General features: G+C 37.0%; 1 protein-coding gene across 1 annotated transcript; it reads right to left on the reverse strand.

Moving 5' to 3' along the window:
* Nucleotides 1–21,074: 21,074 nt before the first annotated feature.
* LOC113115831 (zinc finger protein ZFPM2-like) lies at nucleotides 21,075–112,439 on the reverse strand. Its single transcript, XM_026283477.1, has 5 exons — nucleotides 112,118–112,439; nucleotides 74,836–74,994; nucleotides 65,997–66,098; nucleotides 43,253–43,371; nucleotides 21,075–21,848 (listed from the first exon to the last, which is right to left on the reverse strand). Exons 1-5 carry the CDS (start codon nucleotides 112,155–112,157, stop codon nucleotides 21,567–21,569), a joined length of 702 nt encoding a protein of 233 aa, XP_026139262.1. The 5' UTR covers nucleotides 112,158–112,439; the 3' UTR covers nucleotides 21,075–21,566.
* Nucleotides 112,440–144,179: the final 31,740 nt, after the last annotated feature.

Here is a 144,179-nt window from a genome sequence, read left to right on the forward strand (position 1 = left end):
CTAGGAAACATCTAAGTCCTAGGAAAACTCATTAGATATTAAAAAGATCTTGTGTGTTGTTCTGTCCTACAAGATACTCAAATGCCAGTGTATCATTTATAGACATCTATGTGTCGCTTGCAAGACTTTGTTGACCTTACTCTCTTAGAAACTCTAAAGGAAATGCATGTTAGATTACTGGGGTCTTTATTTTCTTAGGAGTAACATCTAAGAAGCAGAATACTCCATCACAAGTCTCAATCTGATTTCATTGCAGTGGACGAGGAACAACTGAAACGTCTCAGGTTACGAATGTAACCATGGTTCCCTGAGAGGGAACGAGACACTGCGTCCTCTGAAGGGACACTATGGGGAACACCTCGTCGTGACCCGTGTCTGAAGCATACTTTGAAAAACGCCAATGTGTTGGCCGGCGACAGCCTCTGACGTCGCTACCGGCGCGACTATAAATACGCGCCCGTAGGACCCGTCACTTATCTTCTTCGTGAAGCTTGCGTCCGAAGCATGGCAGGGAGCTAGAGGACGCAGTGTCTCGTTCCCTCTCAGGGAACCATGGTTACATTCGTAACCTGAGACGTTCCCTGTCAAGGGAACTTCGAACTGCGTCCTCTGAAGGGACACTATGGGGAACAGTATACCCACGCCGCCATGCTGAGGGGAGTGCAGGCCAGAATCATGGCAAACACTAAGTATCAACTCTACCATTTCACCGGGAGTCGCCCCTGGGACGGTTCGACGGCTGTCCATGACATAATCCCTTATGGCCAAAGGCCTAAGCTACATACCCAACTTACCTGAAGGGCCTCGGCCCGGGGTAGAGCTGAAGGCTTGGAATCACGAAAGATTCCTTTAAAGGGATACGGCTAAGAACTTAGCACTGTTTATTACCAAGTCTTGCCTGTCACAAAGGAGGGGCTCTCGTGGCACTCTGATAGAGCAGCTTGTAGATGGAATGGCCCGGGAGCAGAGCAATTGGAGGACGGAACGCACAGATGAAGCCTCGGCCACGCCTGTACCATGGCGTCCAGCCCCAATGGAGCTGGATGAGTAAGAGGAAGCCAGAGGGGATAGTGCGACGCTCTCTTGAGCCGCAAAACCGATCCACCCAGGTCTGGCCAACCTCTCTAACTCTACTTCAACACCTTGGTGCGAAGGCGCCATTCCCCGAGCCTCAGCCCCTGCCTCAGCAGGATGTCTGCTCTCACAGTGCGTCTCAAAACAGTATGTAGTACTGGAGCGCTCTGATGAAAAAACCGAGAATTCAGTCTCCCATGAGAGGAGGACTCCGAGCTCCGAGCAGCATGCTCATAGGCGACCCTTTTAGAAAAGGGGAGCGCTGCTAAACTACCGCGAGAATTGCCCACACAGCCCCCCATGTTGAGGGGCGGTGCTTGAGGTGTATAACAAATACACACTGGTTGGATGAAGCCCAAGGAACCCCGGGGCTAATCATCTTAAGAAAGGGAACGAAGCGGAGCGCGTAACCCTTACCGTACAGGATTTTAGAAAGTGCGCAGAGCCTTGCGTGCACACTTACCACTTACGTGGATTTGAGACAGTGCGCAAAGTGTTCACGTGCACACTGACCACCATGTGGTTTTGAGAAAGTACACAGGCTTAGCGTGTGTACAGAAAAGTTACCTGACAACCACTGTATGTGGGAGCTCACCTTCAGAGAGAACTGTGAAGCCTACTATCTGATAACCACAATATGTGGGAGTTCACCAACAGAGAGGCCTAGAGAGGCCTACTACCTGTTACCAGATAACCACCTCAGTGGAAGGTAATATGGAACTCGACTCCAGGGAGGCCTGGTGAGGCCTACTACCTGACAACCACAAACCGTGGGAGCTTGTTTTTTAGTGGAAATGCACAGCATGTGGGAGCTAAATCTCCAGGGAGGCCTGGTGAGGCCTACTACCTGACAACCACAGTATGTGGGAGCTCGCCTTCAGAGAGACCTGGTGAAGCCTACTATCTGAAAACCACAATATGCTATTTAGTGGAAACGCGCAGTATGTGGGAGCTAAATCTCCAGGGAGGCCTGGTGAGGCCTACTACCTGGCAACCACAGTATGTGGGAGCTCACCATCAGAGAGGCCTGGTGAAGCCTACTATCTGAAAAGACCACAATATGCGGGAGTCCACACAGCCCCTCATGTTGAGGGAAGCGATGCTTGGGGTGTATAACAAATACACACTGGTTGAATGAAGCCCAAGAAACCTCGGGGCTAATCATCTTAAGAAAGGGAACGAAGCGGAGCGCGTAACCCTTACCGTACAGGATTTTAGAAAGTGCGCAGAGCCTTGCGTGCACACTTACCACTTACGTGGATTTGAGACAGTGCGCAAAGTGTTCACGTGCACACTGACCACCATGTGGTTTTGAGACAGTACACAGGCTTAGCGTGTGTTCAGAAAGGTTCCTAAGCATCGCAGAGGCGCTGGATCGCACGGGAGAGGCGAGCTCCAACCCTCAAGCGAGGGGAGCATCACCTGAGGCAGTACATACAGAAGGACTCTGTAACTACCACCTCCCCGGATGCGCCAAGCGGCCAGGCGGCCCCTCAGGGTGACCTGGCCGGATATCCATGATATTCCCTGCAGTGCTATGCCAGTTCTGACGATCAGCCAGGCTCCTCGGGAGGGGTGTGGGACGAGCAACCGCAGAGCGCTTGCTACCCGCACGTGGAACTCGCTCCCCAGTGGGTGTCGCGCCCTGGGGGGGCGAACCCACGCGGCACGGCCGCCTGCCGAAAGCGTGTGATCGTGGCCAGAGCACAAGGCTGGAGCTGAGCACTGTAAAAGGAAACTCACAGAGTCTGTTAGAAGACATAACCACCAGCAACATAACACCCATAAGCAGAAAGGGTTACATACTCACCCACCCTCCTGTACTGGAGTCCCGCTTTACGGGGCGCCCCCTTTTGGTCCGGACCGTCAGTAAGGTGGTCACTATGAAAATAGGACCAACCAAAAACATAACAGGTCCAGGATAGGAGACTGTTATGTGAGAAACTTTCCACCTAACCACGATCAGGTGGAGCGCTGGTGGCTCTTCGTGACCCGCGATTCCTCTAGCCCCTGCCCTCAGGCGGGGGAGGAGCGCGAGCCGCGACACTAGCCTTCTGCACCCGTCTTCGATCCTCAGATTGAGATGGGCCAGGACCCCTTTGTTGTTCGGGCTCTGCTGCTGCGTATGATTTACCATTTAAGCGGGATGTATCCTGGAAGGGCTTAGATGGCAAAGAGGGAGATTTTAGAGAGGATGTTCCCCCACTGAGAGATAGCAAGCCAGCATCTCTTCTACAGGGGGCATCCTCTCATAGCCATCCTCGTGCATGCCATCGATATCAGCATAACTCGTATGCTGAAACCGATGGATGCGAGAGAAAAACGGCCTGTTCCATTCCTTTTCAACCTCTGCATGTAAGTCAGGCAAGAATGGGAGGCTCACCTGGGCTGCGGGCTATGGTCAGAAAAATAACACTCATCGAGTCTACCTCGCGACGTTACCTTTCTGGCACACTTCCATGGCAAGTTTATTTATTTTTATTTTATTTAATTATTATTATTATTTTTTTATCTAACAGCTCCCCATACGCAGAGCAGGAGAAATGAGCGGCTCAGCCTCAGCTTCTTCACCACTCTCAAATATCTCCTGCTCTTTCTGGGTAGAACCCAGCAGAGCACTAACTTCAGTGTCAGAAAGGGTTAATGACAACGCATCTTCCTCTCGAAGTTCGCTCTCGTTTGCCGCCGGAGAGTGTGAGAGGAAAGTCCCTCTCTAAACTCCTCAGCGAGATCCACCTGCGATCCCCACGAGCTCATTCTCCTCCGTGCCTCGGCAACGGCGGGTCCTGAGCCGCGAGATCCAGATGACAAACGAGAGCGGAGCTTTTCCACAGAAAAACGCTCGCAGTGCGCGCAGATTGCCCCCTCAAGGACATCGCGCGCGTGCTCTTCGCCCAAACAAGAGACGCAAAGACTGTGTGTGTCATCAGGTGTCAAATAACGCTGACATGGATGCACACACTGTTTAAACGCCTTGCTAGTGGAAGCCATGATAACTATAATAGATCGCTCTTACCATTCTGGTCGTTTCTCAGATGCACGCTTCAAACAAAACAGTCAATGAAGACGAAGAAGATAAGTGACGGGTCCTACGGGCGCGTATTTATAGTCGCGCCGGTAGCGACGTCAGAGGCTGTCGCCGGCCAACACATTGGCGTTTTTCAAAGTATGCTTCAGACACGGGTCACGACGAGGTGTTCCCCATAGTGTCCCTTCAGAGGACGCAGTTCGAAGTTCCCTTGACAGGGAACCACAAATAAGATCTAATGTGGGATTTTTCAAGATACTCAAATCCCAGTTCATCATTTAAATGACATTGTTGACCTTATTAGAAACTCTAGAGGAGACACATGTGAGATTACTGGGGTCTTTCCTTCTCTGAAAAAAGAACTATTAAGCATTTTTGAAGCACAAGTCCCAATTTAATCACATTGCAGTGTATAAGCAACAACTGAGATAATAAAAAAGATATTGTGATATTCTGAGATATTCTGTGTTGATTGTGAGACTTTGTTGACCTTATTAGAAACTCTGAAGGAGACGCGTGCAACCGGATCTTTTTCTCAGGAGAAACATCTGGATTGTAAAGATATTTCCATCTGCTCTCCATTAAATCTCATCACTGTCTAGGAAAGACAATCTTACTTGAGATTTTTTTTTCCTGAAAGATAATTTCTGATCCAGAGAAAGACAGGCAGATGTTATATAATAAAGCAGCAGTGAGTGTATCATTCAGCCATGTTTCTTGTGTTGATTACGAGACATTGTGAATCTCAACTGAAACTCTGGAGGAAATGCGATATTACTGAAGTCTATTTTCTCAGAAAAAAATCGGAGAAGATTAAGCGTCAGACCGCTGAAGAAGTCTCCATTCGCCCACCATTTAATCTCTTCACTGTCTAGGAGAAACAATTGAGTTATTAAAGAGATCTCCTTTGTGATTTTACTTTCCTATGGGCACATTGAAGTCTTGGCAGCAAGTTTGACTCTCCGAGTGCTTTTATGAAACATCTGAAGCTCTAGATATTAGTTATCTTTCATAATTAGGAGGAAGTGCAGCTAAACGGCATCCTGCGCTAGATAATTGTGGACCATCCTTTCTAATTTTGCAAAAGCGGGAGCGAAAAAAAAAAACAGTATTTGTCTGGTTATTAATTCAGCTCACAAATCCTTGATTATTTTCCAATCCTTTCCTCTGATAGGAGCCATCTCTGTTTGCCTGCGTCTCTCTCTCTTTCGACCGGCCGGCCTGCCTTCTCAATCGCCTGTTTTGTTTCCGCCTTTAATGAACAGTTGGATTCTTTTATTTCTCTACAAGTGCTGGATTTGTCTTATCAACCTCGTTCCCTTTGAGGGTTGCCAATTGGTTTTATCCACGGATGTATCATTTCCTAGGCTTCCTCTTTTTTCCCCGCACAAAGAGAAAGAACCACTTCGTCAACAACCCTCTACGGAGAGACAGATTAAGAACCTCAACATCACCTAGCTTCCAGCGCCGCTCCCAACTGGTTTGTGTAAAACTCAATTAAACTGGTCCCTGCTGAATTCCACATTACAGTACATTAAACAGAAATTCTTCAAGCGTGATGACAAAGCCGCGGTACAGGAGCGTTTCCTGCCTCCGCCTTTGGGGTTTTGGCCTCTCCTCCGCACCGAAGGAGCTCAAAGACAAAGTAGGAAAACAAACTTTGTGTTTTATTTATCTGGGAAGTGGTAAAGGCGGCCAATGGCCTTGATAGCAGTGTGTAAACAGCTATAAATGGCTAATGTTCACTAATAAGAGTAATGCGAGTCCTTTGACGATTAGAAGCAAATATTATCAAAGGCTACGACATGTGGGAAATGCTAGTCGTAGCTTTAACCACGAGGGAGAGAACAATAACACTAGCCTATGGAGTCTAGTCAAAACATTACTGAGCAAATTAACTGGTGCTTGATAGTCAGACTGCTTTGAAATTAAGTTTCTGATAGATAGATAGATAGTCATAATTGTCTTAAAAATTGTCAGAATTTACTCAACTTAGTTTAAAAACCAAACAATCAATCAATCAATCAATCAATCAATCAACCAACCAATCCAGTATTTGGGTGATCATTTCAATATGTAGGGGCTATTTTTTTCATCACTGATATGACTTGGGGCGAGCGGTAAAAAATGATTCAGGATGCAGACTAAGTAATGGGGGGTGGGGTGGTTGCAATGGGTTCAGGGGAAAGTTTGAAGGGGTCTGGAGAGGAAAAAGAGATGTGATGTAATTATCTGTCGCTGGCACCGAGGCACAACTCAACTCAGAAGGGATTCGGAGCAGAAAATCGCTAAAATCTGTTTACCAGTGAGCAGAATTCACTTCCTTCACGAGCATTTTGTGAGGATTCCGCCTATCTGAATAATTCATGCAGAAGAGCCATCGGCGAAGCGGAGACTTCACAGGTAGAGCAATTCACAGGATAATCTGAGAGACTTCAGCTCAGAACCAGTCCAGCAGTAAAGCACCCAGAGGGCAGACGTCAAACACTCAATTCAATTATTTCCTAGAAAACACTTATTCACAGAATGCATTTACAGGACCTTTAGTCAAGATAGTTAAAGCTGTGGAAATCTCGTCTAGCTCACAGTTGAAGGTGCATATTTATTTATTCATATTATTTATTTTTTGCTAATTAAAAAAGTTTTAAACATAAATTGAGTAGTATTTGTGAAAAAATATGTTTTAAAAAAGGTTTTAATCTACAGCACATGGAACGCGTCACATAAACCATTCAACTTTCTAACAATAACTTTAAAAAATAATAAATAATAGCTTTCAAATGCTCGAGGTGCATCAAAGTATCAAAGTATATTACAAACCTAGGCAAAACAAATTATGTAACAACAAACACAATATACATATCAAAGACAGGATGAACAATGTGTAGATTACATTTAATTGTGCTTATTTGCCTTATTGCCTTATTTACCCAAAGATAACATTTGGATGATCTTTAAAACGCCAATCAATCAATAAACTCTTTTAAATGTAATCTTTAGCAAATCTCACAATGAATATTAATCTTACATACTTTACATCAAAATGTTGTGATGCTAAAAGCCACTTTTTAAATAAATTGTTTTTTTTACTGTTAAAAAGTTTTGAGTGTGTGTAAGATTTGATTTTTTTTTTTTCAGCAAGCAACATTTATAATGTCACAAAATATTTTATATTCAGTAAATGCTGTTCTTTTGTACTTTCGATTCATCAAAACAAAAAGATGTATCATGGTTTTCACAAAAGTGATTCAACATTGATAATATTAAGAAATGAGCAGCAAATCAGCATATCAGAATGATATCTGAAGTGAAACTTGAATTTAACAAAAAAAAAATGCATTTCATAAATGTCATTTATTTATTTCTTCTGTGCAATCATTGCAATTGTATTTGGATTGACATTCCCAGAAATGATCACATATTCTCAATACAGCCCCTCAAACTGAAATACAGTTTTTCTAATTTGGTCCAGCAAGCATTGTTTTTGGTATGCTCTTTTTCTTTCTGAAACAACCTCTAAGCTCTATGAAACACACACAACCCCAGAATTGAATTACCCTGCAATGCATGCACTTGCACACAGAACATCCTCTTGAAAAAGAGTGCTTCACTGCTGAGACCATGATCAATATTTCTCTCCGCCACCCAGTGAAAAAAACCCACAGAGGTTTACTTGCCTAATTCTTGACATGAAATATTACCCGCACCACTCCAGAAAGCTTTGCTGTTTGGATGCCGGGACAGATAGCATCCATCCTTTTGCTATAAGAAACAAACAAACAAACAAAAAGCTCTTCGACCTTTCACCCAACACAGGACATACAACTGATAAGTAAGCGCCAATTTCTTTTCTCTTCTGCACATTTTTTTCTGCCTTTGGCCCAAGTTTCACCTTGCTGAGCCCATGCCCTTTATTAAAGTTAGTAATGGCTGCCGAGTCGCCTCCAGCTTTCTCAGATTTGTCAGTCATGAAAGGGGGAGGAAGGAAGATAAATCTTATTCCGCCAGCTAAGGGCTTCTATCTCGGCGACAGAATGAGAAGCCAGGCCCAAAAACACTCGCCGTGTGCGTTAGGCGGCTCCGGCTTTAAGCCTTGTCCTCTCTGATCAAACCAGGATTTATGGAAGCATCATAACTTCTGACAACATCCAGGAGCTTATTAATTTTATATGTTTCTGTCCATTCCCTGATATTCCCAGCCTTGACAGTCACTCAAGATAAGCCAAAAGCCCCTGACAGGATAGAGTGTATATATATTTTTCTCTTTTCTCCTGCTGAATAGGTTGCAGCTGAAACCTTGAGAGGCATCGGCGTGAGTTGATTTGTCGCCGGTCTTTTTTTGTCTTCTCCCTCTCGCTGCCATTCCTAACGGTCTTTTAATCAACCCGAAGCCTTGCTCGAGTGAAAAGCAGGCAACCTCGTGGAGACCGGAACCCAGAAATCACCCTCACTTATAAACACAGAGAGAGAGCGGTTAAAAACAAGCAACTGATCATCATGCTGAATGGAAAGCACCACCAAAACAGATGTGAAAGTGCAAATTGTGTAATTTCAACACCACAAGTGGCTTTTGTTGGAATTGCAAAAATGATGGCAGCAAAATTCATACTTATAGCAGTTAAAACTTCTGTGGATAATAAAACCTTAAATATCCTACTTGAATATTGATCATTTTAATCAAAGGTTTTAAAAAAAATAATATAACCACAAATATAAATAAAACCACAAATATCTTACTAAAATTCAAAAACATTTACTATTGCTTTAGTAATCTTATCATTTTAAATCAAAGTTTTTTTAACTGCTGTGTAAAACCACAAATATTACCTGTGTTTGTTAAACAAAAACATGCAAAATATTTCCTGTTGATTTAGTAATCTAATAATAGTAAAAAAAAAAAAAAAAAAAAAAAGGTTGAAAAAAAGAGAAAATGTTGCCATGTCTTAGTTTTTCTGTCTGAAATACAATTATTTTATTTAAAAATATCACACAAATTGACTGCAATGAATTATATAATTATATAAATATAATTGTAACATTATGTATGTTTGTAAAAAAATCTCTGATTGAAAAAAAAAATTTGAATAAATTTTAAAAAGTAAAATTTTTGAAAGACCTCTTTTCTTAGAAATCTTCACACTTAAAATACATGGAATTTCATGGAAAACCATTGAGTTCGAAAACATTCACAAACTCACCTCTACAGTTCCTTTTTACTTTACTTAAAGGTACATTATGTAATTTCTTTTAGAATTTACTAAATTTATGGCTACATTGTTTCTCCTCAAGATTCATAAAGTTTTCTTTGTTAACTGCTAGTGTAACCCCTCTCTCCCGGGTCCTCTCTGCCGCTCCTCACACTCACTCCGAGCAGGGCTCGAACCCAGGTCTCCGGAATGGGAGGCTGACGCACTAACAAGGAGGCTAAATGTCTACAGCCACTAGTATCAGTCGCCAGTGCGTCTCTTGACATCAGGGAGTGAGGTTTACCTGCACAGCACTACTTGCTGGCCTCCGTTACACTAGAAAGACAAAAGTTAAAAAGCATGCCTTTAATTTATGTGACAGGTCATGTAAGTTCATTGTGCAGCTTTTGTTCAGATCCTGTTTCATTGCTTTTCACATCATGACAGCATAAGTTCGTTTGCCATAAAGTTTCATGTGCCTGTATAAACAGTAATGACCTCTGCCATGTAAGGATGATGACATTACAGTAGGCTTTCTTTATGACAATACCCACAGAGACTGGACAGATGGCGCTACCATCACTCCTCTCTCTCTCTCTCTCTCTCTCTCTCTCTCTCTCTGCAGTGCTCAGGAACAGAGCAGAAAGAGGTTGTTAAGCAGAGTAAGCAGTAGTTATGAAGTGGTCAGAAGGGATGTTTATAATAATAATTTTTACTAATACTAGGGTTGGGTCATTTATTGTAACAAAACCTAAATTTAAATCAAAATAATGTGTCTGATTTTGACATTAATCATTGTTTTGAGTCATTGTTTTTTTATTGAATCAATTGACTCAGCAGACTAAACCAGTCTGAATGATTCATTCACAAATCCCATGATTTGTTTTCACAGCAAAGAATGTGTTTTAACTGTGCAGTGGTTCAAATTCAGTAACAAAAACACAGTGAATCAATGCACAACTTGGTTTTGATTAATATGCCTCATCAATCAAAAAATTTAAATAAAATCATTGTCATCGTATGGACAATATATATGATAAATATATGTTAAATATTACTACATATTGTAAAATTGGGGAACATTAGTATAGTTAGTAAAATGGCTTGATTAAATGAAGTGAAAAATAATGAATTGCCTTTCTTTACTTTCTCTAATTGGAAATATGACACCATTTATGCTATTTTAGAACACATACCAAGAAGCTAACATCAAAATGCTGAAAAACAGTATCAATTATTTCAGCATTTCAACTACATCACCAGGTCAACATTTATCCTAAACAACTCATAATCACTCATAGTTCATAAATCGTGTTTTGCATATGTTTGATGATATGATGTGCAAAAAAAAAGAAAAAAAAAAAAAGAAACAAGTCTCTTCGGTCTCAGAACCAAGGTATTGCGTGGGATGAGTTGAACAGAAAAAATATTTGTGATATCAGACATTTTATAAATCTTAATGGTATGCTGACAGTGAATGGTAACCGTGGATGTCACCCCCATCTAATTTTATTGCCTTTTTGTTTTTTTGGCTAGAATGACTTGAGGGTGAGTGAATGGTAACAGAATTTCATTTTTGGGTGAATTATCCCTTTAATGTCAGAGCGAGTGATGAAGAGTGTACAGTAAACTATATACAGTAAATGTGTGTATATAAGGTGCGTGTAGCATTAGTGACCTCTCGGAGGAGGTATAGATGCGGGCTGACAGTAATTTTATGCTGCATAAAGAGTGCAGCCCTGTGGCCGAGGAGACATCATGACTGGACCGCCATCTATCCTCACTCAGTGGGCGGCTGGTGACCTGCCTGATGGTTTCAGATCCATTTACTCTCTCTCTCTTCTCCTAAACCTGAACTCCAGATGACTTTAACTCAGACGCGTTTCTATATCTTTCTTATTTCTCTCTTACAAGGTGTTTGACAATAAAATCTATTCAGGATACAATCAAGTCCCACACAACAATTTTTAGTGGACCAAAAACTGATTTCACTTGGAAATGTCAGATTAACTGGTTGTGAATTTTTCATATTGATTTTATTATTACAATTGTTCCTATAAGATCAAAGGTTTCTTTCTTTGAGAATAAAATGAGATGATCAATTTATTCAATTGGTTTCTGAGACTTCGGAGGGTTCAAGAGCTTATAAAGGCAAAAAGAATATATAGTCTCTTTCAAGAGAGTAATTTTCCATTCAATTCTTCTATAGTTAAACACTCACAGATATGTCATCGACTCTTTTTCAAGTGCTCCTTGTTGATTATGCTGTAGGAACGTATGATGATATTCCTAATCACATTAGCTTTCGCTTCTTAATCGTTTGGTGATAAGTGTTCTATTCTACCCATGCTTAAAGAGACTCGAGCCCAAACTTAAAATCAACACACAGGAAAGCCTCTAAATCCACTTATGCTGATGTCCAAAGGCGCAATAGATAGATAATCACAATAATGTGCTTAAACATGGTAAAAATGTCTGCAGATGGAAAAAATAGCCACAGTGTGGGTGGATTTTACTGAATTAGAAACGGGAAATGAGCATCACGGTACATATAGATTGAGTGAGAAGAATCACGGCACACAAATCAGGACTTAAAAAAAAAAGAAATAAACACGGAAATAAAGTCGCTCTTTCTACTGTAGACATTTATTGTACTGAGCTTTGTGGCACCATCATCTCACATGCACCGAATATCAAGGAAATATGTGTCCTGAGAAATCACACCTGTCTCTGTGACAGCCGCAGGCTCTGGAAACAGCAAAACAAGAGCCAGGGGACCACAAAAAGCCCCCGCTTTTGTAGCCAATCAGATATCTAGCAAATCAGATATTTTTATCGACCTGTCAGTCATTTTGGAGGGAGGGTTTGTGGTTGAATGGAGGGGAGGGGGGGGGGTATATTTCACCCCCAATATCAACATGAAAATAAGAATATAAATGTATATTATATTATAACAAAATGTAAATTAATTTTCAATATCTTTCATGACATTTTATTACATTTTTACACAAAATCTGATTAATTCAGTATTTGGATGTATTTGGATATATATGGATGTTTATGTATTTATTACTTTATTTACTTATTACAGAAAATAATGTAATAAATAGATTTGTAATTATTTTTAACAAAACATACTAATCAAAACATCTACTTATGTACACTGTTTTTAACCCAAATGCTGGGTTCAGCTTGCTGGGTAATTTTAATGGGGTTATTTTTCATATTTTTACCCAGGTGCTGAGTCAATTTAACTCTGCGTTGACCTTGTTTCAGGTGAAAATTCTCAACAACGCAGCTGCTGAGAGCACAGGCTTTTTAGGTCCAAAGAAGAGATCGGATTTCATCACCACCACTGATTTGGTGAACTCTTTTGAGGAAATAAAAGTTTGTTTATTTTAGAAAGTCTTTAATGTGGTGTAAATTATATTATTTTACACAGCACAACATAAGGACGAGATGCAAGTCTGCTGCAGCAGTGGTTGTTTCGCACTGGAAACACTTTTGCATTGCATAAAATAAATGTATTTTATTCATTATAATACTGAGTTTGGTATAACTTGATGTTAAAATATGTCCCCAATTCCAGTACTGTTTGTTTTAGGGCAGGTTTTGGAGTAAGTCGTGCCATCTCTCAGCTATGAGTGAACACGAGTTTGCAGTTCTTAAGTTTGAAGTTTCTCCAGCATATATATATATATATATATATATATATATATATATATATATATATATATATATATATATATATATATATATATATATATATATATATATATATACACACCGTATTTTCACACTTTTTTCATAGTTTGGCTGGTCCTGTGACTTATAGTCAGGTGCGACTTATCAAAATTAATTTGACATGAACCAAGAGAAAACATTACCATCTACAGCCGCGAGAGGGCGCTCTAAGCTGTTCAGTGCTCCAGTAGCCTACACTGAGAATATAGAGCGCCCTCTCGCGGCTGTAGACGGTAATGTTTTCTCTTGGTACTAAATAAATGCGACTTATAGTCCAGTGCGACTTATATATGTTTTTTCCTCGTCATGACGTATATTTGGACTGATGCGACTTATACTTAGGTGCGACTTATAGTCTGAAAAATATGATATATATATATATGTATATATATATATATATATATATATATATATATATATATATATTTTTTTTTTTTTTTTTTACAAAATACAGTAATGAGAATCTATTATTAGATTAATTTATATTTTATTAAATATTATATTTTTTTTATATTATACTTATTATTATTTATTTATTATGCAATTAATTAAAGGGGTCCTATTATGCTTTTTCACTTTTTCAACTTTAGTTAGTCTGTAATGTTGCTGTTTGAGCATAAAACCGTTCAAAAGGAGATATGTTATTTAACAGAAATCACTTTTCAAAAACTACAACAACATGGACTACAACGCATATTTTCCGGGATTAGTGATATCACAAACATCCCAGAATAGGATGAGACCGGGTTGAGATGCACTAGAGAAGGCACCTAGAGTTATCACTATGTCTGCTTTCCCAAGGCAGACAAACTAGAGTGGTTACAGTCATCTGGGTTTAAATCACACTCAAATTGATTTGATATTGATGCAATATTTACACCGAAGCTCGCAGGCGGCTATAGTAAGGGATATGAAATTTCCCGACCAGGAGCCGAGTGCGGCCAATCACAACACACACTGGCCCAGCTAACCAAACACAACACACACTGGCCCAGCTAACCAATCACAACACACACTGGCCCAGCTAACCAATTACAACACACACTGGCCCAGCTAACCAATTACAACACACACTGGCCCAGCTAACCAAACACAGCACATTACATATTCTATATTAATAAGGAACTATTCAAGCCGTTAATTCCAGACTGGGGAGAGAGGTGTTTTTCAAACAACCTAGTATGAGAGCCTGTTCTGGGGCACCCCCAAAACAAAATCAACTTTGTAAAATAACATAATACATTTGTTAAAAAATATTTTTTTTATTTTATTTTTTGGGGTGAAATATCCATGAAGAGCTCAGCATAAGAGATGCTTTGCCATAATGTGCTGATGTATTGTGGGATACAGGAAGTGGAGTGTTTACTGTGTCTGTGTGTGTCTGTATTGAATGCTCAGCTACAGTGTGTTAAAGCTCAGCTCTCACAGTGACACTGAGATCTGTCTGCCCTCTGGAAATCGATGCACAGGCATTTCTCAACATCGATTATACAATTATGCAGGTTAAATTATCAAGCCCACACACACTCTTACAAGAGAGGAGGAGTGTGCGTACTCTTGAAACACACACACACACACACAATCCAGGTGCAGGTACTTCATGAGCTGATTAGAAATGCCACGGGGGAGTTGAACATCACTCTTAGCAGCTCCAGAGCTACACAATTGAATCATAATTAATAGTAGCAGCAGGAGGTTGTGATCCACACACACACACACACACACACAGCACTACTAAAACTGTACATACTGACCAATTATGCACAGTGAAACACAGCAGTGTCACTAAATTTTTTTTGGGTCATGGTAATGCCACGTCTTTTGGAAATTACTATCACAGCATCAGTGGTAATACTACAGTACTTTTAAACACACACACACACACACACACGCACGCACTCGCACACACACACACACACACACACACATCAAGCATTTCAGATAGTTGTGCCCTGGTATGTACAGTACACAGTATTTCTGAGAATACCGTGATACTTGCATGGTACCATGTCCAAAAAACATTAGCCTTTTGTACAGTAAGTGATGGTTAAATTCAAATGGTACATGGACACGGTAAAATACTAGAGCTAATTGAGGTTATTTTAACTCTCAGTCCTCCCATTACTAGTCATAAAATGTAAAAGTTTATCAAATATAATGTGCCAATGTTCAACATGATCCCTTTTGTTATAGCCTCTGGTCTCAGTTCAAAGACACGGTCTTGTTTTAGTACACCTTATGTCCAGTAAATGTGAGTGTGTTTGTATGTGTGTGTGCTGCTGTCAACTTAAAATTATGCAACTCTCCCATCTCTCTCTCTCTCTCTCTCTCTCTCTCTCTCTCTCTGACCGTCTGTTCTTGCAGCCCGTCTCACTGCAATCAATTATTGTTACGGTAGAATCATTAATAATTTCCTAATGAAAATGATTCTGTTGATCTCTGTTGTATTTTAATTAAACATAATTACGCTGGCGCTCAGAGCTGTGGTGGGGACCCCTTCAGGGTACAACCCAGTTTTAACACCCTGATAATGAAATTTTACATTGTGTGCAGTTGTTTGGTTATTATGCGTTGCAGTATTTTCCGCTGTTCAAAGATAAGAGATAATAACCCTGGCACCTCCGTGTGCTTTGCCTCCATGCTTTTCAAAGGGGAAGATGAAATGAAAACAATTTAATGGCCTTAACAGTTTAAAACACGACAGCGTTTGTCTTTTGTGTCGTTCCAAACTCAGCTGGCATGTGTCCGTCTTCTAGCGCTTTATTGTCAGCGTGAAACCCCTCACCCAGTACTGCGCTTACACAAAGATGTACACACAAATGGAGATAAATATACGTTTGAAGGTTCGGTTTGTACAGTGATGAAACACTTCGGTGCCTATTAGGGTTGGGAATCGAGAATGGGTTTGTATTCAGAACCAGTTCCAAAAAAAATATGGCAACCAAATCATTTGCATCACATTTGGTTATGAAGGTGCTTCTTAGCGTTTTCTGCATTGATATTGAATCTACAGCACCACTGCAAAATAAATCATATTTAACTGTGAGTTTCAACCCAATGTTATAAGGGAATACTTGGTGCAATAATTAATAAAAAAAACTAAAATAAAGACTCATTCTGATATAGGCTGATATGGATGAAAAATTACTCTTATGAGCTGGTCTTTTTTTTAATTGAGCCGGTCAAAAAACTTCATCAATTAGTTCCAAATGCATTTTTTAAACTTTTGTTTAGTATTTTTAAGGCAAGACACCACAGGTGAATAGGGTGGAAAAATTTCACTTATACACATCACCATACTTCCATAGTTGATTGATGATTCACAGTACTATTAGACATTTTCTGAAATGTTGTTTAAATATGCAAATTGAGCATTATCTAATTAAATATGTAAACATTTGCATACACTTCCAGAACAAAAATCTAAACACTAGATAAAGTCAGGTTCAAAATTCTGATTGCACATTGTTGACATATTTGAGATTTCTGACTAAGTGCAGGAGATACAGTATATGAACATATATATTATAATAGGATGTTATGCAAACTATATAGCTAGAGAAAAAAAAAAAAAACTGACCAGTGCATAAAAAAAAAAAAAAAAACAACTCTGGCTTTGCCTACAGTCTATTAACCTAAAATATAATTAGGGCTAATTATTTGGAGGGGTCCTTCTTCAGTGTATTAAAATAATCATTTAAAATATTAAGGAATTAATAGAATCACTGAAGAACAGGATTTGTTCAATGGAATCAGGATCTGAATCAGAATCACTTCTTTCACATTCTTTATGATTCACATCCTTAGTGCCTATATACATAGAAGATGAGAGACAGAAGATTATGAAAAGAAAAAGCAGGAGGTCAAGGCAGCAATGGAGGTCAAGGTAACATGCCTCTGCTTTGACTCTGTCGTAGCCAAAGCACAATAGAGATGTGTGGAGGAGAATCAGATGGAGAGGAATTACAGAATATGAGCTGCGCAAAGACAGTGAATTAGTCCAGTCCTGCTGTCTATGAGCTTATGTCAAACGCTCTCGTTACACTGGTCAATTTCCACACGCACAATGGCCAAATTTCCCCCTCGACTCCTCTGACACGCTCTATCTGACTGTTCCTGCTTCTAAGAGGCTTAGAGGGAAAATTTAGGTGACCTTTAAATAATCAGACACACTAGAGCAGAATATCTGCTGTCCAAACGTACAAGAGCTCAACTGTCTGCTGCCCAAATTTCAAAAGAATAAATTAGATTTTGAGTGTCATTTCAGTGTCTGACAGGCATATTAACGTCTTAGAAAAACAACACAACTAGGATACATAAATAATACAAGACAAAATAAGTGTCATATCTGTGACCATCAACTTAGTCACAAAGAGCTAGACTTTCAACTCTCACCATATACCTGGCCAAGAACATCAGACTGACATCTAAATCAACCAACCACAGTTCACTTTGTTCTTTCATTCTGTTTAGAGGCGGGTTTATCTGAAGTAGATGATTACACAATAATACACTGAAGAGGAAAAACACTTCTTACACCGGACAATCCAGAGCATCTGTATTCAGAAATGAGCCAAAACCTGGAAATACAGAGGGAAAAGGGAAGATGAGGCTGAAAAGATGGAAGATAATAAGACAAGTGTTTGTTTACAGGTTTGTTGTTGCTAGTTTCCTGATTATTCCTGCTGCGCTATTTTCAGTGAGTCCTCCATTGGTCGCTCAGAGCTGCCCGCAGGGAATCATACACAGGCCTGAATATAACAGATTAAACTGTACAGGATTGTGGGATGCATTTATTACTGGAGCAAACACACAATTCCCATCTTCACCATGCGTGTCTGTTCATAGAATGTGTTTTAGCGCAGTGAGGGTGATGTTGTGTACAGGGACTGGACTGTAAACGTTCAAGGCCTTGAGAGAACGCTGATGCAACTATTCGCAAGAAAATGTCAATAAATCTCTGCTGTATCCTAAACAAGTATGTCAGACAACAAGAAAAATGTGCATTCTTTTCTTCCTCAGAGTCTCATTTTTATTAATCGGTTTAATGTGCGTATTTATTTATTTTACCCATTATTATGTTTGGCAAGCACTTACAAAAAGTGCATATAATGTACCAATTAAAAATAATATAAAAAAAACAGAAACTGAGTAATCATTTTGAATGAAATTACAACAAAATTACAAAATTATTTGTTTAAAATATCTAAAATATTATTTAAAATTTCAATATTACCTTTAAGTGAGCATTAGAAGATGGCAAAAGTAATATAAATGTATTGACAGAATAAAATGAGCATACATTTACATTTAAATATCCAATCAGACCAATCAGCATCCAAAACCGTAACTATGCATTTGATAAAATACAGTCCAGCAAAGATGAATCGGTGACCTCGCAGTGAAGTCATTCTCTTTCGCTAATAAATATGAAGGCAGAGAAGAAATTATTGACTTAACAAAACACTCCCGAAATCCTGTTATTAGTCTTTTTGTTTCCCATATTCAGTCTCCTGGCAAAAAGATTAGACGATTTTAAAAGAACTGCGTAATCTTCTTTAACAGCTTATCAAAACTTTAATGATTTGCTGATAAAGTGCACAAATGAAGGCGCTGGTAAAGAGGATCAGCCCCACAGTGCAGTGTAGTGATTAGAAGATGAGAGCTGGGAAACGAAAAATCCCACGTCTGCCTCGTGTTCACTTTGAGGGGGGAAGAAAGTCTGTTTCAGTCATAATCATCTGAAAAACATCCGGCTAAATGATAGCTCTCGCTCTGGAATCCTTGTACTTTGCTTATTTACTTGTTCATACGTGCACCCCAATGCAATATAGACATCAAAGCATGTGTTCATAAAGAACAACACTTTAAATGGTCATGTTACCCTTACAAAAATGATAATGGACAGCACAGTTTCTGCTAAAATACAATAGCGACTGCTTGCTAGACTAATGACTGAAATTAGCCAAATTACCTTGCTAACACCTCAGCTAATACCTATTACCTTGTTAAGAATGGGTGTTGAGAGACTTACTGGACAAGAAAAAAAATTCTGTTGAAACACTGATGGAATCAAGCCAAAATAGTGACCACAAACAACACTCGAGCATCTACCCGGCAACCCCCTTACAAACACCAACAACAACAATCATATGACCAACAACCCTAGCAACCGTGCAGCAATGCTCATGCAAAAGCCCACAACAGCTTACAAACAGAGTGACACATTTTCCTCAGACAATATAGTTGTTTCTACAGTAAAACCGTGTTCACGCGCTATTAGCTGATATTGTATTATCATGACATGATTGCAATGACAATTTCACTGTAAATTATAACTTACATTTTTACAAAACTCCAAAAACATACCTATAGTGTACATACAGTTTCCAGCTGACTAAAACACTAACAACTTTTGTTCCTGTTTACACAAATTATGATTACAGGGTAGATTATAGAGTTGTTCCGATTCCGATACTAGTATCGGAAATATCTCCGATACCACAACAAATTCTGGCATCGGCATCGGCGAGTACATGAACCCATATACCGATCCGATACCATTTTCTTAAAAAAGACCTAGTTATGACCGCAAGCTTTGCCTAACCGCTGCACGGTTCTTCTTCGCTGCTCAAAATGCATTGAAAACACAGGAAGTTGTGCTGTGTTGCCACAAGCAACCCCTGTTTAGAGCAGCGAAGAAGAAATGAAAACGCGTTAGCAGCCCTTATCTATATATGACTGGATCACTCATCACATTCTAAACTGCCAAAACACAGTGAAGCCGCTACTATATTATAGATCAGTGGTTAGCAGTATGTCTCTGTAGTACCGGTAGTTACAGACTCTCGAGTATATTCAGTACCGGCAGCTGCGTTCAGTCGCTTCCGTGTAAGTCAAAGCGCAGGGCTCCAGACAGTAGCCGAATATATACTAGTGTCTGTGAATATTAAACTGCAAAATACTATTTAAATATTACTCCCGCAAAATCTACATCTCTGTGGGTGACTGGCACAGATGCGCGAGAGCTCGCTGTTTTGTAGTCTCTGCTGTGTGTCATGAGGACACGAACGCATAAACCGTCACTTCATGAGAATTTACCGTTTCATTTGAGAATACTGTCATATCATAAACACAGACACTCAAAGATCTTCATGGCAGCCCATTAAAATAAATGTTTGGTTTACATGAGTAAATTGACAATATATAAAGCTACTGTTGTAGCCTACAGTAATAATAATACGTCTCTATAATAATAATAATTATGCCTAGATGGTTGCTTGTTTTTTACTTGTTTTGTTGTAAAGAGATTATCTGATTAATAGATCTTTTTTGTTGCAGTTTTTTTATACAGTTATATTGTAAAACTTAAATACCTTTTTTAGTTTGCGGTGTTAGATTTTTGGCTGCATTTGAAGTTCTTTTTTGCATAAGAAAATAAATAATACTGTCAAATTCATGTTAGATAATAAAAATACTGTAATAAATACAGTAGTTCACCATGTATTTGTTCATGTTTTATTGAGGGATCTGTCTGAAGCACACCATAAAAAAATTCTAGCAATTTACACAGGGCTAGTAGTATATACAGCTGTATATACAGATATACACCCAGGTATCGGATCAGTACTCGGTATCGGCCGATACCCTGAGCCCAGGTATCGGAATCGGTATCGGGAAGAGAAAAAGGGTATCGGAACATCTCTAGTAGATTATCTATTAATAAACTTATTTTTGAGCAGTTTTTTACATAGCATGTAATGACCTCAAAACAGTTTTACCATAGTGTATTATTTGTAATACATTTTGATGTTTGCATCACAAAACCAGTAGCATATGCATTGTTTTTCCGACATAGTAAACTTGCTCGGCAGCCCACCTGGTACAGCACAGCACTTATGATGTGGAGCATCAGGGATGAATCTTGTGAAAAACAAAAATTGCATGGTTGCTTTATCAAATCCATTTTTACCCCAGGTTTGCTTTTGTTAACGCTGTTGGTTAGGTTTAGGCTAAGTTTTAGTACAGGTGGCTGTTAATAAAAACACCTGTTTTAATTAAAATCGAACACTTTTTTTTAGTGCCACTCGCTGGATATTTCATTTTGAAATTGATGCGAAACATGCAAGAAGCAATGTAATACCATTTTGCAGAAACGTCACCACAGGCATGTATTCCAATGAGCCTGGCTTGGAATTTATTCAGATTTTACAGTAATAATAACTGTTGAAATTATAGTATTCTGGTGGAATACTAAGAGTTGCAACTGTGTCTTCTCACTCATATTGTGTGAAGTTTAGACAGCATGGATGGGTTATTAGATCTTAATGTTGTGTTTGAAGTCCAGAGGATTTGCTACATGTGCGCAGCTTGATGCTTGAAGAAACGCGTGAATCACTGACGCCTTTGGGCCATCCGCTGTTGAAATGCATTTGGAAACACGGAAAATAATGTCAACAAAGCAAATGTCAGCGAATGACATTTGTCATAGCAACACCACTATGACCTGTGACCTCACAACCTTACATTACAAATCACACCGCTAATAGATGTAAGAGACATGGGAACCAAAGCCACACCAAACATCTCGAAGGATTAGCTGTACACACACTCGGGTCAAAAGGAAAGAAAGAAAAGAGATGCAGACAGCAGAAGTGTGCAGTGCTGGCGTGTTTGGTACGGGGCAGATAAAGCATCCTCTTACCTTTGCTGTAAACCACACAGTTGTTCTTGTTGTCGTCTGCTCCCTGCCAAGTGACATCCAGCAGCCACCGGGGGCCTGCGTTCAGCACCAGCGGGACGTGAGGCTTCGTCTTCTGCAGCGGTGGAGATAACACACACACAAATCATTAGTTTATTTGGGGACAATTTAGCAACAAGCTCATAAGCACAAGGAACTTTATGATTTTCAACAGGGCTCAACAATAAAGATTATATGTTTAATTCAGATTTTTTTTCTAACACTTCCAACACAGGGAGTATCAGATTTGGGTCAGTTAATGACCCTTTCTTTCTCACTAAATATTTGAAATGCATTGATCTTCCACATAATATATTTTTTTTATTTTTTAATGAAATGCAAAAGTTTTCAATGATGTATTCTACAATGTTGTTGTAAATTCTGCTAATTTATCACCAAGATTATTATACAGTATCTGTTATTTATTAATTAATATTTAGTTTTGTTAAATGTTGAGAAATTAGTAATTGTCTTGAAAGCATTAGTAAGAAAGTACACACACACACACACACAATAAAAAAATCCTTACAGCTTGAGAATGAAAAATAAAAACTGATAATTCTTTATTGTTGGGGAACTATACATTTTTTAAATATATACTTGAGACATATTTTCTTATCTGTAAATGTCAGTATGTTCAGTACATTCTTCAAAAAAGTACATTTCAGCAAGGCTGAATGAAGAGAACGGAGTAATGGCTACTGAAAATTCACGTTTGCATCACATGAATAAATTACATGTTAAAATCTATTAAAATTGATTATATTTATTTTAAATTGTAATAATATTACTGCTACTGTTTTCACTGTATTCTAGTTAAAAAAAAAACATGCAGCCTTGAGAGTATAAGACACTTATTTCAAATCATTAAAAAATCTTACAGACCCTAAACGTCAGGCCTAAGTTTGCAATAACATTTAATACATCATAGAAATCCAAATATTTTACTGTACATTTTTGCAAAGTGTAAAAAATAATAAGTATTGACAAGATGTCACTGGCCATCATTATTGTTAAGACTTGGGAACAAAAGGAATTTCATTCCAATTTTCAATAGGAACATAGACCAAAAAATAAGACAACCAGTCTGTCCTGTGGATGAGAAGAGGAGAATTCTGGGATATATATGCACACATGATGAGAAGTGACACTGAAGCTCAGGCAGTTTCTAGAGTTTAATGGTGTATTCAGTATCAATAACCTCTCCACCAGCCTAGCGTCCTCTCATGTAACTCTGGAGAGTGTGGAACTATCAGCCCCGAATTTTTCCCAACGATCCAGTTTCTGATCTCTCCGATTACGGCCTGATCTCAGGTGCCTGGGAATAGCAAAAAGAATGCAGAAGGCTTTCGGCAAGGAGAAGGCGAGCGTTCAGGACTGAACTTTGGCCACATTGTGCCTCCCTATCGCCACCATCTCACTATTTCCTGAGACGGCCCGGAAGAATTTAAAGAATCAGTATCCATTTCAAAGGCCGATTGAGGTTACGTTTTTATAATGCTCCGGCAAATTATTCCGAATGTGTAACGTCGTTTTTCTTTTCTGGCCGGGGTCGAAACGCGCCGCTTTAAGTTCTATCTATAAGGTGAAAGCGGTAAGATAGAGAAAAGCTACTAAAATGCACTCGCACCCTTTTTGTGGAGAAAGGGCTGCTGCTGCTGCTGCCTGGCTGTTCTCTCTGCCAGTTTTTTTTCTATTTCATTTTTCAAATGGCTTTTTTTAAAGGCCAATGAAAGCCTAGAGAACATCATCTCCTCACTCCGAGGCAGGATTGGTAGAGATCTTGGACAGCTGTTACAGTAGCCCATTACTGGCAGGCAAAATGTCTGTCTTTCTGGGCCATTAGATGTGACGCCCCAGGCACACCTTCATTAGAGTGCAGCAGAAATAGTTTAGCTAAGTGAAAATGGGCTGAAGTCACTCTCAGGTGCCTCACGTGACATCATTTCCTTTCCAGTGTCCACAACCCCTGCAACTGCTGAGCTATTGTGATTTGCTCCTGCAAAGTATGCATTCATGACAGATAAAATGTCAGAAACACACTGTCAACCTACAGTATATGTGAGAAGGAAGTGTTGCTCAGTGGCTGCTCTTTCAAAGCTCATTTAAGCATCAGATTGGTTACAGATTATATTCTTTAGGAGAAATAAACAGATGGCATATACAATTACAAAATTAATGTGGGTGGCAAAGTTCAGATTATGAGAGAATTTAGAGAGAATCTACTGAGAAATGTTTGCGTTAATACGGTGAGCTCTCAAATTTGACTGCAGATTTGCTAAAAACATAGGTTCCATGAAGAATCTTTAATGTTCCATTGCAAGTTACTTTATAGTGGAAAAAAGGGTTAATCAGATTATTAAAATGGTCTTCACATTATAAAAAGGGTAATTCAAAACCTTGCAATCATGGTTCATCTATGGCATTGCTGGGAAACCCCCTTTCGAAACCTTTAAGGTCTTTGCACACTGAGTCCAAAATTCTTGGACATTATAAAATAAATACGACCTCACGTTGTGGCAATCATGTTTACATACTTCCTCCAAACTGCCGGTTCTGTGATTAGTAGTAAATCTCCAGCACATACTTTCACAGAGGAGTAGATCACTGACAAGCTACGCAAAATCGTGTTCATAATCGCAGATGATTTAATTGTGCAGTTATCAAATCGAAGAAATAGTTCTGCGATTATGAAAGTTGTTCACGTAGCTTGTCAGTGAACTGTGGCTAAGTGTAGTATATGCCGCTGAAAGCATGTGAAAATGCCACAATAAACAACATGTTTTTACTCCAAACTCACTTCATAAGGTCAGTCGAGTGTTTGAAATAAATCCTTCTGTGAGATGATGTGGCTTCTTCCACAGAATAAGGCAGAATACATGTTTAATTGTATCCTAAGCAGTGATAAAGGATAAATGCCGATTAGCACAGCATTATTATGCACGTCCTGATTTTGCCAAGTCCGATGTGTTCCTAGGTCAACATATTTTGTTGACCCTGGAACAACATTTTACTCCAAAAATATATTCTTAACCATATTCCCACACCTAAACCTAACCTTAACCATGAGTAATCCCTAAAATCAGAGGAAATGATAGATCAATGACACTGATGTACAAGCACCAAACACTGATTTTAAGCATAAACTTCACAAAATCTATAAACTGGTTCTTCAAATCTGATTGGTTAATCACAATGTTGTTCCAGGGTCAACAACGATGTTGTCCCAGGAACATGTCTCACTTGGTAAAATCAGGTTAGGCGCATTATTATATGCTTTTTTGCAATAAAAATGATAAGACGAACTCAGATAAACCGTATATTGTCGTAGTCGTGTGTTTATTAGTCATGTTGAATTAATGAAAGCAGTTAAATCTTGTGTTTATTCAGTAACCGCATTTCCTGGATTTCTTCTGCGAGGCGTATATGGAGTTTCAGCGTGAGAGCGCCCTCTGGCATTCGGATGGAGATTTACTTCTGATCACAGAATCGTGCTTCACTGAAAGATACAAATTACAATCACTGCTTCTGCCTTATTGGGGGTTATCGCCTTTGCGATTTGCAGTTCTACTGTCATCGCTTCAAAAACCTCCTGGAAACTATATTTTTAAGAGTAGTATCTCACAATTTGAAACAGAAGTGAGAAACTCACAAAATAGTTATTTTCTCAGCAGACGCAGAAATCTTGAGAAAAATCTTTATTTGCTCTTAAATTATTTTTAAGAGAAACAAATTACATATTAAGAGATTTGCATGATTTTTATCCATTTGCTGTCCTATCTAATTCAGGAGAGATGGAATCAAGATTCTTTCAGTAAAGCCTTGTCATAAAGGGTGTTTTGACCCTCACCTGGCAGTCTCACCCACCTGGACGTCTTTCCCCACACTGGCAGTGAGACAGAGAACCCTCGGACATTTAACACTGCTCCCGTTTCACATCTCAAATTAACCATACAATAACGCCTTAGATCCAGGCTGACCTCAGAATTTTACAGGCCTGTCAAAGAGCAACAGAGACCGTCTGATTGTTGCCACGACAACTATCTAAAATGAGAATCGGATTAACCCTTTCTCTCATCCCCACCGTCTGGAGTCATCTCTTATTCAGAAGCAAAGGTCTGCCCAGTCTCTCTCTCTCTCTCTCTCTCTCAAGGCCCAGAAGCTCTCCAGCCAAAGAAGCTAATGATGCAGTTCATGAAAAAAGGGGGGACATGTGTGAACTGTTATATGTAGATGAGTATCATGTGATGCAAATCCTGCTATTCATCAATATTATATTCTGTATGGTGTCTCAAAATATATGACATGACCTGCATGTTTAATTCAGTGTGGCTCTCTTATGGTTATATTGTATTTGAATACAATTTTGCATAAATTATCTTTGTGTATTATACATATATATACACTAAAGATCAAAAAGAAGTCTCTTATGCTCATCAAGGCTAGATTTATTCGATCAAAAATACAGTACAAACAGACATATTTTGAAATATCATTACAGTTTAAGTGAAACATATTCTATTTTAATATAATTTAAAATGTAATTTATTCCTGTGATGCAAAGCGGAATTTTCAGCACCATTACTCCAGTCTTCAGTGTCACATGATCCTTCAGAAATCATTCTAATATGCTGATTTGGTGTGTAATTATTTTCAGTTCATAAAAAAAAAAAAAAAAAAAACTTTAGTGCAACATTCCCAACCATTCCAAACTTTGCACAGTATACATATTGTATACTATACTATTCTGAGCTATCTCTCAGAGACCCTTGCAAAACATCTATTGAAACTGACAATTTGTTTAAAAAGAAATATAGTATACTTGTGATTTTAGCACTAGAATGATTTTAAGACATTCAAATATCCAAGAGAGACTGCAATATGTTTGACTGAACAATCCTCAAGGTTAATAGCATTAAGAAAACAAAAAAACAAAAACCGATCAAAAACAGATTGCAAATGAACACACACATACCACAATAAACCAGTAGATAATGTTTTGCATTCTCTTGTCGACGTACAAGTGAAGCGAAAGCGTCTCTCATTTGCAGACAGATGCTGAGGTGACGCTTGATTTAAGACCTTCACTGGAGGCGCTGTGTGTAAGTAACAGATCTCTAGTCTCACTCCACCGCTTCGCCATCTCTCTCTCTCTCCATGTGTAAGAGATACAGTGACCAAAACAGTGTAGTCAGCGAGCGAGTGATTACAAACTGATGCTCCAAATTCGCCATAAAATGAAAATCAATATTTCCACAAGTTGCTGCAACATAAAAGATAACCTTCATTGATTTTTCACGACTTAGGCCTGTGCGATAAAATCTAATATAAATTTTCAGCTGGTCGGATTTGGATCAGAGCAGGGAAGCAGAGGCTGCCGATAAGTTCCTCGCTAACATCCCTCAGAGTTGGCTTTTTTCCCTCCCTTCCCCTTTTTTTCCTCTCCTCCACCTCTTTCCGAGCCGCGGCTGTACTATTTATAATTGGCCCGGTACGAACGAAAGCTTCTATCGGGAATCAGCTCTAATTTTTATTACGGAGCAGCTAAAGCCTGTTCCAGATAATTTGGAAATTTCAGGGGGAATTGTGATGGAGCTGATGGCAGTGGCGCGAAGGCCTGCAGAAAGGAGCTAACCTGTAATAGCCTGTGTGGCGGCAGCTGATTAAATGTTGCCATAGATGAAAGACCTGCCATCGCCGCAATAAATTAGCCAATCACACAAATCCCAAGTCGCCGCTAATCCGGCCTTGATACCCTGATCCTCTGATCAGCTGAAGGAGGTGAAGGGAAGAAAGTGGCTGGTGACACTGAGAGCCACCCTGACTCCAGGCCTGTGTGTAAACAACGGGCTAATGATAGCGGTGCTAACCGACCGCTGTCACGCTATCCAGAAATCCCAGTGTCCACGCTACACACTCTCTTCATTTCTGCCACCAAACTGCACGGGAAGAGATTTAAAGCAGGTTGTACCTTTTTATTTGAAGCCTTTGACCAAAACCATTCAATTCTGCATGAGAAATATGGTTACATTTGGATTTGTCACATCTACATTCTCACGGTAAACTCCACTCTATTTGAATCAATTATGAATATATGCATTTATTTATAATTTTGGAACATGTATTAGACCAACTTGAAATTTCTGGCTTTTAAGATCTCTTAATGTAACCAGTGAAATATTAAACAAAATTGTTGGAAAATCAAATGTCTGGCAATGTATTTGTAATGTAAATGTATGTAAAATAAAGTGTAGATATAAATAATAAATAAATATATTCTAAATATTTGTTTAAATGTTTAGAAGTCACATTGGGATTTAAAAATATATATATGAAGTAGTAACATAAAAATGAACCACAATGTTACAAAGATACAACAAAAGCATACAAATAAATAGCAAAAGAAACGTATTAAAAAACTAATTATTTTGTATTCTATTTTAGTTTGAATGAAATTTCTATAGCTCAAACAGTCAAGCATGTCACTAGCAATGCCAAGGTCATGGGTTATTTTCCCATGGAATATATGAATTGCAAACATTTAATGTAATGCAAGTCGATTTGGATAAAAGTGTCTGGCAAACGCATAAATGATAGATTTTTTCCTTTCAAACAAGCCATTCAGAACCTTAACTCTCCAGCCTTAACCCTCTCACACACACACACACACACACTGTATTCACAGCCGTTCTCACTTTGCGCACCCCTCTATATGAATATATGAATGTGGTATGTCAGGCTGACGTGTGCGAGGGTTCGAGGCAGAGATGCAGGCTGAAGGTGAGGATAACAGGACCGGACCTGCTCTAAGACTCTGTTTACAACATAACGCACCCTCGATACGGCGACTTCAATTAGTTGTTCACCGTGATGAAACAAATTGCATGTGGTCAACTGGAAATTTCATTAAGGCAGATTTTCCAGCAGCTCTCGTTATCTCCGCGCATTAATATTTCCGTGGGCTTGCTGGACGGGTGAGTTGCGGGGGACATTTTCTTCCCCCTTCCACGCAGCAAACGTCCAAATCCCCTTCACACGCATCCATACGAAATTATGGATTCTTTAAAAATAAACCCTGATGTTTCTCCTTTTCATGTTCTGTTTGATAAACTAAATAAAGCCCTGTATTTTTTCTAAATCACTATCTAGCCCAGAAAATATATTCCCATGCCTGTCATCCGTTCCAGCCTGCTCTTTTTAAATGGCAGTGGTTTCATTGCCTAAAATGAAAAGATGCCTCCTCCTTGGTGCCGTCTTTGCTTCTTCTTTTTTTTTTTTTTTCAAGCGAGCATCTGCTATTGGGAGGCTAAATAACGGAAATATGCAAAAAGAGAAATTGCACGCTAATTCCCTTTGGAGATAGATCTTGGCGCCTGCCCTGTCATAAATCAGAGAATTTCGATATGAAATGAGGCAAGCTGCTCTAATCATTTCTGCATTTCAAATTGGATCACTGGCTCAATCGCTTGGCTTTTAAACTGCTTGCCTAAGAGCAAATGTGAGGTGGGAGATAATGGGGAAGAAATCTCAGCCCGCGTGCCGTAGTTAGTTTACTGCTTGAGTGCAAAAGAATGCTTTCAGCCCCCCTCCTCCTCCTCGCCTCTCTGCGGCTTTCTCTTTTCAACTTTGTTAAATTGACTTTTTCGTTTGAAATCGATTAAATTGAGAATCACTCCGGCTCTACCAATCTTTTAAGGAACACCCATTGAGGTTCGCTCGGGCCTATCGTTTTGCACTGTTCACTGTTGCTATAGGAACCATGCATATTTATTCAAAATCACCTTGCTTTAAAACATAGTTCGACTCGGTGCTGATTTAATCGCAATCTTTTCTGAAGCAAAAAATGTGTCCTATTTACTGGCTAAACAATGGCCAACAGATTCAAATGGCTTTTAATCGAGATTACGAACAGCGGTGAATAAACAGGACATGCTATACAGCATGTTTTGTCTGTCATTTAATGTTTTCTTTGACATGTCACATTTCATGATACTGAATGTCTGATTGGTTCATCTGATGAATTATAAAATAAGGGGTAGATGCTAGCCAGCACCTTACATTGGACTTCTATTGTCATCTCGACGGGTTTTGAAGCGTCAGGCACAGAAAGGTTTCAGCTCTAATGCCATCTGGTTTAATGAGCACTTAGCCTCCAGGACAGGAGCTCTTCCTGTCGCTGTCTCTCTCCTCCAGGGCTGAACGGTACAGTCAGAGGGCTGCTGGGGACTTCATTAGCACATGCACCCGGAGATATACTGTGATGGGCCAGATTTATAATGGCACAATTTAAAAGAAATGCACTTAAAGTGATAGGTCGCCCACAAATGAACATGCCGTCATCATTTACTCACCCTCTGTATGCCAGCTGGATTTTGCGTGCAACCTAAAGGAGCTGTAAAATTGTTCTTTTCATTTGTGTGCTATGTAGTCTCATGACGCTAACTGATAGATTTGCTGGTGGAAAACAGAAATTCAAGCCTTTTATCAAGGACAATCTCAAGAAGTGGCAGAAGAAACTAAATGCAGAAGAATAGAGTGTCAAGGCATCATGGCAGGATTAAACACCATTGACGATGGATACAAAATGCAGAATAATTTAAAAGCTGTAAAGAATGAAGAATATTTCTGTTTGTTCCTAAAACAACTGTATTACTTCAGAAAAGTAATATGTACAACATTTATGGTAATTTATAGGGTTTCTTTTTTTTTTGACAGCTGCAATCATTATGAACTGTCATGGTATGGAGCTCTGTAAAATTTCTCCAAAGCTTTTTAATAAAATAAAATAAAATAATGTACACACAAAATATATTAAAACACACACACACACACACACACACACACACACACACACACACACACACACACATATATATATATATATATATATATATATATATATATATATATATATATATATATATATAAAATATTATATAATATAATAAATTAATCAATCATTATTTATTAATTACAATATATAATAAAAATAAAACAAATAAAAGATATATATACACACACTACAACTAAAAACAATATATAAAACATTAAAACCAAATAAAAAAAGGGATTTATCACATCAGGTGAATAAATAATGTAGTTAATAATGACAACAACGTCATCATTACATCAATATCTTAAGTGGATAGCAATTGCCATTGTGTAGATGCAACAACACTGGGCGTGCACAAATTAGCCTGAAATTACAATGAATAAAAACAGCCACACAACACAACCTGAACAAATTCAAGCAGACTTGAAAGCAAACAAATGTAGAGTGTTCGAATGCCCGACTTGTGTTAAGTTGAATGCACTTTGCACATAACTCGCATGCATATTATGTTCAGGGGACATGGCGACGCTGAATTCATAATGTTTGCTTTGCATTGTAATAATGTCTAGGAGGCAGAGGAACATGCCTTGCTCTTGTGCTCAGATTCGGCTCTTGAAATGGTGTGCCTTCCCCATAGATCCCCCTATTTCAATTTCAATTTCCACTTTGAATCCAATTGCAGGCTTCTTTGATCTTTGCATGCAACTTGCAGTCAACTCCTACAGCAAGAGCTAGCTATTGGGCCAATAACAAGGTGTTCTCTGTACGTCCCGTACACCTGTACAGATATCAGCATACCTGGAGGCCCGAGGAGGCAGGTGGCATCTGCCGGGCAACCAATCGCACACAACGTCATTGGATTGCGCAGATTCCTCTCATTGTTAGATGCGAGGAATGAAAGCTACGCTATCAGATGTGATATAACCTCTGAAAACTAGAGTGAATGTGGGTAAAGAAAACTCTCAGCATGAGGTAGCAACCATTTACATAATCTTCCAGGGCAGCATTAAAGCGCAACGTGATTTGAGATGGGGTCTTCATAAAATTATTCTCGATGTTGAGTCATAGGTAAATAAATAATAGTGAACTCCCCCTCTCTGAACGCATTAGACGTGAACTCTCTTATCTCTGCTCGCCGACCGTTAAAGCGAGGGTTTGCAGGGCTGCGTATGCTCTTTGTTACCCAATTAGTTTACTGACGACCCCCGTGGTCTAATTTTCCTGTTTTGACAGGCTCGTACACCCTCGCCTAATGTGCTAGACCACTGGGACAGACGTCCAGACGCTGTCCAGACTTCTGCAGCCTCTATCAAGCGTTTCTATCTCACAAAAGGCTTCTGTGATAGCGCACCAGATGACCGCTGCAAAAAATCTGCGATTTTCACACTGAATACTTTGATTTAATGCTGCTCCTCCATCTGGACTGGTTTGATGAGCGCTTGTGTGACAAAAGACATGAGGAGACGAGGACCTCGGCTGTGGCCTCTTGTCTGTGAGGAAGCAAGCGCAAGTTAGGGCAAGTAGACTTTGGGCATTAAGTTTAATGTATTAGAACTCAAAAACAGAAGTAGTACTGGTGAACTGCTGATATAACACAACTCATTTGCTAAAAGCGAGCCTAGCTTGGCTCCGAACTCAAAACTAGACAATATATCACACGTTTATTCACTTGAAAGGCATTTTAAGAATCGATTGCCAAGACTGGCTCGTCGCAGACTTCAAAATATGCACATGTACGTGAAAGGACAGCCAACATCTCCTGGATTTCGCCACCAATTAACCATCTCCGCTTCACATGGTGGAATGTTGAATTCCAACAGGGGAATCGAGATTGCAAGTGAAAACTATTGTGGATTATCTCGGCTACTTTTCAAGGAAGTTGTTTCAGTGTCCCACAAGTGGAGTCTTGACAGTGACAGATGGCAAAGCAGCTGGCATCGCTCAAACTCTTCTCCCTTGTGCTAGATTTTCCCCCTCAGTGTTCGCCGTGGATTCTGCCGTGGCGTATTCCAACACCTTTGGCAAGACGTGGCGCAAACCGAGGGAGACAACACTGTGGACAAACTTATGTTGTTTCTTGCTAATTCAGATTTGATTGAGGTTATGCAAAATATCAAACTTCGTGGCGCTTTAGGCGGGTGTTAGTTTTTACTTCTTTACAGACAAAAAAGAAAAAACAAACTTCTTAAGCAAAACCATTGATGTCAATTCTTATGTTAGCCCTAGAAATTGCATTTGAAGCAATTACAGTTACAGCTTCATGTTAGCGAGGATCAAACTAGCAACATTTCAGTTAACGGTCTTAACCACTACACCACACTCTACTTTCAGCGACAGACTTCTTAACTATTTTATCCAGCTGCCTCACCAGCATCAAAGTACCATTGACCAACATAAACAGATGATCAAAGGGACACGTTTAAATATCTAGTGAAAACACAAGTTCAGAGTTCCCAAAAATATACAATTAATTTTCATGTACAATTCATATATTTTGAAAAATACAAATATACATACAAGTACATACAAATACTTAAATCACTAACATTAAATGTAATATTTTGGGAAAACATGTTTTGAGACATCTTTTTTTTTTTACAAATATCTTGAACTCATCTTTATCGCTCTCTTTTTTTAAACCGATAAGTAAAAAAAAAAAAAAAAAATAGTAATAATAAAAGTTTATGCCAAAAATTTCCACAGGATTTACAGCTTGTAAAACTAATACTTTCTCTTTTTTTTTTTTTTACCTTGACCTTCACTAGCACTATGCTCAAATATAATTTTTTTTATAATTATAATTTTAATTCAGAAGTTGAAAACAATGTCTGAATGAAATTATAGAAGAATTGCATTATCAAGTCCCAAAAAAAGCATGACTTCAACGTCCCTGTTCTTTTCATAAAACTAATCAAGTACATTCATTAAGACGTTTAACATAGTGTTAGCTTTAGTGCAATTGCAGAGCAGCTCCTGCTCTTTCTGTGAGTCCAGATGGATGAAAATACCTCATACGTTCTTCCTGACGGATTCCTGGTTGCTAATGTGTCCCCTAATGCACTGAGAGCGTGCATCTCTAGAGTATCAGCCAGTCTCAGTACTGATTTGAGGTCATTTGAGCTCTTGAGGACCACTGAACATCTGACCGGCTCCTGTCAGTGGCTCCATTAAGAGAAAATGAGCAACCAGTTGTGCAAATGTTATCTACCTTTTCCTTTACAGTGAAACCATCACAGAAGGCTGTATGCAGTGATTCCACCATAGTGCTTTCATGCAAAAGTACTAAAATGATAAAACGCACAACTGCTTGATAAATTAAGCATTAAATGTAAAAATGGTAATAATCACAAATAAACAGTTCAATAGCCTAATGCAATGCTGTGTTGCTTTCCTCTGGTAAAATCTTGTGGCCTAGTTTATTTTAAAGTAGCCTTTAAAATCTTCAAAAATGCAGCCCACGGCGCTTATGCTCAGATGAAATAAAGTATTCAGTTTGTTGCACACTGAAAAGAAACGAGCCCTTGTCAAATGATGTCTATGTGGATGCATCATTCACAAACTTGACACCATGAATTGTGACGCGGCGTTTAACGGTGCCTTCGCCCTGATTGTGCTAAACTATGTAGCCATCACTTCAGTCACAAAGCGGCGGCCGCTTATCGCTTTTCCTCCATATCTGTTTGCCTGTTTGGGACATGCAGTGATGAAGAGGAGAAGGGGGAAATGTCAGGTTCACTTGTAGATCAAGTCGAGCATGCATTATCTCAGCTCTAGTCATCTGTGGCCCCGGCAGCCGCTGGCGCTGTGAGGAGAAAACACACACCCCCCGTTTCCTGTCAGAGAGCTGGAGATGGGCTGAGAGGATCCCTCAGAGAGAGAGAGAGAGAGAGAGGAAGAATAAATCCCAAATACCCCTCTGCCGTGAGGTTGTGACCTCAGGTCCCCTGTATCCCCTCAGGTAGCACTAGTCCTACTGTGTGTTACAATAGTTTCATTAGCAGTGTGAGATCAGACGAAAAATGGGCGTTGAGAGGATTCAAACATGGTTCTCTTAGAGACTAGAACAGGGCTGTGTTCAGCCCGACAAAACGTTGCACGACGTTTTTTAAACAGAAACGGTGATGCGTTGAAAACACTGCTCTGATGACGTAAGAGTTGCAACTATGGCAGCTGAGAAGGCCATTCTTTGTGAAGAATTTTCGGAGCCATCTATTTAGCCTCACATACTGACTTTATTTGTAGTTCATACGGTTTTAATACCCTATATTTTCTTTCTCATTTTTAGGGAAAGCACTTAATTACCATTGTTTATTTTTATACCAAATGTCATACACTTGCAATGAAGCTAAAAATATAAACAACAACATATATACAACATATAACAACATACAACATATAACAATCATATATTTTTACAATAAAACTTACGACAACATGTCTTCTAATATCCTCAGTAGTTACGTATTCCGAGCTGCAACGAACACATTTGTACATTATTTTCCTTGAAGCCATTGTGCGAGTTCACTGCAATACCGCGTGCTTTATATACATGTTGCTGCTGATTGGACTGCAGTTCTGACACACCCATCAAACAAGAGAAAACGCATCTCAAACCCTGTTGCACACCGGTGCACGCCGTTTCCAGGAAACATGACGTTCAACACGGAAACCGTAGCAAAACTTTGCACACCGTTTTGAACTTGAACATGCCCCTGGGTTCCAACACCTTCTGACCAATGAATTTCCAGGATTTTTCCATCCATTTTTTTTGTCATTCATAATTACGGAATACGTTTATTGAAAATGTATCTACACACTACGAATACACTAAAAAATACAAATAATAATAAATAAATAAAAAAGATAAATATATATATATATATATATATATATATAAATAATGATTTATATTCAGCAAAGACATTTTTATAATAATCTTTTATTTTCCCAATTTTAAATTTACCGAACAGTTTTTTTTTTCATGCTATAACTGATTATTGTCTAAATATATTGAGATCTGTGAATTTCTGTAGAATTTTCATTTACATTTTCTGTTCTGTATTTGTAGGGAAATTTGTGAAATAATGCATAAAAAGTTTTAACAAGCTATGTACGCTAAAAATACACTTATTCTAAATTATATGGCTTTAGGGCAATTTTATTTTTTATATGAAAGTATTATTAGAGCTTAAAGCCGTATTCAATTAACCAAAATATCTGATACTCAGAAAATATTTTTCTACTAAGAGACATATATAAATATAAAAACTTCCATATGCAGCTGAACCACATGAAATCTGTGCAAGTTTATCACATTTTCTGTTCTGATTGTGGGGATATAGAGTATAATTATGGGAAAAATAATCAAATAATCAAATTAGACATTAGATTAAATCAAGCATTATCAGTTAAGTCTAAATATCTGAGTTATAAGGTTTTAACAAATCTGGAAGTGCTATCAAATTAGCCAAAGTATCTGATAACTGTATTTTGTGGTTCAGTATTATGATAGCAGTCAACTATGTCTGCTTATGATACTTGAATCTTGACCAAACATTTCAATGCAACTTACTAAATCCCAAAATATTATCTATATCACTACATTGATTATAAAATTTAATATATCTATACATATTAAATCGCATGTTCATCCTGAATTCCTGAACTCAACATCCTCATCTAGCACAGGACCTTCAGTCATATCTAGATAAAATATCTGGCATTTAATAATTAGTGAAGTAAACATTCTTCAAAGAAATATCCTGATTGAGTTTATTCCGAGCTTTTTAGGCTATCATCACTGAAAAGTACAAAAGCAATAGCTCAGTGAAAGCCTGTATCGCAGATTTTTATATTCAGGTACGCTGTCACACAAGAACAAATCATTTTTTGTTTATTTTCTATTTTACTTGCATTTGAAAAGCATTTGCTAATCTATTAATTTATTGGGTTTTGACCTATAATCATTTAAAAATGCACACAGCTATTAAAGGCGACACAAAGAACACAGCACCTTGGGCTGCAGATTTGACTCGTTTCATTCATCTGTCATTATGAGCATGGTGATTTGAATATGAGTATGTACGTTATGTTGAATTCTAGTACCTTGAAACGCAGCAGCAGAGCACGTAATTGGTAAAGCTGCTGAATCAAAGACATGAATGCTGGACCTCCCGCATCTTTACTTCAGGGTATAATAACCCCTGATGCTTAGTTAGCAAGCTTTATATTTATTAAACAAGATCTATTCAAATAAATATGACTCACGAACAACTCCATTAAAAGAGACTTTAGAGCCTAATTAACTTTTTTAAATACACAATTACGGTCTTATTGTACTTATTCCAAAGTGACGAAAGTTTGTCTTTATAAACTTATTTCAGGATGTAATATTTCAAGCCTTGTCCTCCAATCATCTGTCATACAGAGAACAATTTTCACAATCCAATGAATAAAATGCCCTACTCTATAGTTTAATTTAGAACTAGGTCGCATTACAGAAGTATGAAGGGTCATGAAGATCGTTTCGTGTTGGTGTAAAAGGGTGTAATGTTTGAATTTCTCTTCAAAGCTGCCTTCAAGTCATGTCGCAATGATTGTATTTGGGAAATGAGTGCACAGGAAAAGTCACAACATAATCATTTTCTATGAGCACCAACTTTCTGAGTTAGGTTCATGTCATTTAAAGAAACATGAGTAAAAAATGGTTTTAGCCCAAAATGCAGTTGTTTAGTGTACTATTTTGCATGCTAGAAAATGTTATTGATTCACTCAATTCATGAGGTGACAGGCTTGTTCAGCACAACTACATCTCCCATCATGCTCTGTAAAAGATTTCTGAAATAATCAACCATCTAATGTGCATGCACTGCTCTTTAGTTGGTTGATTTGCTGGAAAATGAAAAAAAATATATAAAGTAATACGAAGTCTTCCAACCATGACCAAAATCATTTGATATCTGAATTTATGATTTCTGAAATTGCTATGAATTTCCCAGAATGACTTGGAATAACATTAATAGTAACAGCATTTATTTGAAATCCAAAACTTTTGTAACATTAACTTAATGCATCTTTGCTGATGTGTTACTTAAAAAAAAATAATAAAAATGACTGTCCCACAAACCCTTGGTCCTCATTATTAAACATCAGTGTCTAGTTTGTTCTATATTGTTATTACTTTTCTCTTTGACTGGTGGACAATACAACCCCATCGATTTACACTGTGCCAAATATAGTGAACAGGTCATCACAGAGACTTGAACGTGGGCTTTTTTTGCACACATAAACACATACTTTCTCAACAAAATGTATTTGCGTGTTGATTTTACATGCTCTGTCACTTTCCCCACTCAATCAGATGCTAAAAGCAGAGACATTTTCATTTCAGCAGTCCGAGACGTCAGCGGTCTAGTGACTTGTTAAAGCCCAGCAAAGTAATTGATGCATGCAAACGCAAATTGGTTCCCCGCCTAAACTTCAGGCCTATTATTTCATTAGATAAAGCCACATTTGGGTTGCCAAAATTATTTTTGTGTCCAACAAGGAATTACAATCCTGTTAAAACTCTCGAGCGGGCAATATTACAAACAAGGAGATATTCTCTCTGATAAATATAGCCTCGGATATAAATAAGATCTATACGAGTATGACGTGCAGCTGTGCGAGTTCTTTTGCTCATGAGCAAATAAACCCTACTTGCATATATAATTAGATGTAAGTGTAAATAATTGGTTATGCATGTGCCAACATGAGGATGATGTTTGTCTGTGTGCGTATGTGTGCGCTCCACTCTCAAGTCCCACTGATTCGTCTTTCCAGCCATGTTGAATCCTCTTTTCTTATCAGAGCAGTGCAGGCCTGCATCAGGCGCTCCTTGCTATGACAGAGGCTACAACAATAGGCATGCGATACCGCTGCTTAGCGCTGCGTTTCGGAGGGGAAACCTGCCACAGGCACAGATTAACAACACACACACACACACACACACACACACACAAACACACACACACACACACACACATTCACTCTCTCTCCCTTTCAAACACATGCACCCACTCCCACAAAATAGATTGCAGCCACCAAAACAAAACATTTTTCCAAAGGCCCGGCTCTTGATTAATGAAGTAATGACAAGAAGAAAAATATAATTTCGGCATGAAAAAAAATCCACTGCCACTTGTTCAAGTTTGGGACGAACAATAAACCTATAGGAGGAGGAAGAGGACAGCAAAGAGGAGGAGATAAAGCCCAATGATGGCTGGAATTATTCCTCCCGCTCATTCGATACACTGGTTCAGGAGGAATTACAGCATTAAAACAATCCAGGAGCCCAGCTGACAATGGTTCACTCTCTGACGGGTGCAAATGAAGACAATAGCATGTCATTACCGCCGCCGTGGACACTCCAAAAATACAAACACAAGCTTTATGCACCAAAAGAGTTTGACTGCTGGTTTAACACTCATGCTGGCTCATGAATTGCTCAGAGGATGCTCTTTCATAGCTCAAGAGACTCCAGAGTTCTCTTCATTTCAGATGTTTCTTCTGCAATTCCTTGGGAAGAATAAAAAAAGACTTGAGCAGTGGAAGATATATTCTGAAAGTCTATGGTCTTTTCTCAGGAGGAACGTCTGAAGAGCATTTGCACTCAGTTTAGTCTCACTTCTGGAAAAAACAAATGAGATAAAAAGACTTTTATTTTCCTGTGGGTGCCCCTGAACATATTAACTAATGGTCAACTCATGCTTTTATTTTCAATCTATGAAATCTGCATGCTTTAATCTACAATCTCTTCACTCAATATTTACCAGGGTTGTGTAACATTCAGAAATGAACTGAGAATGCCTTTCCAGTTTCATTTCAATTGAGGTAGCAGCAAATTGTAGAGTTAAACTGAGCAGACGTGAAAATAATTTAATTTAACTGCAATACAGTAGGTATAATATTTTATTAAATATATGTTTTTTTTTTACTTATTATAGCTGCAAATAAATAAAAGAACGCTTCATTTCTCATGTTTTATTCTACTTTAAATATTCCAATTCAACTTCTTGTTTAATGATGTCAATTCATTCATTCGTTTAAAGGGAACACATTTTTTATTATTATTTACTTTACTTTAAATTATTTTATTATTATTTTATTTACTCAGAAGTCACCCAAAATCATAAAAGTCATCCATTGACAAGGTTGTCAGTGAATTTAGAATAGATAGAAAAAAAAATAGAGGCCAAAGATCCTGCTTGTATATCACTGCTTCTTACCAAAGCTTTAAAATTAAAGAAATGCGCATTCGTTAGATGAACATTGAACTAAAAGCCGTACTTAACTAACTGCCGTCTTGGAAGGGGCCTGTAAATCTGCAGTTCATGTTGTTTCCGAATCAATTATTAACACTTAAAATGGACACTGGGCAGCGAGAGAGGCGCAGAGCCACAGGCCGCAGTCAGGGTTGAGTCCAGGCCCAGTAATTACTGTGATGAAGACACCTGCTACTCAATAGCTTCGACCCACACCGGCCGCCCGGCCCCCAGATGGCAGACATTTATGTCTGAGTGTCATTATTAATTTGTGTTAATTTGGTGGGGGTGGACGGGCTCGTCGCTCACCTGCGCAGGGGCTGCTGGGTAATTGAGCTCTAATAGCCTGATTGATCGGCAGGAGAGGAGAGAGCTCTGGCGACTATCACTCAGACGCTGAGAAGAAGCGCTCTGTAGACACAGCAGTTCAAACAACCATCGGACACGGACACCACAATGTATCTTCAATCAATTTGCAAGTCATTTTGGTCACATTTTAAAGAATGTCTCTGTTAAAGCAGCCTGTTTGGCAATTTTATTCATCTCTTCAATTATTTAAATTCCTTAATTATTTCTGACCTGTTGTAGGAAATACGATCTAAAAAGAGTGTCCACTTATACGCTAGGTATGATTCACTGTTCAAACGGCTTTTGAAGATCTGCTCCAGAGTGTTAAATCAATAACTGCGATCACAGAGAGAGACAACCCACTGAGTCGTGAATCATTTGGGTGAATCGTTTGAATGGAACGAAGACGAAGATGGATGACATCCAGACTGGGGCATCTGAGGAGTTTCATGTGTGAACACGGCAGAGCGTAGCATCGCCCTCTGGTTTCCACTGACGTTTCTGTACATCAGATGTGCGATATGTCTTCTGCACCGATAAGCCCTTGTCATGTGACCCTATCTCTGCCCTGCAGATGCCAAGATCTCTCTCACCTGCTCACCCCAGGAGGGCAACATCAATCAGTTCTAAATGTTGGATGCCCACCAAATGCCTGCCCTACTTCAACATATTCAAGAGACGGACACACTAGAGCTTTCATTTCTATTGACTTTCACTGATATACACACTCATAAAAATTATTGCCATCAATGTTTTCATTACTATCTAATTTGGAACCTATCTATTGCATAAAAGTTTCTTAAAAGGTTATTTACTGGGAGTAAGCAATATGACCAAAATCTTATTTGATGATATGATTTAATGATAATGATAAATAGGTTAGGCTGCCATCACTTTAATGGCACCTAATGCATGCATCCAATATATTGATACACATCTTGTTTCTTTCCCATAAGTCTCTGTTCACTTAAAGAGATAGTCGATCGACAAAAAATAAAAGTTCTGTAATCATTTACTCAACCTCATATTAGTCCAAACCTGTTTGACTTAATGTCTTCTGTGAAATGCAAAATAATATATTTTGAAGAATGTTAGTAACTAAATAGTTTCTTTCCCATTGACTTCCACTGCATTTACAAAAAAATACAATGCAAGTCACTAGGAACTGAAACGGTTTGTTTTTTCTTTAATTTAATGAATAAAAGCAGCAGTCAAAAAGACACCACTTTAGATTCAGTCCATATCATACATCTTTATATCAGCAGAGTCTGCCTTTCACAGATCAGACACTTAAGAGGGTGACACAGGTGAATTGGAAATTCAACAGAGTGTTTAACCACCTCTAAAGGGTCAACATTCCTGAAGATAGAGCTTGCTTTCCAAAGACATCACACCTAATTCAACTTCAAGGTGTTTCATGCTCCCTCTCTCTGACTTTACATTTATTAAGCCCATGAAACATCACCCAGTGTATGGTTTTATAAATCATTGCTTATAATGTTTTGTTCTCTTTGATTTTAAAGCAATAATGTACCCCAAATTGAAAGTATTTACTCACACTTACAGTATGCAATTCCAAACCTCGTGTACGTTTAACAGCCAAAACACAAAATGAGAATTAAAAAAAAAAAATCTTTACAATCAAATTTTCCTCTTCAGTTATACTCTCTCTTCAAATACAGGCAATATTTGATTAAATTAAACAAAAATATATTCTAATTTGCTTGCACTTTCAATGGGCAGTACAGGTAAAAAAGAAAAAACAGCTCAAAAGTATAAAAGAAAACAAATCTATAAAGTCAATAAAGTTGTAAGTTAGAGTAATCCCACAGAATGGGGCCTTAGAGTCCAAAATCCTCGTAGACTTTTCCTTATGTTTCCTAAGGATAAATATGAGATTCATTACAATTTTTAATAACTATTGCTTAATTAATCCACATTCAGAATGGAATGGTAAATCCTAAAGGATTTCTCTTTCCGCCTGTGTGGTTAGGTCAACACTTTCCTCTTTTTTGCTCTTTCTTTAATGGCTGAATGATCGCAATGACAGCTTGAGCATAACTGGAAGAATCAGAGACGGCAACATCAAATCTCGTAGATGTAATATCAGTCAAGGGTTTAATAATAATATGTGCAGATCAAATGGTTAAAAGTACCAAGGAGGTCATTTTGAGGTCAGTTTGATGCTGGAATGTAAGTAGCTCTGGGTTGTGATCTATATGTAACACAATTAACATCAGTTCATGTTGAGAAAATGTTAATATGCAAATGATGGAGTTCAAGTAAAATAAGCATCACCCTTTACAACAAACAGGTTCATGTACTGATTAACAAACACTGAGACTCTGCTAAAGGCGAAGAGTGCAATTTTTGTGCTAGCAGGATAAAAACTAAAAAAAAAAAAACGTTTCCAAAAAAGTTTCTTCAATCTTTTCAAACCAATGATTCAGCCAACGATAGATCCTTCTGTTTTAACAAACCATTGAATTTAATTTGGTGTAAGGGGCCGTTCTCATATCACGTCTTTTGCGCGGACAAGTTCGTTATTTCCAATGTAGGCACGCGGTATGCGTGCTCATAATGGAAGCGACGTGCACCGCGGGTCATGTGACAAGAACTAACCAATCAGCTTCATCCTTTCCCGTAACAACGTTGAAAGCTCAGCTAAGATGAAGGAACAGCTGATCATAGCTGTATATAGATTGCCTTTTTGAAATAAATTAAGTAGCAGAGCTATTGCAGCCGATTTTTAGTGCTGCAAATTCATTTATACTTTGCTGAAATTTCCGCGTCTTCATGGAGAGAGCACGTCATTGTTGCTTAGCAAAGGCAGACGCCTCAGGGGCGCAACTGCCCGAGTGCTTTGGAAAAGAAAGAGAAAGCGGCGCGCCTAGCGTTTTCCACGCGTTTTAGGCGCGATATGTGAACGGCCCCTAATTGTCTTTAAGTAGAGCATAAATTGCAACCCTCATCAACCTTTAACTTGAGATAACATACCTGAGCATCTGTGTTTAGCTCAATTTTTCCCTCGAAAGGCCCCCATGTGGTTCCAACAGGAAGCTGCTGGCGGCTGTGAATCCGTCGCTCTCCATCTTTGTTGAACAGGTCCAGCTCTCCTGTGAGACAGAACAGGGCAGACAGTCAGTGACACACAATAAATGCTTTAAGCTGACTGTAAATATATTTAAGTCGAGTAAACAACAGCATCAAAATTGCTCAAAAACGTTAAAAAATTGTTATGCCTATGTAAATTGTAATGAGTCTATGCAGCGAGTAACACATGTGCATTGAAATAAATCTAAATTAATATACAAAAATTAAATATTAAGATATATTTAACGAATTTCCAGCCCCCCCCCCCAAAAAAAATGCAAATTTAGAAGAAAAAAAAAAACACAATTCTGACATTCAAAAAGACCTAAAAAACAAACAAACAAATAAATAAATACGAAATTGGAAATAAATACATAAATAATTCTCATAGCCATATCTACAGACCAAAATATGAGAGAAACTTGGGTTCTTTTGGTGGCTCTTCTTCTAATGTAAACAAGTAAGCAACAACTTAAGAGGCCAACACTAGCAGTAGGACATTTGCATGAAAAAAATTTCACATTTTCACTACATTTATGAATAACAATCACATCAACCATTTTTCTGCCAAAGAATGTAGCTCGTTAGCATAACAGTAATATTGTAGGTATTGAACTACATCAGTGCATATCTGATCACCGCGTTTCTGTTTCATAAAAACCATAATTTGAGGATCATAGCATGTTTTCCTGCCTCTATTATCGAGTGATACAGATACAGGCTCCAGCACCTGTTCTCAGAGCTGATGGCGATCGGATGGAGCGTGTCAAACCGCTGCGATGCTAACTCCTCTTGAAAGAGCGTCTTTCGCTCTCCGATAAAACCTCGCTGAGATGTTACAGGCTTACAAGCTGGCAGCGTGGGCTCTATTTCTGTTTTTCCAGGAAGGGGGATGAGGCCTCTTGTTAGTGGCGTGCTGAGCTCGGAGTTAATTAACCGTGTCACGGGATAGCACAGCTAGCCCACGAGTTCCCGGAGCGCTGCTATCTAATCAGTTAGATTTTGTGTGCTTTTTTAGGACAGTGATTAATCAAACAGTTATTATAATAGACTGCCTGGTCATGACTCTCATCTCTCGAGGGCTAGGGGGCTCTTGTCACGAGGATCTCAAGAGCAGACTTCCGGTGGGTTTTCATGGTGATGTTGAGAGCTTTTTGGGGCCGACCTGTGACTGAGGGAGATTTATCCCTCGGAGCTCGAGTGCTATCTGCTTTATCTTCCCGCCAGCGTCCTGTTCGGCTGTGTCACAGCACTCATAACAACAGCAGAGCTCTTTACAGTGAGGCAGAGACGCTGAAAATATTTACATGAATTTTGCAAAGCTCAGATGTTTCTCCTAAAATTTAATACACTTATGAGAACTACTGAAAGAGTCCAGGTTTAAAATGAGCATGTTTAGCATAGCCCACACTCTAAAGAACAATGGTTCTTAATTTGCATTGATGGTTCCATTAAGAACCATATGGAATCTTTCTATTGCACAAAATGTGTTTCTTCGAACACACATAAGAGTAAAGGTTCTTCATTGGCTTTGATCCATGAAGTTTAGCTCCATGAAGAATCGTAAAACATCAACAGAGCCCTCCATTGTACAAAAGGTTCTTTATGGTATAAAAGGTTAAAAAATGTTCTTCACAATGGTTCTTTTAACCTGTTAACTGTCACTCACGTTTTTGAAGATAGACTTGAATGTGCATGATACAAACCTAAATTTGTATAATTCATGACTGAAAACTTTTGTAACATGATTTCGATGTGCCATTTAGATGGCAATGCAATGTCTGATTTTAAAATGGGTTTTGAAGGATGAATTTTGAGATTTTATGTTTTCAAGTGATATATAACTTCTGGTGATTTCTAAAATGTGATAGAGAAAAAGGCAACGAGGAAGTCTTATTTTTAAACAAAGGTCAAAGCTCCTTTTGTAATGTAGATTTCTGAGGGTGCACTCTTGTCATAAATTAATCTATTACTTTTCCTTTTATTTTTAAGAGTGGATTATTTGGTCTTGAGAGAATTTGATGAGAAAAGTTTAAGTTCATGTTCAGATTTCTGACTTTTGGATTGCAGACTATGGTATTTTCGGTTTGAGACAATTTCTTCTGAAATTCTAGAAAAGACACTCTCAGGAGAAACATCTGAGAAGCAGGAGACCACCATGTGTTCTCTATATGTGAACAGAGACATTAAAGAGACATCATTTGTGTCTGCAACACTCTGAACACTACATAAAGGTGTTTCTGTAGTGCAGCATGTTTCGTGACCTCTGCTAAATAAAAGCTGGTTGTTAGATGATCTTCAGCATGGTCTTTGTGGTCTGAAAGCAGTACAGTGCAGACTGAACTTTAAAATGACCTATTCAGCTGTGTTTCTCACTGCAGATATCAGCAGCGTATCTGTGACACAGTAACACGCCGGTCTGCTCGTATGGAAATTCCCCTGCGACTGAATAAACATCTCACTTCCATGATTCCCAGACATTTGCTAAATATCAAAACAATGCATGGCAGAGACTTCAGCAAGAGCAAATGAGAATTTAAAAAGATAATATACAATTAAGGTAGCATTAGCTAATAGGACCTTATTGTAAAGGGTTTCAAAAAGGTACCACGGTATTACCAAGACAAAATGAAAATGTATTATGGTAATATTAGGATTTGAAGTCAAGTGTGAAATACTGCATGTGAATGTACTGTAAGTTGGAAGAATTATTTTCCTCATTTCCTGTTCCAGCACTAATGCCTTCATTGCTCGTTTTGGAGCTCCGCAGAGATAGTGGGAGAATTTGGGAGGCGGGGGGTCTCTCTGAAGCCTGTCATGTTCCCACCAGCCTGTTGGAAGGTGGGGAACCTCATTAAAGGGAAATAATTAAGCGCTGGAGCGCAGCTGGTCCACATCACAGGAAGGCTAAATCTATGCTAGCCCACCACCGCTTGATGTGCTCTGTTCCTACTCTGATAAGACCTCGTGGCCTTTCGCCATGATCTCACAAGTTTCTCTTTAGCCCGGCATGACACTTTCGCTGAAGTCTTCCGTGCATCCCATGCTGGGGTGAATGAGGAAGGCGTGCGGCACATGGACATCTGAAGTCCTAACGCTGGTTAAGTACAAACGTGCCAATCGTCCGCCAATCGTTCCAAGCCACGTCTCGAAACCTTGCGTCCCAGCTGGCTCGTCCCAGCTGTTACAGATACGACACGAGCCCGAGAGGCAAGACAATGACATACGGCTCTGTGTGCGTAATGAGCCAGGCTGCCACCGTCGCCATGTTTGCCACAAGCGTTTAGATGTTGACTCGCCATAGATTACGAGATCAAGATGTACAGTCGCAGATTATCCGCTTGGATCTGGCACGGATGTGGATGAATGCTGGCTTTGCCACTCCATTAATGACATGCATGTACTTTTTATCTAGATTTGCCATGAGTCAAGCATACAGAAAAGAATAATCAGTAAATTTAGATTTTGGAGCCTGATGTAGAATGTGAGAGAGGACAGCTTATAGTAGAGCTAATGAAACTGATTATAAATAAATGTATATTTCATAAACTGGTTTATATTTAATTAAATTTTTTATTACATTTTGGACAAAGTGTCAATCCAAAATTGGAATAAAAAAAAATAAAAATATTTTTTTTTTTGTTGTTAAACCCAGCAGGTAGGTTTAGATTTTTATGGTTGTATATTTTGCATTTCAGATCTTATGTAATTGGGAACTGAATACCAATTTTGTACTGAAAAAAGATAGAAAATTGTCAAATCCAGGAAATAGTTGTATGATTCTTTACTCTATTGTTTATAATACATAAGCTGGTTTATATTCAGGATTTTATTTCATTATTATTTAATTTTAGACATCAAGTGTCAATCCAAAATTGTTAACAAAAAAGTCAACAAAAATGTTGTTTATTTTATTGTTTACATTTTTATTAGCTGGCTTAGAGTATACAGGTTTTTCAAGGACATCAAGAGCCACTCTAAAATTGGAACCAAAAACCAAATTTGTACCAGACAGAGTCAACAAAATGTTGCCAAACCCAGGAAAGATTTGTAAGGTTCTTTATTTTTCATAATACATAAGCTGGTTTATATTTAAGATTTTATTTTATTACTATTTAATTTTGGAAATCAAGTGTCATTCTAAAATTACTTTCAGAATTGTAATTAAACGTTTTTTTTTTTATGGTTGTCTACTTTGCTGTCCTAACTACAAGTTAGAATATAGTTACCTTGCATTTTTTAAAAGATAATTGAAAATGATGATATCACACATTATTTGAATAATAAGTATAAAATATTAAATCTAAATTTTAACCTAAGCTGGTATGACAGTCCTGCCTGTTGTTCTAGTCTGGTTAGGTTGGGATGTTTTCTGGTTTCAGAAGATTACAAACCAGTTGGTCAACCAACTAAACTAGACTGGCAGACCAGCTAGACCTGTTAAACCAGCTAAGACCATCAAACCAGCTTAGTTTACTCATCTGTGCAGGGTAGTTGCATTGTACTACAAGCATTTAGCATCGCCTTTCCCTGTGTGGCCATGATCGGAACAAACTGAGGCTAGTTTTGGGGCCACAACCCATCAGCTGAGTATCACTGAAACAAAAACTGAAAGATCAGTTTTGTAGAGGTAATGAAGTATCCTCAGCACAGCTCATGGGTCCAAACACCCAAAAGCTCTCTCATCAACCAGCGCTGAAATACCACCATCTTGGCACGGAGGAGCTGTTGATATGAATGAAGAGAACTCCATCCCCCCGTCCCTCCACTCCTCCCAAGATAAGATCATCTGTCGCTCTTCTCCGGGGTCTGCTCCCCCTCACCACAGATCCATGGCAGAACCATGAATGTCCCTTTTGTGTGCACAGATCTTTCTCCGATAGCCCCAGAAAGATGCTGCACGTGGCAACTGTTTGTTTCCCCCCATGATGGAGGGACGAAGGGGAATGGAGGGGGTCCCGTCTCCCACCTCTAAAATACAGACGAAAACATATGTTTTTAGGAACCAACAAGCACAACGTCACAGCACAGGAAAAGAAAGAATCAACCTTTTGAGAAGGCGGCGACAGTGGTGCACAAATCACATGCTTTACCTTTAATAGCATTTTACCCAAAAACACACAGTTCTTGTTTTTAATATCCATCCTCACACATTCACACTTCAGAAATGATCTGGATCAGATCAAGATAGCTCAGAAATTTGTCGTTTTCCAAAGTATAACTGGCCATCAGCCATGTATGACAATGCAGGAGTCACGTATCAAGATGAAGCAATGAACATACTGTGAGGGGCACGTGGAGAGAAATGGAGAGCTCTGTATCACTCCACAAAAGGTGCAGGAGCTCTGAAGGAGATATGTGATCTGAAATTTTACAGCTGAAGGAGAAATGTCAGAGCGCTTCGATAAGAGAGCGATGAACTTTCCTCCACCCCCCTCCAAACCCCCATTATCAGCTCCAAGAGAAGCAAATGCATCATTTTTATCCCACGGCTTTACCATTATCTCCTCGGCAGACACTTGTTTTAAAACACACGAGGACCTTTTTACCTCACTTGCTCTCTCTCCTTTTCTCACACACATACTCTCTCTCTCTCTCTCTCTCTCTCTCTCTCTTAAGAAACTAACCTCTTAGTAAAAGAGACTGGAATTCTGGAGTATTCTGAGAACATGCATCATTTATGCAAGAAGAAACTGTCCGTCTTACACTTAGAAGAAAAAAGTACTGGGGACAGTAAGATTTTAGAAAAAAAAGCTACTTTTATTTAGCAAGAATGCATTCAAATGTAATGAAAATAAAGACATTTATAGATCCACAAAATATTTATATAAAAATAAAAATTCCACAAAAACATTCAGCAGCATATTTCCAGCATTAATAAATGTTTCTTGAGAAGCAAATCAGCATATTAGAATCATTTCTGAAGGATCATGTGACTGAAGACTGGAGTAATGATGCTGGAAATTCAGTTTTGAAAGACGGGATTAAATTATATTTAAAAATACATTAATATAGAAAATAGTTATTGTAATTCAATAAAATAATATCTCACAGTATGACCATTTTTACTGTATTTTTAAACAAATAAATGCAGTCTTGATGAGCTTCTTTAAAAAAATTCCATCTTACCTACCCTAGCCTTTTGAATGTTGGTGCTTTTAATGCCTAAATAAACAAACAAACAAATAAATAAAAATACTACAAAATAAAAAATATGGCTGATTTTCAATGCTCACCAATGAAGAAAGATGCTTTTAGAGCCAAATGCTGTAGAAACCATATCTCCCAGCAGGAACTACCCAGTTAAACCTTGATCGTCCACTTTCCTCCAGCTCATTTCGATCAAAACCTGAGCAAAGTCATTCCGACAACAATCTCCAAAGCTTCTTTCCCTTCTGTCACTCTGAATGATAGGACACAAAAGATTAGACGTAAACTTGAGGAAGATGCCCTATCTGAATCTAGAGGAGACTTTCTCCAGCTGACTGATTTGATAGTCTGCGATGTGTTACACATCTCAGAGCTCATGTGGGATATAATTCCTCTTTCCACTGTCGGCACGGACTGACTAATGGTGCCTGCAATCACTGGAAACTCTCACAAATACTTTGAATTATGGGAATGCTGCTTTCAGCCCCTGTGAAAGGATCTCGCTGCGTTCTCGATGATCTGAAGGAGAACGTTCAGATGTATTTCCCTTCCACGAGACGCACACACATAAACGCACGCTTATCTGCAGGTGTGTTAATAACTATCGAGATACCAGCTCACATATGTCTCGCACGTTTGTTTTTCCCCTGCATTTACAGGTGCTGTTTTTCTCCAGTGGCTCGAGCGGGTCATTAGCTCGATCCGCAGCCGCCCCACCAGTCAATTACCACATTTCAAACTTTCCTCCAGCACAAATCCGGCCGCTCCTGCCTGCCTGACCCAGTTGTCTTTTGTGAGGAGGTCTTAGCTCCAGCAGTTTGACAGTCAACAGATAAGATGGATTAAGTTTTTTTTCCCCCTCTCCCCTTCTCTCTCTCATCCGGTTTTGATATAAACGGCGTAAAAGCAGGTTAAATCAGTCACTTTCAGGAGGAGTTTTTAAATGGCTGGAGATAGAGGCTGATAGAAGGCCTAAACCTGACACCGGGGCGTAGAAGGTCACGGCTACGCTGTTTAATAACTAACAAACTCCTGATGAGGGAGAAGTCAGGAGGACAAACATCCATCCCGACTCTGATACCAAAATATGTGGGTTTCAATTTTTATATTTCACATTTTTATGCTTATACCTAACTTATGAACTTTGTGTTGGTAGAGCTACAGGAAGGCTTGTGTTTGAATCATTTCAGATGGTGATACAGTATAGTATGTCTTACATAATTAATGCCGCAGCAAAAATTTTATGGGGAGAATATAATATTTAAAAGAAACTGCCCATCTGCAAACTATGGAGAATTATAGATGTGGAGGGGAAATGCATCTGAAAAATAACATGGACATGAACTTTCCTTCTTTACGCTAGAATGCTTTTTTTCACAGTGGTTTTTTTTTTATGTTTGTGAAAACCACTCACAAAGTTCTGGATACAAAAAAAAAGTCCTTTGAACATTGATTAAAAAATAAATGTGGGGTAAGTTGTCACAAAACGCCAGCAACAGCATTTTTACAATGTTTACTGGTTCACCCAAAAGAACACATACGGGTATTTAGGGCTGCACGATGTTGGAAAAAACACACTGCAATACTTTTTTTTCTGCGATATATATTGCAATATGAGAAATAGTCACAAGATGACTTGAATAGCTCTATTTGGGGGGGGGGGGTGATTTTGTAGGTGAGTAAATCAGCATAGAAAATTAAAAAAGGTAAATATAATAGAACAAAGATACAAATGAAATAACAGGTAAGTCTTATAGTATTCAAGTACAGAAATTGAATATTTAAATGTGAAACAACACTGCATAGTCTTCACTGCATAAATTAAATCCAATAAATCTCTGTTAAAGCTACAAAAGTTATTTTTCTCTGTGTTTTTGTTGTTTGATTAACATTCATGACACAGAAAGTCTTCGGACGTTAAACTGCAGTGAACCAATATACTGTTACACATCCATTTGCTTTCTCACTTGTTTACCTCCACCTAAACCATAAGCAACTGTGTTTACAAGGATACTTGCAGTGACATGCATTTTGACAATTTCGCGCTTGTATGTAATTTCAGGCACAAATATAGATGCAGAAGTGAATGGAATTCAGTGTTCAGGTGCATCTGCGTGGCTCTCACCTTTTACACCAGACATGAGCGACGTGGTGCGACGCGACAAAATACTACAGTATAGAACCCATTAAAATCAGTGAAGCTGTCTACACTAGATGCGGCGTGGTGTGACACAACAAATCCCCTGTCGCCGCATTTTATTTATAACGAACTGACAAGTTTAAATGATTTGTAACTGGTCGCGTTTCATCCAGTCGAGTGTAGATAGATTTAGCTGTTGCGGCGCGGGCCGTAACACATCCGGTGCAGACACAATGTCTGTGTGTTCAAAGAAAACCATCAGTATACTAAACATCACACATCCCGTTATTTGACTATCGCAGATGCGCACATTGCGATATTGATGCTGAAACTATATATCGTGCAGCCCTAGGGGTATTGTCATTTCAGTTTGGAGGATAAAGTTATACAAATATATTTTTCATTCATAAGATGTAAAAAAAATTGTCTAGAGAAATTTTTTTTTTGTATTTGGACTTTTGTCTAAAAACTTTATAGTTAATGACATTGTGACAACTAGCCCCGTTGTCCCTTACATGTAGAAGAAGCATTTGCTTTTTGAGCATTTTTGCAGCCCTGTGATTTCAGTGTTATTTTAGTATCATTGATAAAGCAATGCAGTATTTAATTAGATTTTATGTTTTGCTATTTTAATGCTGCTATTCAGTAAATTTGTTCTTTTATTTTTTTACATTTATATTATATTATTTTTTTAAATGTCTATATAGTTTTTATCAATTTGATTTAATGGTTTTAGTTATTTCAGTCCTTCAAATTAAGTTTTTATATCTTATATTTTTAAATGTTTTAGTTTACAGTAATAATCCTGTGCTATGACAAATACATTTTTAAAAGTACAAGTTTTTCTATATTACTCTGAGGCCATTAAACTGCATTAACAGTTATAAAAATATCCTGTTTAAAGTATATCACATAGCACTGCATGTCAGCTTCCTAAAAGAGCTTCCTCTCAACTACACATTTATATTTAATGCTTTAAGGAATAAATGACCAACATGCACGCTACCTGGGAATCGAACCCATGACCTTCACATTGCTTTCACCACATTCTACCAGTTCAGAAACACTATTAGGAAACATGACTATAGGTTAAAGCATCACCTGGCACGTTTTCACACAATTCCATGATCATCCAGCTGCTGTACATTTATAGATCAATTGTCAAAACGTGTAAAACAAGTTAGTGAACGACGCATTAAGGACAAGTTCAGACTGAGAGTGTGTGTGTGTGTGTGTCGGTGACAGGGGAAAGTAATCCTATACACAGGCTGCTATTGTGAAATGAGAAGCTAGCCTCCTCGGCTGGCAGAGAGCAGATGCACCTCTCTTCCCCTATCCTAATCTGGAAAGGACTTAAAGGAGTCTTATCTCCGGGCTCTCCTGCTTCATTTCATGCTTGATTTACTTTAATTTGTCTGATAGGGCACGAGGATTTGGAAATGGCCCATCTTTCGCTGGAAAATGTTCTGATTTTTCTCCGGCATTGTTATGTGGCAGTTTTTGACTCTGGTTTCTCTCTCTCCATCTTTCTCTGCTTCTATTTCTCTCTTTTTTTTCTCCCTCTCTCTCCCTCTGTCTGTCTTCCTGGAGAACAGATCTCGCTCCTGTGCAACATTCTGTTTGAGTGCATTTAGATTCAAGCTAACACAGCAGAAACGAAGTGTTTGTGTGTGTGTGATTTTACCAGCTCCAGTGTAGGTCTGTTTGCCTTTCAGATTGGCAGAGAGCGGCGCCGGAGGAAAGAGGAGCAGCCGAGTGCTTCAAACCACAGAGATCTTGTGTTTAAGGTATAGAGGGTGAGACTCGCCCTCGTCTCACCCACAAGTGTGTGAGCTGATAAAGTCAGAGAAGAAGAGAGCTGCCGGCCCACACACGCCTGAACCTCTGCAGCTGAAGTTGCAGTCCTGGTACAGCTCTGTCTGTCTGAACCTCCGGCTCTGTAATACCTAGAGGAATCTATCCAGTAGCATTTCAATGACCGCTGCTTGGCTGGCACAGGACCCCATGGATGCGCACCATTTGAAATCTGCCATCTTTGCTCACAGGTGCTCAATTCGGCTGGCAGGCTGTTTTGAGCCAATCACCTGAGCTGTGAAAATGAAGTCATGACAAGTCCATTTCATGCTTTTAAGAGTCTTTTAAAAATAATAAAAATAATAATAATAATAATAATAATCAGGCACTAGTGCAACATTGATAACTGATCATTTAAAATCAGTCTGAATTTTGAAACTAAAAAACATGCAGATTTTTTGTCTTTTACAATTTCTCATAATATTTATTATGTTTATCATATGGGTCAAATAAATATTTGTTTTTAAATTACAATAAAAATATAATAAACAATAATAAAATAATAAAATAAAATAACCAAATTATGTTAAATGCTTAGAGATAATACTCCTATGTTCATTATTTGAAATTATTGTATTTATTCATTTTAATATTTAAATTATAAAAATATAAAAATAAAACATTTGTGTGTGTGTCTATATATATAAGTTTATTTTATATATATTATTTATTATACTTTTTTTAGGGGTTGACATTTGTGACATATTACTTTAAAAAAATGTTTTTTTATAAAATAAGAATGACATTATATCCTATTGTCAATATATCAAACTACCAACCACTGCCAATGCAGAAAACACTCCCAAAATATCAATATGGCATCTGTAGGAATTAACATCATTCTGATAAGAATATTGATACTAGGGATATGCCGGTATCAGATTTCCATGTTGCGATTAATTGCTAATGCTTTCATCACGATATGCAATATCATCACGTTACTGAAATTTTGTTTAAAAAAGTGGTCAAAATACAGTATAACAGGTTTAATAACTTTTTCTTATAACAAAAACAAAAATAACTGAATATTTAAACACAAAGCAATACAGAAAAAAAATATAAATTTAAACATTTCACAGAGTAAAGTGCTACTGTAGTGAACTATAAAGACCAATCAGTATCACTTTACAAGTTTAACCAGTAACGTTCAAAATAAGCAATATCTAAATTTTCTACAGAAGTTATAAATCTTTGTAAAAAAAATACAAGTCATAGTTCATGTTAGCTCATTAAATAACACAGCTGCAAATTTGATTTTAACAAAATGTTATTAAATATTGGAATACATAAGATTAATGAATGATCAGAATAATTTTTCATTGGCGGTTTGTTAACTAATGAATTAACTAATGTTAACTAATGAAGCCCTAATGTAAAGTGTGAATGAACAATAAAGAATCAAAACACTTTCAAACAATATTTAGGGCATGTTGTAATCCAGATTAAAATGTTTAAAAAAGTTTGAAAATAAATAGCCTATTAAGTCTTAATATTGAAATATTTGGCACTGTGATGAACATAATAACAAATCCACAAATCTGAATGGCTATTTATATCTAATTAAAATACATTTTAGAAAGTAGTGCAGCTGCTTTATGTATGGGGTTTCCAGGGTAACGGCTGCATTTTCTGCAGTGTAGCGCCATCTGCTGTCAGAGAGTGAGTGTGCTTTCATTCAGCGCGTCTCACGCGTAAAACATAACTGAGAACTCCTTTAAATCTCTATACATTTTTCCTCTGTGCTAAACTCTACAAAACTCATTCAATAGATTTCACAATTGGAAGACTCTCTCCAACCACAAATCAATGCATCTCCAGTCAAGAACCTTTACAAAAGATGAGCTACCATGACAACACACTCATTCCCCAACTCCTCATTCTCCCCCTCTCTCCAAACTCTCTCTCTCTCTCACACACACACACACACATTCACGAAGACGATACGGAAAAGAGGACAGACATTGAAATTCTTGTCACAGGCTGAATTTATTTGACTCTGGCTCTGTGTGCGGTGATAAACAGAGTGATGATCCAGTCACACATCTTTATCCATGCTTTGCTTTAATTAAAGCTGACTTGTTTGTTGAAAAGATGATTAATATGCCAATGAAAATTGCATAATTGAATACCACAACACACACACACACATACAAGAAACTATAAGTTTCATGTTAATTCTTTAGATCAAAATAACAACAACAGCAATAATAATAATAATAATAATAAATATATTAAAATTACTATTATTATTAGTTGTTATTTCTGAGATGATGTCATAAGGCTTTCTATGAATGGCCCGACTGTACTGGTAGAAGTGAATTTGAAGGTTTGTGAAATAATAGAGAATGTGGATTTCGGTTGTTCAACTCCTCCCCCAAATAAGGGGGCGTTTGCTTTGATATGGATGCATCTCAGTGCACCCCCTCTGCTTGCCCTCCTTCTCTTGCTTTTATTCCGCCCATATTCCATGTAGCTGTCAACAGGTCTGCCTAAGCTTTGGATCGGACAATTCTGACTGCATGCACAAGTCATGCAGTTTCTAATTAACTTTAGATTTTATTTTATAATGCTTTCAAATGCAATCAGAATATAGAGTCATCTATTTTATAAATTAAATCAATCATAAAATCTAAATATAATAATAATAATAATAAAACAATTGTAACAAATAAAGAAAAATTTGTTTCTAGAAAAAGAATACATTATCGAATTAGGGACTGCTCATTTATCAATAAGAAACGTATTACTTCCCAGCACACAACCGTGGTCTATTTTCACATCTGAACGGTGAAATAGAAACATCTTATTTTGATAATAAAGAGTGCAGCATTATTCTAGCCTGTTCACCACATCGGTTCATGTTCCAATTGATTCCATTGCTAACAAGCATGAAGTCATTGCTCTTAAACCTCTTAACATCTCGGATCAGTGGAGAAATTTGCATTTGGACACTTTAAGACTTCGAGTGACGACTTCGAGCTAATCTCTGCTTGAGTATATCATCAGCACAAGAATCAGCCACTGTTTGTGCAGCAGTAAAATAACAAATCTTAGCTCCTCCCTCCCCACTAAACACAAAACCGAGCCCCGCCCACAAATGGGCATTCATGCATCGGGTTGTTGTATTAGTTCAGTTGCCAAACATCACCGGAAATCACATCCACATTATTTACTCCTTTTAAATACATCGATTCTTCGACCAACCTCGTCTACATAACCCGGCTCATTCAGTACCAAATTCTACTGTACCGCATTGTCACGACAATCTGATTTCGCACAATACCACTTATCTGTGCAAGACTAGCAGAGAAAGCCTGCGGTAAGGTGGCTGAGAGCAGCGAACGAGACACCCTCGCTCGGAAAATGAGCGGCAGCCAGGCATGTCAAAATTTCTTGATTACATGGGAAATAAACAACTCCGACTGAAAGCCTCCGCTCAAACTTGGTGCTTTGCATACATTAAATTTCAGTCTGTCTATAAGTCGCCTTAAAACGCTTAGGTATCAGCTCTGACAACGTTCCCTCACGAGTTCGTCTGCGCTGTTATCAGACCTCTCAAATGGATCTCCAGCTCCAGTGACAAAAGCCAGACGGAGCTCTCCTAAAGGATACATCTTTTTATCCACACGCTTCCTCGCCAATCCACATGTGTGAGCGCCGCTGCGGCCCGAGCAGGAGTTTACCAATCTTCGCTTTCCAAGACTCTCTCTCTCACTCCCTCTCTCTCCTTCTTTCCTCTCTGTGTTAAAGGCTTGAGGGGTTCAATCAATGCTGCTTTGATCTCGGCTGGAACTATAATTATTTAACATTGTTACAAGGATTTCTCTAATCCATTCTACCATTAAATCCCTTTTAGACCCTCATCTTCAGGAGCCTAATCTGCATCTGGGCCCCCCTCCCTCCCCTCGGACGGCACCGTGACTTAACAGAGTTCGGTGAATAATTAGAGGAACAGATACAAACGCGGAAAGAAAGATGAGGAACTTTGCCAGTTGCTGGACACGTGCAGGTGTCAGTCGACGAACGCTGATTAACAGTTTGTATGCAAGATTTTTTTTGTGTGTGGGTATGGTGGGATGTTTATCTGAAAGACCAGCATTAAAGCATGTAATTCAAAAGCTGTCAACAAGCAGACAATGGAGTGCGGGTTTGCAGCTATTTCAATGTTTAATTCCTGGATTCTAGGTCATTGCTAAATATGCTGCCATGCACAGACTGATTCGAACAGTCAATGTGTTAAAGGAGCAAACCCTTTGACGTTTGCAACGGTGTTAATCATTAAGGGGTTAATTCATCCAAAAATTACAATTCTGGTATCATTTACTAACCCTGAAGTAATTCCAATCCCACTGTGACCACAGACTGACAAGTTCCATAAAGCTTCACAAAAATGCAGCACAAAAGTCCAATAAAAGCATTTGTACATCACATTCTGGTTTTCTAATGCCTTATGATACCTTCTTTTTTTGTTTGTTATGAAAATAGACCCATCTGCATCAGCTCATGTCTATTTTTTGTTTGCACACTTTCAGTTAAATTATCTAAAAATATACATTTTCCAGCAAAGACATCTAAAAATCATTTAAACGACACATTAATTTGAGATGCAACACTGCTTGATATGAATATCCAGAATAAAAGTTTTTTATTTTTTTTATTTACTCGACCATCCAATTTTACCCTCAAGTCGTTCCAAACCCCTATGACTTTGTTTCTTCTGTAGATATAAAGAAAATATTTAGAAGTATGTTGGTAAAACCAACAGTTTCATTTGGTGTTGACTTCTATTCCATCCAAAATCATTGGGAACCAAAATTATCTAGTTAACAACATTCTTCCCAAAAAAAAAAAAAAAAAGCAAGTAAGTCAAACAGGTTTTTTTTTAATGAAGGTGAGTCAATTAACAGAATTTTAATTTGCAAAAAAAAAAAAAAAAACGTTAAACACAAGCCATACAGTCTACTTTTACATTATTTCTGGTAGCTTTTTTTTGGCATTTTTGTAGCCTCATTTGCTTTCATTTGATCCGAAAAGCATAAACACCCCCTTTTGTGTTTCCAAGAAAAAAACAAAACATCATGCTGGTTTGGAACGACATGAGTAAATGATGACAGAATATTTATTTTTGGGTGAACTATTCCTTTAAGACCTTCATCCATCTTTTCGCTGCGTATTTTCAGATCTGCACAGAAATGTAAGGCGGTTAGCACTGAACCCATAACTGCCATCTGTTTGTTTTGGGCTGGGAAGAACAAAAAAGACACGTTGATAATTGTGACGCATGTTGAAAAAACACCCAATGGCCTTTTCAAATATTTGTGCCGCTGTGTTTTGCGCCGATATAAATAGCAGCACAGAAAACGCAAACATTTGTTGAGGCACCTGCCATGCTATCATGACCATCTGCTCCACAAATTCATTTAGCATGACATATGTGCATTAAAGCTGAAGCGGCTATTGTTTGGTGCGGGTGAGGGGGTCCGGTCAAGGGCGGACAGTGTCAGCTACACGTACAGGTGGGCTGAGAGGAGAAAACAGGGAATCTATATATGCTTCCTAACTGTGAGGTGGAGATGTTGGACACCCGCTCCTGTCTGTCTTCAAGGCTTCTTCAGCAGAACCTGCCAGTGTTCGCATCATGGCCTGGGTCCAGTTGGCGCACACAGACGAAACCGACTGTGTCCGACAGGTGCTGCTGCGCTTAGAGAGCCGCCCATGAGGAGGTGTGTCAGTCCTCAAGGTGATTGGATCTAGCCGAGGGTTACTCAATGCTCATTGGACGATCAAGATTCTCCATTCATCATCATCTCCTCATGCATTCTCAGAATATACACTATTTAATATAAAAAAGTAAATAATTTCCTTTTGTGCAATAGCTTAAATACAATTTTTAGATGAATTAAAATATAAATAAAAAATATAATTTAAACAAACCTGGCCACATAAGTGGATAACATAGGATAACTAACAAAACATGACATAGCATAGCATAGCATAGCATAACTTGACATGACATGACATGATAACATAATATAACATAACATAACATAACATGACATGACATGACATGACATAACAAAATTTTAAACAAACCTGGCCACAGGCCACAAGTGGATAACATAAGATAACTAACATAACATGACGACATGACACGACATATAACATAGCATAGCATAGCATAACTTAACATGACATGACATGATAACATAATATAACACAACACAACATAACATAACATAACATAACATGACATGTAACATAACATAGCACATAGCGCATTACATATCAGAATATAAAAATACACACACACACACGTCTCTCCTTTTATACTGTCTCTCTTTTAGTTTATATAAATAAATTATAAATTAATTTGACTATATAAATGGACCTTTCTATAAATACATAAATTATATATACACTACGAGTCAAAAGTTTATTGCTTTTTAAAAAAACATCTTCTCCCCAAGCCTGCATTTATTTGATCCAAAATGTATATAATAGAAGAGAGACCAAAATCTTGTTTCCCTCAGTGTAACTCCTTTAAGTTCAAGTTAAAGGCTTCCATTTAAGGGCAGACATAGTGATAAGTACAAAAAAAAACGAAGTTCATTAATCCATAAAAGCTTCCTTCCCTTTCTGTTCCTGCACATGCACTTTCTTTATGCCTTGAGGAGCGTGTCAAGATATGCATCAAAGACGTCCATGATAATTAACAAAATAGCTGTACAGGCTATTACCACTAATTTACAGAAGCCCATGACGAAAGAGAATGAAGGAGACGAAGGAGCAGATAACAGAGCACTGCCTTTATGAGCTGAGAGTGGATGTTCCTTTAATCAGAACATGCTTACGGACTAGAAGGAAGCTCGAAGTGAACTTTTGTGGAACTCAAGTGCTTATGGAGGTCAAATTATTTTGTGCCAAGAACTGCCATAATGTAGATTTTCGTGTTCATTTTTGACCATTTTGAAGTGTCTTGAATTTTTGGATCTGTTCTCTGCTGGTTGTATCATTACTGTTGAAGGTGGTGAACACTGTCTTTGTGTTCTGAATTAGGCAATGAATCTTACACTCAACTAAGCTGTTCACAAATGTGTCTGGTTCAGACTCAAAGCACCGACTCGTTCAGTAGGTTCAAACAATGGAAAACAGTCACACGCTTTAAAAAGAAGAGATGAAAAATCAGTGCATGGGCAAGAATGAGAATCAATCCTTCAACTAAAACATGAATTCACAAACATGCTACTTAGTCAGCTTCGCTCATTTGTAATCAGTTCTATGCAACACAAAACGATTGTAATTATATTAACGTTTCGTGTTTTACACCACCTCTAATGTGCAAGGAACATGGTACACAGACAAGATCACAAACAAAGTTTGGCCAATCTTGTACCAGGGTTATTATACTGTAGATAAAACAAGGTTTAACTGAAATGAAATAAATATAAAAACCTCAAACTTTTATTTCAGCTAGCTGCAAAAGCAACATTTCAAAATTTTCACTTACTGTAACTTGATGCACTAAAATAACCAAAAATAAAATAACATAGAGAGAGAGATCGAGCGAGCGAGATAGATAGATAGATAGATCGATAGATAGATAGATAGATCGATAGATAGATAGATAGATAGAGTAAAATAACATGTCAGGTACATGGTTACAATTAAATAAAAAAATTTTTTTTACTTGAAATAAATGTTAACTGAAATAAATGATAACTAAATATAAACTAAAATTAAATATATATATATATATATATATATATATATATATATATATATATATATATATATAACTAAAACTGAAATATAATTATGAAAAACTATATATACTTTACATATTTATAAAAATTAAAAAAAAAAAAATGAAAATGACGAGAAAAAAAAATAAAGTAAAAAATACATAAATTCTTAATTTGTAAAAAACTATTACAGTATCTCACTGATACTAAAAGGACCCTGGCCAGGTACCACATACACCACCACTGATTTGTGACCTCTTTAACATTGAAGCTTGTGAACTTCTGCCATTTTTACACCTAAAGCAAACCTTGGAATTGGTTTTAAAAGATTCTTAAAGCAGGAGCAACCTGTGCGAGTCTTTTCATTAAGATACTGTCCTTCTTTTGATGTACTCGCCGAACAATTAAGAATTATCTGTTTCCGATCGTAATCATGCATTTTAACTTAAGCCGGCTAATAACAAAGACTCCAGATTACAACATAAAAAAGGAGAAAAAAATTAAATAAATAAACTGCTAACAAGGTAGTCTCTTAATAAATTTGCTTTTAATCGCTTCGAACAGGAAGTCATGTCACTTGAGATGTTCATATTTGATGGCGTGATTCCCATCTTTATTTAAATTATAACAGGCCCATCTGACTTTTCCAACACAATGGGAGGAATGAAAGAGGGAAATGGCCTTTCAGAAGAAGACATGACTTGAAAGTGAATGCGGTTATTACGTGTGGAGATTAATGTCCACTGTACAGCTTCCCGAGAGACTGTTATGCAGCTGCGTGAGCGATGTCATATCCTGTATTCTGAGAGGCTTGTTTCCTGTTGGGCGATTTCCTCATTTGCATTCTATTTTGCCAGAAATCCACATTCCTGCCGGAGTTTGACAGTAATGTCTCTGTGAGGAGCGAATGGGGCATGTAGAATAGATCGTATCTGTGTAATGTAACAAGATTATCAGCAGCATTAGCAACCGTCGGCGCTATCAGAGAGATCGTGGTGGGAGGTAAATATGGAATTCAGCAGTGAGATGAATCTGACAAACTAGATTAAAAGGGATAGTTCAGGCAAAAATGAAAATTATGTCATTATCTACTCACCCTCATGTGGCTCCAATGAGATTTGAGAGCTGGAGGCAAGATTTTCAGTGAATAACGTCTTAAATGCCAGTCTGATGCTAATACAAAGCTACCCTCTGACTTCAGAGGACTTGGAATATAGTACATGAATCATATGGACTACTTTCATGTTTTGTTTTATGGTGGTTTTTAACTGTCAGGATTCTGACTGACAGTATAAATCTACTTTTGTAACTTGGATATTCAGAAAATGACACCATCTGTTACACAACGCAATTCACTTTTTTTGGTGCAACGACTATTGTGATGTTGGCACTAAAAATCACTAAAAATTACAATAAATTGTTGCAAATGTAAAATTATACAAAGGAATTCAGACATCACAACGTTATAGTTCATAGAGTGCATAATGGATTTATTAATTTTACTCATGACTCTACTGAGGATAAGTTTTTAATTTCATTTATTTTTTATAAATCAATTGATTAATTTGTTTTGATTTCATTGTATTTAACAGTGTTATTAAATAATCAGTGTTTTTAAAGATACATTTTACGACAAAAATAAATAAATGTAAAAATAGAGAAAACATTTGCTCGTACACTGAAAAATGCTATAGATGGTGATAAATAATAATAAAAAATGTCCGATTGTAATTAGATAACTGTAAATGTACAGTATCATGCATCAGTAAGTTAACTGAAACTATAAAACCAATTTCTCAACTGATTTCAGACTAGCTGGCAGTGTTTGCAAAGGCATGTGTGCTTATACCTCGAACACAATATATTGAACTTCAGTTTGTAACACGCCTGGCTTCATTAATGCTCCAAACCTGAGTGACACCAGAAATCATGCAGCTTTTTGAAGTTTCTTTTTCTAAGAGATCAGATTTACAATTTTCACCTAGCAGGCGATAAAACAGGTGAAAAGAATCCCACCGACTAACACTCGTGACATATCTAGAGACCATCAGAAATTGCTAAATTCTAGCGTTGTTATTGTACTGTACGTTTCTTTGTGTGATACTTTCACAGATGAGCGACACAACCAACAGAAATCATTCATTCAAAACAAATAGGGAGGGTTTTGTCTCTCTCTCAGCATTACAGGGTGGATGATCAGAGAGACATTGGGCTGCTTAGCCCCCCTCCACTTTTTTTTTTAAAAAAAGCAGGAGTTTAAAGCTCAGCATTTTCTTCCGGAAAGCCTTAACTGGTCTATGATGCCTCTTTTTGTATGCGCTTGCCCCCATCGTTGTGCGACTGACCCCCTCAGCCCTGCTGGCTGCCTGATCACAGGGACCGTTTATTACCATCGTCCCTACCGCTCTTATCTTACGCCGCCAATGCTCATTTCCTTTCCAGATTGAAATGCAAATGTGAAATTTAATGATAAATGCATTATCTGATAGGTGCTGATAACTCTGATTTGCTGTCAGTATAAAAAACACACCCCAGGGGGCTCACCGGTGCCAACTTGCCAAAATCCACTTTCTTATAAATGTACGTACCTGCAATAAATTCTGGAGGTCATATGCATTAAAAGGGGAATCATATTTTGTGTATTCTGCGATGTGATGCCACGGCTGAACAGTAATTGCTGCCGTTGCTATCTTGTTGGATGTATTATCCATCACTTTGATGAAGTGACTTTTAAGAAGTGCAAAAAGACAGATAAAACAGATTTTTTTTTTCTACCGAGAGACGGCGAGGGGAAAATCTGCATGGTAAGGCGAGATTCTTGGAAAAGAAAATATATCTGTTTTTACGTCTGTTGTGTGCTTTCTACTGAAGCTTAAAGAGATGGTTTATCCAGAAAATGAAAATTCTGTCATCGTTTTCTCACCCTCGTGTCATTCCAAACCTGTATGGCCTCCTTTCTTTTGTTGAACATAAAAGGAGAACACTGACAGAATATCCATGCTGCTCTTTTCCATATAATGAAAGTATATTGTGCATATAGTACATACGACTAATGTGGTATATTTCAAGTTTTCGAATGTTATCTGAAGTGAATTTTATGTAATCGTTTTAGTAAAGTAACCATTTACACAAAAAGTCTCCAATGCAGCTCTCAAATGGCAAATAAACTTGATAAAATATAACAAATAACACATGAGTAATATGGACCATTTTACAGTGTTTTGTAGTGATCTAGTGTCCTTTTTTAAAGTTTAATGACACCTAGTTACTGTATGCTTTTATTGTACAAAAAAAAGAAAAAAAAACTATAATTATTGTCAGATGCAAAACACATTAGAATACAGATTATATAATAATGTACTCATTTCATAAAATATATTAGCAGTTGCATCATGCACTTCCAACCGTTGAATACCGAGTAGTTAGCATGCTAAAAATACCAGCACACAAAGGGTAGTAAATGCTGTTATGCACCATTTCGCCTCTTTCCTTAGTAACACGGTCACTGTTTTTTATGTTAATACAATGAGACTGTGATCAAAAGCAGATCACCACATCACAATTCAACATAAATTAGAAAAAATACACTCTTCGTAATTCAAGAGCTCATTAAGAAACAGCCGAGAGTTTTACCTCTATCGGGTGGCCTTGTCAAGGATATCTTTAGATGTCCTGCCATTGAGCGTCTGAAATCCCCTGATCCCAGATGGATTCATTTAAAACGTGTCATAATGAGCCGCTTACAAGTGATTACTGGCCGCTAGCTAATGGGCTAAACGGTTAAAGGAGGGCCAGGAATGATCGTGTGCTGGATTGGACCTTCAGGACTGAGTATCATATCAGAGGGGCACTGCGCACAAGTTTTCCTCTCTAATATTTCTGAAAGCTTTTGTGGTGCAGAAAGACTCTAGGTAATGAAAATTAACCCAAGAAGGGCTATGGACCAGTCCATTGGGGTTAAAAACTTAAAAACAAGCTACTTGTTGAATAATTTAGTTTCATACTTGTGACTTTATTTATACACTCTCAATAATAAAGGTTCTTTAATGGAATTGATGGTATCATTTAACATCCATGGAACCTCTTCAACTCACAAAAGGTCCTTTATATTATTCAAATGTTCTTCACATTAAGAAAAGCGGTGCTTCTATAGCATCAATTCCAAACTTTTGGACAATTTATTTTAATAGTGTACTTCTGATTTAAATTCTTGTTCACATGCATTTTCACAATTGAGATGAAAATTGAACATTTTCTGGATGCACCTCTGAGTGCAAGATGATCTGGTAGTTGCCAAAGTAACATTTCCTATTTTAATTTAGTTTAACTTGATGTATTAAAATAATTAAATATTAATACATAATATAATTATTTATTACTATATAGACAAAAAAAATTATATATATTTTTTAAACATTAATTTAAATTAAAATGAATATGAAAAATAATAAAATAAAGAACTATATCAAGATATTAAAAATTTATTATTATAGTATTTTAGTGATATATAAATTATCTCTGGTAAAGAGTTCAACTAGTCAACATTTGGGAGAATACTAGCATCCAGATTACCTCAAAGTCAACCAATTTGGACTAAAAGTCCATCAGGTCTTTTGATTTGCAAGTTGCTATTGCCAATGCCACAAATGATCTTTCTGTTCCATCACTATCAGCTTGAAAAGGGCTTCCATACAGAAGGAAATAAGTCAACATATTGTTAAATAACAAACACTGTGTGAACATGATCAGATGATGCACTTACGTGGACCGTCCCATTCCTCTGGCTCCAGAGGGGGGTGTCTGGTCTTCTCACTGTCTGTTTCCATCTCTGTCTCTCCTGTTTCTCTGTTGCCATTCTCTTCCCCTACAAACACAATAAATACATAATTTATTTGTGATTGTACATTTAACAGAAGCTGTAACTTGTTGTCTACACTTTATATTGACACTTGGTACTTCATTCATTTCCATTTGTTTTCATAGATAGATAGATAGATGATCATTTTGTCCAACAAAGCACACTGGAGTCACAGTCTGAGTACAGATACTTTGTGGCAGTGTCTCTGTGACCCTCTAACGCGGCGGAACGGCCTTCACCATGGTCCTCAACACACACTGGTCCATCCGGATGGGTTAATCTAAAGATCAAATTCTCTCGCCACGGTGTGTTTAAGCCAGTTAAGACGTGGTTCACTTCAAAGGCAGGCAGTAAACATGGCCAAAAGGATCGCAGCTTCTTGCTTGCCTCTGCACACCCGGGCGAGAGGAGAGGGCCACGCTGCCCTACTTACTGCACATGAGGTCATTCTGACCTATTTTTCCTGAATCCAAGTTCCTGCTAGGGCTCAGCTTTTTTTTATCCATTCTGTCCTCCTCACTCTCCTGCTAAAAAGTGCCTCCCTATTTGTATTGTCAGGTCTTGAGAAGCTCCTTAGCATACTCATTGAGCATTACCATAAGGATAACAAAAGGCAATATCAACAGTTCCTTTCCAGTGTAGCGAGTTTGGGAAGGCAGCGAGATAACATTAAAGGCTCTACCTTGATCTCCGGCGAACATGTTAAGCCCTGTAACGAAACGTCTCGGAACTGTTTAATTACTGCTCAGGAAATGAAGCTACAAGATGATTCGTTAATTAAGCAGTGATTAAGGATTTTCTGCCTTCTATCTAACACGTTTGCAATGCATTTTAAACACAATCGCCCAGGCAACCTCGCAGGGAACAAGTGTCACAGCCGCTTGATGAAGTTTCTTTCAGGAACATGGAGGAACATTAAAAAAACTAGATCAGAAGGAGAAAGGCACTATTCACATTATTTTTAAAACACATAAAAAGTATATTCTTTCTATCTAAAACTATCTTTAATGGATGGAAGTACTAATTAAGATACAGCCTTTAATCCAATATTTATGTGTGCTGGATGTTTTTATGTTAATTAGAGGATTGAATCATTAGCTTAGCAACAAGCTAATGCCTATAATGCAATTGGAATTAACTTTGAGCTTGCCAAGACTTTTGTGTGACGTGTGTGAGTGACCGTTGAATAAATAGCTGCTTGTGAAAAGCGTTTCAAATCAGTCACTTCTGACAATTAGGCTGCTGCTTAGGAAGGTAGCTGTCTTTGTAGAGTCAGTTCGCTAGGGTTCGAAACAGAGGTGGGACAGACGTAAGGTTAACAGCCCTTCTGCTCACTGATTTAAAAAAGAAAAAGAGTAAGAGGTTGATCTGGGCGCCAAGATGTTGTTTGCATGCGTGCGTTCAACCATGCATGCATATGTCAGACATTAGGATAGAGTTAGTGAGAAATCAGCCAGTCAGATCGCAGCTTCTCTGTTCTGTCTAATGGCAGTGACATGCATGCGGGTCAATAAGCTTATAGGCGATTTACACAAACAGCTCCTGCAGCAAGGTAGACACAAAGTCATATTGGCTTTTCTCTTCCTCTCAGCATTGTTCTACCAAGGAAGCCCTTGAAAATGTCAATCTGGTGAGGGTGATTTTAAGGAGATCTGAGCTTTCTAATCCCAACAAACTGAGAGAGACTACCAGAAAGATCAAATAGACAAATACTATAGATTGTGAATGACCACACATGCACAGACGTCCCCAAAAAGATTTACCTATAAACACAATATATGTGCAGATAAAAAAATAAAGTAAAAAAAAAAAACTTTCAATATGCAAAAGATAAAATAAATAAATGAAATTATATATATATATATATATATATATATATATATATATATATATATATATATATATATATATATATATATATATATATATATATTAGTATATTAATGGAACAACAATGTGGCTAAAATAATAGCCTAAATATAATAAATATTGTTTATTGCTCCCACTGAAAAAAACTATTTCAACAATCATATCCCTGCATATACTATTTTGCACCAAATATATGGTATTTTTTTTTTTGTTCATCATTTTGACACGCTACCATGGTAATTTTTTTTTTGCTGTAATATTTTATATATTTTTTCACCCACCTATTAATAATAATAATAATAATAAGCATTACATCAAATTTGTAGTACACATTAATTTAAATAAATGATTAAAAGTATCTGATGATATTAATCTAAACCACCACAGTACTTTTTGTTATAAAGGTTTTGGGTATCCATTTATCAAGTGTACAACAATTATTTTTCATTAAAGCTGAATGTGTATGTTGTTAGCAATTTACCCATTTCTGTCCGCTCTGAGTGCACTGTATGTGAAAAGACTTTCTTAGTGTGAGCAAAAGGAATAAAACGGCTCTAGCTATTACATGACCAAAATTGCCTCGTTGAATTGTTTTCTAATAATGGGAACTTTTGAATTATGTATCCTGTGTGTTTTGAAGATAAAGTGCTAATTTTGTTATGCTTGGTGATGGGTGGCCACTTAGGAAGCCAATATTTTCCCTCCATTTAAAGCAGTGGTAATTGAGGACTTTATAAAGTGAACTGCTGTTAAATAAACAGATTTCCCTGTAAAAACTAGAGACAGCTGTACAACAAATACTCAAACAAAGTCCGCAGTTTCGCTTTTCCACACGATAATCTGCAGAGGCATGCAGCTCTCGGAAGCTGATTACAAAAAAATTCAAATGCCTCCAGTACGGACAAGAAAAAAGGAAAATAACCCAGCAAAAAAAATCCCACCCAGCACCCCGGTGGAGTCTGTGATTAGTGGAAGGCCTCGGCACTATCTCTTTAAAGGCCCATAAATTCCCCATCATTACAGGAACTGGCTGTGCTCTCTTCTGGCTGCTGCTGGCCTGCGTTATCTCTCCATGCGATGCCGTCTGGAGTATGTAGATCTGGCCTGGCTAGATTGTCATACTTAACAAACATTAATGAATGATTTCCTGCACAGAGTCAAACAGGGCTAAAGGGATGTGTCTTTCATTTTATCGCTGCGCAAATGAGCATTTTCCCATATTCTCCTCGCTTTACCATCAGTGGCGGGAGAAATGTATTGAATAGATCTTTCTGCAGCTGAAGATCCCGATTAGCGAGGAATCGGCACAAAGAAGAGCGTAATTAATTCTACTGCGCACTGTTTTCTGGCCGCCTGAATTCAAAGGATTTGTTCGGAAGTGGCACCTTGCTACGGGCTAAAACGACTCATAATTATTCAAGTCTTTCTCGGCTGTGATACGATCAGAGCAGAATGGAATCTCAATGCTGTCATTAAGATCAATTAATTCATATTGAACATGTTTATTCTGCAGCTTTCTTGAGATTTCTTGAAGCCAGCATTCTCTATCGGTTTAAAAAAGCAGACCAACTCAGCAGCTCCCAAAAAGAAACATTTACAAGAATGGAAAAACACGGAAGCAAGGTCGAATTTCACAATTTCTGTAAAACTACAAAAAAAAAATAAAAAAAAATATATATATATATATATATATATATAACACCAGCATTCTCACAATTATAGCAGCGAGTGTGACAGCGGTCTTGTAAATTTCAGTTTGAAACTTGTTCACAAGCGCGGCGCCCATAAATGTGAAATTGACCGTGAAAAGGAAGTTGTTTGGGGGGGGGCTGCTTCAGCTGTCAAGGAGACAACAAGGTTGTCTCTCTGGACTATCAGGGGTGCTTTCTTCCCTCTTTATTTCCCTCCATCTTCCATTTCAAATAAGGAGGTCCATCTTTTTCCGACAGGCCTCAGGTTTCATGTTTATTCACGTTTGTGCGCTAGACTCACTTTATTCATCGGCAGGGACTTCATTTCACAGTGCGCTCTGCTGTTTCGAAACCATTTCGTATGAAGCCATTGACGGAAGCGTCTCAATCATTTCATGGTACATGAGTGCGCAACGATGCCACTGAAGCCGAGACCCTCTCCAAACAGTTTAGGGTCGGCATAGAGAGGAACCCCTCTGCTGTTTCAGGGTATTTGGTTCCACAGAGGCTGCTGGGAATTGGATTGAGTGATGTGCAAAGAGTCGACGCTTCAAAAAGATTTACTGATCATAATGCATGATGTGTTTTTGTGTGTGGTTTTTCACAGTGTTATGAATGATGTCATCAGAGTGTATAGTGTACAGATATTGGTGCTGGACATTGAACATTCAAGCTACAGTGTGCTGAAGAGTCATAGACACTGTAAGTACATATATTCAAGGAAATAAAGATATACAGAAATAAAATGAATAGTTCTTGAATATATCAAGGCACACACAGAACATTGTGGAGACATACAGGACAGCGCAACAAGTGCAATCCGATTACTGAACAAATGACTATTATGAGCCACTTCTTTACAGCGAATCAAATACTTATGAATAAAGAAACAATTATAACACGGTTTGATTTAAAAAACACAGAAATGTATGTATAAAGTATAATAAACTGCTAATGCAGAAGGAACATCGATTACTGAAAAAATGCAGTGTGCAGTAATTATATAGCGAATTAAACACGTACAGTAAGAATAAAAACACAGGTTCTTATCCAGTTAGATTAAATAAAATAAAGACAATAATATACTTTTATGATGTACTGTAATGCTGCTTGATTGTGCAATACACTGCAAAAGGAACATCATAAAACTTACAGTACAGAGCAACAAGTGTAATCAGATTACTAAAAATTAGATCACTTGTTCAATAAAAATAAAGAAAACATAATGCTTTCATTACATGTCTGTTCTTGTTGCACACTCTAAAAAATAAAGGTGCCTCAGAAGGTTCTTCAAGCGATGCCATAGAAGAACCATTTTTGGTTCCACAATAAACCATTCAGTCAACGGTTCTTTAAAAAACCATCTCTTTTATACCTTTTTGTAATCTGAAGAACCTTCTTTCGCACAAAGAACTGTTCTTCTATGGCATCGTGAAGCACCTTTATTTTTAAGAGTGTAGAAACATACAGTGTGACCAGTGTTATCCAATTCCAAGTGAATGATTCTTTTGAACCGATTCTTTTTAGTGAATCAATGATTACAAATCAGTGGAAGTCAACAGACTTGTGAGGTCTTTTTAAGGTTTTTTTTTTCCTCAAAAGAATTGTTAATGAAAACTTTAAAGGGTCCTAAAAAAAAAAAAAAAAAAAAAAAAACTTTATGATAAGGTGATGAGCATGTCTGGATCTTCAGCCCATGTGGGAATCGTGAGGCATTTACCAATTCTGATTACTTTTAACCATTCTGGTTAATTCCATTTCAAACCATGAGCTTTAAGGAGCAACAGATTCAGACTCAAGCAAATGGGTGAGACTTTGTTGGCATCCAACAAGCTGACCTCTGTGAATTTAAGCTTCTTTGCTCCTTCACCGTCGTCCGATCAAAGTTAATAAGGGCTTGGTGAGTTAATGAAGACGGGCGATTCCTCTTTTTGTTCAGACAGCTTTTTAATACCTATTATAGGATGAAACTTTTAATGGAGGTTTTAGGTTCTCCTGACAAGCTAGTTGTCTGAAAATGCCGTCAAAGATACATGACCAATGAATTACGAGCCAGCCATGGAGCAACTGCTTGCCAGCAAGGAACTTCACACAGGAGACCTTATTCTCCAGAACAGATAAAGGCCCAGGGATGAGTGACTGCTTTTTAAAGCTCCGACGTTTGACTCCGCTTGGGCTAATTACAGCTCGCCATCTCATTTGAGAGGGTTTACTTAATCAAGAGAACCCTCTCTGCCATTTTATAGCTGAGGAATAACACACATAAACCGTTTAATGCCACCAGGATTGCGTTCGCCTTCAATTCATAGCACTTCTGCGTAAGTGGAGTGAATTTAAGCCACTCAGACGCTAGGCTAAATGCGCTTTAAAGAGATCTAATTGAGCAGAGGATCAGGGGGAAATTAATGCACCTGATGAGCTTGTACTGTGCGTTAACAGGAAGAGCATGGGATCTTGTCCGAAGAATTCGAGGACACAGAAGACTTAAGAGCCGAATTGCAGCTGATAGGGAGCTTGAGAAATCTGACGCAAACCCCTCGCGTATGACGACGGGAAGATTATTTAAGCAACTCTGAAGTTAAAGAGTTGAAAGTTTGGACCACTGTTGGTCTTCATTTTAGCAAAGCCATCAAAAAACTTCAAAGGAATCTTAAGAGAGGAGATTTGCTAAAACATGGTGGCGCGTGAGACAAAAGAGGCCATCAAATGGCTTTGAGAAGTGCAGTACATACTCAGAAACTGCTTTGGTCCAAGCCTTACAAAATGTTACCATGGTACTTAAATGTTTACCATGGGAATGATGGATATTCCAAAATACTATGAAATGCTTAAAATAATACCATGTCCAAAAAACATAGTACTTTTCGTATTTTTAGTATGCAGTAATTAAAAAATAAACACAAGTAAAAAAGATAGAAAATAAAATAAGAAACATACAATAAATAAACAAATAAAAAGAAACAAAAAGGGCAAAAATTAATAATATGTAAAAACCTACTAATTATTTTTGTAATTTAAGAGCTCATTTGAATACTTATATTGAATCTCTAGATTTCAAAGCGCTTCTATTATGAATCCCACCAGTTCACTTGAAAACAACACATTTATAAAGACATCTACTACAGTATATGTGAATTCTTTACATTATTACTAATTAATTTCTAAATAGAAGAAATGACCTTGGGATCTTTTAGTGATAGTTATTGAATTTAGCATCTCAATACAGTATTTTATCCCTTGAGAATCTGAATTAAAGCTCCACAAACAAAACAAAGTAAAACTGTATTCATCAGCAGGCCTTCTCTTCAAGCACATTCAATCAAGCAGCAGGAAACAACAGCACATATGAAGATTTTCATTTGACCCTGAAACAAAATATAGTTCTAAGGTTCACACATGTCATGCCTGTTATACCTTTAGGGGTATACAAAAGGAAAATCATTAAAACGGAGCCCACCTTGTGCAAGACATAAAAAGATTCTGCTCCTCAAAGACAAAGCTTGTATGAAATCCCTCTGGGCAACGTGGGTTTTAAAAGAAATGTAATTTAAAAACATTTCTGTTTGAGGCAGAGGGACATTCAAAGCACCAACTCAGTCAGATTCCTCTCAATGAACAGTAAAAGAAGAACTGGGAACCCTGGGAAAGGTTTCTTGAGGGGTGTGCTGGGGGTCCAGACATACTCACAACTTTGAACTAAAACACACTGTAAATCAGTGAGGTGTGACCAATACATAAAATGAATCGAAAGATCATAGGCATAAACTTACTGAACTTGCATAAGACAGACATCAAGCCCAAAACACCCAGCCAAACACAGATGCAAATGCTTAATTAACACATTTCAAGCGTGCTGTACAATTGTACATACTTAACAAATAATGTGTTATTTAACCAAATGCTAACTATCAACATGTGTGTCACAAGTTTTTGTGTCTGCAAGATTTTCATGCTTTTTTAAAGAAGTCTCACAAAGGCTGCATTTATTTGTCAAACCTACAGTAAACAGTAATATATTGTGAAATATTATTACAATTTAAAATAACTGTTTTGTTTTTTAACAAAGATGTAGTTAATTCCTGTGATGCAAAGCTGAATTTTCAGCATCATTACTTAAGTCTTCAGTGTCACATGATCCTTCGGAAATCATCTAATATGCTGCTATGCTGCTAAAAATGTTTTTAAGTTTTATACTGAAAATAGTTCAGCTTATTAATTTTTGTGGAAACTTACATTCTTTTTGATGAATACAAACTTCAGAACATAACACAATTTGCTCAAATTAAAATATTTTGTAACATTATAAATTGCTTTAATGTCATTTCTGATCATTTTAATGCATCTTTGTTGAACAAAAACTACATTATTTAGACATTTGAATGGCAGTACATTGCAGTCTGAATTATCTCATTTGAACACCATAAATGAAGTCTTGAAAACTGACCCCTCCACTACAACTGTAAAGTCTCAAGATGCATCGAATCATGTTTAACATTAATACTGATCATGAGACAGACAGGAACCAACGAGTATGCCTTTAAAAGACTTATAGCATATAAGTCATGTTTTCTTCTTTTCATTTTCTACCAATCCTTTTTTGTAGTATGAAAAAGAGCAGTGTCAACATTCTGCTAAACATCTCATTATGTGTAGGTATAAAGGCATACGGGTTTGGAACAACATAAAGGTGAGCAAATGAGAACAGAATGTGAATTTTTGGATGAGCTATGCCTTTAAGCGATAAAAGCTCAAGTGTGTTTCATTTCCCATGGTAAATCCTGGCTAGAACATGACTAAAGGTTAGCCAGCACACTGGTTGCCATTTCCTAGATCAAACTCCAGTTTTCAGGTACATAGTGAGAATCGGATATCAAAGGGTAGCCTAACCAAACCTGGACACAGAGGTTTCTGGAGAGTTTCCCGCGCCTCTACGAGCCCAGCCAAAACAGTGTGTGTTTAAGCTTTGGTTTAAAACTGTCATCAAACCATCAAACCGGTGATCAGAGACGCCTCAGAGTCAGACTTCAGCTGGGAATCAATTAGCAAATCTCAATTTCTTCGAATGTTACAATTCATTTCACTAGGATATGCTCTGTGATGAATATCTAAACAATTCCTTGGATAATAGATCTTCTACATGAGAGGTTGTGCTATATATGATAGAAGCGCCAGGAATATCTGACCTTTGCTGCAGAAGTACTCCATGTCCTCACAGGTGAGGTTGTCTGGCTCAAAGTCAGCAGGAAAGTTTTCCTCCACTGAAAACTCCTCTTTAGCAGTGAGCTCATTTGCGTCTGTTATGCACTCCTCCTCTTCCTCCTCCAGACCTCCATCTAGTGGACCTACACACAGAACACAGCACAATCAGACTGTTTAAGTGAGACGCTGTCAAGCAGGAAGACTTACACTTGTACAGCACGTGTTAGGAACTTTCGAAGTTGATTATGTTGAGTATGTTTTCCACGAATACTCAATTTCAGACTCTTTCCTTGAAAATAAATTCACGTTTAATCCAATATTACTTACTTTTTAAGTAAAACTAATTATTGTTATTTTTTAAATCAACCACATTTTGATACAGAACAGCATGTATCCTTTGTGGAGAAGGCGATCCCATAATTACGTTTAGCATTCGTGCACTGTCTACTGAACGCAAACAAAGCTGATTACGTTCAGCGAAAGCGTGCACATGCTGAACGTAATGCTGATTGTGTTGATTACGTTCTGGGGTGCTCTCCAACTCAGGGAGAAGGATGGACTATTTTACATATGTCCTTGCTATGTTTCTGGAGCTGGGAACATTGCAGTTGCATTGCTGTCTACGGAGGGTCAGAGAGCTCTCAGATTTGATTAAAAATATCTTAATTTGTGTAGAATTGAATGAATTTTCATTTTTGTGGTGAACTAACCCTTTAACCACTATTCCTTTGACACACACATTACAAATCCAAGTCACTGCTGAGGTTCTGTTAGGATTCTTACTAGAAACGCAGCTTACTAGGTTTTGAAACCAAGCCAAAGAATGTCGCTATGCAAAACTGCATTTGCACTAATTTTTCTACATCAAACAATGCCTGTATGCTCAAAATGAAATAGTACCATGCTACTAAAAGTAGTTTTCCAGAATGCAGTTTGTTAACTATATTCTATATAAACTGTATTCCACAATGCATTGCACTCAATATGACCTGCTTTCTGAACTGAAAGTAATACTGTATTTTATTAGACTATTATTTGATCAGACCACCAAATGACTTTTTTTTTCCTTCACAAAACTGTAATGAAATGCAAAAATGATGATAATTATTTCCTAGATGACAACTGGCTGGCATTCCCTGAATTGCACATGCAACAATGTAGCAGCATTGCTGCATACTGAATACGGTTTCCTATAATATTTTTGTGAAATAGTAGGGAGCATACAATACATGCTGCACCGTATGCTGTACACTAGTATTCATAACATAATCTCTCCTCAGGAAAGTGTTTCCTGTGGCCCACTTGACTGAGTATCCTCCTGACCGCTGCTGCACGTGTGGAGCGCTGCCGCTTCTCAGCCGATGTCAAACCTGTGAAACCCTCTTCATCTGCGAGAAAAGTTCCTCTCGCACAACCTACTGACTTTTAACACCAGCGTCAGCAGGAGCGGAGGACAGAAAATGCCTTTATTAATTTGTCCGCCTTATCACGGGATACAATGTTGATTTTCCATTTACATTTCATGCCTCCAGGTAATACACCAGTGCAAGCTTAAAGGAGACATTTTTTCCCAATGATTAATTTTTTTTTCTGCTCTGTGCAATGTTATTTCTTTAAATCTAAATTATTTCTTGACTTTAGCTTGTAGCTGTACTTTTTTTTTCGTTGGTGTATTTGCTTATTATGATTTTGCTACAATCAAGGGCATTGGTTGGAATTGCTTTTTGCACCTAAAATTTTATCGTGGAGTTGGGGTTAGAACGCATTTGAATTTTAGATTTTTTCTTTCTCTCTGCAACTCCACCCTAAAAATGTCAAATAAACATTTATTTAATACTCAATGCATTTCACACCAATACTTTTTAGTACACTTCCTTTCAAAGGTTTTTTTTTTTCCCATTGACTTTTATTCAACAAGGCTGCATTAAATTGATCAAATGTTACAGTAAATACATTTATTTAAAAAATATTTGAAATGTGAAAATTCTGTCTATTTAAAGAATTGTGAAAAATGCCATCGGAAGAATAAATTACATTTTGACTTTCAAAAATATAAACAAAATAGTAGTGTATCTCAGCATTAAACAGCACATACTACTTGTACTATCTGTCTATCATACTTAATGTTAGAGATTAAAAAAAAAAAACATTATAATAATACCTAGTAATGCAACTACCCAGAACAACATAGCAACCATATAGCTACATGCTAACCACTCTTGGCAGCCACAATTTTGCAACCATCCAAAATGGCAAAAAAAAAATATATATATATCTGGAAATGTAAAAAGTGTAGCTTATTGACTTTCAGTTTCTATATCAAACCATCATAATAAGCACAAATGACCCTCTGCAAGTCAAAATTCCCATATATTCTCAAGTTAGGGAAGTTGACATCCTAAGTACACCACTTAATGTGTCATTTTGTTCATTTGTAACAGTTGAGGCGCTCACTTTAATAAAGCAATAAATTTGGTGAAGGGCCCTTTCTTCCTGCACAGAGCACCGTCGAGAACTGCCTGATCTTCCCAAACAGCCGTCTCTGTTCATTAAGACTGCTAAATGACTCCTTTATAGTGTGCTACATCTGCAGGACTCATGCTACATGAAAAGAATTAGCGCAGAGATCTCTAATAGACACGTTGTGAAGTGCTGGAGAGCCAGCTTTAAAATTAGGCTACAGTTTTATGATCTAATCGCACTAGGGCCTTTCACCGGCTCACGGAGGGAAGTGGTGCCTCACGTTCTCTCAATACATCTCAATATGCTAAAAGCAGAGAGATATCAGCCGCTCTGAACCGCTGAGGCCTGACACTTCTCTCTGAGAGGATGAAGGGTTTCTGAAAACGCTATTTAAACAAAAGATGAGGGGACATATCACCCACAGATTTAAATGTCTTTAAATGACTCTAGAAAAACAAACAAAAGTGTAAAAATTATACTGCCATTCAAAAGTTTGCAATTGGAACCATTTTTTTATGTTTTTGAAAGAAGTCTCTTATGCTCACCAAGGCTGCGTTTATTTGATTGAAAATGCAGTAAAAGCAGCAATATTGACAAAAGTAACAAAAGTAAATTCATTTGCACTAATTGTATAGAACGATTTAATGACAAGTAAAGCTCAACATAAGTGAAAATCTTTTTTCTTTTTACGCAGCTCTGTATATATTTTGCTAGATTTCTCGTCATTGAAATGAATTACCAGACCTGCAGTTACAGATTGTTTTTTTTTAATGCATTAATGAGAAATAATTATGATTCATCACTAATGAGTGATATTGAATTAAAAATACTGATATCTCAATTTAGTATTATTACATGGTATTAGAGACTGGAATCATATGCTGGTATCTATCCAAACCTTGAGGTACAGTAATAATGGAATACCCTGGTTTCATCGCAAATATATAAAAAAAAAATTATTTACTTGTCTGAATCAAAGGAGATGACATGAGTCATGTTTAAGGATCAGATCTCTGTGAAACATACGTTTTAGGATACTGTATGATTACCATTCACTTGCATCGAAGTCATGTTTTAAAAGGCTACTTCACCGACCTGCTTCGATTACCAAAGTTCAAGCTCTTTGCACATGTTTGGGCTTATTATACTGCATTCATTGCATGAAGAGACCTGAAATAATTTCAGAGACAGCAAAACGATAAGAATAATGACTTTCTAAACGACTAGGCCCGCACTCCTAGCTCATTTTCTGATAGTGCTGTAGCCCGCTATATTTAGTTGTGTACTGTTTAAAAGTCTGTCACAATCAATCTCCTGACGACTGAACGCTGGCTGGGGTTTGCAGATGCTCGGAGGGGCCAAATGCGCCGGACACCGCCCTCTGACACCATCAGAGAATCGCTTGAACCCCAGAGAGAAAATCAATGAGAGCAGATATATTAAAAGATAGAGAGACTCTCGTTAGATGAAGAATCTGAGAAAATGAAAATCATGTGAAAACCGCAGACTTTGTGATCCGTTTTACACAAAATGCTTTTTGATGGTCTATTGGCAAACTGCAGTTTTTCAGCTAGCGGTGGAAAATTGATCTGTGTTGTTAAGCTAACAGAAATTTGTCTCTGTGTTAGTCATATGCTGACAAAACTGTTGGGTGTACAAATTCTACAGTGAATTAAATTTACTGCATAAGCAAAACATTTGAACTACTGTTTATGAATGCAAAATATTCAGCGCATGTTGCAGGGCATAGCGAGTCCAAACATGAAAATTCTGTCATCATTTATTCACCCTCATTTCAGGGACTTGAAGTATAGGGCTTAAGGTCATGTGGACTGCTTTTATGGTCCTTTTTGAGCTTGAAAGCCCTTAATCACCATTCACTTTCACTATATGAAAAAGAGTTGCATGAACATTCTTCTAAACATCTGCTTTTGGAAGGTATTTTGAAGATATTTTCAAAAATGAAAATACTGTAAGACAGGGTTTCCCAAACTAGGGTTTGTGAGTTGATAAACACAGTTGATAAATTAATTAAATCAATAAAAAAAAGTTTTTGCACTGTGTTTTTTTGTTGAGTAACATACTTGATAAATCAGGCTTTGAATATACTTAAGAAGGTAAAATAAATATCAGATCACTCAATACCTTGTACTGTATATCTAGAACATTTTAATGCAACGCAATAGATTAATTACTGAGCGAAATAAACATTCCTCAAAAGAGTAATGTATCATATGTATGACATTTAAACATTATTTTCCTAAAAAAATGACACATGCATTGCATTGCATTGTATAATCAAGCCTAAGCTCCTTCAGTTATCTTAAAATATTACCAATAACATAAAAGCTAATCTTAAATTGAAAAAAAGACACCTCTACCACAACCTGATGGTGGACATTTTTACAAATATACTAAAAAGGTCATTTATTACTTACTAAAACAAATCTAAACTATAAAACCCGTGATAGAAGGCATCTATCAGATTGTTTACAACAGTTTTTTTTTTCAGCAAAGTTTTGATAATATAGATCCATAAGAAATATGGGTTAACTTAAAATCTTAAGGAACCTTCTTTTAGGTCCAAGGTATTCGGCTTACAAAGAAAAGTGTTGGAATCCCTGCTTTGAGATGTCTTCATAAAACTCCACAACTCACGCTGCAGCAGTGTATACTAAAGTAGCGCAGCGCTACCTCACATCCACACGATCCTCTGTTCACCCAGCGACCCCTGCGAGATAAACATCAGACACTAAACAAGACACGTGCTGGAAACATGCGCAAGGGAAACCGCGAATCAAAAATTCATTGCTAAATTGATCATTCATAACGTGTCACCGCACTTCAAATCGAAACTCTGGCTAACCCTGACGAGTCTTCACAAGTAAGAGGAGAAAAATGAAATTATTTTGAAATTGAATTCTAAACTTCAAAACAAACAGGTTTTGCTGGGGATTGGCCAGTGGTGGGGCTGCGTGCGTGCGTCTGGAGGCAGGCCGGGGCTCGTCTGGGGCCTCTGATGGTGATAGCACACTTTATCAGCGGAGCCACAGTGTGGAGTCCCATCACAGTCTGGGTCTTCTCTATGGCTCCTAATTAGGCTAGAGGTAATTGAATCGCATAGAACAAAGCAGCAGATCTCTACAAGCGTGGAAATCATTCTGCTCGCACCTACAGCAGTCGTTTTTTCATCTGGCTGCGCCATTGAAAACGGGACAGAGCTTGGCCTGAGGATAAAACACACAGCGAGCACCTGAGACCCAACACGAATACATAATGCCGCGTAAAGGCCTATAGGGACCGGCCCAAACCCTGCCAGACTTGGACGGAAACCTGCCTTTTGTGGGCCAAAGACAGATTCTAGTGTGGTGTTGGGACATTCTGGTTTGAAAGTACATGCGCACACGCACACACACACACGTCTTAGCGCAATTCCTCTGAAACTGTTAAATCGTTCGGTTAACCTCCATGAGATTCACACATGCAGCATTTGTGACATATTTGGATTGAACTACTCCAGAAAAGCAGCTGGTAGAACGTCTTTACCAAAACATAAAGAGAGTTAACTAATATAACCACAGAATGTTTTTATCCAAGACATCAATAAGGAAAAATGTACACCAAATGGAGACTTTTTTGGATATTTCTCCTGAGAAAAAATGATCATGTCATCATCAGTTTGAGAAGAGATCTCAGCAGTTTGTCAAACTGTGCTCAGATTTATCAAGATACCACAGAGATGAAAATGACCTCAAATAATTTCCTGTTAAATTATTCCAAGACTGAAATAAGTGTATTGTGCTATGGAAATAACTTTTATAGCTATCTCTTATATTTATTTTGTCTTTTTATATTTCTCTTTAAAAATGATGATGAAATGAGACAAAGTTGATACTGAAATGAAATATAACTAATGACATAATGACATTAAAGTGCAACCTCTGAAAATAAAACATTAAAAAAATATCTCAAAAGGTTTTTTTTTTTTCTTACAATTATTATTATTTTTATTGATGGAAATTGCACTCAGAAAGCTAATATTTCTGAGAAAGACTGCTGAGAATAATTGGTTTTATGATATACACAATATATAATATTCATATTTAAAAAAATATAATTTATAAAAACATTATAGAAGTTAATACGATCTTAAAATTTACATGCTCATGGGAACCAAATTTTAAGTTTAAAACTATATAATATATACATATATATATATATTTTTTATTTTAACATAAAATCACTATATAGTGTTTTTCAAAGCTGAATATATTCATAGTTAATGAGGCCAAAACATCTGGTTATATCTAAATTAGGGCATGTTTTCTGGGTTGCATGCTTAATGTGTTTAAACTCACAGATCCGTGATTAAAAGATTCAATTACTATAGCACCTAAAGTCCATAAAGATCAAATCAGAAGAGAGCGTTTCATAATCACTGTGAAAAATCACACATGTACATGCTAACAAACAGCAAAGGCTCTCTCAGCTGTTGAGCTTGCAGAGTTACTGGATTGTGTGCATATGAAAATGAGACATCCTGCGTTCAGCATCTAGTAGACCGGAATTGGAGTGGCATAAAAACAGGACTGGCATTTGACAAGGCCATTAAAATGCTGGAGGCGTTTCTGAGCGAGCTGATGGGCTTCAACAGATGCCAGAATCTCAGAGCCTCTACTTCTCTCTCTCTCTCTCTCTCTCTCTCTCTCTCTGCACCCAACTGGCAGTGCCACTCGCCTATTAAAGGCTGAGGGTCGTCCTCCAAATGTTCAACACCAATCACACAGACCCTACTCTCTGAAGCTCAGGTGTGAGTTCTCAATAGCTCCTGTGCTCTGTCCCAATTTGGACTGGGCCGTCTTTCAGGAACAGTCTCTCCGATTGCTCCACATCAACTCCAGTGAGCTCCAGAGAGAGGCATTTACAAGTGAATGGCCTTCTGCACTGGATTTCTGAGCGGTGAGATCACTACACTTTAATCACGCAAAATCACTTCAGCCTGGCAACAAATAAGGGCAAACAGAATGTTGCACTTTTGGGCTTCTGTTTTAAAGATAAAATGCATTATTAAGAACTAATAACAGCAGAATGAAATGAACACTTTTTAAATGAACATTTTTTAATTAACATTTCTGGTGTTATTGCAAACAATTTATTGTTGGACAATATTTTAAGTAAAATAATTGTTTGTCTTTGTGATATCTGTCTTCCTTCATATACAGTACACAACAATTTTCTGACTTTTCAGTCCCTCCTCTCCAACCAGTTGGCTCAACTGTTGTATGTAACACTCATTTTACACAATCCAAATCAATTCTCGATGGATAAAAGCAAGTCCTCTCCCATTGTTTCTGAAAATCTTTTAAATATACCACATTATGGTATATATTAAGTTTTGAAGAAAAAACAGCAGAAGAAAAATGAGATGTAAATGCCATTTTAAATACAGTATACTAAATCATTCAAATATTTTTAATTATATTTACATTTCAAAAGTTTTGTGGTTTAAAATTCTGGTCCATATAACTGTAACATTATTCATCAAATATGTTCTGACTGGTTGTCGGGTCCAGCATTCTCTCTTTCATTGTGCAAATACATTGTTGTTGTCTCGTTCCTGGTTAGGACAATATTTCTGTCACCAGCTAAAAGCTGTTGACTTCTGAGGTAAATGAGAATGAACGCTCTAGAGCTCTCAATGCTTTAGTTTTAAATCAAGACCATTTTATATCAAGGAAATAAATGAGGCGTTTTCAGAGGAAAGTGATTGGAGTCTTAAATACTTGGAGATAAAACAATGTTTCTCCATCAAGGAACCATTTCTGAAACGGATATACCCGCGATTCCAATTTCACTCCAGCAAGAAAGAGGCGGCAGTTTTTTAAGCAATAAATTCCTCATTAATTCAATTCTAATTTGCCTCTGGTTCCTATTTCTATTATTGATAGTTCCACTTCTTAATACCCCAGATAAAAATAATAATACAAAAAAAAAACTAACTCTAACTCTAAGGAGACAGAATCCACGATAAGATCTAAATATTACTCATGCCAAAGAGAAGTGTGAAGTCTGATGAACATTTCAAAAGAACAATTATTTATGGATCAGCTAAATCTTTTCCACTTTTTAATTAAAAGTAAAGAAAATAGAAGCTAATTATCCTGTAAAGATTAGCTGGTGGGCATCTTTCTGTAAATTAGTTCTAATTAAAAGGAAATTGTCAAATGACATTCAAAGTGCTGTCCTTTAAAACAGACAGAGGGCGGGTTTTTTTCTTGCCGGCTCTTAAGTCTTGATGTGGTTGTGTGAAGCTTATGGAGAGAGATTAAAAATCCATCAGAAGCCGAGGCAGAAGGGCCCATTTTGCCTCCTGGAGATGCTCTGCACTGGGGAACAAGGCCTCTGTTGGGCGGCCATATCTGTGGAGTCCTCCTGGATCATTATTTGATCGCACTGATGGTCTAACTGTTTAACGTGTGGGTCAAGTGTGAAATACATTTTCTATTTCTATGATAACACACCGGAGGAACATCTCAGTGAATTCATCTGGGCTGCTCTGTTTCTAACCTAGAAAGAAATTATATTGCCCAGAGGTTGCACTTTCATTATCAACAGTATCAACTTTGTCTCAGATGTTTCTCTTAAAGGGTTAGTTCACCCAAATTAAAATTCTGTCATTAATTACACACCCTCGTGTCGTCCAAAACCCATAAGACCCTCGTTCATCTTCGAAACACAAATTAAGATATTTTTGATCAAATCGGAGAGCTCTCTGTCCCTCCATATATAGCAATGCAACTGCAATCCATAGACAGTAAAAGAAATGGACACAGCGACCCCATTGGAACTCAATTGAGACAAGTGAAGCCCATTTTTAGCGTTTTTTAGCACTTCCGTTTCTGACGCGCAGAATCAAACTAAGCTTGATGACGTCAGCAACCTGTCTGACAGATGTAAATCTTCTAGTAGCTGTGCGTTCAAACTGCCATCATTAATCTTGCAGAGACGGCGAGCTTGAGCGGGGAGTTCTTTGTTGTGAGTGAGCAGGAGTAAGTATTCTGATAAATTATTTTGTATATTATTTTAAAATGTAACGCCAGTACGCCATATTAAGTTAATTGCCTGCGAGCTTCTCCTCCTGTCTGTACGGTAATGCGACAGAGAGACGAGTGGTTATGACGCAATCATTAGCCTATTTTTACAAAAACTATTTCTACGGGGCCATAATGTAACATAGAAGGTATTGAAGCCCCTTATACATTGTCGTGTATCTTTAGAAATAAATAATGGACAAATGGAGTCTTTAAATGCCTCAGATGTAAAGTTATTCGCTGTCAAAGTGACGCCAAAATGAATGGGAGTCAATGGGAATGCTAACACAAGTGAAGTTCAGCTACAACTTCCGGTCGACTTCCTTGCCGCCTGGTGCAATCGAATTAACCTAATCAGTTTAAGTTTAGCATGCTGTCCTTTCTACTGAATGTAAACAAAGCTGATTACGTTGATTACGTTCAAGGGTATTCTCCAAAATGGCAGAAGACGGTAACTTAGGGAGAAGAATTGTTGAATAAATGATGTTATTTCTGTTTTCTTTGTGCACAAAAAGTATTCTCATAGCGTCGCAAAATTACGGTTGAACCACTGACGTAACATGGATTATTTTACTGATGTCCTTGCTATGTTTCTGGACCTTGGAATATTGCAGTTACATTGCTGTCTACAGAGGGTCAGAGAGCTCTCAGATTTTATCCAAAAATAATTTGTGTTCCGAAGATGAACAAAGGTGTTATGGATTTGGAACAACATGAGGGTGAGTAATTAATGTCAGAATTTTCATTTTTGTGTGAACTAACACACTAAGTGAAGTGTATGAATTTTTCAGTATCAACCATATGACTTATAGTTAACCCAAACATTTCAATTCTGTCATCATTCACTCACTTTTTGGACTGTTAAGATTATTGGTGTACTGTTAACCAAATGTCAGAACCTTGCTGTTTGTTTGAGTATACCAATCTGTCCAATGGTATGGGCTTGGGGAGGGACTACCTTTTTTCAGACCAATGGAAGATGAGTGACTCCATTCACCCTGGATTTACACACTTCAGCGTTAAAATCCCTGAGAAAAATTAAAAATGGGCACAAATGGGGCAACGGTTGACATACAGATATCATTTGGAGGAATTAAATAAATGTATGATAGTATAGCTCAGATCATCTGAGAAATGTTCAAGTTCAGTTGGCGACACTGTTGAGAGTCTCAAGGGAATTTATGAGATTAATGGGGTTTCTTTCTCTCAGGACAAAAGCCTGAGAAGCAATGTCTCCATTTAATTTTCTAGGAGAAACAACTGTGATATTAATGCCATTTCATCTGTGATGTTTCTTTCCTTTGGGTAGACACTTACGCGAGCTGCTTGCCGAAGATGAAGTCGCAGGTTTCGTGTTGATTTCATCATGTATGAGAGCACTAGGAGACGCTCCTGCAGTGTCACAGCCTAATGTTTCTCAAACAGTGGAGTCAGGGGCCCTTGGAGGCCTCACCTACTGTCTCCAAAGCATCTCCAGAGGGTATTTACACTCAGATTTTATAGAGCAGCAGCAGTGTCACCATAATGATCCTGCATCGTCCTGTATTACAATGTTGCTCATTTAATGTCGTCAGAGAGTTAGAAACGCATCGGCTCTGTTCCAAAACCTAGTGAGCTGCCTGGCTTTCTACTGCCTACATAGGCTGCAGGCTTCTAAGGCAGCATCATGACTTTCATGGAATCTCAGAAGTGACCAATTTAGAATTGGTAACACTTTACTCAAAGCCTTCAAAAGCTGTAATGCATTTATTATGTCTTATAATGCATCTTATAATGCACTATAGAATCTCATGAATAATTTTAAATAAAGTTCATACATTATAACATTTATCAATTCAATGTTACACTATGAATATTAAATTCAGTTATAATAATTTACGACAAGATATAATGTATTACAATGCAAAATATGACTAATTATAATGCATTATACCCTTTAATAACCCTTTACAATGCATAATATACAAAGACTTTAAGTAAAGTGCTACCTCTAAACACAGACAGAAAAAAAATAAATCAAGATCCATTTAATTCCTTTCTGAACAATTTAAACAAGAAAAAATATTTAAACATGTTTTAAATAGATATATCTAAAACAAGACAAATGTAGGACGAAAATATTGAGTTTTCTTTGCTTATCTTTGGTTTATAATGCCTTAAAATGCAGTCTATGTAGTCAACATACTAGGTTTTAGAAAAGCTCCATAATAGCTCAATAAATGCCATGCATGTGTGATGTGTAATAACCACAGAAAGAGTCATTGTTTAACCGTGAGTAATAAAATCACTTCTAAATGACTCAGCAGAATATTATTTTTCTCAGAGGATTGAACTCTGATATATACTGTAGAAATATAATGCTAAAATAATGCTGGGCTGCATGTTGCACTACACACACTATACATCAATGTGCAATATTGAAACAGAATCTTTAGTGAACAAGAAGGTAGCAATCAAGATTGGATTAAATACTAACGATCAGTCTATAGTATTACTGGCTATTAATATTTTGGGGAAATGAAATACACTGTCAGATGAAACAGATCATTAAATATAAATCCGCATGTCCAGAACCCTATAGTTAAACTGCAAACCCATGTGGAACAGCATGCAGCTTCACTTCGTTACAGCTGGCAGCAAAAGCGAATTTGGAGGGAGAGGGACGTCACCTCCAGAGGCAGAAACAGACACTCCCACAGTAACACACAGAAGACAGCGCATTGACCTTTAACTAAAGCTGGGAGAGAGACCTCTGTCAAAAGACCTCATGAGAGACACCCCTCCTGACAATGCACACACACACACACACACACACACACACACACTAACAGAAGCTCTTCACTGCAGCCTACTCAACAGATTCATAAGAGAGCAAAATATGTGCCTGATGAATCTTTGCAATTAATGTCTTAGTATAGCTTTGCAGCACTGCACACTGTATAATCCATGTTTACATATCACTCTCACTACATCACATTAGAAACGCTCTCATTTCACCGCTGTTCACAATAACATTATTAGAAATGTTATATATAAGTACATAATTTTTCTATTAAATATAATATTATATTTAATAATGTGATACAAAATAATTAATGCATACTTTATTTTTCCTGATTGTATAATTTTATTAGATTATATGTATGAAATTAATATAATATAACATTAAAATCAAGAAAATATTATTATTGTTATTATAATAACTAATAAATAGGTATTATTTAAAATGATTATTGCTGTAACAATGATAGAATCAACATTTGCATGTAACAGTGTTCTTGTATAACAGCTTTGAGCTTTGTGAGACAGAGCCATTGCATTATAATGCCGTCAATCTCCGGCATGCTGAGAATCCTCCACCCTAAATATCACAGCCTCCTTTTTTACTAAATGCTTCCATATTACAAGCAAATTACTAGTGCAGTGAGAAGATGCCAGCGAGGAACAAAGATGGGCAGCCATAATTATATTACAGCGTGTGCCGCATGTCAATGGGCCGTCTTCCTTCCGGAGGGCGATCCCCTGGGCCCCCGGGCATCAAAATGATGGCCAAATTATTTTGTGCTCCGTTGCATCGCGACACAATTATCATATTTACTGCGGCCGCATTATGACAACAATGCTGTTTACACCTGTCTCTGGGAGAAAGGCGAGGTTTGCACTCTCTAATTTGCAAATGTACAGTATGCATATGAGCTCGCTGGCAGGGAGTTAAATTAGGTCAGGACTGGAATACATCAATAGCAACCCATATGTGCAACATCTCCCCCTCGACTCTCTCTCTCTCCTCGTCTTTGCTCAGAAGCCGCCCGATGTGGCAGCCTGACGACTGCAGAAGTGTGATATGTGCAAATCACATTTGCAGATGAGCTTGAAACTCTTTTAAATATTCAGATATCAGACATCCAAAGCAGCAAGCCGCTACTTAAGACTCCATCCCGGCAAGAGACTGGTTCCCCTGCTCATTAAGGGAACGCTTGCTCGGTTTACACTTGAAATATTTCACACCAAAATGTACAGCCGAAGAAAAACATCAGCCTTATCAGCGATAACAATGCAAATTGTCAAAAGCCCACGGCAGATTTTGGGCCAGAAATCCAAAGTCGCTTTTTGTAACAGCTTTTTCTCGCTACTCTGTCTCTTTTTCATCTCACATTTCTGCCCCTTATTGGTGCATTTGAATTCTTCTTTCAGGTTCCTCAAAGAAGTCACGTGGTGAAAGGTATGGCTGCCACGAGACTCAGGGAACACGTGTGTCTGTTTCCTGCCAATCGAGCATCAATTGTGGCACAGCGGGGACTCCGAACACATCCGAACGGGGCCACACACATCAACCGCCCAAGACCGGGCATTAAGCTAGACACCCAGTTAAGTGCTATCAAAAGTCTCTGACCCTCTTTAATAGGTATTAAACTAGTTAAACTAAAGGACCGATCACATGTCAACATCGTAAAGAGCCAATAAGCCTGTCGGGTCCATGGTTCAACTGCGCCAGCTCTTCCAAACCGGCTCTTTTTCCTAATTGGCTAACAGCATTTCTAAAAGCTTCCTCCTTCCTTCCCCCCTCCGCATCAGCTCCGTCTCCTGCTTGTTAGCCCCTACGTCAAATTTGTCTCCGTGCCATTTTAATTACAGCCCCAGCAATCTCTCCTGTGGCATTCTGGGAGAACACTGATCTGCAAAAAAGGTGATAAGTGAAGACGACACCCAGCTTTGGTATCAGCCATAAACAGACACTTAATTGAATCATTTGACCTGAGAGGCTGATCGCCCGCAATAGCATGTAGCAAGCAGGAAAAATGGTTTTGGATTTGAAAATGGTGGCGTTCTGCGCACAAGGTGCCAGCTTTGGCCGCCTGCCCACCACGGGATTGATAAGTGCTCTGCGCGACATGTCCGCAGACCCTCGCTTTCTTCCTGTAGACAGAGGCATGTGGGTTTATTCATGTGCACGCGCACGCTCACAGTTCAGAGCTGATCTGGCTGCTCGCGCTCGGCGGAAAAGACTATTTGCCGACGTAGGAGTTATCAATCCGAGCAGACGCGCGATCCTGGTCCGGTGTCACTTCCCCTCATTATGTTAATGGTTAATGCATGCAAATGAAAACATTCCGGCAATTTGATTTCTTTGAAGATAGTTTGCATATTGTCTTAGCCGTAATGACGGCACACTTTCCATCCGGCTTCGATTTATGCGAGGCTAGTTCATTTTTATCAGCGCCGAGTTCATTTCTAGGGCTACTGGAATGTGTTTTTCCACTCACTATTTAACTAATTAGGATTCAGGTAACATAAGCAGATTTTTCACGCTATTGGTGTTTTTCTTAATTAAGAAACAAATGAATTCTCCCCAGCAAAAGAGATGGAACACTGGGATACAGTGCCAGAGGCCAGATGCTGCTGCTCTTAATTAGAAGTCACTCTATTGTCTGAGCTTTTTTAATGAAGCTCCAATCTAAATGGATATCAAAAAAGACCGCTGGAGCAAAGGAGAGGGAAAAATCCGGCCATTTTAAATAATAAGAAAATAAAGATAATGGAAGACAAAAGATATGTCCTGGCAGCAGTCTTCCAGAGACAGTTGAGCGGAGAGAGCGCGCCCCTCACCTCCGCCCAGAGTTTCTTTTAAAGCGAGCACGGGGCCGCGCTTTCACCCGCCCACTGCCTGACGCTTTCATAAACTCGCTCTCCATCCAGGTTTTTGTGCTGTTCAAAAAAAAAAAAAAAACAGTTGGCTTCTCAGCAAAGGTTATATATTTTCATTCAAAGTCAACATTCACAGTCACTTCGAAAGCGCATAGCTAGCGTGACACATGACACACTTAGTTTTGAATTTAAAGGCCGTTTGGACTGTTTTGCATTTTGTGTTTATTCATGCACCAAAAGGAAAAGTATACTGAAATAAACGCACGAAAGCAGAGCTTGTTTGGAAAGTTCTGAGGAGGCGCAGTCAGGGAGGTCAGCTGGGCTGGGCTCAGAGAGGTGGGCAGCGTGTTCAGTGGCTCAAGGCGATAACATCGGGTGCCCACGCAGGCAGGCGCCGCATGCCCACATGTGCTGCCAAGCCCATCGGTTCTCCTTCAGACAGCATGGCTTAGGAGCTCCCAGAGGATGGGCCGGTGCCCATTGATACGTGCCCAGGACCGCCGCGTTCGGGCCAAGCATCCTCGCGCCCAGAGGCTGCGCCATCGATGCCCGCCGCGTTTGCCAGACTGGATGTCACCCAGCAACCCATTTCAAAAGGGCTTTTTTGGTGGATCAGGTATGCAGTGTGATTTCCTTTTCCCTTTGTAATGGACCTGGTTAAAGGCGAGCCAGCCTTACTTTTAGGTCGAACGGTGCTTTGCCTTTCATTTGAGCTGCAACTCCTAATTGATTTCCCACTTTCCAAATTTTGAACGTGTTTTCCTGTCCTTCGACTGGCCGATCGTGGAGGCCAAAGGATATCGAAAAGCATTTGAAAATCAGCAAAGAGAGGATTTCCATGCAAGAAAATTCTCGCAAGTTCCCTATTAGAACGGCCATGTTTCAAATACTTCTACTTATCCCTTAAAAATTACCATAATCCTCCTGCGGTTTACCCATGTGCGGTGCCTCGTTCATAGACCTGCTTGTTTATTTCTATCTGCCAGGGAGATTAAAGCGGCAGATTAGCTAGTGCCGAAGCACAAGTCGCCATCAAAGACAGTGAGGATAATGTCACTCTTTCTCTCCCTTCTATCCCCTGCTTCAGAAGACATCGGAAGAGTATTAGAACAATGGGGATGCGAACGCTCCATAGAGCGTGACAACAATAGCAGCCCATCCTGAGGGACCCGGCACACATAAAAAAAAAAGAACACTCTGTACACGATGGATATTAAGCTTGTACAGATCACATGTTAACAGTTAGAAGTCTTTTGATCAAAACAATCTCATTTATCCTTTCTTGTATTTGTGGGCAATGTATACAGTAGCTCATTATAGTGCTTGCAAATCAGGACTGCGCTGAAACTCCTTAATCTTTTATTTTCCCCCGATTAATTCAGCTTGAACTGCTTCATCTATGGACTCCAAACAGACCATTTCATTCTGAGAACTCATTCTTTCAGGATATTTAAGATCAACAATTTTAGAATTTCTTGAACTCCATCTAAAATTAATGACATCTCAGAAATATTTTCATACTGATTGGTCTTTTCTGTATGAATGCAATGGAGCATTAGAACTGCTTTTGACTTTACTGTTATCATTAATGTTGACCAAGAGTATTAGAACAATGGGAACAGTGAACTCAACAATGACAAATCCTACATGCCTTATGTATTTAAGACTTGCTAGAATGATCAATCTCTTATAAAGTGTGTCTCTCTGCTCCTTAACTTTCTTTAACTATCTTAATTTAACTATCTTTAACTATTTTACTGTGCATATCTCTATTTATATATTTTTTTTATTGAAAAACTATTTTAAAAATTATGTTTCGAAAACGTGTCTAAAAATACTTTTAAAAATACATATCTGATGCTTTACATATCTGAAACTTTAGCATTAATTATTTACTGCCTTGAAAATACTGATAGTGTATTTCCTTTAGGACATGCAAGTTTGAGAAATAAAGATATAATATTCATCATCCGAACAACTGCAACAGAATATACAGACATGTCCCAAACAGCTTTAATCTAAATGTTTAATAACCATCTTTCTGAAGGATTAGCTAATAAGTGGCATGTCAGAGGGAAATATTTCCCTGCGTGATTATTCAGAGCTGGAGATATTCAGATTAAATGTGCTTTTGTTAGAGATACACATTCATTATTCAGTGCAGTCAACCTTCAGAGTCTTTAGACGCAAATACACTGAAGAATATCCTCCACAGTAGAAATGAAAGAAGAAAAACACCTCAGAAATCACTGACACTGTTGACTTCAGAAGAAAAAGAACGCTTTTTTTTTTCTTTAAGGCAGGATTTTTGTGAAGCAGCCTAATTATTTATCCAGTAGGTGCTTTATGGCTCTCATTAGTTTCTCGCTCTCTTTCTACCGTACATTAAAAGGCTGGAGTCAATGCTCATCTGGTGCTGATAACACGCCGGGTCTACAAGCCTTAGTCGTCTGAGGGTAGAGAACGGCAGTGCTCCGAAACACAGGATAACGGCATTAGAAAAAGCTCTCTCTGCCCCAAATCCACAAAGATGCACAGCCTAGACGCCAATACTGGGAATTTCAGGTTGCACCGCTTAATGCCAGGCAGGTCTCACGGATCAAATAGTGGCATAAAAGAGGAAAACAGAGCAGGAGAGATACAGTAAGAGAATATGAGCAGGTGTAAGCGGGGTTATGTGACAACTACAGAGGGTTTGGTGAACAGATTTCAATGTAAATTGGAGGAAAACCTCCTCCTGGGTGAAGTTTTGGGGTGAGATGTCACCTCAGTGTGGGCTCTCGTGTGGACATCTGCCACCAAGAACTTCTCCAATCTGGATCTCTCTCACGCCAACTACAAGAACTGATCAACACCATCACAATCAACATTCACTCTAGTTTTTATCCATCTCCTCTAATTTCTGTCCAGGAGATACAATTGAGATATTAAGTATTTTTTCTTTCTTTCCTATGAGTCAGCAAAATCACTGGATGATAAGACTAGGCCCTGCAGTCACATCAAACAAGTCCATGCTCAACTTTGTGCATTCACATCAACAGTAACACTTCAGACATGTTGCAATCCCTTAGGACGACAAACCTGATGGTTTTCGATCAAACAAGAGTGGATCAAGCTTTATATCCTCCCCAGATTCTGATAAAAGGACAATAATTTAGAGTTTATTAAAAAAAAGAAATTTTGTGTTACAATTTACATACACAGTTTTGTTGTTGTTGTTATTTTTATGGGCTTTTTGTTCAGATAGGACACAGTAAAAATGACTGAGAGGAGAAAGGGGAGTGGGATCGAAAAGGGACCTCAATACAGGAATTGAACTCGGGGGGCCGTAAGTGCAGTTGCGATATATGTTGACGCACTAACCACAAAGATTTTGGTGCCAACAAAAATACATACACTTTTATTTTAATAAGTTTGGTGTCAGTTAGGGCTGCACAATTAATCAAATTTCTAATCGCATTTACAATTATGGATGCCACAATAACATAATCGTTCAAACCGGCAATTAATTGTCCAAAGTCCACTTATGTTATTCTGTTTGATGAAGGTTTTTTTTTTTTTGCTACGTGTTATCTTAAAGGTTTTCCCATTATTTTAATATCAGTTTCAGTATGACATTTTAATACCATTCATATTTTTACTTTTTTATAATTTAAAGAAGAAACCAATCCGATGTATAGTTGAAATTTGAGGCTTAGTACTATAGAAAAGCATGCAAGTTTTCCAGTTAAGAGTGTTTACAGCTTGTTTATTTTCATATAAAAATATGACATGCAGTTGCATCAAACAATAATATAAACATCATTCAAATGTAAATTGTGATTGCAGTTGCAATTACAATTTCAATGGAATAATTGACAATTATGATTTTTTTGCCATAATCGTGCAGCCCTAGTGTCAGTATTTTTTATTTATTTATTTTTTTTTTTAAGAAATTAATACTTTTATTCAGCAATGTGTTAAATGGATAAAAAGTGAAAGTAAGGACTTATAGTGTTCGGTTAGATTACTATTTTTAATAAATCCTGTTCTTTTTTAACTTTTTAACTTTTCCTTTTTAGAAACATGGCTAAATTATATTTTAGGAAACCAATATTAGACATTGCAATCATTTTAGAAATATATATATATATATATATATATATATATATATATATATATATATATATATATATATATATATATATATATATATATATATATATAAACTATTTTTGATCAAATAAATACAGCCTTAATGAGCATAAGAGACTCCGTAAAAAAACATACAAATGAATACTATTCATAATATATTAATAATACTTCAAAGAAGAAATCATTGATTTATTTGGTAAATAGCCACATAATAAGCAGGGCAAATGTACAATCAGGGTGTCATTATCATCAAATAAACCCCTTCAGGTTGATACAAGACCCTCCTTAACAGATCATGTTGGTTTATTTCAATAGATCAGAAGTCAAGAGTATGAAATGACACACAAGTACACACCGATACAAACTCACACTCCACTTTAAAGGTCTCCAGCCTTGTACACTATTGATAAAAAAAAGCTGGTCAATATACATCATCTGGCTGAAAGGATTATATTCTTATCTAAAATGATATTCAATAAAGTATGACCACAGAAACACGACTGGAGTGCCTCCTGGTCCGGAAAAAAGGAAACGTTTTATTGGAATTAAGATCAGTGTCGAGATTAAGAGGAGAAACAGCAGTATGATTCCTGTTGAAGCCGATATTGCACTTTGTGTTATTATTTTTTTCTGGTTTCTAACACGTAGAGTAACGAAAACAGGGCTCCGGCTCAGAGAACAGCACCTGTGCTCCTGCAAAAGCTTTTAGTAACAGACCTGAGATGTACAGATCAGCCGCCTTTAAAAAACTGCTTGGACACTTATGCCACGCTTAAAAATGATTGAGTCTCATTGCATTAGATAACAAAACATCAAACCAAGTGGCATCTGCATAAACCGAACTCTGAACTAACTTCACTTTTCTGAGCCATTTTTGTAATGACTTTTAACCAGTTGGTGTCAAGCCCTGCATCAGAATCTGTGTACCTGCTACAAAGTATGCAAAAAGCAGTGTGTCAAATGTCTAAGGATCCTTAGTATTCATGATACTGGAGGTGAACAATACCCGGATGACCTACAACATCCGATGGGATTCTGAACTGTGCAGCCATACTTTAATATCACACGCTGGAAAAAATGTCTCTTCAAAGTTGTAAATAAAACAAAGACTATTAGAGTAAAAAAAAAAAGTTTTCTTCTTCAAAATGTGTTCGATTCAACACTAATTTCTTTTTAATCATAGCATTTTTTTGACAATTAGAAATATCTGAGTGAAAATGGTTTCTACAGCAGTACCCCCCCCCCCCCCAAAAAAAGAAAATCATTTTGCGTATTTATTGCACTTATTATGGTGAAATGTGTAGTCTTTCTATAAAACAAATTCCACTTGGTTTCATATTTTATCTAATTTGATGACATTTTAAGTAATATAATAATACTTATGTTAAATATAATATAATAGTTATCTTTTTTTATTTTTAAGTCAATTAACAAACATTGTGACACACTTGCAGGTAATAGATAGGTGTGGAGGGGAAAAAAAGTAAAAAAACAACTGAAAATCCCACACACTATACAAATACTTGCAAAAGTATCAAAAATGTAAATTTATTGACAACTTTTCGGTCTCATGACCTTTATCAGGTGAATTAAAACATGAATAATAATAATAATAATAATAATAATAATAATAATAAACAAATCAAATTGACCTGCTTTAGCTTTTCAGAGCAAGGCTTGTATTGCAGCTCTACAGTCTCATAAATCACAAGTGTTGTAGCAATTTTCATCTACAAGTGACTTTGGATATAACCATTCGCTAGATGAATAAAAGCTAATAAAATGCACAGATACTGAGTAAAATTTTTGCGGAGAATTACAAAAAGTACAAAGTGTCCTGCTCGTGTTCTTTGCATGAGCGAGGCGTTACATGCTGTCTGTCTGCAGTAATTTTATTAAAGCAGGCTGGATAACATGCACTCATTTGTGCTGCCTAATTAAGCGACTCTCCTCCCCTTTGTTACGCCCACCAATTACAAAGAGCTCATTTGCATACCTGGGGGAAATGTGTAGGAGGAAACTCAAATTAAGCTCTCCAACTGATTCAAAGCTCAATGTCCCGTTGGTCAATGCTTAAAATAAAACAGATGTTTGTTGTTAAGCCCTGTGGTATTAACCTAATTCTGCTCTTCTCCTAATTGAACTCTCTTTAAAAACCATCCGAATCAGACATGACACATGCTTTCAATAGGAAGTGACAAACTTAGACTGCTTTCAGAATGGAAACTAGTGTACCACTTTCTATGTTTTCCTCTTGCATTGACAAATGCTTCAAACAGCAGTATGAAACATAAATAGTCACATGACCTCATTAGGTTTTATGTCTAATAAAATATGGGTTTGGATTCAGTTTTAGAACACATAAATGTCTTTTTTTTCCTTTTTTTTCTTTTTTGCAGCCTGATCAAATAATGATTTAACAAACTGATAAAATGTTAAAACTGCAGCTGATAAATCTGGTTTATTCATCACACTGGAAATGGAAAGTCAAGTTTAGTGCATTGTACTGAGAGGTACATTCATTTCTCATAAAGTGGGCTCTGTGTACTGTAGATTTTTGGAAATATAGCAGATCTTCTGGGAATCTTAGATCTTCACAATGAGCAATGTGCTAACTGTTTAGTGCATAGTAGTTCAGTATGTAATACTAAACATGCATGTTGCCTTTAAATTGAATTTCTTGCAAATCTTAGATAAAAGCCACAGTTTCAAGATATAAACTCAAAATCCTGCCTGTTTTCTTTAGCGATTTGAGGGTACATCCTACAGTTCTTAGTAAATATCTTGAAATGCATGTTTTTTTTTTTCACTTTTTTTTCACTTTTTTCTATGATCTCTGATTTTATATATCACAATTGTTTGTTGCAAGTTTATATCTTGCAATTCTGAGATTATATATAACTATGGTATTCATTTATTTACCATGGTGAAAACTAATTTTCATACTTTTGACTTGAATTATGTAAACAAAATGTAATAAAATATCATTTTTATAAGTAAATGCATTGGAAATGTGACATCAGTCTAAAAAACCACCAATGAGTCAACACTGTCAGTGAGAGAGCACTAAGCATTCCATAACTTGTTTCATGTGTGATTTAAAAATGCTTTTCATGAAAAAAAAAAAACTCTCTGTGCCACTAAATTCAAAACAGATATATTTTTCCTCAGCTGTTTGACAGATGATAGATGTGACTAACACATTCTGCTTTCACTTACAAAAAGGACAAATGTGGCATTAAAATTTCTTGCAATTTACTGAGAAACAAAAAACCAACACCGTAATATCAGCCTCACCACCTAAGAGACACACACATACAGACTGTCAGAGCACTCAGAATCAGTGTCTTTGAGGAGAAAGAGAGAGAGATGAAGTAACACAGCCACACAGCCACACACACACACACACACACACACACACACATACACAACTTTGGGTGTGTTCAAATTGGATGATGTATGCGGAATTGAGTCCATGCTGGAGGGGCGTCAAAAAGCAATCAACGTTCCATCTCTGATGAGTCCGACGACAGCGTGATTCACATCGAGGATGGAAAGCTGATGAGCTGGCCGAGGCGAAGGCCAATGTTCCCTGTCGACCCCCTCCTCTCCCCAGCCCCCTTCCGAAATGCCACACAATCACAAAAGATTAGACATGCATCTCAACTCCAAAGCCACAGAACAAAAAAAAACAACAAAAAAAAAACTATATAATTTGTGTCCTGATTAAGATAGACTCTTTTATTCCTCTTCTCGACACAGCTGCAGAGAGAGCTGACGTTGAGGAGTGTTACCACTGACTTACAAATGTCAAAATATGGAAAAAATGCACCCAGCTTAACCACAGAATAAGACTCACTGCCAAAGCGCCATGAAACGAATGTGAGAGTCTGAAGAGACATCGTACTCGATTTAGTTCCTCGTCTCATTGTGCTTTCAAGCACAGATCTAGATTTTTAGATGATTAAGAAATACAACACCATTATGAACAACATTACAAACAAATCAGTGAGTGTGTGCATAAGGAAAAACAAAATACATTTTTGGCATTTTTTTAAACCGTACAAATAAACAGCAATCACTTTAAACCATTTTGGCTTAGTTATTAGTTAGTTATTATGAAAAGTCAGAAATTATGAAGTCCTATGGGGTCACAGTAGAGTTTCTAGAGAAAAGTATGGAAGTCACAAATAATTTTTTAATAATAATAATTGCAACATTTTATCTCAAATTTCCAGTCTTATTTCCACCATAACACTGAGTGTGAGATATAAAGTCAGAATTGGTAGAAATGAACTCAGAATTGGCAGATATAAACTAAGTATTGTAAGTTTATGCATTGTGAGATATGAACAATTCTAAGAAAAAAAGTCAGAATTGCGAGATAAACTTACTATTGCAAGAACAGCTATTTTTGCATTATGCAGTACACAGTCCAAACTATAAAGTGACATCAATGTGTGCAGTACATAACAGAGCAGATTCATAACAAATGTCAGTAGACTGGGCAGATTTCAAAAATGAACATTTCATTCATAAATTCGTATAACCCTTCCTTCACGCTGTGGACATCCAATCCAGACAACTACCACAGTGCGAAAAAGAGGCGGAGCTACATAAAGTCTAAATTTTTTTAACTTGTTTTAATCTCATTTGCTCAGACTGCTTAAAATTAAAGATTTTTAATATTAATTAATTTTATTACAAGAACAAAAGATCAATTAAATCAGTGATGAATTAAATGAAATCATAAATAATCTTGCTCAATTAGAATTAAACAGCAATCACGAGATACACCTTGCTAAAACAAATTTTTAAATATTGGACAAAATGGTTGACATCAAATCCCAGTAAGTTACTGAACAGACTAATTAACAAATGAAACATAAAAGTTAAACATTTCATGAGTATTAACAAATAAAATGTATCAAATGTCATGTAGCCCTCAAGCATTTCTCCATTCCTGCTGATACTGATACAAACACTGATATTGTTACATTTGGTAGCAAATTCAGGCACCTCTGATATCTAAACTAGGCAGTATACCGTACACACTGTGTGTAGCAAGGGCTAGTATACCATTCCAAACATAACCTCAATCACTCTTTCCGTTTCCTTTCTATCCTCTGTCACTCAACTATCTCTCTCTCTCTCAGGCTTTGGCAGTAGAGATTGGACTCTGAACTCAACTTAGACACAGAGTTGGGGGATTTTACAGATGGTCGGGAAGAGGCTTTAGCATTTGAGGAGAGGGGAGCGAAGCCTGATTTCACACCGGTGTAAGTGTGTGTGTGTGTGTGTGTGTGTGTGTGTGTGAAAGCAGGCCACCTCTAATCCACTGACTGCAGAGAAGGCCTGCAGCTATCCTGCTGCCCAGCACTGCCCACAATCCTGGCTGCTTCTACAAAGCCATACATGGTGCATTAGAGGCCCAGGCTGAAGGACTCTCTGCTGATATGCCGATAGGTGCTGAACAAAGAGTCCAGTGGGAACCGCACAGACCCACACAGGCCTGAACACCAGAGACACATGCAATCACACGCTGAGGCCTATTCATTGTGAACACGTGGCCACTGACCCATTCACACCTCAGATCCAGATCAGCACACTTCCACGCTAAAGGCCTGCTCACACTACCATTCAAATGCATGCGAATTTAGAAGCATATGGACTATTTTCTTCAGTCTGTTGTTTTGACCTCACAGATCAGGATAGCTACTACTGAGAGGCTTGTATGTTTCCATATTCACTTATAAGGTTTTAAAATCTTGAGGAGTTATGACCACACCTGGGACGTCTATGATACCTGGAGAAAGCATTCCCATTTATCTCAATGACACTTAATCGGTCCTTCCAGATCATTATATTACATTATTAGGGATCTACAATATATCAGTGGTCATATCAGTTGATAAGTGATATTTTAAGCCGATAAAAATCCTACAGTTTATATATTTGGCCTGCATATTGAAAACGCAAATAAAATAAAAATGTAAGTTTGTTTTTCTTAATTTCTTTAATTACATTTGTGAACGTTATATTTTTTATGTAACTGGAATAAAATAAATATTTTTTTGTGTTTCATTTGCTTCGAAATATAATATAAAAATATATTTATGGAACATTCAGGTTATCAATCCTGGTTATTGAAAATATTGGAATATGTTTTACAATTTTTCATGTTTAAGATAATGTGCTACTTACCATAATTATGGTAAATTTTACTAGCGATTTCTGAATAACAATTTTTGTAGACCATTTGCCAAATGTCATTATTGGTGCATCACTAAATTCTGTATAATAAGTAATATATTGTGGAAAATATTGTAAAAATACATGGTTACACATAAATGGCCATCAATAGAGAACCAGCCAAACCTTGACTACTTGACTTGCAGTCAGGCCATATTATTATAGGTAACTGTGGTAAGGATAGTGAAATAAGGGCTTCCCATGTCTCTATCAGAACTAACAATCAGAGAGAAAGAAACAAAAAGAGGTATAGGTAAGAAAAAAACTCTTTTAACACAGATAGACGTGTGCAGTCTTCTCAGTTGAGCTGTTATCTAACAAGGGCCGTTTTGTTTGGAGAGAATGTGCTGAAAGTAATTTTACGACATTCATTAAAGTCCTTTCAAATGTACATTTCTGACCACCACCAGGAGCTAATCTTTAGGAAAGCATGAGAAATGAATAGACATGGAGATCATTATGATTAAACCGTCTATGAACCGGGCAGGACATGTCCTTGATTTCAGTCCTTTCAAACAATCTGTGGTGCATTACATTCACACATTACTGCACACTCAACCCTCCCGTATCATGATCAGACAGGGTTTCTGTCCTCCATTTGAAGTGCAATGGTTCATGTTGATGCTCAATGAATGTTGGTTATGATACATTATAAATTCAGCTGGAGTATCTCTTCGTTGACACATTAATTTTTCCTTATTTCTAAAAAGATTTCTAAGGAGAGATACAATTCTGGATCTGATTCCACACTTCCTGTTCCATAAATAGTTCCTTTAGCACAAAAGGGAAAGACATGGGGTCCTTAACATTTGCATACTTACTTTCTTGTGTCAATCTCAAGCAATAAGTACACAAACACAGCAACGTGGTTCATTTCTATTTGAATATGACAACAGTAATGATTGGCTTTCATTGATTCATTCAATTAGACAAATTTAAATTGAGTCAACACGGATTTGTGAGTCATTTTGACTCAGTTTCTAAACCTGACTAAGAAAGACTATTCTTTTTGCATATTTTATATCAGTTTCAAGTTAATTGAAATCAACCTTAAAGCAGCATATACTATCGTCAAAGCTAACAGACATGGACAAAACTCATGTAAAAATGAAACATGTAAATCACCTCAGATTAAGCTGCCACACTTGACCAATGTGCAATGACTAGCTTCAGGAGACCAGTGGGAGATGTGAGAGAAGACGACAGATATCTGTGACCTTTTTGTCCTTCACATTTGCCGAGCTTCAATCTGAGAGAGGGAATCAAACACACACTGATCCGAAACTCGCTGTCAGACGCAGAGCCAGACATCAATCAATCAGCACTTTCTTATTTTTTTGACGCTCTTATCATTTGACCCATGCGTCATTCTGTTTCAGTGGCTTAAGAAAGTTGATGATGGTCAAATGTGCGCCTCTGCAAATCCTACACACACACTTATACACAAATACACACTCATATTCATAAGCAAAAATAGAGCAACACTCAATCCGTTTTTAACTAGTATTCAACAAAATTTTGAGATTTTACATTTTTCTCTGATCTCTAACTGAACTGATTTAGAATAAAAGAAAACAGAGTTAAAGCTGCAGTAGGGAACTTTTGTAAAAATATATTTTTTACATATTTGTTAAACCTGTCATTATGTCCTGACAGTAGAATATGAGACAGATAATCTGTGAAAAAATCAAGCTCCTCTGGATCCTCCCAGTGCTCCTATTGCCATTTGCAGAAAATCCTCGCTCCTGTTAAGAAACAACCAATCAGAGCTGCGGTCCGTAACTTTGTTTGTGTTCAAAATGTAGAAAAATGTATATAATAAGCGAGTACACCATTAATCCATTTTCCAAACCGTGTTTTTAGCTTGTCCTGAATCACTAGGGTACATCTATAATAAGTGTTTATATTCGGACTATTTTAGATTGCTTCGGGGGTACCGCGGCGGAGTAACCCAGTACCTTTGTGATTCTTCATAGACATAAACAGAGCGAAGTAGTTCCGGCTACGATGTTCTTCCGCAAGACGCAAGCAGTTCTGTTTATTAACCGCTAGAGCGTCAAAAGTTACCTACCGCAGCTTTAAGAATAAAAAGTCATTCAGGTTTATAACAACATGAGGGTGAGCAGCCTAAATGATGACAAAATTATCATTTTTTTTGTGAACTTTCCATTTAAAGTCAAATCCCGGCTCACATTCTGTGTGTACTGACACATATGAATGCAAAAGGACAGATATGCGTGAATCAGAGGATAAAACCGCGTTTTAACAGAAAGTCCATATCATGACAAACCTCAGATGCAGCGCTGTCAAATCAATGCACAGCTTTACCCTTAAAGCCTTAGCATGTTCTGGAGGTTTACTTCTTATTTCTTACTTATCTGACGTAAATTGTTGATCTGTTTATTTTCCAGAGCTTTGTCTCCAGTGATTTTCCAGCCGGTCTGAAACATGATGTCCGCTTAATATTACAAACTTGAAGAAATGCTGATGTACAAATTGAAGTGAAAGGCCTGATGTTTAATCCTCTCCAGCACCTTTTCCTTAATGATGTTTCCCAAGAAATGCCAGAGAAATGCCCAAACCCCTCCATCAGATATATAAACGAGCTGCACTAATTCCTGCCAGAAACTCACACTTCAATATTTCTGTCATCAGCTTAAGGTCAGTGCATATGAAAAATATATTTCCTGTAAAGGATCTTAACACGAGCAAAAAAACTAATATCATCATTATCATCATAAGCTCATTAAGTGAGTCAACATTTCCTATGGCAAAAGAACAGGAAATCCCAGAAATAAGATCTCTTTAAAATCTCATTTATTTCTCCTGGACAAAGATGAAATTAAACGGAATTCAAATAAAAGACTTTTCTATAGAGAGTTTCAAATGAGATCTCAAATCCAATCAAGGCAGAAATTGGTAAATAAATAAATGCATATACTAACAAATGAAATTAGTAAGAAAATAAAAAGGTAAATGAAAAATACACAAATGAAAAGAAGTAACAACAAACAAAATGTAAATGTAACATCTCAGTTGTTTTCTTTAAGACACCAGTGACATTAACATTTATGACAAAATATCAAGTCTGCAATTGAAAGTCAAATATCTCTCGATATGAATGCAAACATTTCTCATAAAATGCCCCAATGAAAGTCCGAGACAAATCTGAAACTTCAATTCAACAAAACTGAGAGGGTACATTAAATAAAAATATATTTTTATAGTTATAAGTTTATATTAAAACAAAACAGAGAACTCAATTATGTCTCATGAGCTCTGAAAAAACAGCAGCCATCCTCTGGGCTCCTGAATCTCTTTCTGAAACTCGTACTGGCTAAAGTCTCATTCATTCTGGGTCGCACTGGAGTGTGTGTTTGTGTTCATTTCCATGTCTCTCACACACACAAACACGCTTAACACAAGTCAATATCCATATTCATTACATGCTAAGATTTCAGCTGATAAAATTCTGGCGGGCAGATTGGCGGTCTAACCCGTGAAACGCACTTAATTGAGCCGTATCTCCACGGCAGTGATGTTCGGAGCCAAGGTGAAGGAGACGTGAGAGTGAAATGAGTGAATTCATGATGTGGCCCCTTCTCTCTCTCTCTCTCTCTCTCTCTCTGATTCTCCTTTTGGCAGGGGCCAAATAGAGAATGGTAAATGAAGCGATTGTGTCCCCCAGGCAGGAGTAGGGGGGATAAAACGCAAGCGTCTGTGTGTTAGGCTCCCCGGGGGCTATTCTGAGCCTGATGAGGTATATGACCATGCTGGAAACCAAACCACAAACTGGGCTGCAACTGGGACCTCTGGGAAAACAAGTGGGAAAGACAGAGAAGTTGCTGTACTCTGCAGACGGTACTAGTATTGCGGCGTTACTAACTAAAAGTTAACTACATTAACAACTAATTTACCTTCATCATGTTTTCAACGGAGTGATTAAAGTCTCATTAGCATACATTTATATATATATATATTTAATGCTGGTAACACTGTCATTCTAATTTTTTTTTTTTTTTTTTGGCAAATACATGGTCTGACTTTAAAAACAATTATAAGAATGTAATTTATACAAATTAATAAATAAATATTTTTTATATTTATATAAAACATTTAAAATATTTATATAAAACATTTAAAATATTTATATAAAACATTTAAAATATTTATATAAAATGTAAAATTAATAAAAAAAAGATTTTATATTAATTATAATTTATATACAATGTTAATACTAATAAATGAATATATAATACAATGAAATAAAAAAATATTTTATACAAATATTTTGTGATATACAGTAAATATATTTTTATTTGATAGTCATATCTTTATTTTAGTTGTAAAGCTCCTATTTTAAGTTTTAATACCCTTCCAAAGAAAACAATTGTATTGGTCGGAGGGTTAAAAAAACAAAAACAAAAAAAACATAGAAATTCCTTAAAAAGTCCCTAAAAAATAAATTAAAATTACACACAAATTGAGACAACCGTTGACATATCCAGGAAGAGGACAGGCATAGAAACACTGAAAGCATATATCAGATCATTTGTTATTGGAATGATCGGAGGAAAAACTCTTAATAATAAACTTTATCAAAAAAGTTTGAGATCTTTTCTATAGAGGAAATTGTAGAGGACACACATGAGACGATTACTGGGTCTTTTTCTCAAGAGGAAAAAAAAACCCTGCTGTTTAATCTCATTGGTGTCTTGAAGAAACAATTGAGATGTAAAAGAGATCTCATTTGTGATTTTTTTCTTTCCTGAGGGCAGTATCAGACTTTAAATACTGATGATCCATCCTTCCTTTTCTGTCTTGATCAGAATGCAAGCCGAAGAGAGTAAGCAGACAGACAGAGCAGAAAGGGTCAAATCGATAATCTGAGAGTCTAAACTAGATTTCGAAGCAGTTTGCCACTCTCTGCAGCAAGATAAGATAAACTTTCTTTGACCTGAGCGATAAAGTTGCCATGGCGATCAGGGAGAACACTTTCCCTATTGATATTGCGCTGATGTAACAACAAATAGAAGCAGATCGCGTGGCCGATAGCGCTGATTAATTAATACCAATATTGATCTGTACAAGCAAGACACAAGGCTATTAACTCGAAGGCTGAAAGTCAATTGTTACCTGGAGCTCAATAGACTGATCACTGATATCGCAGCCAAATAAACTAAACAACAGACGACGCAGATTAGTCAAGTACAATTTCTGCGATTTGATCTTGTTAGGTCCTTCAAGACAGAGTCAAAGGTAAAAGTTGACTAAAAGGGACAGTTCGCACAAAAATCATTTACTCACTCTCAAGTTGAACACAAAGAGGAAACCAATCAAAAAGTACTATAAAAGCAGTTTAAAATGAGTCATGCACACTATATAATAGACTACTCCTTAAAAGTTTTTAGAAAAATGCTCACCAAAGCTGTATTTATTTGATCAAAAATATGGTAAAAATGGTCATGTTGTGAAATATTATTACAATTTAAAATAGCGGTTTTCTAAATGAATATATTTTAAAATGCTATTTATTCCAGTGATGGACAGCTGGATTTTCCATTACTCCAGTCTCCAATGTCACATGATCCATCAGAAATCATTCATGCTGATTTTTTATACATGATACTTTGATGAACAGAAGTCTCAAAAGAACAGCAATTATTTGAAAAACTTTTGTAGCAATATAAAAGTCTTTGCTATGCCTTTTGATCCATTTAATATATTTTTTTATATAATATTTTTTTATTATTATAGAAACAATCTTCATTTTAATGTAAACTAACTGTGAAGAAATTACTGAATGATTAACAACTACCAGGCTTGTGAAAATTAATGAATTCAGAATTGAAACTAATGTGAATCTGAAGTGACAACCGTACATTGATGAGTTGCTCTCTTGAGATGAACATATTGTTTACAGTGTTTCTTTCTGCACAAATATCAGAGCAAAAAAAAGGCAAACTGTCAGCTCTGGAATCATCTGTGAGGATTTCAGGAAAAAGGAAGATAAAGAGGAAACTTCGGCAGGAAATGGCCTCCACCTTTTGAAAGCACTAACCCTGATGCATCATCGACTGTTTTCCAACACAGCGAGAGAAACAGACAGACAATCTGACAGTGAGAGAGGAAAGGAAAAAGGGGAATGTTTGGGAGAAAGGATGGACCAGAGACAGAAATGACAGCATTCCTCTACTCTAATAATGGATGTGTAAACTCTTCACACACATCTGTATTTTCCTCCCTGGAAACGGACACTCTACATCTACATGCACACTCATTTAGTGGAACTACAACTGTGATGTTTAGATAAAAACACAACATCAATTCATTTCTCCGGTAACCAGTGATAATAACAAGACTGGAAAAATACGCTACATAAATACAAAAATGCAAATGCTTATAGCTGCACAAGCTCGATTCTGTGTATTGTGTGTATTGTTGCATTTGGAGATTTTTTTATTTAGTACTGTCCTGAGTCAGATATTTTACATAAAATATGTTTACGTTTAGTCCACATGGTTAAAAAAAATTCTAAAATTATTAAAATAACGAGCATTTAAGTATTGGTATAGCATAGTAATGCAAGAAAGTATTCAGAATTCAAATGAGCATATGCAGACATTGGTCAAGCATTTGCATATACTTGATAAAAGCAGATGATTCCAATCTTGTCTATCCATCAGAAAATGTGATTTCTATAAGTGTGTGAAGTCAAATGGCTCCTTCAGCTTAGACAAGGCGAAGCAACGCAAGCTGTAATTGGCAGCCAACAGATGTTGAAAAGGAAAGTTGGCATTCAGCAGCCATTCGTCATGAGACAAATCTATGAGGAACACAAAAAAATCACATGCTTTCATCAGTGGAATCTACCAAAGAAAGGTCTCAAGTATGAGAAAGTCATCCCAGAGGAATTTCATTATTACCAAAAACATGTTCTCCTCCAAAACCATTGGATGCTTGGATGCTTAAGCTGATACACACACACAGACTTGCAGTGTCAAAACTTTCCCTGATGATGAAACACACGAGCAGACCGCAGACATAAATATGTAAGCTCCATATACATTCAATAATTTGATCAAATAAAAAGGCATAAAAATAGAACTACATATAGTAAACCGCCTGCATGGTAAACCACAGAATTCAAACCACACACACCATCCGTTTCATCTCCAACATAAACATATCCATGCACTCACGCACACACACACACTGACATATTGGCAGCCAAGTCAGCAAACACTCTCACTGCACCATTATAAGTTGAGACTGTGATAAACCCCATCCAGAGATAGACGTGTCACCTGATAGGCCTGACGGAGGTCTCGTATGTCATCATCATCCATTGGGAGGAGCCGAGATGATAATCACACACTTATTATGAAGTCATACTGAAAGTCGATTATACACACATTCACAAAGAGCAACAGCAAACCTCCACCCGAGATCTCTGACTACCATTTTCCAGCACCGAATGCTGGCAAATCCTCCCTATACTTCAGTTCGAGCATACTAATCATTTGGATCAGCACTGGAACTAAAAAAAAAAAAAAAAAAAAAAAAAAAAAAACACTTTAAAAGTAGCTATTTCAGTCAGATGTGTTTCCTTTGTCAACTGTCAGCTGAAAACTGAGTGGTCTGAAACAAAACTGCACTTGACTGTGTTGTTGAACCCCTAGTGGTTAGAATTAGTTTATCTAGCAAACATCCTGCCTTAACAGCATGTTACTGCTGCTCATTTGCATAAAGTGACATCACCAGTAGTTTGATTGACTTTAGTTTGCTACAAACTGCTGTTTCTCTGAACAGTAAAGACCACCTTCTTTGATTAGCCATCTCAATAATTTGGACACTGACGTGCACTGTGAGATCGCTGAGGAATTGGTAACTTTCAGTCATCCAAATAACAAACAGGATGGAACTGTAGGAGAGCAGCGTCAAGAATATCAAATATCTGGGGGAGCAATTTGGCCAAGGTCACGGGTTTGATTCCCAGGGAGTGGATGAAGTGATAAAATAAATACCCTAAATACAATTAAAGCCGGTTTGAATAAAAGCATCTGACGAATTCATAAATCCAAATCAAGTTTTAAAGTTTAAATTTTTAGGCTAGTCTGTCTCAGCGATCTCACAGTGCTCATCAATGTCGAAATTATTGAGATTGCCAATCAAATTATAGATGGTGGTCTTGAGAACGAGCATGAGGTAAACATAAATGTTTTAATGATGATTCCTATGCAGGCAATAGACAGCAAGGCAGCTCACTAGATTTTGAAAGAGAGCTGAAAGAAAAACCGCCGTTTAGCATCCCACAAAGCAAAGTGACGTTTAGAAGCGCACAGACATGCAGCGAGCAAAAACAGATGGAGAGAGGCCTTACCCATCAACCCGCCTGCTCTCCAAGCCCACACATGCAACTCCAGGGGCTATTTTACAGACAAATTACACCACGGGGCACGCTTTCCATTCGCCAACCCTTGTATCTGCCCTGCCTATTAAAGCGCCACCAGGCATTCCTCAGCACAGACTGAGACATCACGCTCTCCTGCGAAGCTAAACGTGCTTCATCTCTAACGCATCAGCGATATTTTCATCTCTTCCTGTCATAAATTTTCACTGGCCCTGGCTTGGCCTGGTTAACAATCGGGCCAATTTATTGGCATATTGGCATGAGGTGATAAGGGCTAAAAACAACAGTGGCGAGCAGACGCTCGTGGAGGTGAGCTGATAACACAGATATGAGCTCCCATACAAAACATCTCACCCTCCATCACCTCTCTATCAAACTCTTATTACGATGAGAAGAACTGAAAGAGGAGAGGGTGAGAGGGGTCTTCAAATCACCGGTGGGGGCGGGAACCAAAACCAACACAAAATAAATATGAATAAAAAATGGGATCAGATGTAACGTTCAGCGCCAAAAAACAAGGAGAAGAAATACATAATTTATCACTGCATTATCGGGAAATCCAGGCAGCCTAATCAAGGAGCAGTGGATGACTATTTTTTGCCTTATCATCCAAAGTGGTGGAAACGGAGAGGGAATTATCAGCCGGCTGCAGATTGCTGGGTTGGAATTTTAATGGTAATAATCGTAGCTCTGATGGTATATCTGCCTGCCTTATCATTCCCATTATCTGGCCCTATCTCACAGGCATCGGTGCAAATTAATGGTGCTTTTTCAGCACAGTGTTTTTATCATTGCTCAGAGAGCACCCAAGGGGAGAGAATAAGCTAAATATTAAAATACTGCATAAATCACTATTTTAGATAACCGACCAACGTATGGCAGTGGAGGGGGGCTACGGTGCCCAACAACCTTTTTGTCCTTTAGAATGACTCTCGGTCTCTCTGTGCACTGGATCAGACGGTCTCTTCTTCTCTCTTCCTCTTCCTGAAGTGCCAGAAAGAGGAACTACGGGCTCCGCGTGACCTTTCGGAGCCAGAGACAATACCCTGATATTATGAATACTCTAGTAACGGAGCTGTGAGAGCCATTAGATAACTCCGTTCCTGGACATCTCGGATGCATTTCAGAAGGAAATCGACGCAGAACGATTTGCATGCAAACGCCTCGGTCAACAGTTTAATGACTCGAGCTCATTTCGGGTATTCAGAAGCTGTCATGCGTGTCGAATGAGATAACAGAAAGTACCACATCAAACAAAATATGCAAAGATTGCTTTGCACTGACTGAAAGCCTTCAAACATATTTGTATTTACTGTACTGCATACTAGTACAGTCAGACAATATTTGCTCTGACAGAATACATCTCAATGTGTCACGCAAATGACAGAACATTCAAAATAAAACATTTTCAAAGAATACAGCTTTTTTTTAAGTTAAATTTAACTTTATGTACATGAGCTCAACAGAAGCATGAATGATCTCATTCACACACACACACACACACACACACACACACACACACACACACACACACACATATTCAAGCAGAAACATTTAATTTCACTAAAACAAACACACACAAATATTGAAGTGCCGATAAAAAGAAATATGGCTTTTAAAAGTGTGCAATCTCGCTTTATCCCTTCTTAGTGGCTCAGTTTAACCTGTTCCTAAAAAATCAACATTTCTCAAAAGAGGAAGAAGATTCTTCATTCTTCCTCCCTACGGTCCAAACACACAAACAGGCTGCTTCTAAAGGCCTTGAACAGCGATCGCACTTGGCTCTTTCATTCACAAAAGATGAATGCAACAAAAGCCAGCCTATTTGATTATTATATAAAAGACAGAACTGCAAAAAATACTGTCTGAACTTTTCACTTCGTGAGGTGCTGAAAATATTCAGGTACTATATCATAACAGTGTCCTAAAAATAGGCCCTGAAAAATGGAAATGCTCAAGCTGATGGTGTATATTTTATGAAACACATTATTTATTTAACTCTGTAGAGCTCTGCAGATTATTCTTTGTCATATTTATTAAATATTATATTTATTTTAGATCACATAAATACTTTTTTGGAAGAATGCATTTAAGGAATGCAACAACTAAATAGGTTTTGTTTTTACACATTTAGACATTGCCTAAAAAAATTAATTAATTCTTTTTTCTTTACACATTATCATAAGTGCACAAACTATATTTCAGTCGTTATTAGCATGTATGATGGATTCTGGGTGATTGTTTTCTGACATCCACCGCTGACTGTAAACAGACCCTTAAACCCTTTTCACAAGTATCGCTGGACGTGAATCTACAGTGACTTAAAAACTGAATGACAATTCAGCTGTCATAATTTTATACATCTTGCCAAACAAAAATAACGCGATAATAAAATGTAAAGAATAAAAACATGACATAAAAATGTGATAACCAATGTATTGCCTGTTATTCATGGAAAACATCTTAACATGGTCAAATATAAAAAGTCTGAAAGATGAACAGACGCAAAACACTATTTACACCCCTTTTAAAGAATCAGCTAAACATCTTCAAATCTGAAACTACTTTAAAATAAAACACTGAATCAGATTATGAGATTCTCACTACGAAATAAAAAAAAATGTTCTGCATTAAAAAAACATGCATAACTATTACAAAAGCACTTCTAGAAAAACAGCTGCATTTTATTTATTTATTTTTAATTCTGTTTGATTGCCAATAATAAACTTGCAATATGCATAAATACTAAATAAAAGCAAAAAAGAAAACAAAATATGCAAGACTTCAAATGTCACTATTATGAAAAACAACTCCACATGCCTTAACAAATACAAAAAAGAACTGACTGTAAACAGACAATCCTGGGGCTTTGAAAGAATCAGCTTAACATCATCAAAAACAACTAATTTATTCAGTTTCTGTGATCGTCACTATGTGAAACTTTAAGAATTAAATACATTTTATAGCCTACAACACAACAAAACTAAAATATGCACTAAGAATTAGTAAACGCAAAATGAAAGCATATCAAACAAGTCCTAAAAATGTTACATTCACCGTATCACGCGAAAAACAAGCCTCGTTAAATACAAAAACACCGAACATCAAACAAGATTTAAAGAAGAACTAAAACAACAACATTTGCACCTGTGCTGCTACTATCAGTTGTCATAATAAACTGATATATCTAGATCTTCCTTTCATCCAACTTTACTCCGCTTGGCTTTGAAACAAATAGTAGTAATCATAATAAACAGAGGAACTTACGCTTGATTTGCCGGGGGTTGCTCTGCTTTCTGCGGGACATGTTGATCCGGATGATTATTGATTATTAACAATTAGTATAGATTATTATGAGAGGTTATTATGGATCATCCAAGAGCCGAACGGGTCGCAGAAGGAATGAGGATTATTCACAGCCTCTTGCTCTCACACACGCGTCCCCCTCGCTCAGTGCGTGCGCACGAGTGTGTGTGTTTGTGAATGTATGTGTGTGTGTGCGCGGAGCCGCTGTCCGCTCGGACTGAAGGCGGAGGGGAAGGCGTTTCGCGCTTTTGTTTGAACATGAATTTTGATCCACCGCGGTCGCCGTATACACACAATCTCTCACATATAATGCTGTTAAACTTCACTGTTCATGTGAGGACTATTGTTCCGAAAAGCGCCACACTCAAATCGCTTCTGTGTCCATTGTTTTTGCATAAAAGTTATTTTAAAGGTTTGATAGCTGGAAATCCCTAATACAATATTCTTATTTATGTATTAATGACTTAATTTATCGAGTATAAAGTGTTTCTTTTATCTCATAGACATTACCAAAATATGTGTCCTCAGCAGAGCTGAGAGAACTGCTCGCGTTTTTCTTAGCCAATCAAAAACGTAAATTACCTGCCAGTCATCATCTGTGTTCAGGTTTTGTAAAGTCTGATTGGCTGCCATTCTTTAGAGGGCGGGGTTTTAGAACAGGTGTGGTTGAAGTTAGAAAGACAGATAATAACGACTTTAAAGACATCCACTGAAACTACCACATTTAAGCATTGTTTTAAATATGCTTGATTACTCATAAACAATTTATATAGAGGCTCAGCCGACAAAAACAGCAAACTCCTTTTAACGAGCGCGTCCTGACGTTCTGTGACCTGTTTACTGTAGCTATATTTTATAAACTTGACAAGTGTTCATAAACTTGAAAAAGAATTGTGTTTAAATGCTTGAAATTAGTTTTGTTGAACGTACATTTTAATTCTTTTTAAATCAATCTTTTATTTATTTTATAAATAAAATATAATAAAAAACGATTTATTTGTAAATTATATATGTGCTCGATAATTTTGTACAAATCTAATGTTTTTATTTTTAATATAATAAACATAGGCCTATACTATGTTATTTAATAGTTTTATACTTTGATGTCTAAAATAATAGAGTAATTAGGCTACAATTATATAATTGTTTTATTTTGACCACTGATTCATATATGCAGTTTCTTTATATTAAACCAACACATCTGATCTGTGTGGGTGAATCTTCTTTGATAGCACATTTAACATTTTAAATGTTATAGATTCAGTGTAGTTCAATGTATTTATAGAGCCCAATAAAAAAAAAAAAAAAAAAAAAAAAAAAACTCTTAAGCTGCTGAACAAATATAGTTATGAGCATATGTCCTATTCAGAATTATCTTTAGTTTTTTTTTTATTATCAAATAAAACAATAAAAAAAGATATTGTATAAAAAGCGGATATAAGAGAACAGATGTTAAATGGCTCAAATTAATTTTGTCTTTTGTGATTACTGGGTGAGGATTTAAAAAAATAATTCAATGGAAAACTACATAAAAATTTCCCCGACTTTTTCAGTCCTAAATCTGAAATCGACTTAAACACAAATGATTAAAAAAATCCATGTTTGAATTAAAAAGTGATTTTCAACTAACTCAGGACTTTTAATGTGCTACTTTCAGCATGCATATGGTGAAAAATATGTTCATATATATATTTTAAAAAATCAGGCAACTTCCACATCACAGAAAATCCCTTTATTCAAATTTGAAGTATCATTTCTTAAACAGTTTCAGGGCCCGGAAATCGCCTTCTTCAATTAGCCAGTTGAACTGCCAAGTAAGACAAGCAAGTCGCCTGTGAAATTATCTTGTAACCCAATTCCGGGACTTTGGAACGGAGTCTGAAACTACGGCATAATTTCAAGGGGTTAACTAGTCAATGGAGCTGCACCTTGAGGAAACCTTTATCTGTCTCTGTGCAGTTTGCTTCTGCTTTCACCAGCCATTACACTCTGGCAAGAAGTGTGCTCTTCCCAGCATCCTCTGCTCCAGCGCTGGCGGGCTGTGAGCTCCAGCCATGAAGGAGAATAACGTTAGTGATTCACAGCTGAGTTCTAGTTCTGCTTCAGATCTAAATGTTGGTGGAAATCTATATCAAAGTTGTATCAATTATTATGTGTAATGTTTTAAAGCTCATGTTCATTGTCTATAAACTACAACCAGATTGAAGCTTCTTCGTGTCATTTTTGAGACACATTCAAACATTGCTCTGTTGTTTGAAGAGCCTTCCTGCTCAACCAATGGCTTGAGTTTGGGGTGGAACTAAACATTTGGCTGAACCAATGGCAGGCAGTCATTATTTTTCCAGTTCTACTTGGTGCTATTAGTGGCACGCTGAGGCTCATGCCAACATGAAACCAAAACTGAGGCTTTTTACCTTCTTAAAGCAGGTTCCTTGTGCATAGTATTCCAAATAATAAGACGTTAATATTTTTTATAAAGACAAAAAAAAAAAAATACCATACAATTTTTCATGGAATACCAATTTTTGAAGGAATAGTTTGTCCATAAATGAAAATTTGCTTAAAATGTACTTACCCTCAGGCAGTTCAATATGCAAATTAGTTTGTTTCTTCAACAGAACAGGTTTGGAGAAATTTTGCCTTGTATGACTTGCTCAACAATGGATCCTCTGCAGTGAATGGGTGCGATCGGAATGAGAGTCCAAACAGCTGATAAAAACATCAAATGATTCTCAAATGAAGCTGTGTGTTTGTAATGTACTTTAGCACACCATACATGCCTCTCTTGATATTATATTTGGTGAGTCAGTGAATATTTTATGCTTGTTTCTAAACTGTTCAATGTTAAAGGATCATTTCTGAATATTTTTCTATATTGTTACATTTTCTCATGCAATATTCTCTAAGCTCATCTCCTGTTTCCTATTGTAATGAATGTGTGATCAGTTTATTCATCACTCCAAATATAAAACATCATCTGTAAATCTAGATTAAATCATTTTTCCAGAAAATATTATTATTTGTTTTCCTCAATAAAACATGCCTGTTAGAGAATTCCAGATTTCTACAGAAGCCCAGTTTGTGCAGGACACTTCCAGCTAATTTAAGGCTCACAGTCTGGGCCTACACTCATTCCGACACTTTCGTAAAACGCTATTAATTTCCATGTTAAAAAGCTCATTATTCTCAATTCATTCACAGCTGTTCTCTTGAACCCTGCACTCCTTGTAAATAAGAGTAATATGTTGCATATATGCTTATTTCTATTGTGCGCTCACGTGGTTTTCACATCATTTGAAGGCCACAGGTGTCACAGTCTGTTGTTTTGTGTAATTCTGAATAGGGCTGAGTATGACTTCTCTGACCCTCTTTGAGCTCCTGTGGCAGGTCATCGGCAGCGCGTGTGGTTTGTATTAACGAGTACCTACAAATTAATTAACTGACCCCAGGCAAGAGCAGGGCCACCCTGTCCTTTCTACGCTGTCTTTTCATATCGTTCAAGGTTAGATTACATTTGGAAACATGTTTCATTTCTTCAAAATGCTGTATGCACATATGCAAAGAATTAGAGGCTGTTTTAACCAATCAATAATTGAATCAAAGTGTTTTGCTGCAGGAGATATAACTGCAGGAGGACGGCGTGTGTAAATGCGACACAAAATCAGTCACAATGATCAGGAAACGCTGCTCTTTCTTAATGTAACCATGTATTTTGTTTCAGGGCCAGATTAAATTAATCCAGGCACACCGGGTCAGATAATAAATATAGCTGAAAAATACTGTATAATAGTGTGCTGTATAATAATGATTGCTAAGGTGTCGTTCATCCCAAATTCAAAGCACACAGAGACAGCCACTGCTGCATGCATGTCATCAAATATAGTTTCGTTTAGTAGCAATGCATTATTGAACGTTGTTGTTTCCATTTACAGACAGAACAAAACAATTTCTAGACTGATTTACCAGATTATATAATTATGAGGTTATTAATCTGCTTGGCTGCCTGATTAAGAGTGGTGATTCTGTCTATTGTTTTCACAAAATATTCAATGTCATTTTTAAAAATGTAAATCATAAATTTTGGCGCAATATCACAATAAAAACGTAGCTGATGTATGCTTTTTTTTGTCTTTTAATTTTACATAGAAAGACTTTATTTAATAAATGTATATGTATATAATAATTTTTTTAAAATGTTTTCTTTACTTTATATAATCGATTTTTCAAACAAACAACACCAATCTTTTCCACTGTTTCTTCAGGTTGTTTTTCATCTTTCATTTTATTTCTTTTTCAAATCTCTTAAAAAAGTTTCTCAATGACAGCATCCTCCGGGAAGTGACATGTTTGGTGTTCGGTGGTAGGAAAAACAGCAGCACAAACATCGGCTAGTATTAACAATTAAGTTAACAAAATCCATAAAATGTATTTTTTTCCCCTTTTTCTCCCCCTGTATTTTTAAAAAAAAGTTTTTTTAAAGCTGATTTTCTTTTTCTTTCTTTCTTTCTTTCTTTCTTTCTTTCGAATTCCAGTTTCTTAATGATTTCATTCTCCAGAATTTTTTTTTTTTTTTACTTCATAAGATCCTGTATTTTTTCCTTTATCTTCAAAATATTTTCCATAATTTATTTTTCCTTTTTCTCTAAATCCTGTTAAATTGAACAAAATCTCAATGGCATCACCTTCCAAAAAGTGTCATAATTTCTGACCTTTTTCTTTTTCTTTTTCAACAGCTGGAAAAAAAACAGCAGGAAGTTAATGAAATTTATAAGATGTTATATTTTTCTTTCTTTCAAAATCCAGTTTCTTAGTTACTTCATTATCCAGGAAGTTTTCTTTCTTTCTTTCTTTCTTTCTTTCTTTCTTTCTTTCTTTCTTTCTTTCTTTCTAAAATTTTAAAAATTCATAAGATCCTGTATTTTTTTCCTTTGTCTTCAAAATATTTCCCCCCAAAAAAATCCTGTTTCTTATTGACATCACCTTCCAGAAATTGTCATAATTTTTGCCAGGTGTTTTTTGTTGTTGTTGTTTTTAACAGCTGAAAAAAAACAGCAGAAAGTTAATGAAATGTGTAAAATCTTAGAATTGTCAAAAACAACAGCAGAAACATGTTGGTTTTTAACAATTAATTCAAAGACTTCTGTGGTGTTTCATGATACATACAGAAATGTCTATCATGAAACATCATGGGCTGCAGAAATTCCTAAAGTTCTGCTTTTGACACTTCTCATCCCAAAACACTCCAAAAATAGCCAGATGTTGAGGCTTCTTTGAGTATAAATTCAGGGAGTCCAGCTAAATTGTGAACTCCAGGTTAATTTCACACCACAGCTCAATCCCTCAGGACCTTGGCATGCGTTGGATCATATTCTCACCGCCACGGCGCCTCGTGTTGGTCCCGCAATTTGACGGACAGGTACAAATCTATGTGAGGTGGAGGGCGCCTCCATCACGGGCTGCAGCAGATGGTTGAAATAATTAACATGATGCTGCTCTCATCGCAGGGGAAATCAGTGGCATGGAGATCATGCCGCTGCTGCTTTAACACACATACAGTGAGGAGTTTAATGGGAACGTTAAATGAAGGGATTTAGAAGACATATGGGATCGTGCTGTGATGATAAAAAAATGCACAGTCATAGACGTATTTCACCGGTGAAGATATTTGTGAAGATATTTGTCCAGTCAAAAAAATCTTTGCCTGGGAACCTAAAAAAATATCAACCTGACTACACAGGTTACGCTAATGAAAGTCATTTATAATGAATCGAGTCGAGTAAAAATGCTAACAATGGCACATTTTTGCTTTACACATTTCAAAATCACTGTAAACTAGGTGTGTGTGTGTGTGTGTGTGTGTGCAGCTAAATATATCCACGTCTGCCTCCAGCACATTTAAATATGATTTACTGCCGTCTGAACTTCAGCATCAGCATCGACGGCAGCTCTTGAAGTCGCAAGGCTGATTTTCTGCTGTATGATGCCACACCAACTGGCATTATGGGACTGGCTGCTATCCAGAGGAGGTGACTGTGACTGCGTGTGTGTGTGTGTGTGTGTGTGTGTGGGCGCTGTTAGACAGCTGGAGGAGTGGACGAGCATCAAGGCCATGCATTCATGTCCATCTGCTTGAAAAGAGATGGAAGGTCTAGTGTTGATGATGAAATTAATAAAGGCCAAAAGATACAGGGAATAAAATTGCTATGACGCACAGAGTAAAAAATGTGTTGTCAGGTAACCTAAAAAGGAGGCGGCATATAAATCGACTGGTTTTATTGAAGTCAAATATATTAGTAAGATTTTTATGACAGGATCAAACAGATTGCACCAAAGAGAGTCATTTATGTTATCAAATTAGACTATTAAAGAATATTTTTACAATACTACAGTACTTTACACTACTAAAGAAATGTTAATATCAATAGAATCTTTCCATTCCACAAAAGGCTCCTTATACTGCAGTATAACATGCACTTTAGATTTTTAAAATGTTAGATTTTAGACTACAATAATTATAATAAATAATAATAATAATAATAATAATAAACATTTTCTTGGTGTGAAGAACATTTTAATAATATAAAGAATATTTTTTATTGTTAAGAACCATTTTGTAAAATAGAAAGCTTCCATAGATTTGAGAAAAAAGGATTGAGAAAAAGAATTTTATTTAAATTCCTACTTTGCAATAACATTTTCATGTTTCCATCATGTTTTTAAATATGTCTGGTAAAATATTATATATAATATTTTAATGTTTACATTTTACCTGCTCTTTCTACTCAGAATGTCTTAAGCAAAACATTTCCTTGAGAATATTGTTTGAATTAATCATAATAGATTTTTCTGTATTTTTTTTAAAAGATCTTTTCCATCACTGAAATGTTATTTAAAAAAAAACAAAAAAAAAAAACTTGTTTTTTTAAGAATGTGAATTCCACGAAAAAAAAAAAAAAAGAATTCCCAAAGAACCTTTCGGTGAGCAGTTTTTCTTTTTTTATTATTTAAAAAATCTAAAGAACCTTTTTCCTCTATAAAGAACCTTTTATTCAGTGGAAAGTATGTTAAAGGTTCTTCATGGAACCATCAATGCCACTGAAGAACTTTTATTTTTAGGAGTGTTAATTCACTTTTTATTCTGCAGGATAATTTCTCTTAGATTCTCATAAAAAAGCATTTTGCCCAGACTAAAAACTGCAAGCTGCCAATTATGATATTTTGATCCGCAACATGTGTGTCCTGTGTCGCTCGTGTCGATAGTGTGAGATTATTTTATCATTAGTGCTGGTGTGTGTGGCGTTCTATAGAGACGCAGTGTGAATCTGAGTATAGCTCCAGCATTATCAGTGTGCCATGTTCCCGCTGGTCATGGCAGTGTGCCCCCTCCAGCATCCGCAGCGTGCCAACAGATGTCTGTGAGCGTGCCCGCTTCTCCACCCCGCTTGCCAACCCTCTGCCCAGCAACACACTTCCACACTTCTGCTCCACACCTTCTTCTCTCTGCTTATTTTCTTCCCTTCTTCCTCTGTTTCTTTGTTTTCTCTGCACTCGTCCTCTCCTCTTTTCGATCCCTCCATTTTGAAGCTTGTCTTCGGTTTGTGTTTTGCTGTCTAGGAGCTTAAAACAAGTAAAACACACAGAGATGGAGGTTAACAATTATTTGACACTCTGTGAGAGAGGACTGAGTAAATAAAACAAATTGTTAGAATAATTATAAGAAATTTGTTCATTTTATTCATTGACGTTGTGAGGAAAGACCAAAAAATGGGGAGGGGGGGTGATTTATTGTGAGTGTTTTGCAAATGCTAATGCAACCCCTTTTCTAAAAGGAGATTATTTTTTTATTTCTATTCCTTGATGATTTCTCTTATCCTTTCCCCTCCTCCTAAATATAGATTTTATTTATATTATCACTGTTTAAGATAATCATAGACTCCACTCTCAGATTTTCACTGAAACTTAAAAAATCAATCGATAATACATTGAATATTTTACTGATTCTTCAAGAATTATTAATTTTATTTCTTAACAATTCCTTCATAATTTCATGATTTAAAAAAATATCTCTTACATATGCACTTAAACGATTAAGAGAATTATAGGGAAATGATCAAGATAAAACAATAAACAATAATAATTTTCAATAAAAAAAATCATAAAAGTTATTCTAGGCGAAATTCTATATTAATTATAAAAGAAACTGTTCCTCTAGTCAGTATTTACTCTACTTTTAAGAATTAACTCAAATATAACATTAAACATAGTTTGTTCCCGTTGTCATAACTATAAAATTATATTAAAAGAAAATAGAAAATATGTTATTTAACACTAAGCATTGAATATGCACAGACAGACAATGCTGATCAACTATTACATGTAATCCATCTTTTATTATTATTATTATTCAAAGCAGTGAAAATGACACAAAATGCAAATTGGATTAGTTTTAATCGAATAACCTCTTCACACATACTATAAAAAGTAAAAAAGTAAAAACACGCTATCGTTACAATAATGAGTTATTTATACCTGCGCTGACCCATATAAAGACTTTTGTTACTGTCAGGTTGATTCAGTCATATTAAATAACATTTCTGATTTTGACTGGTTATGGTTATAGATGAAGTGTATCATTTTAGGTTACCTGACAAAACATTTTTTACAGTGCAGGCTCAAAGAAATGACAGCAAGAGCTGTGAAATAATGCAACATTTAAACCCTGGACAGCTTTTGAAACAGCATATAGACACATTAAGAGAGAACCAGATCTTCTACAGCTACGTAACTCACAGTTTTCAAGGACAACAACAATTGCTCTGCACTTTTAATTCATATCTAATCAGCACTTCTCATAAGACTTCGTTTTGCTGATGATCAAGTAAATGTGTGAATTGCATGGACTAAATAGTTACTTTTTAAGAAGTCAATTCTAAATGCAATTCTAAATGCATCCTTACCATTAGAGAGAATCATTTTTAATGAATTACCAGCAGATCACTGGTGTTTTAGAGCTTTTTAACACACTATAGTCCAAATCATTTTTATTGTATCTTACAACCAAATGATCAACATCTTTATTTTCATCCAAATCCTATTATTATGTCCTGCCTTGAGTATAATATCCTCCCGAGGAGATTTATTTGCATTCTTCCCTTCCGTTTAGGTTTGCGAGGATAATATTCAGTGGATATCAGTCACAAACAGCATATGAACTGGCTGTTCGCTTTGACAGAATAACTGCATTGAAATACAGCTGCACACAATTTCTGCAATACCTTCATTAAAGGCTGCCAAGGGAGGAAAATACACAGAATATCCAGTTGATTAATCTATAATTATTAGATTACAAACGGCCGGGCACAGTCCACAACAGTTGCGGTTAATTACATGCTTGCAGGGAGCACTTGCGCCCATGACAGATGCAACAATAACCGCATAATATCACATTTCTGAGCAGAGCTGCCAGTTAATCAGAGACCCTTATTCTAATGCGCCTAATATAATTGTCCGATCCATGCCGTTTCATCTAAAACATCTGAACTAGAACGTTTGGATTTGGTGCTAGGGTTGTTTTGCGGCGTGATGGTTTTGGTCAGTACAGTCGCAGAAGCAGCAGAGCGACAAGAAAGAGAAGAAAAACAAATCTGTGTGTGTTTATTCACAGAGAGGTTGGGTGTAGACAGCTCTGAGAAGTGCATCTACATCTGCCAGCCTCCATGCAAATAGCGCCGCCATCCTTAATAGTGAAACCTTCGATGAAAAACAGATAAAAATATTAAATATTCAGGCATCCCTTTCACCCAGTATCAAAAGGCTCCAGATGTGCCGGGCTGGAGTTGTTATCGGGCGGCCAAACGACAGGCATTGAAAGACATTCCTCTGAATTTCAGATCATATAAAAGTGTTTTATACGATGCAAATGAATGGTAATTTTTTTGACTATAGAGGAGAAGCGGTGGGGGGGGAGATGCCAATAAACCCTATCATTTGGGACTAAAAGTCCACAAACGGGTGACACTTTGGATTCGCCTTGCCTGTCTTCCCGCGTTAGATGCCCGAGATTGCCGCGAAATTAATCCATTTAACAATCTGTGGCTTAAAATTTAAGGATTTCCAGTTTTTTGGAATATCAATAAGTTCCAATTGAAGAGAGAATTCTTTTGCAATTCAGGCATGTGCGGGCGATAACGGAGGAGTTGGCATGGAAGGCAGGCAGAGATGGATTAATTATGCAGGGAACATGGAAATTCTGCTTATCAACGCTTAGCAAAGGAGCCCAGCTCACATAATCAGAAAAACCAGGATGAAAAAATATAACAATGCGGTGGCACCTTCCAGCTCATCGTCTTACAAGTTAGATTCTTCCTGTAATTAAAAACTAACACACAATTATATTCATATCTCATAGGCAGACTATGAGTGGTTATGTGTTAAATATCAGCAAGGGGTATAAGGGCTGAGGTGGGGATATATATATATATAAAAACATCGTCTTACATGGGGATGGAGGTCTCTTGGGACGGACGGAACTACTTAGCTGGGAAAACTTCAATTATCATTTAAAAGCCAGGAAAGACAAAGCTAGCGGAGCTCAGAGACGCCCTCTTATTTACCGCAGGCAAGCGGGGAGGGAATATATGCTCTGCTGCATTCAGTTTTCACTTATCACAGGAAACTTTGAAGGGAGCGTCAATGGATAGTCGCACAAATCCCAACAGAGCATGTGTGATTCTGCCACGCGGACCTTTGGCGGTGTTTTCGCTAAAGCGATATGGCGAATAATGCTGAATGATGGGTCATTTCCACTTTTGAGTTTAGAAAACTGGGATTTTGCAGAAACGTTTTGCAAAGCTCTTTGTTCCTGATACGTTTGGTGTTGCAAGAAACAGGAATAAGGTGGCGAAGCTTAATCCAACACAGACCCTGATTTCTGCTGTGTTTCTTTCGTTCTGTTACCTGTTTCCAGTTTTGCTGTCCTATCAGAACCACAGTTTGAGCTGGAATGACTATTATGACTACAAATGCAAGGATCATGGAAGTTTCAATATTTCACTCACTGTCCATTCACCAGCAAACACCAGTAGCTTTCAAAAGAGACTCCTTGCAAATACATTTCTTGCTCGTGGGCCTTTCCAAACTTTTACCTTTTAGCAAATCGACTGAATTAAATGGTGGAACAAAGCATGCCTTGTGAGTTCCTTTGACCCAATAGTTCAAACAAATTCTGAAAGTCTGAAATTCCATTCACCTGGCATGCAAGAACTGATGAAGTTTGGTTGTGGTTTCTTCTCCATGTCTTTCTTCTCTGCACAACACTGTGAAAGAGTGGACAAAACAGACATGCTGTAAAGCTGAAAGACATGCATTTAAAGGAATTTAAAGGACAGTTCTTTCAGTAGTTACTCACCCTCATCCACCCATGCTGTTAGGTTTCTGTGAAACACAAAACATTTTTTTTAAGATAAAAGAAATCATATTCAACATCAGCCACATGACATTGTCGAGACATTTTTTATTGTCATTAGTATGAAATTGTAGCATAATTTAAATATATATATAAAAATGAATTTATATTATTCATAAATGAGACTATATGTATCTATATGTGTCTGTTGATTTAGTTTTTAATTTATTTGATTTATTTTTTTACAACAAAAGCACCGCAACACATGCCTTTTCCCCATTGATATGTTAATTTAAAAGACATTTTAGCAAAGGGGGTCATACTTTTTTTGTTGTTGTAAGGAACAACCCTGACCATTTTCAACTGTCTTGTGTGTTCAGACTACTTTCCAAAACCCTAATTTCAGTTTATCTTCAGTGTTTCTTTATCTGAGTTCATCTGCATTCATCTAACTGGTGTTTACTCTCGTATAGCAACACTATTCAGTCACCGGCTGCAAATCTCAGTTTTTTTTTGACTGCATTGAATTCTCTCGCCTGCTAAGATGTGCCTCTTCCACCTTCCTGAAACACCTCACGTCTGCCCCTTTTGACACAGGCCAGCGGATGAATGAAACCAGGGTTAGGCGAGACCAAATCTCCTCGGTTCATTTGCAAGATTCCAGCAGCTTTGAGGGATGCACCGCACCTGTTGCCGAAGCCTCGATTCCGTTTTTTGATCAGGACGCTCTCTGACAAAGAGCAGAAGTGGAGGCAGGATAGAAAAGAGAGAGTGGATGAGATCCTTATCGGAAAACTCTCCACTGGACAATGAATTTTTCTCCACCATTCAAATGTATCGGCGAATGCTTGAGCGGTTCATTTCAGCCGATCCTGTGGGGCGACAATAGACCGGAGAAATGAGTGATGCTATCTCTCTCCTGATGTCATTTCCCTGATCCGCCTCATCCTCTGGCCCAGTGTACCTCCATTAATTAGAAAGCAGAGGGATTTCCACTCATCAGCTCATGGCTTTCTGTTTGTCTACTATCTGAAGACCTCTTTCTGCTGCTCAGGAAAGTCAGAAATCAAGTGTCTGTTTTGACCCTACGGCATAGGCTTCAGGGTGGAAATGGCATTTAGCAATTTAAAAATATTCATCAGAGTCTGATAAAATGAAAAAATAAATGAAGTGATGAAGCTTTGCTTGGTTCCCCTTGACTGGAAGTTTGATGGTTCACTTAAGAGCGTGTAAAATGCCTCCTTTCAGTCTCACAATTATTAATAATAGGTTGTTTCTGATTAGCTTTGTGCATAATGTACCAAAACACCAAAATTAAACATTTTTCAAAATCTTTCAGTTCTGTATAGTTTGAGTGGATATTTCAATTCTGGACAGACGGATAGATATGGAAAGTGAAAGTGACATTCAGCCAATTATGGTGACCCATACTCAGAATTCGTGCTCTACATTTAACCCATTCCAAAATACACACACACAGCAGTGAACACACACCCAGAGCAGTGGGCATCATTTATGCTGCGGCTCCCAGGGAGCAGTTGGGGTGCCCAGTCGTGGTATTGCCAGCCCGAGTTTCAAACCCACAACCCTAGGGTTAGGAGTCAAACTCTCCAACCACTAGATAGATAGATAGAAAGATTTTTCCATTTATTTCTGTCCTTCGTAAGCAACAGAAGATACTTGTACTGTATGTTTCCCAGAACACAAATTAAGTACAATTTACCTTGATCTTCAAATTCCAAAAGTTTTCACCCCCCCCCCCCCCAGCTCTTAATGCATCTTGTTTCCTTCTGAAGCATCAGTGAATGTTTTAACCTTTTTTAATAGTTGTGTTTGAGTACCTCAATTTTCATCAATGTAAAAAAAAAAAATGGATCTCAAAATCATACAGTCACTGCTAGAAAGGGTTCAAATATGCTGGAATACTGAAGAATCTGCAGGACCTTAGAGATTTTTCTGAAGAACAGTTCTCAGTTTAACTGTTCAGAACGATCAAGGGACTCGTGCACAACCATCACAAAACAGAAAGACAGTCGAGGATCATCAGGTAACAGCACACAGTATTAAGAACTAAGTTTTCCAAAACTTTTGAATGGGGTTATTTTTACAATTTCAGCATTTTTTTTTGTCTTGCAATATGCAAACATCTTTTATGCAAAATATCTTACTCAGGACAGTACTAAATAAAAAATAACATGCATTTAGTATGATCTCTCTTATTTTTTTTTTTTATTATTCACATTTCATGTTCCTAAACTTCCGCATGCCACTATATAGACAGACAGACAGACAGACAGACAGACAGATAGATAGATAGATAGATAGATAGATACATAAAATTCAATCAATATAAAATGGTGAAAAAATACATATTTATATATGGGTAATATATTTTTACTCTGTATAATTAAAACATGTATAGAAATATGTTTAAATATGGAAATATATACTAATAAAAATAAACAATTTACAACTGTTGAGTCTTATTAAAAATTGCTTGAGTATAAAACCATTAGCTTAGCTTAAAATATTCAATAAAACATTTTACCAAACATTTGTTTAGAAACATGCTAATGCCAAACTCTGTTGAAAGCAGCATCATGCCAGTGATTTTTGCACCCCACACATTTTCTTAAAAAAATAAAATAAAATAAAACTCCCAAATATTTAACTAAACACAAAATATATATAAAGGAAAGGGAAAAGACTGTTCCTTCTGCAAAGCCACCGGAGGGTGGAAGAGGCAAAAGTGTCATCAATTTTTCATTCTAAGCGGCAGAGCTAAAACGACCAAATTTTCCTGTTGTCTCTGTGTCTGTGAGGACGCTCAGGGGCAAAGCCCTGCAATTAGCAGATATGTGGGTGGGCATCTCCGACTGCATCGAAGCACGTTAACACAATGACTGTAGATGAGTTTAGAGCGAGTCTGAGTCTTAGACGTGTCAGTCTCCTGTCTGCAATATGAAGACGTTAACGCTGATTAGTCTCTCTAATTAAAGCATGCTCCCCTGACACCACAGATACATGAACTTAAGGCTTGCATGCAGTCGTGTGGGGGTGTGTTTGTATGAAAGATGTCGAACTGCAGCCCTATATTAGATGACACATACTGTTTGTGTGGTGGAGCTAAAACTATTCATTGTTTGCGTGTAAAAGTAACGGCCAAACATCTTTGTCTAAAGTTTTGCACCTAAAATCCCTAATAAAAATAGACACTTAAAAGTATCCCCCAAAGAACATTTTAGTGAACATATATCAAAAGAACCATTTTTTCTTAGTGTGAAGATCATTTTACTAATCTAAAGCTGACTTTTTTCACTATAAAGAACCTTTTGTTCAGTGGAAAAGATCCATGGTTCAGAGTATGTGAGCGGAGCGTGGAGTGGAGCAGTGTGTTTTTTACTGGAGCGAGGAGTGTCGTGGTTTTCACTTGCTCCAAGAGCGCTCCACCACCGCTCCATCACGAGTGCAATTCATGCAAACAGCCCATTATATAACTGCAAATAAACTGCTAGCTTGTTCAATAAGGATTCTTCAAATCAGAAAGAATGAGAAGGCTATGATGATGGCTACAGTATATGGACATGAGCGGTAAGTTATATTTCTCAAGGATGTTTGATCCTTCTAGATACTGAATATTTTCAGCTAAAAGCATGATTTAAATAAGTACAACAAAACTTATTCACACGCAATCACTTTTTTCAAAAATGTTTATCTTACAGTGCTAATTTATCTGTATCCGAGCAGAAATCTGTAAGAAATGCATCGATCCGTAGGTCAAATAACTGACGAAAACATCACAATCTAAATATGCACCGCAAAAAGCAGCAATTACACATTTTCACGCTGACATATGTTATTTGTCATGTGGTAGGAAAAAAGTTTGCACACTAATGTTCATAAGCCACTTTGAAACTCTCCTATTATTTTATTTATTTTTAAAAATAGGTTATGAACAAAAGTTAAACTGTGGTATTTCAAACATACTGAAATGCTTTTGACATGGAGCGAAAGCAAAGCAGTGTTTCTGATATCAGTGAGCGTGAAGTGGAGTGGGAAAAGATGAACCCGGAGCGGAGTGATTATTAAATGCTGGCAGCGCAGAGGGGAAATTGTTGACGCTCCACTCTGACCACATAATCTGTCATGGATGTTAATGTAAAGCATAAAACTTTTAATTATAAACAAATCTATCATTATTATTATTATTATTTTTACTTAAATTGAGTCATCGTCCATCCAAACGTCAAAAAAGTCATCTCGTCTGAATCAGGTGAGAAATATTCACAGATCAAGCACTGTTTACAAGCAAATACTATCTTAAACAGTTCCAACCAAATATATCGCTGGATTTTGATATGAGAGAACAACTGGAGAAAGCATAGGCAGGTTAAAGTTCAAATGATTCTTACGAACACACAGCTTTTCACTTCACAGGGTGTGGACTATTGTGATGTTTTTATCAGCTGTTTGGACTCTCAATCTGATGGCACCCATTCGCTGCAGAGGGTCCATTAGTGAGCAAGTGATATAATGCTACATTTCTCCAAATCTTTACCAATGTAAAAAACTCATCTACATCTGAGGGTGAGTACATTTACATTTCGAGGTGAAATACTCCTTTAACGTTTATCAATAACCTATATTTTGGTATGTTGGACCACTTTTATGGTGCTTTGTGTTCTTTGGAAGCTTGAACACTTGATTAACCATTAACAGCAATTGCAAAGAGAGTCTTCTCTGCCTAAGAAAGACAGTCATACGGGTTTAAAATGACTTGAGGATGAGTAAAATAATCCCAGAATTTATATTTTGGGGGGAACTATCCCTTTAACCCCAGACGCATGTTATAATAGAAGATGAATCTGATTGCGAGGCCTCCCGTCTTCCCCCCTCCCACACAGGTACATGACTGAGCAGAAAAGGAGACGCTTCATCTGTGCGATTAGCTCTGGCAGGCCGGCCGCTGGACATGGACTTCTGGACAGACTTAGTTCTGGGTATTGAGATCCACTCACAGATGACAGATGAAATCTGTCTCCTCCGGCTGGACATGTAGCTGCAGGTGATACATGATCACAGATAAAAGGACATGAGGTGGATGTGGGGGATAGAGACCACGGGGCCGCTGATCTCTGCTGTGCTGATGTCACTGCCACAGGTGGCTCACTAACCCCGCCCCTAACCTCCAAACCAATCACAGGCTTACAACCTATCCGGGCAGCCTCACTGAGCACGCATTGTGTGTGTTTGAGAGAGAGACTCACAGAAGTTTTATCTCATCCCCATCTGTGTGGTCTCAGGCACGATGATTTTGGAAGCCAGCCATGTTAACCTTCATGCCATCCAGAACTAGAGGAAAAAAGACAAAGGGAATAGGTGAATGGATGCCATTTATAAACACTGTGTTCATTCTAGTCCTAGTTTAAAGTTGAGGCTGTTAGATCCACCATATTTTTTTTTTTATTAATGCAAAGGAAATGAGTAATACTGTATTTTAAGGAACATTAAAATCTTACATATAAACACTTAAACCATCATTTTGTAAATCTATTACAAAAAATATATATATATATTTTTTAAAAAGTAAAAAAGTATAACACTGATGAGAATCTGATGAAAATTGTAACTGATATAAAAAAAATTAATAAATAAAAAACATATCTGCATACCTGGACATTATTATTTCATATCTCATTTACATTTTTTGTGTTTGCCAACTTTATTTCACTAAATATACCATTAATCTACTCTCTCGATCTCGCTCGCTTTCATATTCTTAATTTATTATTATATAATTTATTATTATTATTTAATTATTATAAATTTTTTACATAAAAGTTAATGAAATTAATTTAAATTATTATTCATGTTATTATTATTATTATTATTATTATTATTATTATGTAATAGCCCTACACATTTATTACTATTATGATTATTTTTATTTTGAGCCTGACTGATTTTCTTTTGGTTTTTATTTCACTAAATAAATATATTATTTGTCTGCGGAAAGAGGAGTTCTTTATATTTGGTGAATAGGTGAATTCCACACAACATATTTCACCTGAAAATCACAATAATATATTTTTATACAGACAATGAATCCTATTTTAAGGAAGATTAATGCTATATAATACTGCAACTTATTATACACATGCATTATAAGAAATATATAGCTTTAAATACATTTTAGTGTTTGTTTTGGGGTGAGCTATGACCTGAACATTCACCCCCCTCCCCTGTCTGTATGTGACACTTACTGAACTCATTATAACCCTATGATCTATTTCCCTTTACATTAACTTTATGTTATATTCATTTATAGGCCACTGTTCTATCAACTTCAAAAACCAAACATGTTACTAAGGTATGTTTTTAATACTCAAGGTTTGTTCCATTAAGTAAATTCTGCATTTTCCCCAGTGTTTCTCTCTCTATAAGATGATCAGCCCTGGAGGCCTGTAGTAGTGTAATATAGAGAGCTCCGACTCACTGCTCTCATTTATCTTATCACGGCAGGACACCTGTGGAAAGAGTGAACACTCAACAATTATGTGTTTCTGCCGAAGAACTAAAACACTGAGAACACTCACAGGACACCCACGCAGAAACGAAAGGACTCACTGGAGTTAGTGAAAGAGGAACCCTGAAGGTTTGGTTTTGGCAATCTGAAAAGAGGATCAATGTCTGATAATTTTAGAGACTATAAAAAGCAAGTTTGATAAAAACACATAGTAGGACAAATTCACGATAGTTCAGACAAGATAGTAGTCTCCGCTGTTAACTGTGCCAGACTTTATGAATATAATGAAAACTTTTGCTATGTGAGACTTTAATTAGAATACAGAGATTTAATTTTGGTCACATTAAAGTTAATTCTGTATTAATCTTTAGGGTAAAAAAAAAATCTATAACTCAGTATTTAGATATTCCTGAGATATTAAATATGGGATTTTTTTTCTCCCTCACAAAGGTCAAAATCCCAAGCTAATGCTCTAATCACAGGTCCTTTATTCAAATGTTCTGGTCTCTGGTATTGCTTAATTAATTTCCATAATGAAACATTTAATCAGCTTCAGAATCCTAGGCAATGATACAGAGATTTCCTAAGTTCTCTGTCAGGAATGAAGCATGTTTTAACTAAAAAAAGAGAGAAGAAAAAAGAGAGCGCGAGAAATCCAAGACTTAACCCAGACTCCAAAGCCATCAGTCTACCAACACCAGACGCTTTAATTACCTTCACCTTGATAGTGTGCTTAATTGCTATTGCACTTTTGTTATGTTTTTTTTTTTCCTTTTTTTTCTGGCCTTTAGATTATAGTGCACCTCACCTTTAATGAATTAAAAAAATAAAGTGAAATGCCTTGGAGGTGTTTAATATGTAGTTCTATTGCTAAATTAATACAGCCTTCAGTAAACTCATTTTTTCACATAAAGACTAAAAAACAATGGTAAATGAACGGTCAATTTAGTGAAATAAAGTGATTATAATAGTAATAATAATACTGATAATATTAGCATATCAGCAGTATAAAAAACTCAACCCACTTAAAGAAGTAAACAACTCAACTTTCTGGATATCCACAATATCTGCAATTGGCCTTTAGTCAGAATGAGAATGTTCTCATTGCTTTGGCAAGTGGTCCAAGTGTGGAACGAGAACTTATTTTGAATGATAAATTTTAACTTAAAAGTCTGTTTTCTTGAGTATTTTGTGTTTGTTTTGGTAGGAGTAAGTAACACCTGTGTGGAGTCACGCTAATGGCCTTTTTAACGCTCTGCTCAAACCCATTTAAGCACCAATCCTTTCACGACTTCCTTCATTTCTGATGTAATTTCCTCCCTGTAATTACTCTTTTCGTTCCCCTGTTTATCAGACAATGTACCTGCAATGGAAATATAAGACCTTGACTAGCCTTTCGCAGGACAAAAACAAAATTTAATTTGATGTGTTTGGCTGTCGAACATCATTGTTGAAGGGATGCAATTAAGACAATATTATCTGTTTTTATTTTAGTGTTGGAACTGGGACATGTGGAACCTTTATGATAAGCAGTGAAATAAAACTGGCTGCTATCTGTAACGGTGACTTCAGTGGCTTCCAGTGCAATTAACGGTGCATTGGCCGTGTGGAGATTGCTGGACTGCCCTGTTAACGCAGGATGGAGATGTGATTGTCGGCAAGCCAGGTAAGGAAGCAGCCGTTTCCTAAATACCACGATCCCTGTGTAAAACCACAGACCCCCGGGGTATTAGATACTCCGCTTACATGTTTCCCAGTGTTGGTCCTTCAACAGCTTTTCGTCCAATCCACTCCCCAAATTTTTTTTTAATTATATTGGAATTCTAATACTTTGTATTGTATAAAATGACTGTATTCATGTATTATGGTATTTAACAATGTTATAACTGCTGTTAAAATGTTAAAATAAAAGCAAATTGATAAAAAAAAAATTGGTTAGTGTAAAATTATTTTTTTTTAAGACATTTTAAAGAATGTTGTCCTTAACAAGCAAAACAGACAAACTAAATAAATTAATATAGATTCATATGGTACATAAAAAAAATAAAAGTAAAAAAAAAAAAAAATGTCTCGGGGACATGGAACAGGGACATGTTGAACCCTTCAAGAATAAATAGTATATCAAATAAATAAATAAATAAATAAAAGCCTACTTCTCTTCCCATAATTATTATACATATAATATAGCATTCATATAGCAATACTCTGAGGTACTTCAAAAAATACCAAAAAATGCATTATAAATGTCCAAAAAGAAAATGATGGTACCTTTATACTATTTTGTGCCGTTCATGTTTCCTTTTTAATTGTTCTTGACAGAAAATTGTGTATAAAATTTGACAAATCTGTTAGCAGGGAAAACGCTAACAGCATTGCTGTCAGATCTTCTTTCAACGTCAGCTGATAAAGGGAGCAGAAGGGCATTTCATTGACAAGTAGAGGATGATTTAGAAGAAAACTAGGTTGTGTTCGTCAGGACTGCATCCCAACAGCTGAATTCATTCTCATTAGAGCCATTCGGGAAGTTTCCACAAATCCCAGGTGGCCTCTTTTATTTGTCAGACTCCTGTGTAGTTAAGGTGTTGAGATGCAAATTTGTCTCCCATTAAAATCTGTATGCGTGAATAAAAGAGGTCTCCTACAAACTTCACACGGCTTCATGAAGCAACCCAGTCCATTGCTCATGGTTAACAGGAACTGCATGATTTTGCTGATGCATTTTTAGTGGAAAGGGAAAGTGACTGTGACTGACAAATTGTCTGTAGGACAAGAGGACAGCATTATTGCAAAGTTTATAGCATTTTAAAACTCACCATGTATGACAGTATCACTTTCCCAGATAACACTACACAAGTGCATAAATCTAGATCTAAAATAACCTAAAATGAATATTGCTTGATTGATTTACCAATGTTCTTCATTCTTTTATTGTTGTTGTTTTTTTTAAATTCAATTCCTGCTCCATTTACAAAAATGCGATTTGACTGAATACTGTACTAAACACTTTTCCACTGTACAGCATGACCAGTTCAACTCCTGAGAGTCAAACTTTCTTTTTAGTCAATCAGAATATATAGTGTGATCAGTAAGGTCCGATTTACAAGCAAATTACTCATATGAGTAGATTCTTTTTAGTGAATCAAAACAAATGGCGCCATCAGTAAGCTAATGACTCTTTTTTTTAGTGGATCAAAACATATCGTATGATCAGTAAGGTCTGAATTACAATCAAAAATATATACCGCGCCCTTATGTATAAGTTTCACAAATGTTCATTTTTGGTGAACAATCACTTTTGAGCCCCTTCTTTTAAAAGCGATTCAGAACATACAGAGCAATTAGTGAAATTTGAACTTCTTTGAACGTTGAATTTCTTGAACAAATGAATCTTTTGAATACGTTCTATTTAGTATGACAAAAACATACAGCACGACCAGTGAACCCTCTATGCCCAAGCAAGTGATTATTTTCAGTGAATCAAAACTTAAGCAAATCATAAGCAAAAAAATTGGTTGTTTTAGTAACAAAATAATCACTTAATTTCTTTGCAGTTCTCATCCCTAGAGGTTTCTGTATTCTATACTGACCCTAGATGCCCAGAAAATACCAATTTCTTTTAAGGGATGTTTTAACATTTTGCCCATTAAGTTTAAGATGTGAATCAACTGAAGAACATTTTAGTTTTACATCAGATCTCATAAAAAAATCCTCTATGCCACTTTTTGGGTTATGTACTATTTTGAGCAAGTCCAGCTTTTCTCAGACACAAGCTATACAGTATGTGACTGTCAAGCGTTGGATGTCCCAGCAAAGGGAAATTAATGGAGTTCAGGCGGCAGAATGAGTTCTTGTGTTTGGTAAGCGTCTGTAGGTGCCAGAGCGCAGGTGGACAGCTGTAGGGGACGGCTGCGTCTCTCACGCTTTACTGCACAGGACTCTCTCTTTCTCTCTCACACCACACACAGAACATACGCTGTACCTGCAGCTTTAACATTCATACGCAGCGCTCTGATTGATTGTGTTGACAGATTAAAGTGTGAATCTGTAACTCCAGATGTTTGGAAGCACTGATAATTGTGTTTCACTTCAGTATTTCAATGTGATTCTAATGCATCTGAATTAGGGGTGGGCAGCAATACTACATCATGCTATGAGTCCTTTTATCACAGGAGTGGTATGTATAAAAGTTTATATCAAGATTTATATATAATCATATATAAATAAATAAAGATTTTATATATCAATCATATATACAATTTCATTTTGTACATCATAGGTACAATTTAATTCAGTAGATTATTTTATGTAAAGAAAAAAAAAAATCATGAGTTTATTATATACATTATATACTTAATATGATTTATTTAATATTTTATTTATTCACCAAATAGTCCATTAATCTGAAATATACAATGATAAAATTTCATATTGATTAAATGATACAATTTTGTAAAATACGTTTTTTTTTCTTTTTTAGCTGAAAATATGACAACTGAAATACAATTGTCTGTATATTAAATAATTTGCAGAATTCTATCATCATACTTATTAAATATTATTGGCTTTAATTTGATGTGTGCCACACACACACACACAACAAAATGCAGCATTTATTTATTTTCCAAGTAATTCAACAAAAAAAGGCTGTATTTCTAAATAATCTTTTGAATTAAATATTAGTTTGCATTTCAAAATAATCAAAAAAAATATTTTACAAAAAGTACTCTTTTAGAACTTCACATTGTGTAACACCGCATATAAAAGTATAAAAACATACAAAAACTTATAGTTCTCATATTTGTGAACGAAGGAGAACCATTCAAAGCTGTTGGAAATACCTAATTCACAGTTCATGGATGAAATCAAGCCTCACCGTTTTTTGTTGAAATTTCTTGTTCACTCAAAAATACATAATGTTACGGATGCTAAATGGCCAGCAATCAATATATCATGTTGATTTAATATCTAAAAGACTGTGCACTTCACCTTCAGAATGTGTTGTACACAGTTTTCTCTGTTCATTCTTCCTGCTTGGACTGGATTGGGACAGCCGGGCAGATCAGACCGGCGAGCGACAGGCCTTGTTTCTTCACCAAACCACAATTAACAGGAATGGTTATTATCCTTGTCCTGGAGTTCCCTGCAATGCAAATCCCAGATAGAAAGGGTTGGAAAATTATGCGAAAACTTGGGAGGAGAAAGTGGCTCACGTCTGTTTGCCGAATTAATCGCTTTCTAAATGGCTCCGGGCCAGGCAAAAGTTAACATTTGCAGTTTCAAAGGTTTTCAGCGCTTGCAATGAGCCATGAAATTACTGCATGCTGGTGAAAATGGCAGCTGATGAAAAGCCCACGGAGCAGGTCCCACAGGCGGACAGGCGGCACGGAGCGGGAGGGGAACGCAATCGCCCTCGCCTGCCCGACAGCCACGTGGAGGAAGAGGAGGCAGCGAAGGTGCTGCTTCTGAGGAAGTGCTCTCTGCAAATGAGGCCACCTGCTCTTCATCACCCAACCGCATGGAAATACCTATCAGAACCAAACAGAGTAGATTTCTGGGTATAACTTCATAAAAATTGTGATTCATAATTGATAAAGACCTCAATGAGTATCTACCCCTGATGGAAACATATCTATTTTTAATATAAAAATTATATTTTTATAATTGATTTTAAATAAATTCAATATTTTAAAAGAAATGTATTTCAATCTAATATTTTACATTTTAAATTCCATATTTATTATTTTACACATTTGTTTTATTATTATTTATAACTGTATCATTAAAAATTAAAAAATAGTTCACCCATACAATATATTCTTTTTTTTTTTTTTTTTTTTTTTTTTTTTTTTAAGGCATTTTCATCATACCGGTGAAAAATATGGGGTGAGGTATTATTTTATTATACTATTATTATATTAATTTAAACGATTATTATCAAACAATTATATTAATTTAGTAACATATAAATATATCTAAGTATAGGCTATATCTTCAGATAAAGGTCATTTTTGTCTGATGGTGGGGATCAATTATATTTCAGGGTGTCTGTGCCACTCTATCATAACTCTGCTAAAATGTAGCACCAGCATGTGCGCTCATTGGTGCCCCCTCCTTAATTTGGCGCCCTAGGCGACCGCCTAGCTTGCATGTGCCTAAATAAATAAAAATAACAAAAACAACAAGATAACCATAAAAGTATTAAATTATATACTACAAGTTATTTCAAGCCATATGGAAGCTTTGTGTTAAATTAAATCATTTTTTACCCATTATTTTTTTTATTATATCTACTGCAGCTTTCAAATCAAATATATTGGAAAAACTAAACGTCACTATGTTGAAAAGACAAGTGTTGAGTGTTCCTCACTCAAACTATAGTATGGCTTTAGAAAATCAGAAATAAAGTGCATATGGACTAGTTTTATTACCAGTTAAAGTACTTTTTTTGTTTTTTTTGTCAAAATGGTGAGTAAATAATTATTCATTTCAATTTTTTTACAATATTTATTTTAAAATGATATAGACACAAATACAAATACATACTTGTGTATATATGTATACACCTGATTACCAGATAAGATTCTTGCAGATTCTTGTTGTACACTTTTCTTTTCCTCTTTTTTCTTGACGCAGGTAATGACCCGTTCATGACCAATTTCCCTGTTGTAATCAACCTAGGCTTTTGTTCAGCACACACACATTCAGCAGGAGACGTCTGCAGGGAAAAAGGAGGTGCAGCTCCATGAAATACTGAAACACACCGTGCCAAAAGTGAAGTTCCTCTCCACTGAGGAGGTGTGCAGCTCTACACAGATTGCCTGTATCCACGGGCGTAAATATTCAGATTGATTTCAAACATGTTGAAACCGACTCCGAGAGACGCTTGTTAAGCATTTTGTCTGGAAACGAAGCGTTTTATTAACAGGGCTGCTTTTATTTTCGAGTGACGGGATTGTCGACATCCCGAGGGTTGTTTTTTGGTTTTATTGTCAACATTCTGACTATGCATGCCAATTTATTTTTAGCGGCTTGTTAGTGTTTCTTTGTCTCCGTTTTAAGGTTTGAGAGAGCTGTGTGAGAGATGTATTCCTGCTTTCGCTGAAAAAAAAAAAAAAAAAAAAAACGTGACGGTCGGATGTGCATAAAGTGATTCTTTTGAATTTAACCCAGAGGAATCTTTCCTCAGAGATTATATGTTCAAACACGTCTTTATCATGTTATCCTTCTCATGAATCCCGTCGCATTGGGCTAAAACTGGAATGGCATGGAGTTTTTGCTTATCTAAATTTTACTAGGATGCTTTTTAGTAAATAATTTCTCTAGAATATTTTTACATGAGCTTTATTTGATATCTCCTTCCTTCTGTGCTTTCCTAACACACCTCAGAGATTAACACACTCACCTCAAAGCTCAGTGTGTGTGTGTGTGTGTGATAGGCTACTTATATTTATGCTGGCAGTTCTGTCTGAGATGCACGTGCCACATGATGCCAAAACTGGATGTGGCATCTATATTTAAGTTGCCGCTTTATCAATCAGTAATGAGAATAAAGGCATTTTCTATGGTATTGAAAACTTTTCTTTAAAAAGTCTTAACTGCATCATCCAGGTCTAAGAACCTGCTTTAAAAATAATGAAAAGGAAGAGTGTTAAAGCTGTCCAATAACTATAAAATGATTCACTAAATGACCCAAAATTGCTCAGTTTTTACTTTGAACTATGCATTTTAATCAACTAATTAACTACATTTCACCATGGCTGTGTTCATACATTAAATGTGAAATTAATTTGCAATTATGAGAGAATTGCAGGGGAATTTGCGCTGCTCCAGACATCGCCTAATGCAGCTAATAGAGTTTCAGAGTATGTTTATCTAGCCGTTGGAGTATCAGTGACATTTAAATATGTTATGCCTGGAACAGGAATCGCTAATATGTTATTGTTAAGTCAGATTGAACGTGTACAGGATGTGTTGGATATTTCTAAACGAGCACTTAATTAATTAAAGTATGCATTAGTGCTTAATGCAAGTTGTTAACTTTCTCTGCACCCTCATTAATGGGAGCCCTATGGGGATTGCAGAGCTACATTTCAGCATCCTGCAAAGCTGTGCCTGCTCACTTTCCCTCATACTCCTCCCTTTTCCTCCTTTTTTTCTCCTCACCTCTCATTTTCTGAGACCGACGGGTGACAAAGTAATTAATCACCTGCAGACAGGAAGCTCTTGAGAAGATGACTGATCAGATCTGAAAAGATTTAAGGGTGTTTCTTCAGTTTCATGTACCTTTTATATCTCTAACAGATTTAACCCCCTCACCCCCTTTATATAAAGGTTACACTGAAAAATTTTGTCTCTATTGTAACAATGTACAGTAACTACAAAATATACTTGTGGACACCACAAATGAAGTATAGTTATAATTTGTGTGTAATTATTATTATTTTTTTTAAATACAAATATTCTAAATAATTTTTACACAAATATCGAAAATGATTCTTTTTATTTAACTCTTTGTTCACATCATATTTTTAAACATTTATTAAAATGTTTTAATGGTTTGTTATAGTTAAGAGTGAAAGTCAGGGACAAGGGTAAAACAATAAAATAAATATGTATACATAAATATGTAAACATGTATACTGTACATGGACAGTAATGATGGATTCATGATTAAACATTTACATAGCACAGAAACTTTTTAGTATGCCTTCATTTATTATTGCTTCATTTAAAATCTCTTTTACGTTATAAAACATTTTGAATAAAAAAAACTTTGAAGATATGGAAATATTGAATAAAAAAATAGATACAATTTTGAAAAATATTAGTAATTGTGAGAAAGTTTAATATATGATCAAATAAAAAGGTTGCAGTTGTGAAGTACAAGGATATAATTATGAATTATAAAATCCAATGAATAGAAATATTATTAAATGATTAAATATGAAAAATCCATTAAAAAAAAAAAACTACTGAAGAAAATCCAATAGAAAAAAAAATCTTACTAATACTATAATGATCTAAACAAAGAGTGAAATAAATTAATCAACAAATTTATGATTTATATATATTTGGTATACACAAACAACAATAATGTCATTAAATAAGTTTTTAGAAGTAGTGTTTGAAGTATTTGGTTACCAAGGAGACAATATATGATGCATGAAGAAAACACTATAAATATGACATGAGTAAATGATGACAATCGTCATTTTTGGATGGACTGATCCATAAAATGCTTTTGTACACATCTGCAACTTCCATCGGTTATCTGTTGAAATGAATAGAACCGAAACACATCTGAAGAGCTAAACTCCTTGTGAATGACAAAAGCTCACAAATGTCACCATGTTCGTTCCCACACTCACCTCACTGACGTGAAGAGCGGAGAAATGCGCTGCGACGGCAGTCCCAACATGAGCTCAGTGCGCAGAGCAACAGCATGCTGAGCAGCCAAAGGGCAAACAACCCCCCATGCCACTCGAGCGCTTCCGCTCAGGCCTGTTCCCCGCGGAAGCCACCGGCTCTGCTACTGGCTCGTAATTACCATCGGCTCTCCAGAACACTCCGTGGCCTCTCCATCTGTCCTCTCAGCGACGGGCAGAGGAGCTCCAGTCACCTCGTGTAGCATTTAACAAATGGGAGGCTGCCACCCGACTCAGCTGAGGTTCAGGCACTACAAGGGGGCAATGTTCCCAGCCTGGAGGAAGAGTAGACCTATGACAGGTGCACCTGGAACCACGTAGAACCATCACAAGCAAAATCAAGACATTAAAAAAAGGTTCAGAAAGTTTTGGCTTACACTATACTGTTAAAAGTTTGGGGTCAGTAAGATTTGTTAATGTCTCTTAAGCTCACTCTTAAATTGAGGACCAATTCTCACAGTTAACTAACTATTAACTACAACTAAACTCTTAATTTTCTGCTTATTGATAGTTAATAAGGTAGTTGTTAAGAATAGGTATGGTGTAGTTTTAAAGGAACTAAAATATGGTCATGCAGAATAAGGGGCCATTCACACAGAACACGTTTTTCCGTGTTTTTCTATGTAAACGTGCTTGACGGACATGCATGAACATTACACAGGTTGGAAGCATTTGTTAATATCTTCGAAAGAAGACTCTAACTACAACTAAACTCCTAATTTGCTGCTTATTAACGTTCAATTCAATGATGAACTGCCTTTAACTGAAAAAATTGTGTTTACTATTGTCATTTTGCATTATTAACACACTATTATCCTAATTAATGCTGTACATTTGCTTTGACACAATCTGTATTGTTAAAGGCACTATATAAATAAAGGTGACTTGACTTGACTTTAAAATACCGTAATATTTTTCTAAGTTTTAAACTATTAAAGTTTGCAGATATTTAAGAAACATGCTAAGTTGACATACTTGATTATCTGAAAACAATGCTCAAGTCAGTTATTCTCCTTGAAAAAGTGCGTTCCGGGCCAAAATGTCAGTCTCTGTTTTGGTTTATGAAACCCACACACTGCCAGTTTACCCAATTGTATTTTGACACCCTGGGTTGCCAGTTTGGTAGAACACATAACTTATTTAATTTAATTCATCATCAGTTGCGCTTGTTCTTGTTGGTGTCATCAATCTGGCAACCTGCGAGTGGGTCAAGTCTAAGGAGGAGGTGCCGGGTGAAAATTGTATATATATTTTTTTTTTATTTAGACTGAAATACCTATTTCAACCACTCTGAGTAAATTCTACATACGACCCTAAAGGGTAATTCACATATCGCGTGTCTTTTACATGCTCAAGTTCGTTAGTTCAAATGTAGACACGCAGCAGGCGCGCTCATAATGGAAGCCACTTCGAGATAAAAACATTTCAACTTTTCAGAATGCCGCAAATGGACCGCGGGTCATGTGACAAGAACCAACCAATCAGGTTAATCCTTTCCTGTAACAACATTGAAAGCTCAGCCAAAATTAAGGAACCGCTAACCATAAGTATATTTTTATTTGCTTAAAAAGTGTGACTAAACGGCCAAAATAATAGTAAATTTTATGCTAATAAGCGACGAGTTAATAGTGAGAATTAGTCCCTAAACCTGTCACCCATTTATTTACAATAAATCATAAATGCAGTAAAACATTAATATTATCAGAATTTTAGAAAACTACTTTGTGATTTAATATTATAAAAAAAAAAAAAAATTATTCCTATAATGCAAAGCCTAATTTTCGGCATCATTACTCCAGTGTTCAGCGTCACATGATCCTTCAGAAATCCATTTAAAATGCTGATTTGCTGAAACATTTCTTACTGCTATAAATGTTAAACATATTTAGTTGGAAACTGATGCATTTGAAACAAAAACCTTTTTTAAAATAAAAAAAAATTCTTTAAATGCCAATGAAATGTATCCTTGCTAAATAGAATAACCAATATAGGCATGTACTGTATATAGACTGGTGACTTTTTGTATACACAATATGCGCAATAAAAGCATACAGTGACCAAGAATGTACAAATTTCACAAGAAGTACAATAAAAGTGGTCCCTAGGACTTATATAATGTACTGTATACCATGTCTTCTGGTGTCTTAAAAGCCAATGCAGCCTTGGTCAATACATTTAACTGATATTTTCATACATTGTTTTTGTAGCTATGTTTGCATTAATTATACACATCACTATTTTAATTTCGTCTTAATTGTTGAATGTCTTTTATCATTTAATAGTCAATTAAGTGCTTCTTTCCAAAATCTTTAGAACTATAAATGAACCAAAAAAACAACAACATCCAGTTTTAAACTCAACAAGTATTACAAGTTAACTTTCCATTATCTCATCTTTCATAAATCATTGGTGCACATTATTCCAAAGAAATTATGTTGGTCGAAATCTTGCTCTTCCTCTGAAATGACTTTCCATTTTGGATGACGTCACCAATTGCCTCTCAATTTTATATCCACTCTTCTCATTTTAGTCTCAACCTAAATTTTTCTTATTGAATATCATGTTTCATTCAGAAATACATCATATAGCAAAAGTAAAACAAGTTTTATTTTGATTTGAAATTAGAATTTTTCTTCCTGGTAAGTCTATATTGATTTATCTCATCCAGCAGGTCACAAAGTAAGCAACCAGCTTGTTATTTTCCCCTGAGGCGAATGCTGAATGCCATTAGAAAGCTTTGCAAAGTTCTGTCAGACCAGAGAGTTGTAATGCAGGAAAAGTTGTTGTAGGCCAGAACAGAAGCCTCTGATCTGTGAGCCGAGACGAGGGACAGTTCTCCATATCTGACAGACTAAAAGAGAGCGAAAAGCGAGGGAGTGAGAGAGAAAGGGCAAGCTTGCCTTGCGTGAAGTTGCCTGTGATTATGTGTTCATCTGACCCTGATGTAGACCGCATTCCAGACGCTTTCTCAAACGCTTGATCTTCTGCACATCAAAATTGCCTTGAAGACAATGAAAGAAAGTGTTTGTCTAAAACTTTTGTCTCGAAGTTTGCGGAGTGAGACTCTAACTTCTCCTTTGTGTCCATCTCAAACACTGTTTACATTCGACTCCACTTAGATTATCATTTCAAAAATAGCTTCTGTTCATCATTAGGACAATAAAAATGTAATTCATGCTACGAAAATATGTCCAGTGAGCATTCTGCTTGCAAATGACACAAAACTGAAAAGTTTTGAAAAGCAAAAACACAAAAAATAAATCTCACATAAAAAAAAAAAATAATAATTGTTCATTTTACACAAAATATCCTCGTCAAACTGACATTAATCTTAAAATGATCAAACAATGAATTTGCCTAAAACTAATTATGTGTCAGTCATAGATATTAAACATGTGATATTTAATAAAACTTGTAAAATAAATGCATTATTTCTTTCTTGCACAAGCGAGTCTATGTATATAAGATGTGTAAGGATATATAATATATATCCTTAAGTATTTAAGTAATATAACTGCTTCTGAATTTGAGAGTGTTTTTATAGTAATTACACAATCGTTCATAAATTTGTGGTCAGTAAGGTTTAATTTTTTTTTTTTTTTTTTTTATTAATGAATACTTTTACTTCACAATGATACAATAAATTGATCCAATCTGAGAGTAGAGGCATTTAAAATGTTATTTTAAATGTAGAATTCTATTTCAAATAGATGCTGTGTTTTGCAGTATACAAATACATGTATTCAAAGAAACTATTTCTGCAAAGATATAAAGCAGCTGTATTCCACACTGATAATAAGAAATGCTTCTTGAGCAGCAAATCAGCATGTTAGAATGATTTATAAAGAATCATGTGACACTGAAGCCTGGAGTAAAAATTTGAATTGGAATCAGAGGAAAATAATATATTTGAAAATATATTAACATAGAAAACGATTGTTTTAAAATATAATTAAATTTAAATTGTAAATTTTTACTGTATCTAATAAATGCATCTGTGGTGAGCATAAGTCTAAACTTTTGAACACCATTGTGGATCTGATTGCCATTGATCAATGGCAGACATGTGGAGCATTTGCAAAACCTGTCTGGAAACAGTCATTATTTTTGCAACTAATGCTAGCGGCACAGAACCCAAGTCTCCTTTATAAAAGCAACCTCTGTAGATGCAGCGAGCTTTGTGACGAGCCTGACTGGAGACAAAGCAGAGAAATAATAGTGGCTCTGCATAAGCGGGCCCCGCGGGGAGAAGCCTTCAGCTTGTTAGAGTGAGCGACTCAACACGGCTCCTCTCTGCTCCTGCTGACATTTCCAGTGGCACTGTCTGCGGAGACAAACTCAGATGGGACCAGAGCGAGTCGGAGTCACTTCCACAGCAGTGATGCGTGCACCACTGCAAGCTCTCGGTGTGAAATGAGCTCCCCGAGGAGACACAAGGAGACAACTGTCAGCTGGGTGGGAGGAAGGGAGGGACTTTATCTAACTCACTAATGAACAATTGTCTAATTTCCATCAAACGCAGTCACAAAGCCTTGGCCCTATCTCTCTCCAAAAACACTGTCATGATAAAGGAATGTTAAGAGAAAGAGGGAGAGACGGAGAAGCAGAACGAAGGATGAGAACTGTCAAGAGGTCAGAGCGGGAAAAAAAAGCGTGGAAGTTCTCTCC

Source organism: Carassius auratus, chromosome 16 (assembly GCF_003368295.1).
Source record: "Carassius auratus strain Wakin chromosome 16, ASM336829v1, whole genome shotgun sequence".
NCBI lineage: Eukaryota > Metazoa > Chordata > Actinopteri > Cypriniformes > Cyprinidae > Carassius > Carassius auratus.

Coding starts and splice junctions, on each gene's coding strand:
- LOC113115831 (XM_026283477.1), bottom strand. CDS start 112,157: ATGTCCCGCAGAAAGCAGAGCAACCCCCGGCAAATCAAGC. Junction 74,995..112,117: donor CAACCCCCGGCAAATCAAGC/GTAAGTTCCTCT, acceptor TTCTGTGTGTAG/GTCCACTAGATGGAGGTCTG. Junction 66,099..74,835: donor GGAGTACTTCTGCAGCAAAG/GTCAGATATTCC, acceptor TTGTGTTTGTAG/GGGAAGAGAATGGCAACAGA.